We start from the raw sequence: 119,485 nt of genomic DNA, 5'->3' as shown, positions 1-119,485 counted from the left end.
CGCCGGCTGCCGGGGCAGCAAGAGGAAGGCCAGGGCTTCTGCTGAGATGCCGGCTGTGATGCCATACGCAAGGTGAGAGAGCAGGGTACTGCTGTGAGGCTGTTTGCCGCACAGGGGCCCTGCACGGGGCAGGCAGGAGGCCAGGCCATTGGGCACTGGTTCCATGCCAAGGGGGCGGACGTTCAGAGTCCCTGGGAGTCTGCTGAACCTGCGGTGGAGCCATGAGGGTCAAGCACAAGGTAAACATGTTTGTGCCCAGCTGCCTGGGGGGGGGTGGGAGGTGGAGCTGTCAGTTATGTGCCAGCCCCACGTGGGCTGGCCCTTCTACCCCCACCACCCTAGCACCCCAGTTCAGGCAGTGCCCACTGCAGCACCACTCAGCAGGGCTGTGATGAGGTTTGTGGGCTGCTGCAGGCAGTGTTTACCTGAACGCGCTCTCCGTCGGCCCAGCACAGGATAAACGTGGGCCTGCTACCAGCCGGCAGAGACTGGAACCAGAGGGTCAGTGCCGCTCCTTGCTGTACGTGGGCTGGGGCCACGCAGGTGCCTGGCCCTGCATTGCACACACGGCCGTGAGAGACCTGAGCACTTAGCAGACGGGTTAGAGAGGGGGTTTGGTGCATAAAACAGCAAATGCAGGTCTAGCCTCGCAGCAAGGGGTGCTGTTGGGAGCAGGGCAGATGTTCGGCTGTGGCGGGAGCTCCCGGCTAGTCCAGCCCCAGCCTCTCCCAGCAGAGTAGCCAGGATGTGCGAGATGCCGGAGGCAGGAAAGTGAAATCAGAGCCAGCAGTCAGCATGGACAGTAACCCAGGCCAAAGCCGGCAAAGGAACGTGGGCCAGTGCAGGCCCCAGGCTCCTGCACCCGTGGGCAGCACAACATGCCAATGCCAACCCTGTCCTGCCTCAGCACCGGCCAAGCAGGGAGCCGACCTCCCTCTCCGCAGACAAGGGGAGTGTGCAGTAGGGCTCGTCTGGGATAGACGAATCGCACGCGCTGTGTATCAGCAGCTATGCTGTGCATACACACGTGTATTCCCAAGGGCCGGCCAGGTCCCCCTGTACCTTTCCCAGAAGGCCCCAGCACGCTCTCCCTCTAATGCCAATTTTACACCAACTCCCTCACTCCTAGAGCAGCTGCTCTCTGGCCACAGGTGCCCTGGCTGGCTGGTTCTCTGGCGCCTGGACCTTGGTGCAGCGCTAGGAGAAGGCAGCCTGGGCAGTGAGGGAGACAGTCTAGGTCATGCTCTGATGAGACAATACCCTGTACCCTGCCTTCCTCAGCCCCACAGCCAGTGCCCCCCCCCCCAGCACTGGGCAGGGGAGAGGAGAGGCATGCTCTGTGCCCCATGGGTGGGTGTTTGTGCCCCCAAGTCTTGTGCCCTTTGTCACGGAGTATTGGGGAACTCAGGGCCCTGCACCCCTGACTTCCTGCGATTCACCATGACTCTCAGCCAGCCAGTAAAGCAGAAGGTTTATTTGGATGACAGGAATACAGTCCAAGACAGGTCTTGCAGGCACAGACAGCAGGGCCCCCCCTCAGTTAGGTCCAGCTTGGGGTCCCAGGGCATGCCAGCCCACCCCCCTTGGGGGGGTCAGAGCCATCTCTGCCTCCCAGCCATCTCTCCAGCCTCCTTCCAGCCTGCTTCCAGCACTCTGCCTTCAGCGACCCCTCCCACAGCCTTTGTTCAGTTTCCCGGGCTAAGGAGTCACCTCGCCTTCAACCCCTTCCTGGGTTCTCATGTTACACACTCAGGTATGCGCCCTCGGGCAGATCCCATCCTACAATGCAGACTATCCCAGCACACTCCCCTGTCAGCATTCACACACCCCAGCAAGAACAGTCCCAGTTCGTCACATCTCTCCCCCCTTCGAGACCGAACTGAGCAGGGTCACTTTAGCCAGTGACCTGGGGAAGTTCGAACCTACCCCCGTTCCCATGGATGCCCCCGCATCCCTCCAGTTCCTTGGTGGGAATTACACCAGGCCCCTTCCGTTCCACGCCCCCCCTTAGGTCGGGGGTGCTTGATGGCACTCGCAGTTCGCATGTGGGAAGGTTTATGCGGCCTGCGCCCTTTTCCCACCCCCATACCTCTGGGGTTCCAACTGGGCTGTGGTCTTCTCCCAGCGCTCCAGTCTGGAGGTCTGTGCTTTGGGCTCTCTTGGTTCAGAGCCGCCCTTTTTACCTTGGCCACCCTCCGAAAAGGCTCCTCTATGCTGGGCAAGGGTCCTAAAGCTGTTTTCCCCTTGTCCCAGGCCTTCCTCCCCCTCTGACAGGGGTCACAGGATCCGCAGTACTGTCGGACAGTAACAAAGACCCCAGGCCAGTAAAAGCTCCGTAGCAGCCTCTGCTGGGTACGCCAGGTTCCCTGGTGCCCTGAGAGGGGAATGTCATGGGCCCGGCACAGCAGCTGGCGGCGATACTTCTGGGGTACCACCAGCTGCCTCCTGATCCCCCCTGATTCCATTTTCCCTGGGGGAGCCCATTCTCGGTACAGGAACCCCTTCTCCCACAGGAATCTTTTCCGGCCACCTCGTCCCATGGTCTGTACCGCATTGAGGTCGGCCAGGTCCCTTATCTTCCGCAAGGAGGGATCTCTCTGTAACTCGGCCTGGAACTCAGCAGCTGGGACAGGGATGGCCACCTGCTCTTTCTCGCCCGCTGGGTCCGAAGCTGCAGCCTCCCTGAGCCGCGTCCCTGGGCGTTCCCTCCCCACCAGGTTAGGGTCCCGCGCCTCAGGCAAGGCACCCCCCCCAAGGCCAGGGCGCAGTGCCCCTCGCCGGCTCTGACCGCGGGTCACAACTAAGGCGGTCTGGGGGCTGCTGGGCCAGTCCTCTAGGTCCCCCCCCATCAACACCTCAGTGGGCAAATGGTGGTGCACTCCCACGTCCTTGGGGCCCTCCTTGGCCCCCCATTTCAGGTGTACCCTCGCTACGGGAACCTTGAATGGGGTCCCGCCCACCCCGGTCAGGGTCAGGAAGGTGTTGGGCACCACCCGATCTGGGGCCACCACCTCGGGCCGGGCCAGTGTCACCTCTGCGCCCGTGTCCCAGTAACCATAAACTTCCTTCCCATCCACCTCCAGGGGAACAAGGCACTCGCTCCGCAGGGACAGCCCCGCGCCAACCCTGTAAACGGAGAACTTTGAATCCGGAGCATCTGGCCCCCCAGAGAAGCTAGCCTGGGGCTCTCCTCCCTCCTTAGCAGGTGGTACTCTGCCAGCCCCCCTTCCCTGGGAATGCTGCCTCTCGCCGGGCTGGGTCTCTACCCAGTCAACCCTCTGTGGGTTCGGCCTGCTCAGTCTGTCCCTGAGCCTGGGGCACTGGGCCCGTATGTGACCCTTTTGGCCACAGTGGTAGCAGCCCATGTCCCATGGGTCCCCTTGAGTGGGTCGGATGGTCCTGATGCCGGATGTTCCCCTCTGATGGGGTTTTTCTGTATTTTCCCACAGGGAGGTCCCATGGTGACTCTCTCTCTGCGTTGTGGTGGGATTGCTCCTTTGGGACTCCTCCCTTTTATCTCCTGACCGGCTCTTTACGAACTCATCGGCCAGCCGGCCTGCCTGTCGCGGGTTCTCTGGCTTTCTGTCCACCAACCACAGCCTCAGGTCCGATGGGCACCGCTCATACAGTTGCTCCAGTACCAGCAGTTTGACCAGGTCCTCCTTTGTCTGGGCCCCATCAGCCCACTTGCTGGCGTATCCTTCCATGCGGGCGGCTAGTTGTAGATATGAGATCTCAGGGGTTTTATCCTGACTCCGGAACCTTTCCCGGTACATCTCAGGAGTCAGCCCAAACTCTCGTAGCAGGGCCTTTTTGAATAGTTCGTAGTGCCCTTTCTCTGCCTCTTCCAGTTGGCGGCACAATGCCACGGCTTTGGGGTCCAGTAAGGGGGTAAGGACCCGGAGTCTGTCCGCGGGATCAACCCGGTGCAGCTCGCAGGCCGTCTCAAAGGCCTCCAGGAAGTCATCCATGTCCTCCCCCTCCTTGTATGGGGCCATGATGCACTTATCAAAGCTCCGTGCAGTCCTGGGTCCCCCCTCACTCACCGCAGCCGGGGGTTCGCTGCCCTTCAATCTCGCCAGTTCCAGGTCATGCTGACGCTGTCTCTCATTCTCCTGTCTCTGTCTCTCATTCTCCTCCCGTTCCTGCTGACGCTGTCTCTCTTCACGCTGTCTCTGTTGTTCACGATCCTCCAGCTCTCTCAGTTTTAGCTCTTTCTCCCATTCCAGCCAATTCCGCTCCCCGGATGCCGAACGTCGCCGGGAGGATCCTCTGCTGGCCAGCGAGCTTCGCCGGGAGGGTCCCCTGCTGGCCGGGGGGGCCACGGCGCCTTCGGTATTTGCTGGGCTCCTCCCCACCCTTCCCTTAGGCATAGGAAGGAGGGGTCTCGGGAAGCCCTCAGCAGCCGGCTGACCACTCCCAGCTGGGACAGACACTGGGGCCTGCGCTGCATTTGCCAGGCTGCTTCCCTGAGACACAGGGATCAGTTCATTCGCGCGATCTTCCTCCTCCAGCCGGGCAATGAGCTGTGCTTTGGTGAGCCTCCCAATGCGCAGCCGCCTCTGCTTGCACAGCTCCACCAGGTCGCTCTTAAGCCGCTTGGCATACATCTTCCTGCTGGCCACTCACCGGCCTGTGTGCTCACAGCTCCCCACAGTTCCCAGGGAGACCCCTAGTGTGCCAGCCCTTCTCGAGGTCACCGCCTCTCTGCCAGGGTCGAGCTGCAGACTCCTCCGCCCCTGGGACCACTCGCTGCGATCCCCCCGGGGGACCCTGTTACTGCAAAAGTCCTTCTCGCTGGTCACACACTCCCAGGGGTAATAACCGTCTCTCTCCCACTCTTCAGCCGGCCTGGTCCCCGTCAATCCCCCTTCGTTTTACTGCTCCCCAGTCACTTACTGCAGGAAGCGCCGTCCACGGGGTGCAGTAGATCCCGCCGCTGCCACCAGTTGTCATGGAGTATTGGGGAACTCAGGGCCCTGCACCCCCGGCTTCCTGCGATTCACCATGACTCTCAGCCAGCCAGTAAAGCAGAAGGTTTATTTGGATGACAGGAATACAGTCCAAGACAGGTCTTGCAGGCACAGACAGCAGGGCCCCCCCCTCAGTTAGGTCCAGCTTGGGGTCCCAGGGCATGCCAGCCCACCCCCCTTGGGGGGGTCAGAGCCATCTCTGCCTCCCAGCCATCTCTCCAGCCTCCTTCCAGCCTGCTTCCAGCACTCTGCCTTCAGCGACCCCTCCCACAGCCTTTGTTCAGTTTCCCGGGCTAAGGAGTCGCCTCGCCTTCAACCCCTTCCTGGGTTCTCATGTTACACACTCAGGTATGCGCCCTCGGGCAGATCCCATCCTACAGTGCAGACTATCCCAGCACACTCCCCTGTCAGCATTCACACACCCCAGCAAGAACAGTCCCAGTTCGTCACACCCTTCTCCTGTCTCCTCTGGGCTGAGCCTGGGGAGGTGACAACCCTCCCAGCCAAGGCTGAGGCCTCTGCCCTCCCCCAGCAGGACACTAGTGCTGCATGCAGCTCTCCGCAGCCATGGGGCGCAGGCGGGAGGATGCCCTCACTCTCTTGCAGCTGCATGTGTGGCGAAGATGACTGGCAGGACCCTGCTGTCAGCCACGCCAGCAGCATGCGTGGGCTCCAGTGCAGGACTCTGCACTGACATGGGGGTTGCTGAGAGCTGTCTGGCCCCAGCTGTGTCGCTCCCAGCCCTAATTGTCCCACAATGGCTCAGGAATCCTGAGCTGAGGCTGGGGCTTGGGCAAAACATTCAGCTGCAAGCCAGCAACCAGAATGGCTCTGTGCTTTGCAATCACCCTGGAGGAAACCGAGTCGTTCCCAGTGCCCTCCCAGACCCAGACCCAGTCCCTCTCCCCTCTCTCCTTGCTGCCAGCAGGTCCCTTATCTAGGAAGTGATCAGCTGAGCTGACACCACAACAAACGCATGTTCTGTCCTGTGCGGCAGGGAAAGGGCAGCAGCTTCCCGCAGCTCAGCCAGAGATGCTTTGTAAAGAGGAATTAGCATCTGCCGCTTGGCCAGGGGCACAGGCCTGGGCCCCGCGTTTCCTCGCTGCCTGAGCCGAGGGATTCAGGGTTGGATTTCTGCTGCCAGGGCGAGCAGCGCGCCGTATTGACAGAATCCGTGGCAATCAGCAGTTTAAAGGGTGACAGATTCCGAGTGCGCCAGCCATTAGCAGGGGGCCAGGCGCGAGGAGAGCTTGTGGCAAGGGAATTGTTATTCTCTTTTTTAAAGCAAACTCTGTTGAAAAGTGACATCCCGTCCCCCTCAGGAGCCTGGGCGCCTGCGTTCCCTGCCCAGCGGTTCCTGGCAAGGAGCTCATGGATCTGCCAGCTAGGCCATTTGCTTTCATTAGCTAGGCTTGTTCTGGAGACCCCCCTGGGCCGGGAACGGGCCGGAGGGTTTATTTAGCTACACTTAAAAGTTAGGTCAACACAGCTACATCGCTCAAGGGTGTGAAACGAGCCCAGCCCTGAGTAACAGGCCAGGCTAACCCCAGTGCAGACACGGGGTGTGAAACGAGCCCAGCCCTGAGTAACAGGCCAGGCCAGGCTAACCCCAGTGCAGACACAGGGTGTGAAACGAGCCCAGCCCTGAGTAACAGGCCAGGCTAACCCCAGTGCAGACACGGGGTGTGAAACGAGCCCAGCCCTGAGTAACAGGCCAGGCTAACCCCAGTGCAGACACAGGGTGTGAAACGAGCCCAGCCCTGAGTAACAGGCCAGGCTAACCCCAGTGCAGACACGGGGTGTGAAACGAGCCCAGCCCTGAGTAACAGGCCAGGCCAGACTAACCCCAGGGCAGACACAGCTGTCTGGACAAGGTAACTACCTTGATGCAGGGACCTGGGGTTCCTAGCCCAACCCTGCCATTGGTGCAGCTGCACAGCTCTGCAGTGAGCCTCTGTGGGGTCGGCATGTTCAGTGAATGGAGGGTCCATCAGGGCCACTGGACACCAGTGGAGATCCCAGGTCCTGGGACTAATCCCAGCCCTTCGCCTCCACAGACCTGCTCTTCGTTCCCTTCCGCCTCCTCCCACCCCAGCCTTGGCTCCTGCTGGGCTTAGACTCGACCTCTCGGCCCAGGCGTTCGCTGTCTGGATGGGCTGGGCTTTGAGGCCAGGCCTCTTGCTTGTACAAGCAGGTTCCCTGGCTGAAATCCCCCAACTCATTCCCCTGCCACAGCCCCACTTCTAGGAGATCCCTGTTTTCTGCAGAGCTAGGGTTACCATACGTCCTCTTTTTCCCGGACATGTCCGGCTTTTCGGCAGTCAAACCCCCGTCCGGGGGGAATTGCCAAAAAGCAGAACATGTCCGGGAAAATGGCGGCTCTGTTTAAGAGCCCGGCTGCCTGAACGCTACCAGCTTCGGGCAGCCCCGTGCCTGGAGACCCTGCGCCGCCGGAGCCCGGGAGGGGAAGTGCCCGGCTGGGGGCGCAGGGTCTCCAGGCACCGGGCTGCCCGAAGCCGGTAGCGCTCGGGCAGCCCGGCTCTTAAACAGAGCCTCCAGCGGCTGGGGCTCTATTTAAGAGCCGGGCTGCCCGAGCGCTACCGGCTTCGGGCAGCCCCGTGCCTCCAGACCCTGCGCCCCCAGCCGGGCACTTCCCCTCCCGGGCTCCGGCGGCGCAGGGTCTCCAGGCACGGGGCTGCCCGAAGCCGGTAGCGCTGGGGCAGTCCGGCTCTTAAACAGAGCCTAAGAGGAGCAGAGCCTCCAGCTGTGGAGGCTCTGCTCCTCTTCGGCTCTGTGTAACTTATACAGTGTATAAGAGTAACTTATACAGTGTTACGCAGAGCCGCCGGAGCCCTGGAGGGGAAGTGCCCGGCTGGGGGCACAGGGTCCGGAGGCAAGGGGGCTGCCCAAAGCCTGAGCGCTACCGGCTTCACGGTTTGCTGGGCAGCCTCCAGACCCTGCGCCCCCGGCTGGGCGCTTCCCCTCCCGGGCACCAGCTGCGCTGGGGAAGCGCCGGCTGGGGGCGCAGGGTCTGGGGGCTGCCCGGGAAACCGTGATGCTGGTAGCACTGGGGCAGCCCTTTCCCCCTGGCTGGGAGTGGGAGGGAGGAGGGGGCGGAGTTAGGGTGGGGGAAGGGGCGGAGTTGGGGTGGGGCTAGGGGTGGGGAAATGGGCGGGGCCATGGCCCGTGGAGGGTCCTCTTTTTTTATTTATGAGATATGGTAACCCTAGCAGAGCTCTTCGGATCCCCCAGTCCCTCTCCACCCTCAGCCCCCCCGCAGGAGGCTCCTCCTGCCCAGGGGGATGGTTTGGTCGGCCAAGGAAGATGGCCTGGGAACAGACAGGGTTAGGACATGGCCACCCAGTGCGGTGTAGCTGCTCAGGTGTATGTTCTCCTGTCCCAGAGGGAAGGCCAAGATGCTGCAGAGCTCTGGGAGGGGCAGGAGAGGAAGCCAGGCTCCCAAGTACTTGGCTGAGCACTGGGGGCTGGAGACAGACAGGGTCAGAGGCCAGGCCAGGCTGGCCGCTGGCAGACTGGAAAGGTCACAGTGGAGACCCTTATGCTGAGTCTCCGAGTGGCTGTTGCTGGTGGCTGTCTGCGGGTTTGTATCTGACAGTTCTGCCGGCTCCCTCGAGTGTCTCCAGGAACTGTTGCATGCTCGGCAGGAGGCCAGTTGCAGCCCCCTGCCAGTTCTGTGTGGCCAGGGGGCCGGCAAATGGGGGCGAGCACTGGTCAGTTATTGGCAGCGTTTTCTCTCTCGCTTGCTGGCCAAGGCTGCTCTGGAGCTGTCTCCTGCAGAGTTCACAGGAAAGTTTTCAGACTTGCTGCGCCAGGCTGTCCCGCCTTGTCCCCTGCTGACCCTGGAGCTAGTGCTGCTTGGATTTCCTCCACGTGAGCCTTCACGGCTCAGCACCTCCGTCCTCGAGAGGGCCAGCACCTGGCGCTCATTCCAGGCAAGCCCCAGCCATGTCCCGCTCTCTCACACTGGTGCATCCTGGAGGGACTTCTCTTTGCAGGTGTCATTGGTAGGGCCCTACCAAATTCACGGCCATGAAAAACGCATCACGGACCGTGAAATCTGGTCTTTTATGTGCTTTTACCTTATGCTATACCGATTTCACAGGGGAGACCAGTGTTTCTTAAATTGGGAGTCCTGACCCAAAAGAGAGTTGCGGGGGGGGGCACAAGGTTACTTTAGGGGGCTCACTGTATTTCCACCCTCACTTCTGCGCTGCTTTCAGAGCTGGGCAGCTGGAGAGCGGCGGCTGCTGGCCGGGATCCCAGCTCTGAGGCAGTACCATGACCTCCCTACAATAATCTTGCGACCGCCCCCCCCCAACTCCTTTCTGGGTCAGGACAGCTACAACTACCACACTGGGACATTTCAGATCGAAATAGCCAAAATCATGAAATTGACGATTTTTAAAATCCTATGACCCTGGAATGGACCCAAATGGCCCATGAATTTGGCAGGGCCCCAATCATTGGTCACTGTCTGTGCTGCCCCAGGCCTCCGGCAGCCCTGGCACATCCGGCCCTGGCCTGTTTGCCCGACCCGTTACTGGCACTCACGTCACGGCTGATTCCCGCCCTCGGGCACTGTGGCTGGGCTGACGCTAGGGCAGGGCCCCTGGCTATTAATGGGGGTAGCACTGAATTCTCCCATTCCCCAGAGATGGCCCCACCCCCAGCTCTAGGGCTGGCACCGGCTCCTCCACATCTGGGGCTGGGAGTGAAGGGGACAAAGAGCGGGGCCAGAGGTAGAGTTAAAACCCCACAGCCTTGGGGCCTTTGGGTGGGGATTGGGGTTGGCACTACCCCCCCCTGCCCTGCACGTGGGTGGGAGGACACATGGGCTCCCCTGATGCTCTGCCTGGCCTGGGGGCTTTGCTGCTCTGCCGGGATCTCTCCCTGCACCTGCGGGCCGGGGGCCGCTCCTGCCTGGGAGGGGAGCAGAGGCTGCAGAGAGCGAGAGCGGCTCCCTGGCCCGCCGGTCCCTCCCCCGCCCGTCGGTCCCTCCCCCAGAGCCGCAGCTCCTGCGAAAGTTTTCCGCGGAGCTGCAGAGCCAGCGAGGCGGATCGCGGCTGGGCTCCAGCCCGGGCACCCGGAGCCGCTCCTGGAAGATGCGCCCTGGAGCCGCGCCCCACGAGGTACCGCCCCGGTCCTGCGGGCTGGATCTGCTCCGGGGAGAGAGGACTGGACACGAGGGGACGGGTTGGGGGCAGAGCAGGCGGGAGACCCTGGGCTGCGTTTTTCCCAGGGGCGCACGGGGGGGTCGCTGCGTTTTTCCCAGGGGCGCACGGGGGAGATCGCTGCGTTTTTCCCAGGGGCGCACGGGGGGGATTGCTGCGTTTTTCCCAGGGGCGCACGGGCGGGGCGGTCACTGGGTTTTTCCCAGGGGTGTTTTGCTCCGTGCCTGTTCCCCGTATTAGTCCCGGGCTGGGTTCCGGGCGCGTCGCTCTGGGTGATTTGTTTCTCTCACCCGGTCCCAGGGTTAGGGGCAGGGGAAGAGGATGGGGCAGCCCAGGGTTCCGCCGCTAGGACCGGGGCATCTTTTGGCTGTGGCCGGGGAGATGCCGGGACTCTCCACCCTGGCTCTAGCGCCCGTCACCGCGGTATCCAGGCCGCGCTGCCCCAGATTTCCTTTCAAAACGTGTCGCCGTCCCGGCGGGGAGGGGGGTGAGGGCGAGCCAGACAAGAGGCGTCATCCCGAATTGTTCAGGGGCGACCCAGATCAGTAGCAGTCCAGGGGAGCACAGGGAGAGGTTAATGGCCAAGGAGTGGCAGGAAAGCCCCCAGCTCTGGCTGTATGGGTCAGAGAGGCAGGATTCCTTCCCCCCCTTGTTCCATGGGCCATGTATGTCCTAGGCTGGCAACAGCACTAGCCCCTGAGACAGGTGCCATTCAGCTCAGAGACGTTAACTCTGAACCCTAATGATGGGGATTAAAAGATAACTTTGTTAACTGTTTCCCTGCTGATCATTGTGACAAACGCCCACATGCCCTGGGCTAGCACACCAATGGGTATGTAGTACCCCATCCTGCCAGTCCTGGCTCATGGCTGCACCATCCCCTTGGCCGTAGGACCTTGCTGTGCTCCAGCGGCTGTATCTCGCTGCCTTCCCATCCCTTAATGCTGAGTGGCTGCATTGCCATCACCTGCAGACAGCCCCAACCCGTGACCCCACATACTTGTACCACGTCCCCACCCGACACCCCCTGCCTCACTCTGGAATCACTTCCAAGCAGCAAGTCACCCGAGAGAAGCAACGCTTGAGTCTAATTAATGCTAATGGCAGGCCACTCAGGAAACAGCTCAGCAGGGCCAGGGAGCCACTGGGAGAGGAGAGGCAGCGTCCGAAATGTTTGTGCGCAGAGCTTTGGCTCCCCTCCCCAGGCTCCTCCAGGGCACCAAGGGCAGCTACTCCCCCAACCTCTCGCTCTCCCTGTAATGCTTGGGCTAAGTGGATCAGAGCAGTGGCCAGAACGTCCCTCCTTGGCGAGACGCAGGGAGTCAGTGGTGCTGCGCCACTTAGCTGGTGTTAATAATCAGGACAAAGGTGCCGGAGATCTAGCGCCTCCAGAAGAGGTGGGGCAAGGCCTGGAGCAGAAAATGGCTCTTGTCTCTGCTGCCCGCCCTCCCCCCTCCCCGCAAGATCTGGCGGGTCCCAGATCCAGGGGGGCGGCCAGAATGGAACAAAAGATGGTTTCTCTGGCCCGTGGCCTGTCCCCGTTAGTGGGGAGGGAGGGAGGAAGTGGCCCTTGTGAAACAGACTGTGCAGCATGCCAGAGAAATGCTGCAGGTCACATGCAGCGTTGACCCCTGTGATGGCTGGGAGGGACTCCAGCACCTTCCTGATGTCTGTGAGTTGAGAGGGAAAGTGTTTAACAATGCACCTCATGGGGCAAACTGGACGGGGGGTGGGGGAGAGGTTTCCTCCTGATCCCAACTGGTTGGCAGCTTAGACTCTGGGCCATGTCGATCCAGAGCTGTTTATCCTGGCTGGTGTTACTGCAAATATTTAGTCATCCTACTGTCTAATCTGATTTGAAACTCACTGAGCTCTTTCACTTACCGGTACCCTGCAGCAGTGAGTGACACGGGTTAATGATACGTTGTGTAACAAAACAAAACCCATCCTGGGGTTTGATGCTGGGTCTTTAAAGGTTAAGAAGCACAATCCAGTGCCTCTGCTGGTGCGGGCGGCTTTGTGGTGGGCAGGAGCTGGCCGCATCCTTGCCCTGTGTCACAGGTCATGCAGGAGACAGCTGAAACGGCAGGGACTGACAAGCTCTCCCTGGCCTTTGGCTCGGTGCTGCTTGTTTTCTTTCTGCATTTCTCCCAGATGGAGAAAAGGAACTGGTGCCCTGCTTGGCGACCACTCCCAGAGACAGTTCTCTGCTCTCGGGCCTTACTGAATGGTGCAACGGGTCAGGGCAAAGAAGGAGTTTTTCCTTGTTGAATGGAGCTATTTTGATTGGTCTGGGGCGCCATAAAAGGTTGGTTGTGACGGGACGGCTCTCTGTGAAGCGCCACCTTGCTTTAGTATTACGGGATGGTGCAAATAGCAGCATCTCCCAGAGAACCCTCTTCTCTTCCTCTCCTTTCCATGTGAACTAGCCCCTGTCTCCAGTACTCCCCTCCCCCCATGTTGTGTGGCCTTTCTCTGCACTCCCTAGTTCTCTGTCCTTTTGGAGATGCACCCACCAGAGCGGATCATGGTGTCGCTGGTATCACAAGCTCCCCCTGGGCCGGGAGAAAGGCCACGGCACTGACCATCCATCTTATTCTCTAGCCCCTTCTCTTGGTCCCCATTTCAACTGCACGTTGATCAGCCGGCTTCCTGCAGTGACATCAGACCTTTGGTTTTACACCTATGACCTGAGCAGCCAAACTGTCCCTCACCATGGGTGTGACCATGGCTTTCCCCTGCTGGGCGCCCTCTGCCATCTTATTGCCCAGGCACCTCCTTTTCTTGACTGGCTACAATGATTGTGTGTCATTGGCGTGTCTCCGGGCAGAGGCTGGTGCCCACACGTCTCTCTGCAATCCTGTGACTGCTGCCCGGGCCCCAGGCGCCTCCGGGAAGGGGCTTTTCCAATGACTTTGCTTTTGATGCGCGATGTAATGGGAACAGGGTCCCACCCACATGAGGGGAATGGCCAGTCAGGGCCTGCCCTGAGCTTGCATAGAACTCTGGGGAAACGCTAGTAGAGATGGGCCAAACCCGGGAGAACTTGGTGTCAATCCGACGTTCTCAAACAGGGCTGGAAATAGCCAGTGGTTACCCCGCTTTTCACACCAGCATGGGGGGAACCGGGCTGACTTTAGAACCTGGGTGAAAGCTCTTGGATTATTCCTTCAGGTGAATCTGACCTGGTGGGGTCACCCCTGACCCTGGAGTGGAGGCCCAAGCCCCGTTCTTGTGGGCCGCATAGCAGCACCCCTGCGAGTGCCCTTTGTGACTCTGTTCTGAACTAGGCTGTGTCAACAGAGTGTTTTTAAAGCTTTTGTTTAACCAGGTCCTTTGAGTCCATGACCTTGTTGGCCAGGCAGCTGCATGTGCATCTGTGAAGCCCGTGCAGAGAGTTCACCTTTGCTCTCTCTGGTCCTGACACGTCACTTCCTGAGCGAGGGGCTTCTTCAGAGCTGAGCCCAAGCTCTGGGGGAGGAGGGGGACACAGGCAGGGCTTCGGCTTACAGATCATTGCCCTCACATAGTTTCCTTTCTGCCCTGCTGTTCTGTAGCCAGTGCTGGGGGTTGGGTGTTTGCTTGTGCCCAGCCTGGGGCCTATCCTGCCCTGTGCATGTGCCCTACTGCTCTCACCCAGGTTCAGCACAGCCCCTGCAACTCCTTCTGCTTCATCTGTGTGTATGCAGGAAAATGTGAGCGCCTGCAGTCTCCCCGTGGCCGTGTTGATGCTGCCCCAGCTGTGAGCTCTCCCCACAATCTCCTCCCTGAAACTGGCACTGCCCTGCTAAATTCAGTATTCTGGGTTCCGTTGCCTCGAGAGAGAAAAATAGACTGAGCAGGGAAGAGACAAAACGTGGATTAAAAATACATAACAAGAAACCTGTAACCTGCAAACTTCAGCCAGCAGCACGAGGGTGAGAGCACACAGCCCTCGAGTCCTGTCCCCCAGACGGGTTGTGACCTGAGCCTTGGGGGAGATCAGGCCCAGTCCAGCATGGGTGTTGCTACATATCGGGTCCCACAAGCCACGTACCAGCTTCTCCCCTCCTCCCCTCCCGGCTGATCCTGGCCCCATTCTGCCCTCATGCTCTGTGCACTGAGCCTCTCAGCTCCCCTGTCATGGCTGCGAAGGCCTGCACGCTCTGGGCTCCATCTCACTACAAGGCCCAGCTTTCGGAGAGCCAGGCTGTAACTGACGGCTGTGTGCAATAGCCAGCATGCACCCAGCTGTGTCTGCTTCTGAGATCCACATGGGTGAGGCAGGAAGGAACCATCGTATCTGGGGAAGCGTCTCCCCTCGTGATTCCTGCGCCACCAGGGCTGCCGTGGGCCCTGTGAGCAGCATCTGGCTCTGGTGGTCTCATTCCCTCGCTCCCTGGGACATGGGCATTTGTGCTTCAGGGAAGGGGGATGATCCCCTACACTGTGACTGACCAGCCGAGTCCTCAGCACAATGGGGTTCTCAGCTCGTTCTCCTGGTGACACCCCAGGAAGTGTTGTCCAGCTCTGTGAGACCCAAAGCGTTCGTTAGTGAAATGGGCAAGGTGGGATTGAGGGTCTGCTAGCGCATCCTCACAGCAGGGAGCTGTTCCTAGGTCCTCCCAGGTACTGAGCTCGGGGACAGGCGGGACATGCCAACCACAACTGTGCCACTTGCCTGCTCTGAGCTCTGGCATATCTCCCCTAGTTCCCTGCGCTGCATGGTTCTTCATTTCCTGACTCAGAAACTTGGTGAGCAAGAGAGTCTGTCTCCAATGCATCCAGTGAATCGTTACCAGGCCCTAGGGCTGCCAATCCCTCCCGGATTGGCCTGGAGTCTCCAGGAATTAAAGATTAATCTTTAATTAAATATTATGTCATGTGATTAAATCTCCAGGAATACGTCCAAGCAAAATTGGCAACTTACAGAGCTTGGAGTGTGATGGGGAGCCCAGGGCTGTGGGTCAGGGCAGTGCAGAGCTGGGGGGGGGAAAGCTCCGGGCTGTGGGTCAGGGCAGTGCAGAGCTGGGGGAGGAAGCCCAGGGCTGTGGGTCAGGGCAGCGCAGAGCTGAGGGGGGAGAGGAAGCCCCCAGGCTGATCCCGTTGCATCGGAGGGGACAGCACAGTCGGTGCTCGGTGCTGCGCTTGGAGGAGACGCTGCCTGGATGCTCATTTACTCAGAGATGGGCCCAGGGGGACGGGGTGTCCCCGGTGGCTCAGGGTGACACCTGGGGCAATGGGGTGGTGCCTCTTTGGAGCAGCGAGGGGCCATGCTGGGGCTGAGTTTTCTTGCCCTAGTGTGGCAGGGGTGTTGCCACACTGGGATGCCGGAAGGAGGTTTCCCCATGGAGATCCACGCAGTGCTGCGCTGCCATGATCCCTTACACGCTGCTCGTGCCATTTGTGTGTGAGATCTGGGCTGAGTCACAGCCCTGAGACAGCGCGGGAGGGGGGCCCTCGGCATTGACTGGGTAGGAAAATCCCAAGGGGCGGCCTGGGGAAGTGGATGGGCAAAGCCCGTCTCCCTCTGCAGCCAGGGCGCTGAGTGGAGCTGGTGCGATTGGCTGCCAGCTCTTAGCTTTGAGAAGTGGAATGAATGTCCCACCCCGTGTCTCCATTGCTCCCCCAGGCTGTAGGACTGGCCCAGAGCCCCCCAAAGCCACGGCAGGCTCCCCAGCCAGTGTCCTCAGCCAGGGCAGACACACCTCCCAGCGAGCGGGAGATGGGCGACAGATCTGAGCACTCCAATTCCCTCCCAAATGCCACCAGCCTGATGGTATTGGCGAGACAGAGTGCTAATCCCCACCTCCACCCCAGTCCCTCCCAGGCCACTCATGGGACGCTGCTCAGGTCCCCCCACCCCACGCTCGCTGCTGCCTGGATTGCTGATGTCTGTGCGTACAGCGCATTGTAACTGGTCGCCTGCCCTTTGATGGTTGTTTGTCCTTTCTGATTGTGGACTCCTGGGGCCTCTGAGCGCTACCAGAGCGAGAGGAAGTCCAGCAAAGTGCTTCTTTTCCCCCCGGCTCTCCACAGAGCTCTCCCCAAGCTGGCTCTTTCTCTTCCCACACCGCCGCTGCCTCTTGGCCGGCTGTCGCTGTCCGTCAAGGCATGGAGCCTGCTCTGGGTCCCTGGGCCTGTATCCCCCACGACGGCGGGTGTGTGGAACTGTTGTTGCCGGCTCTGGTGCCCCTTCAGTGCTTCATGTTGGAGGCTCTGGAGTTTGGGGGAGCCGTAGACAGAGGGAGGAATTGTAGCTGGAGCGTGGGGACAAGCAGAGGGGTCAGATTGCGTCATCCCTCCTCCCTGGGGCTTTTCTTTGAGCAGCCTCAGCCCTGATGATCTCGGACTGGCCATTAGGGCCCGAGCCCCTCCCCAGCCCTGCTGCTGCTTATGCCTCTGACTGGCTCGCCCATGCTAGGAGCCCGCCTTGCTGCCGGCCCAGTGTCACCCCTGCCTGCTGCACTTCCAGGAGTCGTGGCACCAGCTTCTCTTACTCTGGTTCAAAGCCCTTCAACCCAACTCAGCAGTGGAGGCCAAGGCGGCAGGAGATCTCTGGCCCCTGGGCAGCCCTCCCTGGCAGAGCACACTGCCTGGGCAGTGCCGGAGGTGCCCCTGGGCCGAGGTGTCTCAGCAGGATGGACACCCAGCCGCTGTCCCGGCCCCTCCTTGGCCCTTGCAGAGGCAAGGGGGTGTGAGGGATTGCACCACACCAGAGCAGGGCGCTGCATGGCACAGGGCAGACGCCATGCCCAGACCAGCCCCTGAGCTAGTAGGGAGCCTGTGGGAGGCTCCTGACCCATCCAGCAGGGGCAGTGGAGGCCCCGTACCCGGCCAGGCTGGAGCGGAAAAGGCTTTACATGAGTCTGTTCCCCAAGGACTGACAGAGGGATCCCCCACAGCCTTGGAGCAGGAGGCTGGGGACACCTGGGCCTGCCCATCCTGTGACTGCCCGGTGCTGGGTTTGCTGGGCTGGTGGCCCCAGTATCCCTCGTGTTGGAATAGTGGGGCGAGGAGAGCTGGCTGGGGGGCTCCTCCTTGCTGGAGTCCCATGTGCTGCTGGGGCGGGCAGAGTGAGGTGTCCGCTGGCAGGGTGGGGAGGCAGAGGCAGCCAGGGTCTCGGCGGAGGTCAGTGCATCTGTGTACACAGCTTTCTACTTCTCCTCCCCGAGAGAGCGGCAGCCGCTCCGTGTCCTGCCACGCAGTCAGCACATGGCCAGGCTCACTGGGGAGCAGCAGGGAGAGGCCGGAGGCTGCCATGTGCAGGGCACAGGAGTGGGCAGCCCAGCCCCTCTCCATGCTGCAGTCCCAGCAACCTGGAGAGAGCGTGGCCCCTGGGCCATGGGAGCTGGGGGCCGTGCACGCCCCACCCCCACCGTGCTGCACCCAGGCTCTGAGCTTGAGCCCCCTCCCCAAAGCCTTCTCCCCACTGGCCAACCCACCGGGGGTCTCCCGAGCATCAGAGGCACCTCTCCCCCAGTCTGAGGACTGTGAGTGCCACATGCCTGGCGGCCTGACAGAGCCGGCACTGCTGGGGCAGGGAGCTCCTCTGGGCCTCACTGGCAAGTGAACCCACCGGTGGGACTCAGCAGGGACCCTGGCAGAGTCCCGGTGGAAATCTCCTTCTCATAGACTCAAAGGTCAGAAGGGACCATTATGATCGTCTAGTCTGACGTCCCGCACAACACAGGCTACAAAATCTCACCCATCCACTCCTGTAACAAACCCCTAACCCATGTCTGAGCTATTGAAGTCCTCAAATCATGGTTTAAAGACTTCAAGGTGCAGAGAATCCTCTAGCAAGTGACCCATGCCCCACGCTGCAGAGGAAGCGAAAACCCCCCAGGGCGTCTGCCAATCTGCCCTGGAGGAAAATTCCTTCCCGACCCCAAATATGGGGATCAGCTAAACCCTGAGCATGTGGGCAAGACTCACCAGCCAGCACCCAGGAAAGAATTCTCTGTAGTAACTCAGATCCCACCCCATCTAACATCCCATCACAGGCCATTGGGCATATTTACCGCTAATAGTCAAAGATCTATTAACTGCCAAAATTAAGCTATCCCATCATACCATCTCCTCCATAAATTTATCAAGCTTAGTCTTGAAGCCAGATATGTCCTTTGCCCCCACTGCTCCCCTTGGGAGGCTGTTCCAGAACTTCACTCCTCTGATGGTTAGAAACCTTCGTCTAATTTCAAGTCTAAACTTCCTGATGGTCAGTTTATATCCATTTGTTCTTGTGTCCACATTGGTAGTTAGCTTAAATAATTCCTAACCCTCCCTGGTATTTATCCCTCTGATATATTTATAGAGAGCGATCATATCGCCCCTCAGCCTTCTTTGGTTAAGCTAAACAAGCCAAGCTCTTTGAGTCTCCTTTCATAAGACAGGTTTTCCATTCCTCGGATCATCCTAGTAGCTCTTCTCTGTACCGGTGCCACCTTCTCACGGACTCACGCAGCGCCAGAGCCCTCCTCAGCAAGGAGATAGACAACGCGACTTGCCAAAGCAGGGGGTGTGCTCTGAGCCCTGGCGGGGGTGGGCGGCAGGGCCAGGACTGGCTGAGCACGGGGCTGGCTCCAGGAGATAGAGCAGTTTTCACTCTCCCTTCTGGGGGCTGGTTGGGAGTGAGCTGGATCCCTGGGCCCAGCCCTGCTCATGGCCAATGGAGAAACTTGTTATCTGCAGGCTCGTGCAGCCTTCTCCTGCCTGTAGAGCAGCAGTGCTCTCCTGTTGGGCTCCCTGCTCCAATGGAAAGGAGGCCACGTGCTAAACTCGGTGGACCATGGAGGCTCCCCCATGACCCTGGTCTCAGTTCCGCTGGGGCTCTGGGGGGTGGCGTTAGAAGTTGTGTTCACACTGGGCTGCCCCATAGCTGCCTGGATGGGACTGAGAAGCTGAGGGGCAGCCCCAAGGTTAGGGCACAGGCCGCAGGGCTGAGCCATGCCACGTACAGGGCTAGTTTCAAGAGGGTTTGCACTCGGCACAGCTCTGGCATTTCCCCTGGCACTGAGGGCGTGTGCGGACAGGGAATCGCAGCCCCAGCTCGTAGTGTGGCCGTCGCCAGAGAGATGGGCCCAACGGAGGGTGTGGGAGCCTTGGGGTACGGGGGCCTGGGTGCCTGCTCTGCCTTTCTGCAGCCAGGAGGCTGAAAACCCTTTGCGTGAGTCCAAGGAGCCAGAATGAGGAGGGTCCCTGGGGATGGGGCCGGGCAGCAACTGGTGGCTTGTGGAGGTGCCACAATGCAAGAGAACAGGGGACCAAACAAAGCGGCTGGGAGCCGGTGGAAGGGATGGGCAGCGCAGCGCAGCACAGGCAGGGGCGAGCATGGGGCCTGCGAGGCAGCTAGGCAGTGAAATCTGGCCAGCTTGGTTAGGAGAGGGCTCGGGGGCTGTGGCACAGCCTGCCAGTGTGTGAGGGGGGCTCATGTCGGGCAGAGGTGCCTGCGCTGCTCCTGTGCCGCCCTTGTGGGCGACGGCAGCTCCTCAGGCAGGTGCCTCAGGGCAGGACCAGCCTCACAGGCCAGGGACATGCCGGCCCAGCGGGAGACACCGCACAATGGCGGCTGGGCGACGGAGAATGGGGAACAGGGGGGAAGTGGGGCCAGGTGACCTTCTCCCTGTGGAGCTGCAATCCACACAAGGCGCTTGAGCCTCACTGGTGGAGGGCCCATGGGGCAACAGCCAGGATCCATGGGGAAAACGTCCTAAGGGTTGGCAGTGAGTGGGCCCATGTGAGGGGCAGCCTCCCCAGGGATGGGATGGGGGCCCACTACTTGGGACTTAAACCGGGGCCAGGCAAAGGCCTGGGGATCTCCCTGCAGGGCCTGGCTGGCCAGGGCAGGGAGGGCGGCAGACTGGACGCCCAGGGGTGGCTGCCATCTCGAGTCCCTTGCAGCAGGTGAACCAGGGGCCTGTGCTGTGGGAAACACGGACGGTTCCCCTGTCCTGGAGCTCTCTAAATATGGAGCGAGCCTGTGTGTCCAGCCCAGCCCCAGCCAGCGTCTGGTGCTCCCAGCCCTGATTCATGTACTTCTCAGGCTCCCAAACAGCCGCTGCTTCCACCCCAGCTCCCAGGGTCTGGGGAGAAGACAGGCGATTTTCCCAGGGATAAAAATAGGTAGTGGCAGAGGGGAGAGTCCTGGGAGAGTCCCTGTGCCTGGGTGGCACGGAGCTCCCTCCCCATGCGGGCGGGGAATGTCTGCATGAGAAGGGAGGCTGGCAGGCAGAAGGCTCTGAGAACGGGGCTCTGTCCCTGGCTGGAGTAGCCAGGCCAGCCGTCGTCACTGCAGGGAGGCGCCCCAGTTCGCAGACACCGGCAGGCAGCGTGGCCCCAGGCGCTGGGGGCAGGCAGGACTGCAGGGTGCCGGGTGTTTCTGTGATGGGCAGGAGGCAGGGCATGGCTCCTTCTGCCCCGGGGCTGCTCCAAAGCGTGTGGCCAGCGATCTGAAGCCAAAGGAGGCAGAACCCACCCCCAGCCCGGAAGGAGCAGCCCAGCACCACCTACTGGGCACACAGCAGCCTCTGACGGGCAGAGCCCTTGTCTGCTCCGGCCCAGGGCAGCCCCCAGGCCCTGACGCTTGGGGTTGTGTGAGGGGCTCTCCAGAGCATGAGCGGGCGGGCGAGCTGTGGAGAGCTCCTGCCCCATTGCTGGGGCCAGCCGGAATGCCCAGAGCCCTAGCGATGCCAGGCTGTGCCCTGCTGTGTAAGGGATGTGCGGGGCCTGGCCCATGCTACGGGGGTGCGGCGAGAATGGCCCATTTGTCAGCAGAGCAGAAATCCTGCTCAGGAGAACTTTAACCAGCTTAGGGCAGGATAGAGGGAATTAACGCCTCCTGAATTGGGCTTTGTGTCTGAGTCCCTCTGAGCCAGTCCCTTGGCTGGGCGGCAGCCTGTGCCCTGCAGCACGGGGGAGCATGGCAAAGCGCTGGGTGTAGGCGCTGGGCGCAGGAGGGTGCAGGGAGGAGTCACTGTCTGCCTGGTTCACCCTGAGCCGGGGATCGCGGCTGTTAATCATTAACGGCCCCGGGGAGGTAGCAGCTCCCTGTTCCGCTGGGATCTGTAAACAAGGGGGAGCAATGCTGCGGGTGCTCCTTGCTCACTTCTTGCCCTGGTAAACCTCTGCCCAGAAGGGGACAGGGTGAGAGGGGGGACTCCCCGCCAGAGAAAGTGGAGAGCTGCAGGCCGAGCTCCCGGAACCTGGACAGGCCCTGCCGGTGCAATGGAACCCGTGGCTCAGACCTGGTGCCTGGGCACCCGGATGAGGCTTCGAGCACGGAGTCGCTGGCTGTGCAGTCACCTGCTGGGCCCCGCGCCTGCACAGCATGACCCCGCTGCCCAGTGTCTGGGCCATGCTCATCCCCCCTGCCGGCCCGGGGCTGGCGCTGGTGGGGTTCTGCAGGGCTCAGCGCTAGACACAACGCTGTCCAGTGTTGGCACCAGTGAGCCGGAGGTAAATGCCAACTGGCTGCTGACATGCAGGTTGGTGGACTGGTAAATAGGCATGAGGCCAGGGCAGTTACACAGAGCTAACTGGATCACTTCGTAGGCTGGGCCTAGTCAGACAAAATACACCCACAGGCAAGGGCAGACATCGGGAACGAGGCTTCACGTCCCTACCTACGGACAGTGGGGCTGGACTCTGGAAAGCGTTCTGGGGTCGCCGTGAACTGCAATTGGGTCTGAGCTCCCTGTGCGACCCTGGGGTGCATAAGTGGGAGTAGGAGCAGGGAAGGAGTGCAGTCTCGGTAAAACCCATCTAAGATACTGCATCCACATCTGGGGTCTGCTTTTTAAAAAGGACATTGAAAGCTTGGAGGGGGTGCAGATAAGAACCCCAGAAATGCCCTGTCAGGGTTGGTCTAGGTTTGCTTGATCCTGCCTCAGCGCAGGGGTCTGGCCTTGATGGTCTCTCGAGGTCCCTTCTAGCCTGACATGTCTATGACTTAAGATGCTTTAGCCAAACACAAGTTATCGGGCTCAGTACAGGGGGAGCTGGGTGAGATGTAATGCAGGGCCGGCTCTAGGATTTTTGCCGCCCCAAGCAGAAACAATTTTGGCCGCCCCCCCCCTTTTTTTCTTACCCTACCCCTGCCCCGCCTCAGCTCCGCCCCTTCCCCAAATCCGCAGCCCTGCCTCCTCCCCCCGGGCTCTCAAGCCTAGGAGCGAGGGGGAGAAGCGGCGCGCGCGCCGCAGACACTGGAGTCTCCCCCTCCCTCTGAGGCTCTCAAACCTGGGAGGGAGGGTGAGCAGCGGCGCGCGAATCAGCTGTTTCACGCGCCGCGGCCGCTCGGGATCTCCCCCTCCCTCCCAGGTTTGAGAGCCTGGGAGGGAGGGGCAGCAGCGGCGCACGAATTAGAGCGGCAGCAGCAGAAGTGAGCTAGGGCGGCCGGGGCACATTTTTAGGGTGCCTAGAGCCGGCCCTGATGTAATGGCCTGTGAAATACGGGGGGTCAGACTAGATGATCCAGTTGTCCCTTCTGGCCTGAAACTCTGGATCTGAACAAGCCCCCGGCAGCAGTTGGGAGCTAAGCAGGCACAGATGGTGCTGTGGGGTCACCTAGCCCCATGCAGAGCATGGCGCAGGGCCCAGCCTGCAGGCGAGGGAGGCCCGGATCCTGGGTGAGGAGGGTTGTGATCTGGGGCGCCAGGAGTAGCCATGTTCCCTTGCCGAGAGGAGCAGTCACGTCGCCCATCAACATGGACATGCCAGGAGGGGGAAGCAGGCTCTGCATTAACAAGGAGATGTAGTGCAGAGCCTCACCGGGACGTCCCGCTCCCCCAGCCATCGTGAACAGGACAAGTGTTGGAGCTGATCCCTGAGGGAGGGAAGCCACCCAGGCCAGCCCTACATGCCCCGAGAAGTGACCAGGTGCACAGTGGGCCCGACCACTGGGTGGCTGGCTTTCCCAGCATCTCTAGCAGAGGGAGCAGCCAAGCCCAAGCCAGCCAGGGCTGTTGGGAGTGCGGGCTCTGGGGTGGGGCTGGGGATGAGGGTTTGGGGTGTAGGAGGGCACTCCCGGCTGGGACTGAGAGGTTCGGAGGGTGGGAGGGGGATCAGGGCTGGGGCAGAGGGAGGGGGTGCAGGCTCTGGGGTGGGGCTGGGGATGAGTGGTGTGGGCTTCAGGAGTAGGCTCTGGGCTGGGGCAGGGGGTTGGGGTGCGAGGGGTGAGGGCTCTGGCTGGGGGTGTGGGACGGAAGGGGGACCAGGTCTGGGGTAGGAAGTTGGGGCACGGGAGGAGGTCAGGGGTGCAGGCTATGGGCGGCGCTTACCTCAGGCAGCTCCCGGAAACAGCGGCATGTTCCCCCTCCGGTTCTTGTGCGGCCAGGCTGTCCTGTCCACAGGCACCGCCCCCACAGCTCCCATTGGCCATAGTTCCCAGCCAATGGGAGCTGTGGAGCCGGTGCTTGCAGCGAGGGCAGCATGCAGAGCTCCCTGGCTGTCCCTATGCCTAGGAGCCAGAGGAGGGACATACCGATGCTTCCGGGAGCCACGCGGAGCCACAGCAGGCCGGGAGCCTGCCTTAGCCCCAGTGCGCTGCCGATGGGACGTGCTGACCAGAGCCGCCTGGGACACCTGGCAACCCTACCAATGGCTACTAGCTCTCCCCACGGGCTCCCATTACAGGGCCTGGTGTCTGCACCTCTAGAGCGACTGGCTCGAGTCCCTCCCACAGGCCTGACCCTGCCAGGGCCAAGCACCTTTGCTCCCCCGGGCCCAGCGCCCCGGGTGGGATTTCAGAGAGCTCAGCGAGGGTCTCAGCAGCAGCTGTGCCTCCGGCGTCGGTCCTGCCAGCACGTGGCGGGGCTCAGTGTGCGCCCCCGGGGCCCTAGACTCAGCCAGTGGCCACCCACCAAGACAGCACTGCAGGTCGCCTTGCCTGCCCCATAGCGTGCAGCTGGGTCCCTGGCAGCGCAGCCCCCTCCCCATCTGCCGCGCGCCCCCAGCACTCGCTGCCTTTGTCTCGTGCAGGGTTTCCTGTGAGCCGGGCCAGGAGCAGAGGGAGCAGCCGGGCCTAGGCCGTTCTGTAGGCAGCAGGTTGCTTCAGGCCATTCCCGATGCGGTTTTGCAGCCCTACAGAGGGATGTCCCAGCCGCGCCTGCTCAGCCTGCTGTTGGCGCTGGTCTTCTACTGCCAGGTAAGGGCTAGGCCAGCCTGGCCTCTCCCACGGGGGCTGAGCCCCACCCGCTGCTGGCCCTGCCGTGCCCGGGGTGGCTCTGTCGTGCCCAGCTCCTTGCTGGGAGGGGGTGGAGCGGCAGGGGAATCCCAGGTCTCTGGGGCCCTGCCCACTCTTCCCTGGCCCTGTGGGGGTGCTGCTGGCTGGTCGCTGACGGGCCCTGCGCTGTAACCCCTCCAGGGACATTCAGCCCAGATCATGGATTTCCTCTTTGAGAGCTGGAAGGCCTACAGTGAGGAGTGTCACCAGAACATGAGCCTGCAGCCCCCACCCACAGGTGAGAGCCGCGTGCCCAGCCCCAGGTGAGCGTGAGCCCCACATGCCTCCCCTCCCCCACACAAGGGGCAGCTGATACAGCCAGGCCCCTGCCGGTGAGCCTGGGAGCGCAGGGACAGGGGACAGATCCTCCACCCCTGGGATGTGCTGGGGTCGGGAACAGCTGCCTGGGCAGGGGAGAGGGTGGCAGAAGAGAATGGGACCCTGGGCTTCCTGCCCCTTCAGAGGGGTTGCTGTGGTGTCAGGCCCTGGCGCTGCACAGACCTCAGGAGCTCACATGGCCTGGAGATAAGCTGCATGCGCAAGGAGGGGCCGTGGGGGCAATGCCAGGGGCACACGGGGAAGCCAGGGGGCAGGTCAGGGGGCAGTTCCAGGGGCACATGGGGGAGCGAGGGGGCAGTTCTGGGGGCACACGGAGAAGCGAGGGGGCAGGTCAGGGGGCGCACGGGGGAGGTGAGGGGGCAGTTCCGGGGGCACACGCAGGTCAAGGGGGCAATTCCAGGGGCGCACGGGGTGGCATTCAGGGTTAGTTTTGTAACTATAGAAAAATATTGATTCTACCTGCTCTTCCCCAATGGTCTCTCAGCTGCCCCCTCCATTGCCCCCCAGTGGTCTTTCAGCCAGGGGGGCACTCATTATGGGGGGGCTGGATGGCAGGGGGCTGGCAGAGACGCTGTGACCCCCCATCCCTGCTCGGGGCCTCTCTTCTCCCTGCAGAGCTGGTCTGTAACCGAACCTTCGACAAGTTCTCCTGCTGGCCTGACACGCTGCCCAACACCACAGTCAACGTCTCCTGCCCCTGGTTCCTGCCCTGGCACCGGAAAGGTAACTGCCTGGGCTGTCCTGTCCTGCTGGGCGCACATGGGCAGCGGCTGCCGTCTGCTCTGCCTGGGCTCCTGGGAGCTCTGACCACTATAGGTCAGCAGGGGTGGGGAATGGAGGCCTTCTAGTGCCCCTGCGGCTTGCAGGGCCAGGCGCTGTGGGGGGGTGTGTGCTGAGGAGACCCCTGTGCTGGTCGGGGAGGCAGGGGATGGAGTGAGGGGTGGGGAGCTGGGATACTCACTGCCTGACCCTCGGCTGCCCCGGCTGGCTAATGGGGCAAGGCAGGGTTCATTGGCTCTGGGCGCTGTCGGCCATTCCGGACCCCGTCACCAGCAGCAAGGATGGACCTGGCAAGTGTGGGGCGTGGGGGACTAGCCAGCAGGGCACAGTGAGGAGCGCAGGGGCTCCGGCAGGTCTGGGGAGGGAGGGACGTGCCTGGGGAGCCGGCATGGGCAGATTGGGGGGATTGGCAGGGAGAGCGCGGGGGCCCGGTGGGGGGAGCACGGAGGTCTCTACCCAGCCGGTTCTCCATGTCCCGTCTCCTCCCTGCAGTGAAGCACAGATATGTCTTCAAGAAGTGTGGGCCGGACGGGGAGTGGGTAAAGCGCCCCAGTGGGCAGCCCTGGCGGGACAGCACGGAGTGTGAGATGGACGCCGAAGACCTCGAAGCCCAGGTCAGTGGGGGCAGGACTGGGGCTGGGCTGAGCCTTGCAGTCCCCATGGAGCACCGTGAGTGAGTCTCAGCTGCGCCCCACAGCAGCTGAGGGTTTGGGATGGCCCAGCAGTTTTGCCTCCCACAGGCATACGGGCCGTTCCCGTGCCTGGGCTCTGTCGCTCCAGCCCACCGACAGACAGACCTGCCCAGCCCTGCTCAGCAGCTCTCTCCCTCTCGTTCTAGGATCAATTTGCCAAAACCTACGGCAGCTTTAAGATCATGTACACGGTGGGCTACTCCGTGTCCCTGGGCACCCTGCTCCTCGCCCTGGCCATCCTGCTGGGCTTCAGGTAGGGGCTGGGGGGAGAACTGCAGTCGAGAGACAGGGAGGGAGGGGATGAGAGGCAGCCAGAAGTGGGAGCGGGGAGGGTTGGGGGGACTTGGGAGATGGGGCCACGGCTGGGGTAGCTGGGGCTGTAGGAGCCAGGGTGCGCAGTGGCGGGCACAGGCTGGGCACGGTCCTTGCTGGGCACTGACTGGGGGCTCCTGCTTTTGGCAGCAAACTGCACTGCATGCGGAATTACATCCACATGAACCTCTTCGCCTCCTTCGTCCTGAAGGGGGTCTCGGTGCTGGTGATCGACGCCCTGCTCAAGACCCGCTACAATGAGAAGATTGACGACTACAACGTGGGCATCTGGCTCAGCGATGAGGTGAGCCCCCCAGCCCCTTTGCCATGCTAGGAGCTCTGTGGGGCCAGTGCCCTACTGAGCACCCCCACTGACTCCCACCCCTCCCCCCAGGCCGCTGCCGGCTGTCGAGCAGCCACCGTCTTTATGCAGTATGGCATCGTGGCCAACTACTGCTGGCTGCTGGTGGAAGGAATCTACCTCCACAACCTGCTGGTGCTCGCTGTCTTCTCCGAGCGGAGCTACTTCACCCTCTACCTGTGCATCGGCTGGGGTGAGCGCCTGGGCACGGGGGATGGGCACCAGCCACGGCACCCAGGATGGGCACGGGGGGACAGGCACCAGCCACGGCACAGCGCCTGGGCACGGGGGGACGGACACCAGCCACGGCAAAGCGCCTGGGCACGGGGGGACGGACACAAGCCACGGCACAGCGCCTGGGCACGGGGGGACGGACACCAGCCACGGCACAGCGCCTGGGCACGGGGGGACGGACACTAGCCACGGCACAGCACCTGCCCAGAGGTGCAAAGACCATGCTAGGGTGAGGGTGGCATATTGGGCGCAGTGGCTGCTTTCCACCCTAGGACATGCACCTGGTGCCCCTGTCTCAGCCTATGGCCCCTGGAGGAGCTGCCCCTCTATGTGTCTCACCTGCTTCTGTCTCTTCTTTGTCCCCAGGGGCCCCCATCTTGTTCCTCATCCCCTGGGTGGTTGTGAAATTTTTATATGAAAACATTCAGTAAGTAGAGGCACGCAAACTGCGTGTGCAAAGTATGGGAGTGTGAGCTATGTGAGTGAGGTGTGGGCATGCAAAGTGTATGGGTGTGCTAGGTGTGTGTATGTGAGGTCTGTGTGTGAGGTGTGGGTGTGCTAGGTACATGTGCAAGGTGTGGGCACACAATGTGAGAGTACAAAACGTGGGCATGAACAGGCTGCATGTGTGAGGTGTGGACATGCAAAGTGTATATGCAAGATGTGGGCACATGAAATGTGAGTGCAAGGTGTGGATGTGTAAGGTGTGTGTCTGAGGTGTGGGCATGAGCCAGCTGCATGTGCGAGGTGTGGGCATGTGCCAGCTGTGTGTGGGAGACATGGGCGGGCTGCGCATGCAAGGTGTGGGCCTGGGCGGGCCATGCGTGCAAGGTGTAGGTTTGCACCAGCTGTGCGTGTGAGGTATGGGTGGGCCATGCTTACGAGGTGTGAGGGTGCGCAGGCTGCAAGTGCGAGGTGTGGGTGTGTGCAGGCTGCGCGTACAAGGTGTGGGTGTGCACAGGCTGTGCGTGCGAAGTGTTGGTGTGCACAGGCTGCGCGTGCGAGGTGTGAGGGTGCGGAGGCTGCACGTGTGAGGTGTCGGTGTGCTCAGGCTGCGCGTGCGAGGTGTGAGGGTGCACAGGCTGCAAGTGCGAGGTGTGGGTGTGTGCAGGCTGCGCGTACAAGGTGTGGGTGTGCACAGGCTGTGCGTGCGAAGTGTTGGTGTGCACAGGCTGCGCGTGCAAGATGTGGGTGTGCACAGGCTGCCTGTGCAAGGTGTGGGTGTGCGCCGGCTGCGTGTGCGAGGCATGGGAGTGTGTTTGTGAGGTGGGGGGAGCAGTAGCAGGTGGCTGAGGCGCTGCTGAGACCAGGAGCTGCGTAAGCGTCACTCCGTGGGTCACACGACTATCCCGAGAGGCCGAGCGGATGACAGCGTGGGCTGTGGCAGGGCTCTCGCCGGTCTCTGGCTAGAGACTGCGCTGAGCCTGAATGTGGGGGCAGATTAGCCCCCAGCCTCTCCTGCGGGGTTCGAACACCTCCCTCTGAATCAGCTGCTGCCAGCCTCTGCTGGAGACGGGCCCAGGGTGGATGGGCCTAGGTCTGACCCGTCTGTCTAGTGCTGTGCACGGGGGTTCACTGGGGCACGTGCATCTGTCTGTGTGCCCGGCAGAGGCTGCGTAAAGTCTGTGCGCTCACGGGGGTGGTGTCTGTGCCCATGTGGGCAAGGGGCACACGTCCGGGCAGGAGCAGGTCTATGCCTGTGGGGGAGCCCTGGCCTGGTTCACATGTCCTTGGCCCTTGTGTTACCCGGAAATCCCTCCCAGGAGCCTTGTACCACCTTGTGCTAGGGCTGGGCTGATCTTCCTGCCGGGGCATGTGGCACATAGATACAAAAGTGCCACTTCCTTCGTCACCCCCCTCGCTCTCACCTCCCAGGTGCTGGAGCACCAACAACAACATGGGCTTCTGGTGGATCCCCCGCTTCCCTGTGTTCCTGGCCATCCTGGTAAGTCCCAGCCCGCCCTGCCCCGCCCTCCTCACCCTGGGCCCCCTCCCCTCTCTGCACCACAGGCCCCCTTTGCCCCTTCTCTGCACCATGGTCCCCTTCCCCTCTCTGCACCACGGGCGCCCCTTGCCCCTTCTCTGCACCATGGGCCCCTTCCCCTCTCTGCACCACGGGCCCCCCTTGCCCCTTCTCTGCACCACGGGCCCCTTCCCCTCTCTGCACCACGGGCCCCTTCCCCTCTCTGCACCACGGGCCCCCCTTGCCCCTTCTCTGCACCATGGGCCCCTTCCCCTCTGCACCACGGGCCCCTTCCCCTCTCTGCACCACGGGCCCTTTCCTCTCTCCGCACTGCCGGCCCCTTCCCCTCTCCGCACCACAGGCCCCCTCCTGCAAGGTACTCCCCCCCTCCCCCTCCAGCCCAGGCACCCCATCCTCCTGCCCGGCACACACCCATGCCCTCTCTCACACGCCCCAGCTGCTCACAGATCACAACTTCATATTCAGCTTCTTTTGCCTCCTGCTCATGGAGCTGTTGGGCTGCAGTCAGGATGCGTTTTCCCACTTGGCACCAAAGCCACGGTGTCTGGATGCGTCCTGTCTTTTCAATGAGAGCAAGTCTCCCAGAATCACATGACCCCAGGAGCTGGGGCTTTCAGAAAAACACCAAATATTGTGAGAGTTGGTGCCACTGGGTTCCCCTGCATGGGTGCCCTACCCTTCCCAGGCAGAGCCCCGACCGCGGACAGGGTCCCTTTCGTCCTGCACTGGCTGCCTGGGACTGACTAGACTCCCCAGGGTGCATCTGGGACAGGGCTGGGCACAGTCATCTCCTCCCAGTGATACTTCATGGGGCTAGGGCCACCGGCCCCAGAGGGACTCCCTTGCTGGGGTGGGGACCCTCCAGTCCCTGGCCCCCAAACCCATCTGCCTCTCACCCTATTTCTCCCTTTCAGATCAACTTCTTCATTTTCATCCGCATCATCCAGATCCTGGTCTCCAAGCTCCGTGCCCACCAGATGCGCTACACAGATTACAAATTCCGGTGCGTACCAGGGGCTGGCCAGCTCCCCTGGGCCTCATCCTGCCCTAGGCCCAGCTCTCCCGCTCACACCGTGGGGAGGACCCTGCACCGCAGGCCCGATGCTCTGTGTGTGTGTGCCCACTGCCCTGTTGTGCCAGCGGGGGCTCTGTGTGCCCATGGGACCCGGCTCTGTGCCTGTGGTGCCCGTCTAACCATGGGGCCCCATGTCTGTAGTGTCTGAAGGGGGAGGCGAAATGGGTGGGGAGTGGCTGGCTCTGATTGGTCAGTCTCCCTGGCAGGCTGGCGAAGTCCACGCTGACGCTGATCCCACTGCTGGGCATCCACGAGGTGGTGTTTGCCTTCGTCACAGACGAGCATGCCCAGGGTACCCTGCGCTACGTCAAGCTCTTCTTCGACCTCTTCCTGAGCTCCTTCCAGGTGAGCTGGGCCTGGCACCTGAGCGGGGCGCCCTCGAGCACCCTCTCGCCCAGCCTCTGTGCTCTGTGGCCTCCCCTCCCATGACCCTGGGGGGGAGGATCAAGGGGCCTGGGCCGTGCCCCTCTCATGCCCTCTCTTCTTGCTGCCTAGGGGATGCTGGTGGCCATTCTCTACTGCTTTGTCAACAAGGAGGTGAGTGCGAGCACCCTGGGCCCGGCACGGGGAGCCCATTCCATGACTGCGTCCGCCCAGGACCCCGGACCTGCATTCTGCAGCGCAGGCCCGGTGGGGAGCACACTGCTGCCCGGTGCCATCTGCGCCAGTAGGGGCTCTGGGCTTGGCCTGGCCAGTCTTGCTCTGTGGGAGGCGGAACGCTGGCTGGCGCAGGCCCTGGGCCATGCTCACCCCGTCTGGGGCTGTTTGCAGGTGCAGTCGGAGCTGCTGAAGAAGTGGCAGCGCTGGAAGCTGGGCAAGGACCTGGAGGAGGAGTACAAGCACACGTACAGCCAGACCCCCAATGCCCGCAACGGGGGCAGCAGTACTTGTGAGAAGCACAGGCTGGTGGGCAGCTGCATGACTGGGCTGGGGCGGAGTCAGCCCACGGCGCACACCAGCACCCACTACCTCGAGAAGACGGGCTGCAGCACCAACGAGAGGCACCAGTGCTACGAGTTCCCCGAAACGGCCGCCAGCAACTTCTGAGCCCCCCGCACCCTCCGGAACGCAGCCAGGGCGCCGGGCCCACGCACGTCCGCGGGCAGGCTCTGCTGGGCGGGGAGAGGGAGCCAAGGGCTCAGGCAGCGGGCTTGCAGGGACATAAAGCGAGAGCCTGTGTCTTTCAGCCCTTCCTGGGCTGTCCGGGGATCGGGGTGTATACCAGGCTGCCAGGGCCTGACGACAGGCATGCTGAGAATGGAGCATGCCCTGCTGCCCCGTCCATCCTTTGGAGGCACGTGCCAGGTGGGCACATGATGGTGTCTGTGCACAAGGCCTGCACCCCAGCACAAGTCCACATGGAGGGCAGAGCACCCTGTGCCAGCCTGGCGGGGTGTAGGGAGCCTGGGGACAGTGCCCGCTGGAGCGTGGGGGCAGGGTGTCTGTCTGCTGGGCCATGTGTATAGCTGCTTCCGGCGCTTGCTCCTGCCGCCCGCCAGCTCCTGGGCCCGAGGTTAATTTATCTCTGCAGTTGCTATGTAAATAGGCATGGGGTCCACGGGGCAGGCTCTGTCTGCGTCTGTCTGTGTGTGGCACGGCGCATCACTCCGGAGGATGTGGGCACCAATAAACCCTGGGGTGTGTCTCATAGCAACGAGGGTCTGAAGCTTCCTGACTGGGAGCTGAAGGGGCCGGCACAGCCGGGCAGCATGAATGCTGGCCCAGGGAGGTGAATGTCCAGGAGGAGGGGGCACTTGCTCAAAGGCGGGGAGCCAGGCGGGGAGCTTGCACAAAGACAGGGAAGAGGAGGTGCATGCACAAAGGTGGGCCGAAGGGTCTCCACTGGGCAGGTGGGTTGCCCTGAGCAGCGACTCCTGCCACAGCCAGCGAGCTGGGCCAGGCTGCAGCGCCCGCCCCATCCTAGGCCTGGCATGTCAGGCTGCCAAGCTGGGGTCAGCGCCGCTCCCTTCTGTGGTGCCCAGGCCCAGCTGCAGGCTCAGTCTCACTCCCACACATCTGTCTCCTCCCTGCGCTTGCCTGGCAGCCCCATCCAGCCTCCCCTCCTTCCCCTGGCACAGGGCAGAGAAAGCAAATGCCACCCCTGCCCCGGGAGCCCTGGGAGGGCTGCGTCTCCCCAAACTGGCACATTTGGCACATGATGGCTGGCTTGCCTGGCCACGAGCAGTTACTCTGGGCGCTGTGTGGCTGTGCGCACCGCGTGGGGCTTTCCCTGGGCACTGGGCCAGGGAGCTGAGCACAGGGGTCAGCAGTGTGGCTGGGCAGCCATCAGGCTGTGAGCGCATGAAGCACAGGAGAGGGGCTAGTGCAGCAGCTGCAGGTCTACTGTCCTCAGAGGAAAGCATGAGCTAGAGAGCATCTGCCCAAGGCGGCAGCGGGCCCTGGCTGGCACTGGCCGGATGGCGGCCCAAGAGGTGACCCTCCTGCTGGCTCCCCCCCCCGTCAGCTTTGGCCAGGGGCAAAACCACCAGCCACTGGCACTTGGCTTGGAGTCATGCAGGGCCAGCAGCAGCGTAGCAGGCATGCTGCCCCACAGGCGTTCACACACATGCTGGGCGCCTCCCAGCACCCCACAGCCCCCCCCAGTCACACATAAGGTGCTTTCGCACCCCATGTGAGCACTAAGCCATCGAAAGTGGCGGCTTTGGGAAAGGAACAAGCTCCTTGTGTGGGGGATTAGCCCAGCACGCCTGCCTGGCTGCGTACAAGCTCTGCCCCACATGCACAGCCTGGCCGCACTCCCATGCACACACCTGCCTGGGCAGGTGACAGGGTCAGGACTCCTGGGTTCTGGTCCCAGCTCGCTCTGCTGCAAGGACCGTACTAGTGCATCTGGCAGCAAGGTGGTGTCCACAGGGCTACAGGCCAGGCTTGGAGGCAGTGGGGCTCGGGGGGCAGATTGGGGCCCACAGTGAGCGGGTCTGCACAGGGTTACTGCTTACAGATCAGACCTGGAGGGGCGCTGGGTGCTCAGGCTGTGCTCACCCTCACAGCTGTGGCTTGGGGAAATCTTGATGTGTTTAAGGAGCATTTCCTGCCGCAAAGTGGCCCTAATTTCCTCTGCAGGGAAGGAGCCAAAACTGCATCTGGGCTTATTGATTTAAAGTACCGTAATGATTATAGATCTCCAATCAGCACTGCCTGCCCCATTAGCCTGGCACCAGCAAGCTAGGGACGGTGCTCTTGGCACGCCAGCTGTCCCAGCCCAGCACCGCTGTGTGCCCTCCCTGGCCCTAGTGCCGCAGCAGCCTCGGGCCGCTGCAGAGCCAGCTGCCCCGTGCACAGCTAACCCTGCCCCTGCGGCTGGCAAGCCCGACAGCTCTGGCTGAGCACTTGGGAACCAGCCGCCCCGAGCGACCATAAACAGCCCCACACTATCAACATTGCTCAGCGCAGAGTGCACCAGGCCAGACTCGCTGTTTACATCTCCACCAAAACACGCTGCTCAGGGCTCGCACTCCATGTCCCAGCCCCGCTGTCCCCAGGAACTGCTGCCCCAACATCAGCAGCAGCTGCCTTGGCGCCAGCCTCAGCCACGCCTTTCAGTGAGACCCATCACGTCCCCAGCCTTGAGCCTCGCCCCAGGCCCCCCCACCCCAGCATTCCTCAGCCCCCCCTTACCTCCATGTCCGGCATGACACCATGCCCTGCCTCTCATGGGGCTGGGGGTTGACCCTGCTTCAGCCCAAAACCTGCACATTCCCCAGCACCCAGGGTCCCTGTTCTAGTCCCCCTGGTCCCCAGGGAGCACCGTGCTTGCCAGTCAGGCAGCCTGGGCTGGGACTGCACTGATGCTGTTTGCCAAGGCCAGGTCCAGCTCCAGGCCCATCCTGTGCTGATCATTTGTGACTCCAGCAGCAGCCCTAGGCCCAGGCGATGGGGAGGGAATTGGGGGGGGTGCACTGGAAGAAGCTGGGCTGTGGGGGGGTAATGTATTTGCGCCCAGGGGCAGTCGCTGTGCAAGTGGGGAACAAAAAGGGATGTATTCGCACTGTGGGGCAGGGTGAAGGGGTATTCACACACACACACACACACACACCCCCGTAGCACACGTGTCCCATTGCTCCTCCGTGAGCTCAAAGCATTTAATAAACGTGAATTAATCGTGTCTGTCACCCAGGGAGGTTAGGGCAGAAGCTCCAGGGTGCAGCCACCATCTCCCAGCACTGAAATGCAGGCAGAGCCCAGCCAGGGTGTGGCCAGCATTTAACAGGACACAGCCACACTACATGCCAAGGCAGTCAGCGATGCAGCCTGGGCACGCTACAGGGGCAGGGGAGGGGGGTAATCACCAGCATTGAGTTTGGGGTTAGCAGCCCACCTCACACGTAGGCGGCATGCCCAGCTCTCAGTCCTGCCTGGGGCAGCACTGAGTCACCTGCAGCCCCCTGCCTTTCACCTGGGCGGGGGGTCTCCCCCCAGCACTGAGCCAGCCCAGACCCAATTAGCGTGTCAGCTCTGCAAAGCCCCGGGCCCAAGCTTTCCCCAGCCCAGATGTGCTGCTCTCGGCTCATTTGGATAATGGCTGTGCTGAGCACACAGTAATTTTCCGCTGTTTACTTGCCCGCTCCCAGGCTGCCCCAGCCAAGCCCAGATACCGCAGCCACAGAGCAGCGCTGGGGCCGACCTGCAGCGGCCTGGTTCAAGGCTGGGCTGTTCCAGGGCTGAGCGGATACTGACCTGGGCTCAGCCTCCCTTGTAAGCCAGGAGCCCTCAGGAGGAGAAAGGAGCCCAGCCGACCGCCTACTGTCTGTGGGTCAGGGGTGGGGGGCATCATGGGGCAGTTAGATGCTGTGTGGCATGGGGTAGTCAATTCTTTTTTGTCACGGTCCCAGTTTCTCAGTCAAGGTCCAGACGCCAGAGAAAATATTTTTAAAACCCAACAATAATGCTAATAAATAAATAAAAAGATTTCGGGGTCCGTTCAAAAGTGTCTGGCGGTCCAGCTTTGGTCCGCGGTCCGCTATTGACTACCTGTACTCGGTGGCATTGCCCACACCAGCACCAGGGGCAAGCCACTGCCACCCTGCACAGCTTAACACGCCAGGCAGTGGGTGTCCTATCCCAAAGAACGGCTCTCAGCCCCGCCTGCAAGCCTGGGGGGGTCCTAATGGGAGCGGACGAGAGCACGAGCCGGCCCATGGCCAGCCGGCAGGAGCAGGCAGCCGGACAGCGACGCTGCCGCGCCATTTCCCTGCCTGTTGCCTGGGCGGCAGAGTGCCAGTTCCACTCAGAACCCGGGCAGGCAGCGAGGGATGGAGCCAGAGCCTCTCAGGGCACAGCCCTGGCTCTACACCGCTCTCTGGCCCTGCGCTAATGCTGTGTGTGGGGACAGGAGGGGGCTGGAGCTGCCCGTCATGGCCATCTGCTGACATCACTGAGGGCCTCTTGACCTGCTAACGAGGCTAATTGAAGCAAATTGCTGGCGCAGGAGGCGCTTTCTGAGAAGGTAAATACAGTCCCTGTGAGGCACCAGGCCCAGCAAGCGTGTGGCTCCCTGTGTTGCTAAGGAGAACACACACACCCCCGCCCTCACCCTGGCACGCGTTGTGCCTGGAGCCCCAGCCCCGCTCACTGGGCCAGGGCAAGTCTGGATGGCAAGGAGGGGACTGATGAGGTGGCCTCTGGTCTCACAGGCTCAGGTGCAGTGATCAAAAGGAGGAAGCGGGGGGGGGGGGGGGCACGGAGGAACTGTCCCACCCCCTTTCCCTGGGACTCCACCAGGGGAGGAAGGGGCAGAGACTGCAGCCATTGCCTGGGGTCCAGGCGAGAGGGACCAGAGGGCTGCCCTGCCCTGGCAGAGCATAGGAAGGCAAAGGTGGTGGCAGGGCCCTGGCCCAGCTGAGTGGCAGCAGGCAGGCAGTGCCGGACTGGGGACTGGGCGTCGCTGTAATGCCACAACATGTGCCACCTCCTGGCGTTACAGAGAGCGGCCCCGGCCCCTGCCTCCTCCTCCCCAGGCCTTGGCAAGCCAGGACCAAACAGTGGGCCCTGCACTCGCGGGAAGGGAGAGGGGATTCACACCCTATAGGGGGAAGTTGTCCCCAGCAAGGAGGTGGCCTGACTGGAACAGAGCCAGCCCTCCCCACAGACAACTTGTCTGCATAGCTGCTCAATCCGCCGGAGGCGCAGGGACGCAGTGAAGCTCACAGCCCCCACCGCAAGCCGGAGCCCTCGCAGGCGGGTGCCAGGGCCTCGGGGCCGGCTCCATGGACGTGAGCAGCCGCTGCGTTGGGAGCAGTGTCTCAGCTGCTCTGGAGCACTGAGCGGAGCTGGCAGCATCAGTCACAGCCCAGCAAGCACGGCACCCTGGGCGCCCCGGCTCATCGGGGGGCTCTGCTATTTACACAGCAGCTTAGGGACAGTTCAAAGAGCAGCCGTGAGCCTTACGTAACAGCCCCAGCGCAGCCTGTCTTGGTGCAGCTCGCCAGCGTAGGCCAAGCAGGCACATTCCTCAGGCCCCAGGGCTGGGCTGCAGCCACCCACCTTGCCAGCCGGGGCAGGGGCAGATTTAGACTGGAGCTCTGACAGCAAAGTGTCGGGCCCTTGCCACATTCCCAACTGCCCTGATGACACTGGTGCGAGGGTGGGGCACAGCATTCCCATGTGTGACGAACTGGGCCTGTTCTCACTGTGGTCTGTGAATGCTGACAGGGGAGTGTGGCTGGAATAGTCTGCATTGCGGGATGGTAGACTGCCCGAGGGCGCATACCTGAGTGTGTAACATGAGAACCCAGGAAGAGGTTGAAGGCCAGGTGATACCTTGGCCCGGGAAACTGAACAAAGGCTGTGGGAGGGGTCGCTGAAGCCAGAGTGGGGGAAGGAGGCTGGAGAGATGGCTGGGAGGCAGAGATGGCTCTGACCTCCCAAGGGGGGCTGGGCTGGGATGCCCTGGGACCCCAAGATGGACCTAACTGAGGGGGTCCTGTTGTCTGTGCCTGCAAGACCTGTCTTGGACTGCATTCCTGTCATCCAAATAAACCTTCTGCTTTACTGGCTGGCTGAGAGTCGCAGTGAATCGCAGGAAGCCGGGGGTGCAGGGCCCTGAGTCCCCCGATACTCCGTGACACCATGCTACCCTCAGCTAGAGCCTCTCTCAGGAAAGGGGGGTGCCCCAGCACCTAGGGTCCCATTCCTCTGTGTAAGCATGGGTGAGTCCCTTCCCCACGCTGTGCCTCAGGTTCTCCCCAGCCGTCCCCATGTGCAACTGGGGAGCTCCCCTGCTGGGAGGCGCTGCCTGCACTGGGGCCGGGGGGCTGTGCGGTCAGCCGGGCCGCAGATGAGTATTTGGGGGCTGTTTCCGAAGCACAGGGTGCCCAGCCTGGAGCCTGCGGGTCGGAGCCCTGAGCACGGAGGGGCAGCACCACGCTCAACAGCATCCACGTCCCCTGGTTTACGCGGCCCAGGGTGTCCCATGCTGTGGGGGAGGGGCGTCAGCGAGCTGTCATGTTGTGGGGGGCAGGCCGTGCTGGGGGCGATGCACAGCTGCTTCTGGTAGCTGCCGGCTCCGCCTGGCCCATGCCCGCAGATCTGCACAGGCCACGCAGAACAAAGGCGCAGTGATTAACCTCCTCTGCCCATGGGTTCCCATGGCAACAGCCATCACATGGGGTCACTTAGCACCAGGCTGCAAAGCCCCACAGACCAGCCTGAGGCTTTGCCAGCTCCACGACAGGGCCCTGTGCTGGCTGGAGCCAGGGTGGGGCTGAGGACCCTGTTGGCACCCCCAGGGGTGGGTGGGGGAGTGGGCCGCTCCAGCACCTGAACCCAGCACAATGGGTCCCAGCTCAGCCAGCTCTCAGCAACTGCCAGGGCCCCGTGGGGTCCCCAGCCTCCGACACAGACTGTGGGCAGGGGTGGGATGCCAGGCCCAACGTGCCAGGGCTGGGTCGGCCCTTGGCCACATCAGGATACCACGGCGAGTGCTGAGTCCATCCTTACAGACGTGATACGGATCAGAGGACCGGGTGGGGGCAGCTCAGGCTGCTCTCGCGATGGCGTGTGCACAGCAGGTCAAGCTGCCACCCCAGGGCCAGCCTGACACCTGAAAGGCCTGTTAGCAACTGGTTCACCACTGACTGAGAAATGGCAACAGTGCGATGGCGGAGCGAGCGTGGCCTGGCCCCCGGGGTTCTCGGCCTGGCTCAGCACTGGCTGCCTGAGTGTGAGCCCTGAACCTTTGGGCCGCTGCTGCCCCATCTAAAATGGAGCTTGTGCCCCTGCCCCACTTCGAGGCATGGGGTGCGGAGGGAGATGGGCTCTGCCTCACTGGGGCCACAGCTGGCACCTCAGTGCTCAGAAACAGAACGAACAATCCCTCTCCTTCGACAGGCTGATGGGCGACGGCCCACTAGGTCACCGGGGCTGTGGGGGTGAGGGGACTCCATGCTGGGGGGCCACGTCACAGAGCCAGGCTTCCCTCTGGTGCGTGTGCCAGGAGGCCGTGCTCCCATCTGTTCTGAAGAGCTTCGCCCCATAGGCCCTGCTTGAGACCACAGGGTTAGTCTAGGTCCTAGGCTGGGCTGCCGGCTGCAGTGTCCCCTGCTGAAACAGAGACGCTGAACCCTGTGGGGCAGATTCTCATACTGGGGGTCGGGAGGTGGGGTTGGGGGGAGGGAACTGCTTTCCTTGTCCCATGGACAGGCCTGGCTGCAGAGCGGATTAGCTGGTGTTCCCAGGGAGGCTGGTCCACTGGAGGGCAGTGCCAGCCAGGGGCTGGAGCAGTGAATGGCTGAGCATGGCGCTGCCTGGCCAGCCGTGGAGATGGTAAAGGGACGCCCCCAGGAGCCCATACCCAGCCAGAGCAGAGCACGAGGGGCCATGCTGCCAGCCCCCCACCGAGCACCAGCAGGCACGATGGACCAGGGCCAACTCTTGCTCAGCACCGGCAGGGCTCTGGCTCCCCGCACGTAGCTGAATGACGCTAACCAGGCCCAGCACCTCTGGGGGTGCGAGAAAGGGAAAGGACATCCCCTACCTGCCTGCCCTGGGCCCGCCCCCCAGCTGAGTGCTGTCTGTGGGAGCGCACACCTGTCAGCAGGGTATGCACACCCCCCCCCCCATGCCAACCCAGACTGGGCTGGGCAGAAGACAGGCTGTAGCAACCTCCTCTAACTCCCGTGTTCTTCCACTCCTGACACAGCCCCACTGTGCACATGGCCACCCGCGCTTACGAGCTCTGCCCAGGCGAGCTCCTGCGGGCAAGGGCCATGTCTCTGTGGGTGTCCGTGCTGCGCCCGGCATAGCAAGCCCTGGGCACCACCGCAGCCATGCGGACTAACAGCTCCTCAGGGCCAGCTCACGTGCAGCACACACAGGGGCACCCGCCAGGCAGGGCCTGACACTTATCTCTGTGTCAACAGTGCCACCTTCTGGCCAGGATTGGGAATGGCCCCTCCCAGCATTTGGGGTACAAGAAGGGCTCTGGCGGGTGGGCAAGAGGCATGCCAGACAGGTACCTGAGGACCTCTCTGGAGCCCAAGCCCTGACCACCAGGCCACGCTGCTGCTCAGAAATCCAAGGCGAGACAAGTGCCAACCCCCAACAGGTGGTGGCAATGCAGCCACAGGCTCACCCCAGACATCACAATGAGCCATGTACCCACCCCAGGGCAATGAGGGTGCCACCCAGGTTACCAGGGACCTCCCCATAGGACTCTCAGTGCCGGATGCCCTAAGGAGCCAGGTCACCCCCACCTGCTGGGTGAGAGAGGCAGCCCTTCCCTCTGGGATCCATCAACGGCTCCTGGGAGCTCAGAAGCTGCAACCCCCCCCCCTCGATTCCCTGTTGCCACATGGATCTAGTCCAACACAGCCCAACCACTCGCTGGGCCAGGAATGACCTGCCAGATGCTCTCACCCTCCCGGCGCACACTCACCGGTGCAGCCTTTCCTAAAGATGCTTGGGAGACGGCTGTGGAGAGCCCCAGGGTTTCTATGGCAGGGCCCCAGGAACGAGGTGTGGCCAGCCAGCACAGCGCCATTAGGGAATGTGCTTGTGACACTGCTAAGGGGACATTCAGCAAAGCCCCAGCTCTTGGGTGTGAAAGAGAAAATGTTGCCATAACTGTTGCCTCTTCTCTTCCTGTTGGACTAGGTGAGGTGACTCACTGGCCTCCATGGGGTTTGCAGAGGTGTGAGGGAGAAGGAGGCAGAGGAGGAAGTTGCAGCGTGTAGCCCTGTGGCACGGGCACAGGACAGTGTATGGCTGGATTTAGGCAAAGCCATGAAGCACAGTGGTCACAAACCAGTGGGAGTGGGGCAGGCTCCAAGGCCGCCACTGTTTGCAAGAGGCTGTTGGTGATGGCAGCTCAATGGGTTCAGGGTCTAAGTATGAAGAGACGCACTTGGGGAGCAATTCTGCCATGCTGAGTATAGTTAAATGGCATTAAAGCAGGGAGGAAAAGGGATCTGAGTGTATTAACAGAGTCACATTGAAATCTTTGCTCCAGCAGCAGCATCACAGATGCTGGTTCACAGAAGAGGGCTACAGAAGCCCAATGGCACTGTGCTCCTAGCCCCCTCGGCCTGGGGAGCACAGGGCTGGCGTGCAGGGTCCCTCTTAGTGCCCACAGTTAAAGTGGAGGGAGTGTTGGCCAGCTGGGGGCTCAGGCTGAGGCAGAGTGAGGGCAGGGGCAGGAGGAGAGTCTCTTTGGAAAGAGGCTGGAGAGGGGACTTGCTGATGCACCAAGGGGCGCTCATGTTGAGGGGGAGGCTCTGTTTGGGGATGAGATTTAACTGGGAGGCCAGTGGTGTGGAGTGAACAGCAAGGCCACGGCTTTACCTCCATTGCTCAGCCAGAGCCTTGCACCCCCAGCCCATGCTGTATGTTGGACCCCTCCATTGGGGCCAAAGCCACTGTGCTGAGCCTTATTGAATGCAAACAGCGCGGGCAGCGACAAGTGCCACATGCGGCTGAGCCCCACACAGCCCTGGAGCGGCCAACGCCCACGGAGACAGAGCTAGGATCTCCAGGGGCCAAATGGCAACGTTAGGAGAGCCAAGCATGTCCCCTGCCACTGACTGAGTGGTGTCGGATCCAGCCTGGTGCCACAGGCACATGCCCTCTCCACTCTGAGCTCCTCTGCACAACCCAGGAAGGACACCAGGAGTGTGTTCACACCGTGCATGCAGACAAGCAGCGATTCCAGTGCCCAAACCAGGCAGCTCGCGTCCATAGAGAAAGGGACCAGGACAGAGGAGGTTAACATGCAATGAGCAAACCGCTGTGATAATGCTGCTGGGCTCAGCAAGCCCCTGAAAAGGCTTCAGCCAAGCGAGAGCCCAGCAGCCAGGGAGCCCGAGAGGGCACCGACGGAGGGGACAGCTCCGAATTTTCACATCAAGGTGCTGAGAGTGGCAATGCACCTAACAGCACGTCCCAGCAGGTCCTGTGCCCGGTTAGCGTGGGGAACTGTAGGGAAGAGCCCATCCATCCTCACCAGGAAGGAGGGTGTCTGCAACTCAGCTGGTCAGCAGCCCTATGGGGGTTGGCTGCACCCCAAGAATGGAGCAGGCCAGCATTCCACAAAGCCAGCCCAGCTCCGAACACAGGAAAGTGGAATTGCTCCCAGGGCCGCTCTGAGATGTGCAGCAGCTTGGTTCCTTGGGATGCTCTGGGGTGGCAGCCACTGGCACTGGGGCAGAGGAGATCTTTGCCCTGAGAGCACTGCCGTGAAAGCAGTTCCAGCAGGACCCAGTCTCAGTGTGAAGCACCCACCCCCCTCCCCGCACTTAGCACACCTAGAGACACACCCCTTGTGCTGCCTACCAGCAGGGCAGGGAAAGAAGGAAATGGCCTTGCCTTTCCTGGAGTCAAGAGCTCCAACACTGACTGAACACCGAGACAGAGCAGTTAGTCTGGCAGCCTGGCCAGCCCTGGGTTGGTAGTGTCTCGCTGTGACCAGCACTAACCACAAGGGGCTATTTAGCACTATGACACCCGCTGACCCAAGTCATGGGGACCCCGGGAACATTCTCCCATCTGGGGCAGCTGTGTCAGGCCAGCACACGGGGAGACGCACTATTCCAGGGGCCTGTGTCCTGCCCAGTCCTTGGGGGGATTTCAGGCTGAAGAGCCCGTGAGAGCTCAGAGATGAAAATTCCCAGGGGAACCAGCCAGCCTGTGCACAGCCACCAGGATGACGTTAAAACACAACGACTGTTTGAGGGGAAGGGTCCCAGGGGCCTCTGATGTAATAATTGGGCCTATTGAGATCAACTCTAAAAAGTGTTTGAAAGTTCCTAAGACAGGGGTGGGCAAACTACGGCCCGGGGGCCACATCCAGCCCACCAGATGTTTTAATCGGGCCCCCAAGCTCCCGCCAGGAAGCAGGGTCTGCGGCTTGTCCCACTCCGGCGCTCCAGCTGGGGAGCAGGATTGGGGTCTTGCCCCACTCTGCACGGCTCCAAGAAGCAGCAGCATGTCCCCCCCTCCGGCTCCTACACATAGGGGCAGCCAAGGGGCTCTGCACGCTGCCCCTGCCCCAAGCACTGCCCTTGCAGCTCCCATTGGCTGGGAACTGCAGCCAATGGGAGCTGCAGGGGTGGTGCCTGTGGACAAGGCAGCACGCAGAACCTCCTGGCCGTACCTCCGCAAAGGAGCTGGAGGGGGGACATGCTGCTGTTTCTGGGAACTGCTTGAGGTAAGCGCTGCCCAGAGCCTGCCCCGCTGATCCTCTCCTGTGCCCCAGCCCTCATCCTCCTCCCACCCTCTGAACCCCTTGGTTCCAGCCCAGAGCACTCTCCTGCACTCCCAACCCCTCATTCCCAGCCCCACCCCGGAACCCACATCCCCAGCCAGAGCCCTCCCACACCCCAACCCCCAATTTCGTGAACATTCATGGCCTGTCATACAATTTCCATACCCAGATGTGGCTCTCGGGCCAAAATGTTTGCCCACCCCTGTCCTAAGACGTCACAATGACCTAGAACACCCAATGCTGACGGGAAAAGATGACAAAGCAAGACAGACAGACAGATCTAGTCCAAACCAAAGGCCTCCTCCTGCTATAACTCAAGGCCTGTGTTAAGATCAGACCTGGTGAACAAGAGAAGGGTGAGAGCGGAAATTGGTGTGTTGGCCTAATTGTGGACAAAATAATGAGGGGCTGAGCTGTTCCAGCCAGCCCTCCCCTCTGGGGCCCTCAGGAGGAGCCTATGGGAGGAGGAGGAGGCTGCCATAATGCCGGCTGACTGAAAGGAGGGCATGCGAGAGATGGGGAACAGGAGCGAGCTTCACCATCGTGGCTGCCACGCCACCCCCCCAGTCTCCTGGGACCTTCTTCACCCTAACCCTGAGAGATGCCTGATCAGCTTGGGCCAAGAATGGGACCTGCTGAGATCACTACCTGCATGAGCTCTGGCTAAATCCCAATCACCACCTGGGATTGGAGACTTTGTGCCCCCGCCCCCCGCTGCATCCTTTTCCTTCTCCCCCACTTATTTCTCCTCTCCTTTTGCCCTCTGTTTAATAAGAAGCTGGCTTAGCCGGCCAAGATGGCACATTTACAACACTGCTGTGAGCCTGTGATCAGAAAGGCAGCTAAATGCAAAGCCCTGAACAGCCCGATGCCAGTACAAGTTTGCCAGGCCTCAGAGTGGCTGATAAGAGCATGTGCCATGCCTGTGTTTTTCCAGCAGCGAGGTTACAAGTGAGAGTCATACCAGAGACAGATGCTGCATTTTCCATCTTTGCTGCTCTTTGCTTTCCTCTTGTGGGTGTTTGTCTGGCTTTGGGTTTCTAGGAAATGGGATCAAATGTTAACAGACGTTAACAGCTGCAACACCAGCTCCAGCCCATCTCAACTGCTCTTTTCCCTCAAACAGACAGTTCTGATCTTTAATACCATCTGAAAGACTGTCAGATGGTGGGGGAGTGCTCCCCTCCGTATGTAAATGCTCTCCATCTAAAGGCAAAGGGCACAAAAGATGTTGTTAAAGTGAAAGCCTGACTTAATACTTTACATTTCAAATACTTTAGCTGTTTGTCCTCCCCCACTCCCGTATCTTTCGTAAGAGGCTTTTGAAAGGTGTTTGCACCATGGTACTAGGCAGGCTGAGGTCTCTGTACACTAAACCCCAAACAGCATCATAGAAACATTGGTCTGGAAGTCACTTTGAGAGGTCGTCAAGTCCAGCCCCCTGTACTGAGGCAGGACCAAGCAAACCTAGACCATCCCTGACAGGGACTTGTCTAACCTGCTCTTAAAAACCTCCAATGACGGGGATTCCACAACCCACCTTGGGAGCCTGTTCCAGGCCTTAACTATCCTGAGAGTTAGAAAGTGTTTCCTGATAGCTAACCTGAATCTCTCTTGCGGCATCTTGTCTACCTTCAGTGCCTATGGAGAACAACTCTTTATATCAGTTCTTCATGTATTTGAAGGCTGTCATCAGGTTCCCCCTCGGTCGCCTTTTCTCAAGACTAAACAGGCCCAGTTTTGTAACCTTCCCTCAAAGTCAGGTTTTCTAAACCTTTGATAATTGTGGTTGCTCCCCTCTGGGTTCTCTCCAATTTGTCCACATCTTTCCCAAAGTATGGTGCTCAGAATTGGTCATAGCACTCCAGCTGAGGCCTCCCCAGTGCCCAGTTCAGTGGGACAGTGACCTCCCAGGGCTTACCTGGGACAATCCTGTTCAGAATACTAGTCTTTTATGCAACTGCATCACATTGTTAGCTCCTATGAAATTTGTGATCCACTACAAGCCCAGATCCTTTTCAGCAGTCTTACCACCTAGCCAGTTATTCCCCATTGTGTAGTTGCGCATTTGATTTTCCTTCCTGAATGTAACACTTTGTACTTGTCTCTATTTAATTTAATCTTGTTGAGTTCAGACCAATTCACTAATTTGTCAAGGTCATTTTGAATTCTAATCCTGTCCTTCAACATGCTTGCATCCATCTGCTACCAGCTTGGTGACATCTGCAGATTTTATAAGCACACTCTCCATTATTCAAGTCATAAATGAAAATATTGACTAATGCCAGACCGAGGACTGACCCCTGAGGACTCCACTAGATACACCCTCCCTGACTGCAAACCACTGATAAAGAGTACAGTCTTTCAACCAGTAGTGCACTCACGTTGTAATAATTTAATTTAGATCACATTTCCCTAGTTTGCTTATGAGAATGTCATGTGGGACTGTGTCTAAAGCCTTGCTAAAATCAAGATATATCACATCTGGTGCTTCCCCACTATGCCCTAGGCATGTAACCTGGTCAAAGAACACAATTAGGTTGATTTTTGCATGATTTGTTCTTGATAGAACCATGCTGGCTATTCCTTATGACTCTGTTATCCTGTAGGTCCTTACAAATTGATTTTTCAGCTTGGAAAAGAGACAACTGAAGGGGAAGGGGGATATGATAGAGGTCTATAAAATCATGATTGGTGTGGAGAAAGTAAATAAGGAAGTGTTATTTACTCCTTCTCATAAGACAAGAAGTAGGGGACACCAAAAGAAATTAATAGTCAGCAGGTTTAAAACAAACAAAAGGAAGTATTTCTTCACACAACACACAGGAAACCTGTGGAATTCCTTGCCAGAGGATGTTGTGAAGGCCAAGAATATAAAAGGGTTAAAAAAATAACTAGATAAGTTCACGGAAGATAGGTCTATACATGGCTATTAGGATGGGCAGGAATGGTGTCTCTAGCCTCTGTTTGCCAGAAGCTGGGAATGGGCGACAGGCGATGTATCACTTGATGATTCCCTGTTCTGTTCATTCCCTCTGGGGCACCTGGCACTGGCCACTGTTGGGAGACTGGATACTGGGCTAGATGGATCTTTGATCTGATTCAGTGTGGTCGTTCTTATGTAAGAGGGAGGAATTGGTGGTCAAGCTGAAGGTAGAAGGCAATTTGGGTGAAAGAGATAATAAAAAATCTTGTCACCTATCACCTTTGAACCTAGTTTAAATCCCTCCTCACTAGGCTAGCGAGCTGGTGGATGAAGATGCTCTTCCCCTTCTTGGTCAGGTGGCCCCCAACTCTTCCCATCAGGCCTTCTTCCTGGAACAGCATCCTAGAGTGGAGGAAGCCGAAGCCCTCCCACAGACACCATCTCTGTGACCATGCATTCATCTTCAGGACATGCGTCCCCCTGCCTGGGCCCTTGTCTTCAACCAGGAGGATGGAAGAGAACATAACCTTGTTTAACACTGTTTAATTCTGAACATCTTCAGGGTCATGTTAACAGTTTTGACTCTGGGCCCATTGATTCCATCTAAACTCATACACCACCTCCCAACTCAGAGATGCTCTACGCAGTTGGTGCATAGCCGCAGCCTGGAGTGTGGGAGTGCGGGAAAGAGGGGCTGCATTTGCTACGCACTGCATGATTGGGGGAGCTGCAGCTGCGGTTTCAGGCTGATAGCAACATTAAAGCTGTCCACGGCCTCCCTTTGCATCAGCTTTCACCCCGCCTCTGGGCTGGCTAAGCTGCCAAAAGACCCTGCAGTGGCTGGGGCTGCACCACTTTCACCCCAGAGACCTGGGCCCTGACTCTCCTTTCAAACGGCAGCCTCAAACAGGTCATGGAGAGACTTTATACATCAAAACTGGGAAAACGAGGAAGTAATTGGAAAAGCGTCTGAGTGCACAAGAGCTGTGGGTGTGCATGGCTACGCCTCTGCCTGAACTGTGCACAGCTACGACTGACTGGGGCCCGGACACAGCTTGAGGGTTGAGAACAAAGGGATGAGGAATCTGCAGAGGGACGAAGGATTGTGCATGAGTGGCTGCAGCACTGTTGTGTGGCATCTCCTTGCTCCTTAGCTGGGCCTCCACGGGGGAGTTCAGCATGTCTCCAGAGTGGCCACCAGTAATGCAAGGCCCATCCCGCCATTCCCCTGGGGCAGGGTGTCCTCTCCGCCATTCCCCAGCTCTGCATGCCCTGGACAGCAAACCAGTGGCTGAACGGAAGTGGGAGCATGGGTGGTAAATCAGCCCCGTATCCAGCAGAGACAGCCATGGAGCAATGGACAGATGTGCACAGAGACAAGCTCAAAAGGACTAACCAGTTTATTTACAACACTCCTCAAGTGACAGACAGAGCGAAAGAACAACATAGGTCATTGACTTAACAACAAAGGGAAGGTAACAGTGACCACAAATCCTGCCTGCACCGCTCTTAGCCCTGCAGTGCCAGGCTGCCAGTGCCTGCCACCATCTGAGCTGGGCAGAGCACTTGGCAGCTCCCCTCCCTGCGAGCACCACGCAGTGGGCTGCTCTCTGGGACCACAATGCTCCTGCAGTGCTGGTGGCAGCCGCTCGACTGGTGGGGTTGTGCTTCACAGGGCAACAGTGATGGCAGAACCACTCAGAGTGGGGTCATGCTGAGACCTCCCAGCCTTGTCAGGTACTAGGGTCCCAAGAGGGCCATCTTCCGAAGTGCTTTCCGAGCCCGGGGGTGGGGAGAGGGCATTCAGCCTGGCACTGCAGCAGCAGCCTGCTGTAAACTGCCCGAGCTTAGGAAGTGAGCTGGGCTCCACTAGGGGCTGTGTAACGACCTCCCCCCTCCAGGCCCACCCCACAGAACAGGCCTGGCCAGGAAGGGGGTTACTGCACGGAGGGCCCAGACAGCTGGAGGGAGGGGGGCAGGAAGGGGGCAGGAGGGCTGGGGAATCCCTCTAGTATTAACATTGGGAGATGTCGCCCAGGCAAGGACGCAGATAGAAACAACTTCCCACAGTCAAGCCTCCCTCAGCAAATGCTGCCCCACCCCACTCTTCCTGCCTGGAAGGGGCTGCCAGGGCACCTGGCAGGGAGCGGAGAATAGTCCACGACTCCAGCTGTAAATGCACCTTGGTCTCTGGGGCTCAGGGCCAAGGGGGCACCCCTCCTAGCTCCAGCAGGGCAAGGCCTCGCAGGAAGCAGCTCTGCCCCCCGAGCCATGGGACCTGCCCCAGCCCTGTTATGGGGAAGAGAGCCAGTCAGCGCTTTAATATGGACAATATCTTGGAGTCCCACAAGCCCAGAAGCTGTTAGCAACCAATTGCTAGGGGCTCAGCTGCAAACTAACCCCACCAACTTGACAAGCAAGGGGAGGGGGAAGGGTCACCTGCCCAGCAGCACGGCTGTGGGGAAGGCCTGCAAGCCTGCTGGCACTGAGTCGCCATGGTCATGGGGCACAAAGCAGGGACCAACAATGCATGCTCCTCCTCCAGCCTCTGAACGTGCCCCACTGTCTCCTCTCAGCCTGTCCGCAGCAAGAGCTGCTCCTCGATACCTGGGGGAAGGGGTGAACTAGGCATGGCCTCCACTGGCCCAAACGCAGCCACTCAGCTCTGTCCTCCCTAGCAACAGAGCCCCAGGGACCACACCAACCACTCGGCAGCCAATAGAGCAGCCCAAGGCCGACTGAGGACAGAGCTGGGAGGAAGAGTAAGCTGACTTTGTGGGTCCAACACACAGTAGAGAAAGGCAGCCCAAGGGCGAGGCTACAGGGAAGGGGCAGGAATCCAGTACAACACGCTCTAGGCATCCGCAATGGAGTTCAAACTTGGGCAGCTTCAGAGCCAGCCCCAAAGCCGCCCAGTTCTTCCACGGGCAGAACACACACCAGAGGAGGAAATCAACACAAAATCTTCAAATTAAATTTGCTTGAGGACCTCAGGACACCAGCCAATCAGCAGGCAGAACCTGCCTTAGGATTTCTTAGCATCCTGTGTGTTTCTCCTCTTCAGATCGCTCAAGTCAACAGGTTTAAATGCTGTGAGGATGAAGAGGGGATAACTCAGTACGGGGGCTGGGCTCGGCACTGCCAGCATCACCCTACCCGCCCCCAGGACTCAGTTCAGGGGCTCTGCTCAGCAGTGCATCACCCCTCCACGTTGCCAGCACCCACCACGCCCAACACACACTCTGCAGGAGTCCAGGCTCAAAAGCCACAGGTCTCCTCTGCCCCTCATCATGAAATGCCATTTGTCTCACAGGATTGAAGGCTCCCAACCTGGTCACCCCCATTCACCCTCCTGTAGCTGGATGGAATGGTCAGAGCTGTACATTCAGTTAGGACAGGTCACTGGTGTCCTGAGGGGGTTCCTCCCTCTCAGCAGCCAGTGCTCTGCTCCACTTACTTGAGCACTGTTGGCACTTGTTCCCCTGGATGGGCCAAAGACCCCACAGGCAAACTCACCCTTTAGGCTGGGGTTTGGTATCTTCTCCACATACTCTTCCACCAGGCCCCTCTCACTGCCCGACATCTGGTTGCGAAGGTCTCGCTCCACACACTGCCAGGCTGGGGAAGGAGCACAGCGAGAGAGGGAGGGGAGGGTGCTGTGCCTGCTATGGGACACGCCTAGGGCTCCCTCCAGCTGCTCCCACGCTCTTATCCCAGCCCTCAAGAACCCCGTTCCCCTACACACACCAGGGAACTTCACAGTTTCATAGAGTTTAAGGCCAGAAGAGACCATTAGATCATCTAGTCTGATCTCCTGTATGTCTGTGATGAGTGGGACTGTTCTTAATGTTTCCTCTGAATACTGTAGGGGTGCCTCAGTTTCCCCTAAGAAATGCATCTTAATATTAATTAGTGGTTCAGCAAGATCCTCAGCAGTTCCTTTAAGACCCTTTGTGTGTAAGTTATCTGGGTGTGCTGATATGAAAATGTTTAATTTTAGCAGATGCTGCCTCATACTCTCCTATCTTGTTACAGATAGGAAACTTTCTATTCCATCCACATCGTACAAGTTGGACACATAAGAACGGCCATATTGGGTCAGACCAATGGTCCAGCTAGCCCAGCATCCTGCCTTCCAGCAGTGGTTGGTGCCAGGTGCTTCAGAGGGAATGAACAGAACAGGGAAATTTATCGAGTGATCCATCCCTGTCATCCAGCCCCAGCTTCTGGCAGTCAGAGGTTTAGGGACACCCAGAGCCTGGGGTTGCATCCTTGACCATCCTGGCTGATAGCCATTGATGGACCTGTCCTCCATCAACTTATCTCATTCTTTTTTGAACCCAGTTATACTTTTGGCCTTCACAACATCCCCTGGCAATGAGTTCCCCAGGTTGACTGCGGTATAGAAATCATAGAACTAGAAGGGACCTCGAGAGGTCATCTAGTCCAGTCCCCTGCACTCAGGGCACTATGCACAATGTGAAGAAGTACTTCCTTATGTTTGTTTTAAACCTGCTGCCTAGTAATTTAATTGGGTGATCCCTGGTTCTTGTGTTATGTGGATGGGTAAATCACACTTCCTTAATCACTTTCTCCACACCATTCATGATTTTAGAGATCTCTATCATATCCCCCGTTTAGTCATCACTTTTCTAAGATGAACTGCCAGCCTTTTTAATCTTTCAGAGAATCATAGAATATCAGGGTTGGAAGGAACCTCAAGAGGTCATCTAGTCCAACCCCCTGCTCAAAGCAGGACCAATTCCCAACTAAATCATCCCAGCCAGGGCTTTGTCAAGCCGGGCCTTAAAAACCTCCAAGGAAGGAGACTCCACCACCTCCCTAGGTAACGCATTCCAGTGCTTCACCACCCTCCTAGTGAAATAGTGTTTCCTAATATCCAACCTGGACCTCCCCCACTGCAACTTGAGACCATTGCTCCTTGTTCTGTCATCTGCCACCACTGAGAACAGCCGAGCTCCATCCTCTTTGGAACCCCTCTTCAGGTAGTTGAAGGCTGCTATCAAATCCCCCCTCATTCTTCTCTTCTGGAGACTAAACAATCCCAGTTCCCTCAGCCTCTCCTCATAAGTCATGTGCTCCAGACCCCTAATCATTTTTGTTGCCCTCCGCTGGACTCTTTCCAATTTTTCCACATCCTTCTTGTAGTGTGGGGCCCAAAACTGGACACAGTATTCCAGATGAGGCCTCACCAATGTCGAATAAAGGGGAACGATCATGTTCCTCGATCTGCTGGCAATGCCCCTACTTATACAGCCCAAAATGCCGTTAGCCTTCTTGGTAACAAGAGCACACTGTTGACTCATATCCAGCTTCTCGTCCACTGTGACCCCTAGGTCCTTTTCTGCAGAACTGCTACCTAGCCATTCGGTCCCTAGTCTGTAGCAGTGCATGGGATTCTTCCGTCCTAAGTGCAGGACTCTGCACTTATCCTTGTTGAACCTCATCAGGTTTTTTTTGGCCCAATCCTCTAATTTGTCTAGGTCCCTCTGTATCTGATCCCTTTCCTCATATGGAAGCTCTTCCATACCCCTAATCATTTTGGTTGACCTTTTCTTTTTCCAATTCTAATATATTATTTTGATCTGTGAACAATCAGAACCCCACACAGTATTCAGGTGGGTGGGTGCCATGGATTGATATAGTGGCATTATGATATTTTTGTTGTATTCGCTATCCCTTTGCTAATGGTTCCTAACACTGTTAGTTTTTTTGACTGTTGCTGCACATTGAGCAGATGTTTTCAGAAGTATCCATGATGACAGCTAATTCAGACCCCTCATTTTGAATGTGTAGTTGGGATGACGTTTTCCAATGTGCATTACTTTGCATTTATCAGCACTGAAGTTCATCTGCCATTTTGTTGCCCAGTCACCCAGTTTTGTGAGATCTGTTTGTAACTCTTCGCAGTCAGTTTTGGATTTAACTAGTTTGAGTAATTTTGTATTGTCTGTAAACTTTGCCACCTCAATGTTCACCCCTTTTTCCAGATCATTTATGAATATGTTGACTAGGACTGGTCCCAGTAGAGACCCCTAGGGGCACTGCTATTTACCTCTCTCCATTCTGAAAACTGACCATTTATTCCTATCCTTTGTTTCCTATCTTTTAACCAGTTACTAATCCATGAGAGGACCTTCCCTCTTATTCTATAACTTCTTAGTTTGCTTAAGAGCCTTTGATGAGGGATTTTCTCACAGGCTTTCTGAAAGTCCAAGTATATCCACTGGATCACCCTTGTCCACATGTTTGTTGACACCCTCAAAGACTTCTAATAGATTGGTGAGGCATGATGTCCCTTTACAAAAGCTGCATCGATTCTTTCACAACAAACTGTGCTCATTTATGTGTCTGATAATTCTGTTCTTTATTATAGTTTCAACCAATTTGCCTGGTACTGAAATTAATTGCCAGGATTGCCTCTGGAGACTTTTTAAAAAAATGGCATTATATTAGCTATCCTCCAGTCATCTGGTACAGAAGCTATTTAAATGATAGGTTACATACCACAGTTAGTAGTTCTGCAATTTCACATTTGAGTTCCTTCAGAACTCTTGGGTGAATACCATCTGGTCTTGGTGATTTATTACTGTTTAGTTTATCAATTTGTTCCAAAACTTCCTCTAATGACACCTCAATCTGGGACAGTTCCTCAGATTTGTCACCTAAAAAGAACAGTTCGGGCATGGCAATCTCCCTCACATCCTCCGTAGTGAAGACTGATGCAAAGAATTAATTTAGCTTTCCCGTAATGGCCTTTTCTTCCACATGTATTCCTTTAGCACCTCAATCATCCAGTGGCCCCACTGATTGTTTGGCAGGCTTCCTGCTTCTGATGTATTTTAAAAAAATGTTGCTTTTGCTAATTGCTCTTCAAATTTTTTGTGCCCAATTATACTTTTACACTTGATCTGCCAGAGTTTATCTCCCTTTCTATATTCCTCACTAGGATAGGACTTCCAATTTTTAAAAGGATGCCTTTTTGTCTCTAACCACCTCTTATACTCTGTTGTTTAGCCATGGTGGATTTTTTTGGTCCTCTTATTGGTTTATTTTTTTAATTTGGGGGTATACATTTTGTTTAAGTCTCTACTATGGTGTTTTTAACTACTCTCCCTACAATTTGCAGGCATTTGTGACTGTTCCTTTTAACTTCCATTTAACTCCCTTACTCATTTTTGTGGAGTTCCCCTTTTTGAAGTTAAATGTGGTGGATTTTCCCCCTTACAAGTATGTTAAATTTAATTATATTATGGTCACCATTACCAAGCAGTTCAGCTATATTCACCTCTTGGATCAGATCCGGTGCGCCATTTAGGACTAAATCAATAATTGCTTCTCCCTTTGTGGGTTCCAGGACTAGTTGCTCCAAGAATCAGTCATTAATGGTGTCTAGAAATTTTATCTCTGCATCCCATCCTGAGGTGACATATATCCAGTCAATATGGGTATAGTTGAAATTCCCCATTCTTATTGGGTTTTGTGTTTTTGTAGCCTCTCTAATCTCCCATAACATTTCACAATCTTCGTCACCATTCTGGCCAGGTGGTTGGTAGTATATTCCTACTGCTATAATCTTATTATTCAAGCATGGAATTTCTACCCACAGAGATTCTATAGTACGGTTTGATTGATTTTAGGATTTTTACTGTATTTGACTATACATCCTCCTGTTTCATTCCAAATACTGTACAGAAATATCTATTGAACATTTCTGCATCTCTGTTTACAATTTTATCATCCGTCATGGGGTACTTCTTGTTCTGAATATGTTTTAAAAATGCCTTATCTTTAACTCTATTGTCCATTGATATTTCATTGATTCCTTTGGTAAGAGAAGCCAATCACCCACATTTTTTAACTTTTAACTTATATAAATTGCCATTTACTTCCATTCTTCATATAAAAATTTTGTTTTATTGCTTCTTCCCCAACTCCTTTTAACCCATCTGGCTTCTTGGCCAGCATAACTTTTTTCATGTCTGTGGAATCATGGCTTTTTGGGCATCCAATAGGATATCCTTGAACAAGTCCCAGTTTCCACTGACACTTCATACTTTAAATGTAATGTTCCCAGACAGTTATGGCAACAATTGCTTTCACCTTTGGAAAATGAACCCTTTTAAAGTTCTAAATATACATATTAGTGTTTGGTGCCATGTTCTGTTTGCACAACATAAACGTAATGAGATCATGATCACTGGTACTCTAGGCTACTGGTAATTTTTAGGTCACCAAGTAACAATTATTTGTCCAGCAGAATGAGGTCCAACCCCATCTTCCCAGTCCCCATTTCCTTATCACCCTGCTCCCAAGTCCAGTGTGTCTCCCTCCAACTTCACAATGGGATCACAAACATGAAAGCGCCTTCACTGAGGGCTTGGTAAAGAGGAAAAACTGCACTAGGAGGATGGGGAGGGCAGATACCTGCAAGAGCACAGGGGAACTGGCACGTCTGGCCTGGGTGCTGAGTACGCATGCACACTCACCCAGGCTCCTGCTTTAAATGGCACGTATGCACTTGCAGGCTGGCACTTCCCCCCAGCCGGACTGCACCCCACTCCGGAGGCCACTTGCCAGCAGCTCCCTATGGGTGTCAGCTCACAGACAGACACAGCACAGTTACATTTAAAGGGTTTCTTTGCAAACCTCAGGGATAGAAGCTTCATTTTACTTTTTAATTGAAGGACTAAATTCTCCAGAAATGGCCAGGGCCAAAGGCATGCCAGAGACAAACATCACGCACCTGAAATTCCTATTCTGCCAGGCCTTGCCTCCCCTCCATAGTGCCACGTGACCCCAGGGGACTCAGCAACACAAAGACTGTTTCCTGTGCACAGACAGCACTCTGAGGAGCAATGGCTTCATTCAGTCGGAGGGCATTGCTCTTGGGCAATGGGATGTTGTTGGAAAGACCTTCCCAGACACTGGCAGGGGCTGAGAAGCCCTTAGAAGAGTCTCCTAAGGGTTGTTCAGCCAGGCTATGGAAGGGGCTTCCACACACACTGGGTCCTCTTAACTCGGTCAGTTCAAAATCAGTTTGATTCCTCTCTCCTTGTCTCAGCACAGCAGGCTCAGGAGACATGAGACAGCAAAACAGCTGCTGAGACAGGGACTGTCCCACAAGGGAGTTTTACCTGGGCCTGGTTTGATTTGCTTCATGTGCACAGTAAGGCCTCACTCTTCTGGCTGAGACAGAGATGTCTGTTTAGAGCCTGTGAATGAGCAAAGCCATGTCTCCCACATAGCAGAGGCCACCACCCAGTGCCTGCTCTGGGCTCATTCCAGTGTCGTATTTCTGCCATAGCAATTGGTGGGTAACAGAGTCTCACAGCAACATAGACTCTCATTGCAAGGCATATTAAGTATCGCATCCCTCTTCTCATCACCACCCCGTAGGGAATGGAAACTAATGGGCCCTAGGCTATCAACGCGGAGAGAACAGCTCAGGAGCATACGATGGGATGAGCAAAGCTCCACACGTCCTCAGCTCGGAGAGGGAGTCACTCGGAGAGTCACTGTTCTCTGACTGCTCCTTGCCCACTGCTCTGATGAGGCACCATGGCAGGAAGCCCCTTGTGGAATTCCAAGGCTGAAAAGCAAGTGGCACCAGAGAGGAAAGGAGCCAGGGGAGAAAAGGTGGCCTGGGGGAGTTGCAGATCCCGGATCACTCCAGCCCTGCCCTGGAGATGCCCACTCACCCACCTTCATAAATGAAGCGCACATTCTCCTCGTGAGCAGGGGTGAAAATCTCACTGCTGTTGCTTGGGGAGCGAGGGCTGCTGTTCCTCTTGCCATTGTAAACGACCCTGGAGACAGGGGAGCTGAAACCGAAGCCCAAATCCTGATGAGAGCCCATGGGCAGATGGGGAGAAGTGCAAAGCTCTGGAATGACCCTCAGAGAGGGAGTGCAGGAAATCCTGCAGCAAAGGCCCTGGCGCAAGCAGCCATGCAAGTTGGCACCTCCCCAACCCTTCAACCAGCAGCATGGCCCCAAGCTCAGGAAAAGTAAAGCCATTACTGTTCATGCCCTGCCTAGCCCCATGGCGTTCCCCCCAAAGGGACTCCATGCCCCCGCCCCCTGCCCTGCCCTGCCCTCCCCTCATCCACAGGCTCTCTGTTATGTGTGAAAGTGTCTCACCTGGTCATGGCTGCCTCCTTACTCAGACCTCTCTAATCCTGCCTTTGCCAGCGCAGACCTTGGCAGATAGGAGATGGATGCTGAAACAAAGTGAAACGGAGCTAAGTGTGTGTGGGAGCCACAGTGTCTCCAGACTGCCAGCACCTTCTCTATGCAGTCACTCCCAGCTGGGGCTTCATGTGCTCACATACTGCAGCTAAGAGCATAGCATCAAAGCCTAGAAAGGTCACAGAGAGACCCAGGGAGTCAGCTCCGTAGCTTAGGTCTGGGTGGCTGCATTCTGACCCCAGCTGCTGCAGCGCTCCTCAAGAAGTAAATGAGAAGGATTTCAGATGCGGGTCTTACTACTTTAACCCCATTGATGCCACCAGTGATCAGGACAATGCCAGTACAGATGCAGTTGTACAACTTCCCTAATGAGGGCATAGTTACACTGGTATAAAAGTGCTTATAACCAGGATAGCTATTCCCACACAGCAAAGGGAACAAGCTATAGCCGGACAAGACATCTCTGCTCCAATGTAACTGCATCTACACTACGGCTTATACTGGTATAACTACAGTAACTCCTCACTTAACTCATAGACTCATAGACTTTAAGGTCAGAAGGGACCATTATGATCATCTAGTCTGACCTCCCGCATGATGCAGGCCACAAAAGCTGACCCACCCCCTTTCCCTTAACTCAGCTGTTGAAGTCCCCAAGTCCTGTGATTTAAAGACTTCAAGTCGCAGAGACTCCTCCAGCTAGCAACCCCCGCCCCATGCTACGGAGGAAGGCGAAAAACCTCCAGGGCCTCTGGCAATCTACCCTGGAGGAAAATTCCTTCCCGACCCCAAATATGGCGATCAATAGAACCCCGAGCATGCAGGCAAGATTCTCCAGCCAGACCCTCATTGACCATTGATACTATTTACCAGCGATTTCATCTTGTTCACTAATTAACTAAAATCACGTTATCCCATCAAACCATTCCCTCCATAAACTTATCTAGCTTAATCTTAAAGCCAGAGAGGTCTTTCGCCCCCACTGTTTCCCTCGGAAGGCTGTTCCAAAATTTTACCCCTCTGATGGTTAGAAACCTTCGTCTAATTTCAAGCCTAAACTTCCCCACGGCCAGTTTATATCCATTCGTTCTCGTGTAGTTATGTTCCTGAAAAATGCAACTTTAAGTGAAACAATGTTAAATGAATCCAATTTTCCCATAAGATTTAATGTAAATGCCGGGGATTAGGTTCCAAGGAAAAATTTTGGGGGCAGACAAAAGGCATTATATACTGTACAGTACTGTACTGTGCTGGGGAGGCAAGGCTGCCCGGGGAGGGGGGGGGGGGCAAGTGGGGCAATTTGCCCCAGGCCCACAGGAGCCCTCACAAGAATATAGTATTCTATAGTATTGCAACTTTTTTTTTATGGAAGGGGCCCCCGAAATTGTTTTGCCCCAGACCCCCTGAATCCTCTGGAGAGGTGCCCTGGCTTACCCCTGTGGCTCAGGGCTGGGGGTGCAGGGTCTGGGAGGGAGTTAGGGTGTGGGAGGGCGCTCAGGGTAGGGTGCGGGGTCTGGGAGGGAGTTAGGGTGTGGGAGGGCGCTCAGGGTAGGGTGCGGGGTCTGGGGGGGAGTTAGGGTGTGGGAGGGCGCTCCGGGTAGGGTGCAGGGTCTGGGAGGGAGTTAGGGCGCGGGAGGGCGCTCAGGGTGGGGTGCGGGGTCTGGGAGGGAGTTAGGGTGCGGGAGGGCACTCAGGGTAGGGTGCGGGGTCTGGGAGGGAGTTAGGGTGCGGGGGGGCGCTCAGGGTGGGGGTGTGGGAGGCGGCTCAGGGCTGGGGCAGGCAGGAGGTGCAGAGCACTTACCCGGGGCAGCTCCTGTTTGGTGCAGGAGATGTGCAGGTGGCTCTGCGCAGTGCGGCACCGCCCCCATGGCCGCGATTCTGGGAGCTCCCCCCCACAGGCAGGGCCACCCAGAACGCAGGGGCTTTAGAGGCTGCAGGGCCCTGGGCTAAGGGGGCCCCGGGGGCCTGGCCTGCAGCTCTAAAGCCCCTTTCGGAATGCGGCCCTGTGAGCACGAGCCGGAGGACTCAGGAGGAGCAGGGGCAGCTTTTCCCTTTCAAAGCGCCGCTTCTCTCTGGCTTCCCCGCTCGCTCCCTCCCTCCCAGAAAGTCCTAAGCGCCGTCAAATAGCTGTTTGGCAGCGGGGGAAGCGCTGGGAGGGAGGGAGGAAGGGAGGAGGAGGCGGAGAAGAAGAACTTGTGCAGTGCTCCCTTGTAAAGCCAGCCAAATAAGGGAGCACTGCACAACTTTAAACGAGTATGTTCCCTAATGGAGCATAAGAAAGGCCGTACCGGGTCAGACCAAAGGTCCATCTAGCCCAGTATCCTGTCTGCCGACAGTGGCCAATGCCAGGTGTCCCAGAGGGAGTGGACCAACAGGCAATGATCAAGTGATCTCTCTTCTGCCAACCATCTCCACCCTCTGACAAACAGAGGCTAGGGACACCATTCCTTACCCATCCTGGCTAATAGCCATTCATGGACTTAACCTCCATGAATTTATCCAGTTTTCTTTTAAACGCTGTTATAATCCTAGCCTTCACAACCTCCTCAGCTAAGGAGTTCCACAGGTTGACTGTGCGCTGCGTGAAGAAGAACTTCCTTGTATTTGTTTTAAACCTGCTGCCCATTAATTTCATTTGGTGACCCCTAGTTCTTGTATTATGGGAATAAGTAAATAACTTTTCCTTATCCACTTTCTCCATATCACTCGTGATTTTATATACCTCTATCATATCCCCCCTTCGTCTCCTCTTTTCCAAGCTGAAAAGTCCTAGCCTCTTTAATCTCTCCTCATATGGGACCCGTTCCAAACCCCTAATCATTTTAGTTGCCCTAAGTGACGTAACTTCAAAACAACGTTAAGCGGGAGGACGGTAAGTGAGGAGTTACTGTATATCGGTAAAAAACTCAGCCCTTACTGACAGATCTCCTGGCACAGATGCTGTGCATGCAGCAGGCCTTCAGGTGCAAAACAGCAGCAAACTTGGTGTCACCCTGAAAGGGAGGGGAGACACATCCAGGGCGATGCTGAAGTCTGCCAAGGAGAATGAACAAAGGGCAGGTTAGGCTGAAGTGCTGGATCAGCTTCCTGGCTCCAAGACCCGCCCGGCTGCTGTGGGGATGGCCATTGCTTGGGACATTTCAAACCATACTGGCCAATGCACTAGGAAATGGGGGGAAGGGGCAGAACAAAACCTCTGGCTGCAGCGGGACTCTGGGAAGGGGTGGGGACTCCTGCAGAGCTGCGCATTACTCCCAGCATGCACATCCCCAACCCGGGCTCTCCCAAGAGTATTTCTGAAGACAGGCTCTATGATTAAAAGGCAGAGGGGCTGAGAGCAGTAACACCTCGGGGGGTGGGAGTACCAGTGCTGCTGTTGTCGCTAGTCCTGCGCCCTCCTCAGCTGTAGCCAAGGAGCTGTAGGCGGGTGGGGGGGCAAGGGAGGTGCCTGCTATTTTAGGATTAAAGGGGATTCCTTCCTGCTGGATGCAGGCAAATATGCACGGATGTGTCAGACCCATCGCCACGGCAACACCCAGGGCATGGGCCTTGCAGGGACACAGCAGCCTGTGGCAGGGAGAGTGGGGACATATGGCTCTAGGAAGGGGCACACCTAACCCCGTGAGGGCCCTGCATTTGTGGGCCCCCCTTCCCCAGGATCCAGGCAAGAGTGCTCAGCACAGGCCAAGTGCCAGGAGGCTGTCACTGCCAGGGGCTCAGGGTGGCTGGCATGGGGGGAGGGCTATCATAGGGGGGCTCTCAGTGCTAGGAGCCCAGGGGGGTGGCACAGAGGGGCTATTGGGGAGGGGGGCTGTCACTGCTAAGGCATGGGAGGATGTCACTGGGGCCCAAGGGGGCTGATACAGGGGGGTGTATCTTGGGGGACTGTCACTGCTAAGGCATGGGAGGCTGACCGGGGGGGGGGGGGGGGCAGTTATCATGGGCGAGCATCACTGCTGAGGGGGGCTAGCGTGGGAGGCGCTGTCAGTACCATGGCCCAAGGGGGTATCTGCAGGGGTGTCAGTGCATGGCCCTGAGGGTGTTGGGGGTCAGTGCCAGGGGTGTCGGGGGGGAAGCAGAGCCGGGGGGGGCAGTGATTGCCCCGGGGGGGGACAATGCCTGGGAACGGGGGGGTGTCAGTGCCGGGGGGGGGGGGGCAGTGCATGGCCCGGGGATGTCGGGGGGGGGGGTGTCAGTGCCAGGGGGGCAGTGCATGGCCCGGGGGCGTCGGGGGACAGTGCCGTCAGGGGGCAGTGCATGGCCCAGGGGGAGCAGTGCCAGGGAGCGGGGGTGTCGGGGGTCAGTGCTGGGGGCATCGGGGGTCAGTGCCGGGGGGGGCAGTGCATGGCCCGGGGGTGTCGGGGGTCAGTGCCGGGGGCATCAGGGGGGGGGGTCAGTGCCGGCGGGGGTCAGTGCATGTCCCGGGGGGGCAGTGTCAGGGAGCGGGGGTGTCGGGGGTCAGTGTCGGGGGTGGGTCAGTGCCGGGGGGGGGGGTCAGTACATGGCCCGGGGGTGTCGGGGGTCAGTGCCGGGGGGGTCAGTACATGGCCCGGGGGGGTCGGGGATCAGTGCCGGGGGGGTCAGTGTATGGCCCGGGGGTGTCGGGGATCAGTGCCGGGGGGGCAGTGCATGGCCCGGGGGTGTCGGGGGGCAGTGCCGGGGGGGGTCAGTGCATGGCCCAGGGGTGTCGGGGGGCAGTGCCGGGGGGGGCAGTGCATGGCCCAGGGGTGTCGGGGGGCAGTGCCGGGGGGGGCAGTGCATGGCCCAGGGGTGTCGGGGGGCAGTGCCGGGGGGGGGCAGTGCATGGCCCGGGAGTGTCGGGGGGCAGTGCCGGGGGGGGGGCAGTGCCGGGGGGGGCAGTGCATGGCCCGGGGGGCAGTGCCGGGGGGGGGCAGTGCATGGTCGGGGGGCAGTGCCGGGGGGGGGGTCAGTGCATGGCCGGGGGTGTCGGGGGGCAGTGCCGGGGGGGGGCAGTGCATGGCCCAGGGGTGTCGGGGGGCAGTGCCGGGGGGGGGCAGTGCATGGCCCGGGGGTGTCGGGGGGCAGTTATCATGGGCGAGCATCACTGCTGAGGGGGGCTAGCGTGGGAGGCGCTGTCAGTACCATGGCCCAAGGGGGTATCTGCAGGGGTGTCAGTGCATGGCCCTGAGGGTGTTGGGGGTCAGTGCCAGGGGTGTCGGGGGGGAAGCAGTGCCGGGGGGGGCAGTGATTGCCCCGGGGGGGGACAATGCCTGGGAACGGGGGGGTGTCAGTGCCGGGGGGGGGGGGGCAGTGCATGGCCCGGGGATGTCGGGGGGGGGGGTGTCAGTGCCAGGGGGGCAGTGCATGGCCCGGGGGCGTCGGGGGACAGTGCCGTCAGGGGGCAGTGCATGGCCCAGGGGGAGCAGTGCCAGGGAGCGGGGGTGTCGGGGGTCAGTGCTGGGGGCATCGGGGGTCAGTGCCGGGGGGGGCAGTGCATGGCCCGGGGGTGTCGGGGGTCAGTGCCGGGGGCATCAGGGGGGGGGGTCAGTGCCGGCGGGGGTCAGTGCATGTCCCGGGGGGGCAGTGTCAGGGAGCGGGGGTGTCGGGGGTCAGTGTCGGGGGTGGGTCAGTGCCGGGGGGGGGGTCAGTACATGGCCCGGGGGTGTCGGGGGTCAGTGCCGGGGGGGTCAGTACATGGCCCGGGGGGGTCGGGGATCAGTGCCGGGGGGGTCAGTGTATGGCCCGGGGGTGTCGGGGATCAGTGCCGGGGGGGCAGTGCATGGCCCGGGGGTGTCGGGGGGCAGTGCCGGGGGGGGGTCAGTGCATGGCCCAGGGGTGTCGGGGGGCAGTGCCGGGGGGGGCAGTGCATGGCCCAGGGGTGTCGGGGGGCAGTGCCGGGGGGGGCAGTGCATGGCCCAGGGGTGTCGGGGGGCAGTGCCGGGGGGGGGCAGTGCATGGCCCGGGAGTGTCGGGGGGCAGTGCCGGGGGGGGGGCAGTGCCGGGGGGGGCAGTGCATGGCCCGGGGGGCAGTGCCGGGGGGGGGTCAGTGCATGGCCGGGGGTGTCGGGGGGCAGTGCCGGGGGGGGGGCAGTGCATGGCCCAGGGGTGTCGGGGGGCAGTGCCGGGGGGGGGCAGTGCATGGCCCGGGGGGCAGTGCAGGGGGGGGGCAGTGCATGGCCCGGGGGTGTCGGGGGGCAGTGCCGGGGGGGGGCAGTGCCGGGGGGGCAGTGCATGGCCCGGGGGGCAGTGCAGGGGGGGGCAGTGCATGGCCCGGGGGTGTCGGGGGGCAGTGCCGGGGGGGGGGCAGTGCCGGGGGGGGCAGTGCATGGCCCGGGGGGCAGTGCAGGGGGGGGGCAGTGCATGGCCCGGGGGTGTCGGGGGGCAGTGCCGGGGGGGGGCAGTGCCGGGGGGGGGCAGTGCATGGTCGGGGGGCAGTGCCGGGGGGGGTCAGTGCATGGCCCGGGGGTGTCGGGGGGCAGTGCCGGGGGGGGGCAGTGCATGGCCCGGGGGTGTCGGGGGGCAGTGCCGGGGGGGGGCAGTGCATGGCCCGGGGGGCAGTGCCGGGGGGGGGCAGTGCATGGCCCGGGGGTGTCGGGGGGCAGTGCCGGGGGGGGCAGTGCATGGCCCGGGGGTGTCGGGGGGCAGTGCCGGGGGGGGGCAGTGCCGGGGGGGGGCAGTGCATGGCCCGGGGGGCAGTGCCGGGGGGGGCAGTGCATGGCCCGGGGGTGTCGGGGGGCAGTGCCGGGGGGGGGGGCAGTGCATGGCCCGGGGGTGTCGGGGGGCAGTGCCGGGGGGGGGCAGTGCATGGCCCGGGGGTGTCGGGGGGCAGTGCCGGGGGGGGGCAGTGCATGGCCCGGGGGGCAGTGCCGGGGGGGGCAGTGCATGGCCCGGGGGTGTCGGGGGGCAGTGCCGGGGGGGGGCAGTGCCGGGGGGGGGCAGTGCATGGCCCGGGGGGCAGTGCCGGGGGGGGCAGTGCATGGCCCGGGGGTGTCGGGGGGCAGTGCCGGGGGGGGGGGGCAGTGCATGGCCCGGGGGTGTCGGGGGGCAGTGCCGGGGGGGGGGGCTGTCGCTGCTGCTCCCCTGTCCCCGGCCGGGGTTTGGGGGCGGGGGTCACTCGATGGCGCCAGGCCTCGGCGGGCCGTTCCCATGGAGACGCGGCGCTTGGGCCGCCCCAGGCCCCTGGTGGGGGGGTCCCGGCCCCGGCCCCGGCCCCGGCCCCGCGCGGCTCCGCTCACCTGGGCCCGGGCCGCTCCCGGCTCCTCTCGCCGCTGCCAGGCCGGGACGGAAGTGAGCGCATAGGCCGGGCCCGCGCAGGCGCCGCGGCGTGGGGGATGCAGTGCAGCCCGCCGGGCCCAGAGCCCCCCCGACAGCCCCCCAGCGCCGGGCCCAGAGCCTAGAGCCCCCCCGATAGCCGGGCCCAGAGCCCCCCCGATAGCCGGGCCCAGAGCCCCCCTGACAGACCCCCAGAGCCCCCCTAACAGCCCCCGAGCGCCGGGCCCAGAGCCCCCCCGACAGCCCCCCAGCGCCGAACCCCCGGGCCCAGAGCCCCCCCGACCGCCCCCCAGCGCCGGGTCCAGAGCCCCCCCGATAGCCCCCCAGCGCCGAACCCCCGGGCCCAGAGCCCCCCCGACAGCCCCCCAGCGCCGGGCCCAGAGCCCCCCCAACAGTCCCCCAGCGCCGACCCCCCCCCCCGCCGGGCCAAGAGGCCCCTGAGCCCCCCCTCCCAGTGCCAACACCCCCTGTCAGGCAAAGTGACGCCAAGACCAGGCCAAGAGCCCCCCTGCCACCGCCTGAGTGCTGGCCCCCCGCTGCTGAGCACCGAGCCCCCCACCACCGCCAGCACCGAGCCCCTCTGCTGGGGACAGAGACATGACATAAGAACAGGCCACACTGGGTCAGACCACGGTCCATGGTCTCCAACAGTGGCCAACGCCAGGTGCCCCAGAGGGAATGAACAGAACAGAGCATCTATCTCGTGATCCCTCCCGTCACCCATTCCCAGCATCTGGGACTTGGAGGTTTAGGGACACCCAGAGCATTGGGTTGCATCCCTGACCATCTTGGCTAATAGCCATTGATGGACTGTCCTCCATGAACTTATCTAGTTCCTTTTTGAACCCACTTATACTTTGGCCTTCACAACATTCCCTGGGAACGAGGTCCATGGGTTGACTGTGTGTTGTGTGAAGGAATACTTCCTTTTATTCATTTTAAAGCTGCCTGTTAATTTCATTGGGTAATCCCTGGTTCTTGTCTTATGTGAAAGGGTTAAATAACACTTTCCTATTCACTTTCTCCCCACCATTCATGATTTTATAGACCTCTATCATATACCCTCCTAGTTTTTTCTTTTCTAAAATGAACAATCCCAGTCTTTTTAATCTCTCCTCATATGGAAGCTCTTCCATACCCTAATCATTTTTGTTGCCCTTTTCTGTACCTTTTCCAATTCTAATAGATCTATTTTCAGATAGGGACACCAGAACTGCACACAGTATTCAAGATGGGGCATATCATGGATTTATAAAGTGGCATGATGATATTTTCTGTTTTATTATCTAACCCTTTCCTAATGTTTGCTTTTTTGGTTGCTGCTGCACATTGAGTGGATGTTTTCAGAGGACCATCATTTTGTATGTATAATTGGGATTATGTTTTCCGATGTACATTATTTTGCATTTTTCAGCATTGAATTTCATCTGCCATATTTATTGTCCAAGTCACACAATTTAGTAAGATCCCTTTGTAACTCTTTGCAGTCAGCTTTGGATTTGACTGTCTTAAGTGATTTTGTATCATCTGCAAACTTTGCTACCTCAATGTTTACTCCTTTTTCCAGATCATTGATGAATATGTTGAACAGCACTGGTCCCAGTACAGATCCTTAGGGGACCCTGCTATTTACAGTTCTCCCTTGTGAAATCTGGTCATTTATTCTTACCCTTTGTTTCCTTTTTTTTAAGCAATGCTGATTCACATGAGGACTTTACCTCTTAGCCCATGACTGCTTATTTTGCTGAAGAGCCTTTGGTGAGGGACCTTGTCAAAGGAGGGATAGCTTAGTGGTTTGAGCATTGGCTTTGCTAAATCTAGGGTTATGAGTTCAATCCTTAAGGGGGCCACTTGGGGAGCTGGGGCAAAATCAGTACTTGGTTCTGCTAGTGAAGGCAGGGGGCTGGACTCGATGACCTTTCAGGGTCTGTTCTAGGAGATGGGATATCTCCATTATTTTTTTTTTCCTTCTGAAAGCCCAAATACAGTATACTGCCTGGATAACCCTTGTCCACATGTTTATTGATCCCTCAGAGAATTCTAATAGATTGGTGAGGCGTGATTTCCCTGTATATAAACCATGTTGATTTTCCCCAGCATATCGTGTTCATCTGTGAATCTGATCGTTCCGTTCTAACCAGTTAGCCTGATACTGAAGTTAGGCTTACCAGCCTGTAATTGCCAGGATTGCCTTTGGAGGGTTTTTTTTTTTTTAAATCGGCATTACATTAGCTACCCTCTAGTCATCTAGTACTGAGGCTGATTTAAGCAGTAGGTTACATACCACAGTTAGTTCTGCAATTTCGTATCTGCGTTTCTTCTGAACTCTTGGGTGAAAAACGCCATCTGGTTCTGGTGACTCTTATTTATCAGTTTGTTCCAAAACCTCCGCTATTGACTCCTCAATCTGGGACAGTTCCTCAGATTTGTCACCTATAAAGAATGGCTACGGTGTGGGAATCGCCCTCACATCCTCTGCCGTGGAGACTGATGCAAAAAATTAATTTAGCTTCTCCACAATGGCCTTGTCTGCCTGGAGTGCTCCTTTAGTGCCTCGTTCACCAGGTGCCCCACTGACTGGCAGCTTCCTGCTTCCGATGTGCTTAAACAGTTGTTGCTGTTAGTTTTTGTGTCTTTTGCTAGTTGTTCTTCAGCTTCTTTCTGGGCCTGTCCATTTATACTTTTACACTTGATTTGCCAGAGTTCATGCTCCTTTCTATTTTCCTCACTAGGATTTGACGTCCACTTTTTAAAGGATGCTTTTTTTTTTTTGCCTCTAACTGCCTCTTTTACGCTGCTGTTTAGCCATGGTGGCATTTTGTTGGTCCTCTTACTTTTTTTCTTTTATTTGGGATATACATTTTGTTTGAGCCTCTATTATGGTGTTTTTAAAAGGGTCTCCCTCCAATATGCAGTCATTTCACCCTTGTGACTGGTCACTAATACCGAGCAGTTCGGCTATATTCACCTCTTGGACCAGAGCCTGCCCTCCACTTAGGACTAAATCAAGAATGACCTCTCCCCTTGTGGGTTCTAGCACATGCTGCTCCAAAAGCTGTCATTTATGGTGTCTAGAAATGTTCTTTCTGCATCCTTTCCTGAGGTGGCACATACCAAGTCAATACGAGGCTAGTTGTAATCCCCCATTATTATTGTTTTCTTCCTTTGTAGTTTCCTTAATCAACCTGAGCATTTCACAATCACTGTCACCATCCTGGTCAGGTGGTCAGTAGTATATTGCTACTGCTATCCTCTCACTGTTCAAGCCTGGATTTCATTTCACACTAGCTGGTTTGGGGTGTTATTTATTGAGGGTAATTGGGCTAAGTCTAGAGGATGTTTGTGAGATGTGTCCTCCCCCATGTTTCTTTTATAGGCGGCTTTTTGTGGCAGGTTATAGACCCTCGGTCTCCTGCCCTGCTGAAATCTTTCTCCAGCCAAACGCTCCTTACCTGGGCAGCTCACTCTGTCTGGTGCAGGACCTGGCAGGAATGCTACTCTAAACTCCCTCCCTCTGCTGCTCACCTGGGAGACAGCTTTTTTTAACCCCCGTTCAACCTGATTTAGCCCTGCCCTCTTGTCAAAGGCCCCTCCCTCACATGCCCCCACCTGCTAACAAGGCTATGTTCACCAGCTGCTGAGGTCCATGCCAAGCCACTCTCTCCTCATTCAGCCCCCAGCTCTCAGCCCCATCCCTCCCTGATGCCCACAGGGGAGGATAATACTGGAGCCACCCAGCAGTGCCCATGCCAGAGCTGAGTGAGTGGGGCTGCCCTGCGATCCCTTTGCTGAGGGGAGGGGCTTCCCAGGATTTGCTGTTTGATCTGCAAGTGCATCGCCCACTTTGGACAGCTCTGCTTGATTTGTACTGGTGCACAGGGCCCAATGCAAGGGTTCAGGGCGTGGGGACATGCCCAAGTGCTGCTGTGTTATACCCACTCCCTCTCACCAGAGCAGCCGCTAGAGTAACCGCTCTTCAGCAAGCCCTGGCTAGGTGGACAGCGAGTGCCCGTGATGGGGAACAGCCTAGGGAGGACTGGGGCTTGTTTCCATGCTCTGCCGTCACGTCGGACATTCTATTTTTCCTTGACAGCTGCAATGAGTTTGTTGATTCTCGGATCTTTCTTTTCATTGTGCATGTGGCTCCCGTGTCATGGTTGCTTCTGTCTAATAGGATCCTGAAGCAGGTTGGGAGAGGTGATTTTGGGACAATTGTGCTGCAGGGCAGGAAGCGTTACCCTCTCCACCTGAAAAACAAAACAATGATGGCAGCACCAGGCTCTCCGGAAATCAGTTTATTGAAAAAGTAAAAAGTATTTTCAAAGTAACAAAAAGAACCTGGCCACCAGGTCAACCCATTGGACAGTATGGTAGAAAAGCAAATCTATAGTTGGCTCAGTCCAAAATAGGACTTTTAACACGGTGACATTACGACGAGCTATCTAATCTGTACAGCATTACCTGCTACCATGAGAGCTGGGCTAACGTTCTCTCTCTGCCCCGGACGGACAAGGGTTATTCCGAGGAGCTGCAGCTCAAAGAAACAGCTTTAATGCCTCCAGTGAGACAGTGCCACTGTCAGCACTAGCTGGGCCCGATCAGCATGTGCTTCCACACAGCAGAGCCCACCCAGTGCCAGCTCAGACCCCCGCTGCTTCAGTGTCCACACCTCCGTGCCAGCCAGAACCAGCGCGTTCCAACCACTGCTCTTTTGGCCAATCCAGTTTTAGCTGAAGATGGACACTGGCTCTGCGGTGGGGCTGAGAGCAGTGGAGAAGGGTCAGTTTCTCCCCATGGTGCCCCTGGCGATCCGGGGGCTCTGGGGAGCTTGAGGTAGCTCGCAGCCCTGCAGTGTAATTATTGGGTGAACTCTCTCTGTCCCTAGACTCTCCTATGCACACGTTACAGCAAAACTCTCTGCTTTCCCTAAACTGCCCTGATCAGCAGCCCCCAGGACTGAAGACTGCACTGCCCCACCTCTGCTGCTGGAGAGTCCCGAGTGACAGGAGCCCCACGCCAGGGAGAGATGCCTCAGTCCATCCTAGCAGCTTTAAAGAGCTCCACAAGGTCCTTGGAGTCAGCGTCAATGAGGTCAGATGGTTTCTCCCCTTCGTCATTGGTGGCATCAAGCCTGGCCCCTAAAGAGATGAGGTACCTGCAGGAGACAGAGGGAAGGGGTTGCACTGGCGGGCAGGTGTGCTGGAACAATGTGCACCGGGGGGGGGCGGGAGAGAGGGGAGCCTGAGAGCCAGTGACCCAAACTGCAAACCCTGTGACCCTGTGTATAATGGAATCCACTTCAAGCCAGGGGACGTGGCAGCACCCCCAGCACCCATGCTGGCGGGTGGGCAAGGCAGCCTAGCAGGGGAGAGCAGACATGTGCTTCCAACACTTCCTGTAGACAGCCCCACTTCCTGCAGGATTAAGGGGGTCCGGGCCTCAGCAGGAAACACTAGGCCTTGGCAACTACCAGGTACACATAGGGTTGCCAACCCTTCAGGATTGGCCTGGAGTCTCCTGGAATCGGCATCTATCTCCCGGTGACTGTTGAAAGCAATCCAGGAGATTTTGATAGGATATTTTAAGAAAATGACATTACGTCATGTTGGGGAAAAAAATCTCCCAGAATAGCTTCAGTCAGAGTTGGCAACCCTAGATACACAGGGTGTGGGGCAGGCTGCTTCTCCACAGCCCCATGCCAGCACCCTGCCCCCCTCCTCCCAGAGCCCCAAGCCAGCACACCCTGCCCCCCAGGTCAGCACACCCTGCCCCCACTCTCCTGGAGCCCAGGCTGGCCGGGTAACTGTCAGCAGGGCTAAGCCAAGCACATAGTGACTTCTGACCTGGCTATGTGAATGTAGCCATCGCTACAGGCCATGTGCAGAGGGGTCCAGCCATTCTCGTCCTTCTGGTGAATGTCCGCACCGTATCGCACCAGCAGTTTGACACAGTCGAGGTTCCCAGCGAGCACGGCTTCATGGAGGGCTGCCATGCCTAGAGAGGGGACCCGTCAGTTGCGGGGCCTGACCTGCCTGGCCAGGGGGAGGCAGAGGGACTTGCCCTCACCGGGCCAGGGCGCTGCCCCTTGGGTTCTGGGACGTGACATGAGGCAGGGGCTTTGGGAGGAGATAATGGGGGGCAGGGAGGGGAAAGGGCCCCAGCTTGGAAACACCCAGCTCCCCTCCCCCCACACCCCAGAAAGGAGCTGGCGCCAGGTCATATTTTCCCCGTAAATGGCTCCTTGAGTGGCTCAGGCTCTCTAGCCCCCCTCCCTCCCCCGCTGCGCCAGGCAGGAGAGCTGGGGGAGGGGAGGCTGGTCAGTGAGATGTCAACCCACCCCCGAGCTCTGCCACCAATAGCCTTCATGTCTCCTCCAGGCCTCAGCCCTGAGTCCCTCACCTCTGGGTGTGGACGCTCGGTTCAGAACCAGGGCTGAAGTCATATCTGTGTGGCTGGGTGGGAGCCTGGCACCCAAGCCAGGGCTATTTTAGAGGGGGTCTCCAGGGCCTTTTCTGACAGAGGCAGAGCCACAAGGGGCAACCATGTAATAACGACACAGGCCGTCACACCGCCCCCGCCCGCAGCAACTCATTCATCGGACTAGCCCCAGCCCTACACGCAGGCAGCAGAGTCCTACGTATGGGGAAAGTCACTCAGTGAGTCATCAGCAGAGCTGGTAACTGAACCCAGGAGTCCTGGCTCCCCCCTCCCCTAACCACTAGGCCCCATTCCCTTCCCAGAGCTGGGAACCCAGGAGTCCAGGCTCCTAGTCCAGTGCTCTAGCCACCAGCTCATGCTACTTTGGCCCTCTCCCTTGCCGTTCCCCTCCCTGACTGGCCATTCGCGCGTTGTAGTTCCTGTACATGGTGCTGTGCACCTCAAGGGGCAAGATCCCGGGCTTTAACCCCTCTGCACTGAAGGGTTGGCTCTGTCCGTGTCTGCTAGGGTTGAGGCATTCCCACACTACTGGGTGCCCATCAGCATCTGGTGCTGGGCTGGCTCCCCCAGAGGGATTGAAACACTTGGCTCCCATTGATGCTAGTCAGGGGATGGGAGCAAGACCCCCTCCACCACCACCAGCAGGGCGTGAAGTGGCTTAATTACAATGGGGTGAAAGTCGAGCGCTCTGCTCTGCATGGGGTAAGGCTGTGCCTGGCACATCCCCTGCAGGGGCAGGCTCACCCACCCGGGAACCCCCCGCTGCTGCCCGCCCATTAACTCTGCCAGCGCCACAGGAGGTGTTACTCACCAGAGGGGTAGAGGGTGCTCAAGGTGACCTTCCTGGCTCGGATAAACCTACCCACCTGCTCCAGGTCCCCCTGCCTGATGTTGTCCTGGAAGACAACGTCATTGGGGAAGCGCACTGTCCGTGCTGGCTTGAGGCGCTGGGAGCCCCTGCGGTACCGGGGCAGCGAGGCCGGGTCATAGTATTTCATACTGGTGGGCACCTTGTGAAGCCAGCGAGAAGGCACAAGGGCCGACACAGTGAGGCTGCGACAGCCTGGGTGAGCAGGTGCAGGAGGCAGCACTGACCCCCCGACTCAGTGTCGGGGCACTGCGCACTCTTCTCCCCTGTTCTGGTCACTTCCTCTTTAGGCCAAAGAGTGCCGGAGCCGCTAGTTCTGCAGGGGCCTCTCCTGGCAGCCGCAAACAGCCACCTCTAGAGCAGCGAGACAGCGCCGCGTGTTCCCAGCCCCCAGCGAGCTCAGTGCCAGACTCCCAGCTCGGGGCTGACGGGCTCCCCTGGCAGCTCCCGTTATATAGCCTCCTGCGGGCTATTTTGGGGACATTCAGCTCATGCTATTTGCCATGAGGTGCTGTAATAGAGCTGCCCTGCCCGCCAGCCTCCCACTTTTGGCACAAGTTAGAGTCTCATCTTACAGCCGACTTGTTGATGTGCCCATCTAAAGGGTCAAGCCGGCTGCTGCCTATGCGGATGCAGCCCCTGCTCCCTGGCCCCGCTGCAGGCTCCCTGGGGCATGGAAACCAGATCTACCAAGCAGGGCGGCTTTCGGGCGATTCAGCCGATTCCCCAGGATCGTGGCCCACAACATCCCGCAGGAGCTGCCATCGAAGTCTCGCCACTGTCTTCGGTGGCCGCTCAATCCTTGCCGCTGTCTTCGGCGGAGGGTCCTTCCCCCGCGGCAGCCATTGAGCTGCCGGCCCAGACAGTAACAGGACTTCGGCGGCAGGCTAGGGCTGAGGTCATTCACGCTCCGGTGGCTGTGGCAGATCCCCACTCAGCAAGGCTGGCCCTGCAGTTCATTGCTAGGCTTGGGCGCGAGCCTCAGAGCTGTAGATCCCATACGGTGTCCTGCAGAGGGCAGGAGTGCTGGTCCTGGAAGCAGAAACTCGAGCAGCACCTCTTGGAGGGCAGCTCACACCCAGGCCCCTGGAACTGCTGGCCGCAGTGCTGGTCCTGTGTCTGTTGGCAGGGCCAGGCAAGAGAATGGCACCCAGAGCAGAGCTTCCGAGACTCCGAGAACACCTACTGCAGGCTCCTGCTGCATTCTCTGCTCCCCCGGCACCTGTCTGAACTGGGCCATCTGCTGGCGGAGGATCCTCACAGATCAGTTATGGTTAAGGCTACGATTTACTCACAGGTATTTTTAGTAAGAGTCATGGACAGGTCACAGGCAATAAACAAAAATTTACTGCCCATGACCTGTCCATGACTAATACCTGCGACTAAATTGGGGGGGGGGGGGGGGCGCGCATGTGCTCAGGGGCCCAGCAGCACCAGCAACTGCTCTGGCCGGCCACCTGGGGACCACTGCCTGGGGCCACGGACTGGCTGCTTCCGCCACCCCGGGACTGCTGCCAGGGGCCACCCGAGCAGTGGCTGGTGTGGCTGTCCCTGAGGCCAGCTGCTTGGGTGGCCCTGGGATCAGCCACACTGGCTGCTGCAGAAGTCACTGTGGCAGGGGTGGGCAAACTTTTTGGCCCAAGGAACACATCTGTGTATGGAAATTGTGTGGCAGGCCATAAATATTCACAAAATTGGGGGTTGGGGTGCAGGAGGGCTCTGGTTGGTGGTGTGGGTGCTGGGAATGAGGGGTTGGGAGTGCAGGAAGGTGCTCCGGGCTGGGACCAAGGGGTTCAGAGGGTGGGAGGAGGATCAGGCCTGGGGCACAGGAGAGGGTCAGGAGGCAGGCTCTGGGCAGCGCTTACCTCAAGCAGTTCCCAGAAACAGCGGCATGTCCCCCCTCCGGCTCCTTTGCGGAGGTGTGGCCAGGCGGCTCTGCATGCTGCCTTGTCCGCAGGCGCCACCCCTGCAGCTCCCATTGGTTGCAGTTCCCAGCCAATGGGAGCTGCGGGGGCAGGGGCACTGTGCAGAGCCCCTTGGCTGCCCATATGTGTAGGAGCCGGGGGGGCAAGGGGGGAGAGAAGACATGCCGCTGCTTCTGGGAGTTGTGCAGAGTGGGGCAAGACCCTGACCCTGCACCCCAGCTGGAGCAGGACAAGCCCTGGACCCTGCTTCCTTGTGGGAGATTGAGGGCCAGATGTGGCCTCCGGGCTGTAGTTTGCCCACCCCTGTATGGAAGTCTGGGGAAAAAAGAAAACAAAAAAACAAAAAAAAACCCACAGAATCCACAACTGACCTGGAGCCCTAGTTATGGTGACTAGAGCAGCAGAGGAATTCCAGCAACATCTCTTCTCCCAGTCCCCTCCCATTGCTTCTGATAGAACTACACTGAAACTTTCAGCATGTTACTCTCAATGGCCAGGGGTCATCCATGCTCCAGACTGGCTGGGGAGCCCTGCCAGAGGGCAAAAGCCAACAAAAACTTAATGTTCCTTTGGGAGCTGCCAGCAGAGGTTCAGCACAAAGTCAGCTATGCAGCAATTCCTGTGAACCCAAGACAACAACAGCTGGGCAGACAGCAAATTGTCATCACTGCTGGTGCTCAGCTGAGATTCTCCCCCAGACCCACACCCATTTGTTAGTTAGACTCTAGGCTCTTTAGGGCAGAGACTCAGGCTTAGGAGTGATCCCCTCAGATCAGATTTGGGGAGGGGGTGGGGGAGGAGACAGCTCACACCACTGGATCAGTTGTCCAGGCTCATGCCTCTCCTCAGACAGCAACCACTAAAGAGCTCAGTTTTGTTTGTGTCAGACAAACCCAGGTGTAAAGGGCTCAGGCCATGTACCCAGCTGCAAAATGGATTTTCCGGAGGTGGTAACCAGCCAAAAAGCCTTTGCAAAGTAACTATCTTAAAAGCCTCTTCCCCCTCTCCCCCTGCCAGAGCATGCAAAGCAGCTGCTTCCACAAAGGGAAAAGGTATCTGTGACCAGCTTTCCTCTGGGGTAGCAGAGCTGTGATCAGACTCCCTCTGGTTCCCTTTGCAGGATGGAGCCCAAGCAGCAGGGCCAGCAGATGGGGAACACCCCAGCATGCACCTCCTTGGGAAGTTGTAGCACTGTCACGTTACATGCTTAAAGAAAATAACCTTGGAGACCAAAGTCCTCCACCTAACCCCACAACCAGCAAAGCAAGGTGCAAACTGCCCCAAGCAGGCCTTGTGACTCAGGTAGAAAGACCCACCTTACAGAGGAACCCTCCTCCCTCCTGTGACCCAGAATATTTGTTTACAAGAATATTTCTGGTGGTCAGTAGCTAGCTTGGTAATAGCAGGGAGGCTCAGTGGGCTCATGTGACCCTGAGCAGCATAGCAACAAACACCAAGCTCTCTGAATGCAGGTTCCTGGGATTAACTTTGAGGGTAATGTCTCTAGAACAGTTGCTTTCAGCCAGTGGCATCTGGGATTGATTGGTACCTCAAGCATCCAAATTCAGCCCACCAGCTGGCAATACAGTTTTTTGTCTTAGTAGGCAGCTACCCCACAAGTGCAGGCAGGCTTAGGCAGGATATTAGAGGTCCTGGCACAAGATGGCTGAAATACTATTTCTATTCCAACTGCACCCAGAGGCTGCTCTCAGGAGCAAGGGACATTTTCCCTAGTTGCTTCCACTCAGACCTAGGGCAGTCCAGACGTTTCACTTCCAACAGCCAGGTACCCTTGTAGAGGACAGGTGCCATCAACTACTGTGGGGCAGGTGAACAAAGTGGACTCTGGCTTCCAAGTATATGGTATTGCCCCAGCACTGGTCTGCAAGGAGACAAGGCCATGAGCCTTTGGGCCAAGCATATGTTTGGGTCTAAAACCATCACAATGTCTGGCTGGACAGTTGAAGGCAAGCTGGCATGACCATTGCAGAAATGTATTTTAGTGATCTTTTTTAATGATCTGACTCAATGCTCCTCTCACTAACCTCTGGCATTGCTCACCATGGCAATGATTCAACAAGGCACAAGTCCTTGGCTCCTCTACAGCACTGCATGTTTCAAGTGGAGGGTCAAGATCACTCTTTTAGAGACAGGGAAAAGAAGGTTAAGGGATTTTATCCCAATCACCAAGTCAGCTGCAGGACTCAGGAGTTCCTGGCTCCTTCCCCCACATTCAGACCCCCCCAGTCTCTCTTGCAGAATTGCAGCTGGAGATCAGGAAACAGGCTGATTAAATGTCAAACCTAGAGCTCATTTTAGAGTCAAAGACACAGGATAGTATTAAAATCTCAACTTTATTTGGCCAACAAGTTCAGTTCCAACATTGTGATGAATGCTTAGAACAAGCCTGATTTCGCTCAGACTTTCACAGCACTCCTGTTCCCAAGTCCCCCTCCCTACAACCCAGTAATCAGAAGTGTCCTGTTTGCTGCATTCTATCAGGCCCCCATACCACCTTGTCTGCCCAGGAAACCCATTCACAAAAAAAAAATGCACAGAAAAGGATTGAGGAACAGAGCCTTGTTTGATCAGAGAGATGGTGGCAATGCCACTAGGTCCTGTCTACACAGGTGAGCCAGCAGTTGGTGCTTCCCTCCCCAGAGCCTACCACAGCCAATGCTGGCAAAATGCTCTACCCTTCCCCATCTTTGGAACAGTCATCTCCATTCATCTTTCAAAGCAAAAGGCAAATGAGACCTTCAGCCACACAATGTGTTAAAGGGGAAACATTGGCCCACTCCCCCGCCCCTGGGACCCCTGAAGTCAGGGTAGTGGTTTTCCCCACACTGAAGGATGGCAATTCCAGGGAAGAACAGCTGAGACAACAATGGTTAGGGCACTGCCAGGTGGAGAGTAGTTATGGCCTTTAGATTTAGAAGAGAGAAAACTAAGCTTTCCTAGGAGGCATTACTGGTGAGGCTCTGAAATGTCAGGCAATGAGACTCTTCCTGCCACTTCACAGCCCACTTCTACCCAAAAGAACAGAACACTTGGAACAAATCCATGTACAAAAAAGTACATCACAATAAAAAAAATAAGAGGCCCAGGTGCCTGGGCAGCTACCTAGCGACAGATCCCTTTTCAGAACTGAAAAGTAAGAGGAGACAGTCAAGTGTACAGACAAGTTAGGATGAAGTGTTACTTTAAACCAATCCCTGCATTTCCAGCCAACACTCCTAGTTTAAATCCGAATGGGTTTCTGGACTCGCTAGGCCCTGTGACAGGGCAGCCAGTGTAGTGTCTGCTCTTTGGGATATGCAGATTCGAGTCTCCTCTTTACAGTTCATCTTTGTGGATCTTCTGGTCCTCTTCACCTTCCTCAAGATCAATCTCATCAGCCTCCAAGTCCTCCAGATCCTGCGTTTAAATACAACATTTGTCAACAGCTACTGGCTCTGATCCGGCACAACGCAGACAGGACCCTGGAGCCCCGGCAGATTTAGGCACAGCAATCTCCTACCCCACTCACTCCAGTCCATGCTCTGCTCCACCTGGCATGTCAATGGCAACACATTACTCTGGCCATTCAGGGAACTCAAACTCATTTGAGATCAGTGTTAAAAAAAATCCCAGAGTCACATAGAAGCCAGTAGTTGGAGAACAATGGACAGGGGGCCCTGAAGGCAGAAGGAAGTGCTGAATCATGACACTGCATATACAGTACAGACTGCTCACGTTACTAGGGATTGGATAGGAGAATCGGAATGCAGTGACCACAGCTAATTACAAGAGACCAGCACCTCTCCCTTCAGAACATGAGCCCGTTAAAGTGAACAAAGAGAAACTGGATTTAGGAATAATAGCGCACAGGCTGGCAGGAAGGGGAGCAGCCTCACTCCAGAAGCAGAAAGGGCACTACCACCTGGTGATAGGCTGTCCTGCCACCATGGTGGGCCTAAGAGCAAAGGCAGCAATCTCACATGGGTCTAGAACCACGGACACAGCTGGCCAAGGCAGAGAGGGATTTCTATGGAGAGGAAAAGATCTTGAACCAAGCATGGGCCTTGAGCATTCAAGCAGCCTCACTGTGGTGACCAGAGATGGGAAAGTCAGGGCCTATATGGATTTAGCAGATTGTGAATTGAGGGAATCACTATTCATGTGTTCATGCCTCACAGCCTGACAGTCCCGGCCAGCAGCAGCCCATCAGACTGCAGTGGCCAGCCAGACTTCCAGCTTTTCAGGGATTTGTTTAGTGTCTCCATGCCCACAGAGCATCTATCCTGCTGGGAAGAACCAGAAGTGGCTCTAGAAGCAAGGACCTATTGTAGGGGTTAAAATCCTAATGCTGCTACTGACTCTACACACTTTGCAAGCACTGCAGACTAAGGCTCCCCAATGAATGGGCAACTCACCTCTTCATCCCCAGCACCATCCTGGCCTCCACTTTCCAGGAACTTCTGGAAGCCTTCTAGCGTCCTCTCCCCATTGTAGTCTATGACCTGCAGGGGAAAAGCCAGGAGAGATGCTGGTTAACCCAGAGTCAAGCCCTTGGTGGAAACAGTTCTCTTTCTGAACAGCAGTTTTCAAAAATGCCAAGCAAGAGGAAATGTAAAATCCTCCTTCACCCACGAGATGAAGGAGCAGCTCAGCCACTAGACCGCCGAGATCGCTGTGAGAAGACGACAGCCTGCAGATGAGCACTGTCCTCGGCTGCACTTTGCCCAGCCCCATCTAGCCCAGCCCCGTGTCTTCCCAGCCTGTCTCCCTCACCCTCCTGCAACTCAGCCCATCCCCCAAAGGCCCACCAAAGCCATTTGGAAGGTGCCAAACCAACCTTCTCAAACCTAAAAGCACATCTCCCAAATGGGTGCTAAAGCCCCAGGCACACAAGAGCAGAAAGAGGCTCTAAAGTTCTCTCCCTTGCTAGAGATGAGCCACACACAAGTCCCTGGAATTCAGCAGCCTGCGTACATTTTTGCCAGGGCCTGCGGGGAAGAACTTGAGTGTGGGAAAACTGTGGACTTTCACTGCCTCCACTTCGTTAGCTGTTGAGTCCATCTTGGCAATGACAATGTTCTCATGGTCCTTGTAAGTCTCTCCCAGTTTGTCCCAGATAGGAGCCAATTGTTTGCAGTGACCACACCAGGGAGCATCTGTAAATTAAAAGGCAACATGAAGCTTGGAAGCCACCCAACAGACAAGGGGAAGGGCTAGGCCCTCCACTCTGAGGCTTGCTAGACTAGTCCAAGTGCTGCAGTAAAGGAGAATCTCCCCTTCACGTGTTCCTCTTTCAGGTCAGCCAGCTCCTGGGGGAAGGGGTCATTAAAAAGGAATCATTCAAAAAGGGACAGAATATCTTATTGCTCTTCTATAAATCCATGGTATGCCCACATCTTGAAAACTGCGTACAGATGTGGTCTCATCTCAAAAAATATATACTGGCATTAGAAAAGGTTCAGAGAAGGGCAACTAAAATGATTAGGGGTTTGGAACAGGTCCCATATGAGGAGAGATTAAAGAGGCTAAGACTTTCCAGCTTGGAAAAGAGGAGACGAAGGGGGGATATGATAGAGGTATATAAAATCCTGAATGGTGTGGAGAAAGTGAATAAGGTAAAGATATTTACTCGTTCCCATAATATAAGAACTAGGGGCCACCAAATGAAATTAATGGGCAGCAGGTTTAAAACAAATAAAAGGAAATTCTTCACACATTGCAGTCAACCTGTGGAACTCCTTGCCTGAGGAGGTTGTGAAGGCTAGGACTAGAACAGGGTTTAAAACAAGAACTAGATAAATTCATGGAGGTTAAGTCCATTAATGGCTATTAGCCAGAATGGGTAAGGAATGGTGTCCCTAGCCTCTGTCTGTCTGAGGGTGGAGATGGATGGCAGGAGAGCGATCACTTGATCATTGCCTGTTAGGTTCATTCCCTCTGGGGCAACCTGGTATTGGCCACTGTTGGTAGACAGGATACTGGGCTGGATGGACCTTTGGTCTGAACCAGTCTGGCCGTTCTTACGTTCTTAAGGTGGTTCCTCCCCATATACCATTCCCAACTGGGCTGCTTTCCTGCCATTTGTTATTCAGCACGCTCAAAATACTCACAGAACTCCACAAACACATTCTTGGTCTCATCAAAAGCAATGTCTTCGAAGTTCTTTCCAACCAGAACTCTGACAGGCTGTTTGTCCCAGTCATCAGGCAAATCTTGGCTCATTAGGTGGGGCTGGAATTGGAGAACAGGGACTGAACCAGCATGCATATAGCAATGTGGAATGTGCAGGAAAAATCATGCTCCCAGGAAAACCTCACTTCTCGCAGACTGTGGAACAGATCAGCCATGGGCTATAAGCAGTCAGCTGAGTCAGTCATTTCCTCCTCCTCTCATGGAGAATCCCCCACCCTCTAACCTGGGCCTTTCTGAACTACTGGTGCCCCTGCATGGGAAAGGCTGCAGCGGAGTTCTTCAGAGAAGAAGTTTGTTCACTCCAAGTGTGAATTACTGAGGAAGTCATTCCCAAAGTCACATTGGAACAGAGCTCCATTTGAAATTGCCACTGTGCTAGGCTATGCATAGCTACCTCGATCTTCAGATTAAGACTGAGGATTCCCACCATGAGCAAGAGCCTACAAAGTTCTCAGCTGGCTGAGAAAACAGGAGTAGCAGCTGGATATGCACCACCAGGGCATTTGAAGTGCAGAGACAGGAACCCCCTGTTTTATTGTGGGTGCCTTCAGATGCTGATAAAGTAGTTATTTCTGTGCTGGCACCATGCACACTGGCTCTGCCCTTTGGATGTCTCAGCATGCAGCTCACTAGGTACTATGCCATTAATATACTACAAAGCTAATTTGAAAGGACTCGCCCCATGTGACCTGTATAAGATCTCACATGAACTCTTAGAGCAGGGATCACTCCCACATCTCTGCTTAGATCAGGGTCCAAACCCGTTACCTTGACTTTGCCCTCCAGGAACTGGTCGCAGAACTCCTTGATCTTCTCTGCTGTCAGTTCATCTGAGTCAGGTTTGTATTTAGTCATTTCTTCCTCCAGAGTGATGAGGCGCACAGCTGGGCACTCCTCCTTCTTTAGGCCAAAGAACTCCAGGATCCTCTGGTTGTCGCTATGGTCACTGTCTATGAAGATGAACAGGATCTTTGGAGAAAGTCAATGTAGATATTAAAGCCATGAATGATTCCTAAGGTAGCGACTCTGCTATAAAGTCACTAAGCCAGCTAGACTGCTGGCTTCCATACCCCCTTGAGCCCATGGCAGAACATGGCCCATTTTATTCTAGTACAAATACTGGAGCTGCAGTAGCTGAAGCAATGTGCATGAAGACAAACACCTTAGCGTGCCACAAGTTACATTAGAAGGCTGCCTTACACCAGTCTGAAGGAAAAATCAAGAGTCAAGCTGCCACTCTACACCCTCCTCAATGAGGTCTATACATAGCAGCAAGTGACTATGGCACCTGGCTATTGGGAGAGCCATATACAGAAAGAAGGAGATTGAGGGAGCTGTAAGAAATCAATGCTACTCAATGCCCTGCATGGGCTAGGAGTGACTGCCCTTCTCCAGCTCCTCACCTTTCCTTTGAAGTTCCCAGCTGCTGTCTTGAAGTTGTCTAGTTTCCCTTGATAGTCAGCAACACTCTTTGGCAGGAACAGCAGGATGTGAGTCTTGATCTCTCCTCCAAAGATCTTAGGAGCAGTCTAGGAGAAATACAACAAACTCCACATTAGGAGGACAAATAAACCCAGTGTCAGAGCCCCATGGGCTTTTCTGCACTGATGATGCCAAGGGAGTCACCAAGAATGCAAGTGCCACTTGGAGGTGCAAACTTATCCCTGGCTCCCTCTTGTATCTCCTGCTTCATCTAGGCACGGTAGGTTCCAGGCCAAGAGTAAAGAGCAGCATAGCTTCCCATCCCATAGTCTTAGGGGCTCAGAACGTGTGTGACTGGAGAGCAGATGGTGGACTGGAAGGCCGTACCTGTTCAGTGAACTCAATGACCAGAGGCAGCTGGTTAGACTTGATGAAGTTCAGCAAGTTCTCTTTTGTAAGATCACCTTCAAAGTTGTTGCGACCTTCATCAAACTGGGGAGACAAAGGGGTTATTTTCTTAAGGGTTAAAGTTAATGCCTACGTGCACAGAGACACTTACTGCCTTGGCATGCAGAGAGATGAGCAAGTGCAGCACATTCCAAATAACAAACTTCATACAGAAACATCCCAATAAAGAACCAAGGCCTGGCAGGGGCCAGCCCAACTGCATGGTTCTGCCACCTACTGGCTAGCTGGAAATCTGCTTCCTCACACTGCAAGCAAGAAACAAAATACTCCGATTTAATCCATGATGTAATCTAAACCAAAGCTCTCATTCTACTGAGAAGGGAGACCTGAAGTTCCCCAGACAGTAAGCTGAGCAGCAATGGAGAGGACACTGAACCTGCTCTTGGCGCAATTCTGCAAGAATACAAAAGGATTCGGAAGACATGCCTTGGAGGGGGACTTCTAATTTAACAGCTGCTTCGCAGCATTCTAGGCAGTGTTAAACTACAGCAAATCCCAGAGTCATAGTGACGGGGCAAGGGCAGCACTCTGCACACGCAGGTCTGAGTTGAAGCACATACATTAGCCAATAAACAGCTATTAGAAAGGAGCTGGTGTCAGGCAGCAAAGCCCACTACGCAGCTGTTTACTCAACCCACTGAGGATGTGTCACCCTCTACTGTTAGTGACACAAGAACAGAGATTGGAGGAGAAGATGCAGCCAAGTCCCATTTTCTATTACACCATCACCTATTATTGTCCTTGATTCTCAGAACCTTCCCAGGCAGCCTGAAGAGGGGAACAGCAGAGGAGCATCAAGGTTAAAAAACAGGATGTGCAAGCAAGAACACAAGAACTGCCATACTGGGTCAGACCAAAGGTCCATCTAGCCCAGTATTTGGTCTTCTGACAGTGGCCAATGCCAGGTGCCCCAGAGGGAATGAACAGAACAGGGAATCAAGTGATTCATCCCGTTGCCCGTTCCCAGCTTTTGGCAAACAGAGGCTAGGGACACCATCCCTGCCCATCCTGGCTAATAGCCATTGATGGACTTATCCTCCATGAATTTATCTAGTTTTTTGAACCCCGTTATGGTCTTGGCCTTCACAACATCCTCTGGCAAGGAGTTCCACAGGTTGACTGGGCACTGTGTGAAGAAATACTGTTTTTGTTTTTTTTAAACCTGCTGCCTATTAATTTCATTTGGTAACCCCTAGTTTTGTGCTCTGAGAAGGAGTAAACATTTCCTTATTTACTTTCTCCACATCGGTCACAATTTTATAGACCTCAATCATGTTCCCTCCTTAGTTGTCTCTTCCACAAGCTGAAAAGTCCCAGTCTTATTAATCTCTCCTCATATGAAAGCTGTTCCGTACCCAAAGTCATTTTTGTTGCCCTTTTCTGAACCTTTTTCAATTCTTTTTTTTTTTTTTGGTGAGATGGGGCGACCACATCTGCATGCAATATCATGGGGGTGCAGCAGCAAGATGGTGGAATAAAGGAATACAAAATGGTAGTACTGAACTGAGACTCTACAGCTGAGAAGCTGAACAAGAGAATGCTGGTGTTTAAGATTACATGCAAGCTGGATGACTTCTCTAAGGGTAACTAGTCCTGCTCCTTAACATCCTCAAAAGGCTTGTTTAAAATGCAACATTCAAATCCAGACAAGCCACACAAGGAGAGTGAAGGGTGACCAGCTGGTAAGCCCTTTTCCCAAACTAGACTAGAACTGCCTTTGGAAGGCATTTCCCCACTGACACTAATGGCAGGAGCCACCAAAAATGGATCCTTCAGGGGCTTCAGTCAAAATAAGATCCTAGGCCCTCGGACTTCACTGAATAATTAAACTGATAAGGGAAGTCTCATGACCTGGTCTCTGTAGCATCCATATGAGCCCGCAAAGCCTTTGAGATCTGCCAGAGGAATAGCAGTGTGAGGAGACAAAGCTCTTGGGAACCAATGTAAGACTGTCACTGAAAACTCTGCTCCTTTAAGTAATGTTGCATTTAGTTGTCCTGTCTCCAGCAGCAACTATTGTGCTCACAAAGACAGCAAAGGAAAGTCAGGGAGGAACAGGTCACTCAAGACATGCTCATTAAGAGTTAGCACAAGGAACAAATCAAACAAATGCCTTTCTGTTCCACCAGCTTCTAAAGCAAAAGCACTTCCTACACAGATAACTCTGGAGTTTATAAACCAGGGTCAATAGCGACAGTGGTGAAAAAAAACAAGTCCTTCACTCAGAGGGACCTGCTCACTTGAGTGCAGGTCTTCGCTCCTGACACCCTTGTCAGATAAACTGTAAAATCCTCTACAAAGATATTTCAACCAATATGAGCAGCAGCAGAAATAAACGGTGTGAAGATTCCATATAAAAACAACCAGCCATCACAGACACCCTCTGGCATACAGCGAAAGCAGCATTCCCTAAGGGCAGGGTACAACTGGAATAGCCTCAGAGAACCAGAGAGGGATCCTACAAGCTTTAAAAGAAACCGCTGCTGGAATAACTATTTGCTTTCCACAGACAAGTGCTGCATCTTCAACAATTCTAATGTGAGCCTCTAGACTCTGAGTCTGGTATAAGTATAACAGCTTTAGGAGCTGCAGTTCAACTATTGAGACAACTTTGGAGCCTTTTAATTTACAGGAAGAAAAGTGGATGAGAGTACAGCCTGGTTAAATGGAATTAACCCAAAGCAGCTTTCTGCCCTGCCTCTCAGTGCATGTCACGATGCACTAGCGTCACCAGCTCTTCTCCCAGGGAGCTTGAGCGTCCCATCTCCCCAACCCTCCTCCTCAGCTCTGTTCCCCATGTAGGCTGAAGGGTAACAAACTATTTTAATTGGCTGGAGGCATCAGCCACATCACATCTTCCAATTCTGCAGATCTTGCCAAAACCATGACTCCTTAGTGCACCCTGCCTCTGCCACAAGAACTTGCAAACCCCCCTCCTAATCAACCGTGCTATAACCCCCAGGTGGCTAAACCTGCACCCAGCTAGTGGGCATGTCAGACAGCTGAGCCCACTAGGAGGACAAGGATGCGCATATTAAAGGATGCTTCAGCTAAAACAAGAGCAAGCTGAGAATGGCATGGCAGTAGGATCCTGGATGCTGTTGTACAACAACTCTTAGAGGCAGAAGGCGGCAACAGTAATGAACTCCATAAATACTGGAGTTCACAGCGAACATTAACTTAACAGCAGCCAGAAACCAGAAACAACGAAAAGGCAGAAGCTAAAGGTAACTCAGGGCTCATATCCAGTGAGTTCCAGGAATATGTGCAAGACACCACTAAAAGATTCCCTGTCCAGCAGGGAGGAAGCATTGTCAATCATCTGAACAGGGGAGCTACAATTTCAAATCTGAAATATAGGCAATTTATGGGCGTAGAACCTGAAACTAATTATACTGAATCTTCCAGAGAGTTTGGAGTTTTACAACATTTTCTGATTTAAAAAAATAAAAAAGTTTTCCTCCCAACTGCTGTGGAAGATCCACGAACAGGGATATTAACTATACCGGGGAAAGTGTGAAAGTTACTCTACATAGAGTACTGTTAAATGATCCAAGTTCAGACATCTTAAATGGTCACCTGGAACATTAATAGGTAGAGAAATTCAGATTAAGCATGGCATATGTTCTTTGAACCACTCCTTACCTTCTTAAAAAGGACAACACCGTCTTTGCTGAGCTGGTATTTGGAGAAGACATCACTGCTGGAAGAGATCCCAAAAGGAATGTCATCAATGGACTCTGCTGCCAGCAAGAATTGCTTGGCAGCCTCTGACTCCACATCCTGGGAAAGAAGAAAAAAGGTGTTTTATATTGCATGTCAGTTTGAGGGGTCCAGTGAATACTGAATACTCAGCAAAACAGGACAGGGAATGTTGGGCAACAGCTGTGCTTGATTTTGCAAGCTCCCAGAGTTGCAGCAGGCAGAAAATCTGCAGCAGACATGCCGTGTGCCCTTCTGAGATCTAAACCCAAACAGCAACAGAGGGGCCTGTGGTACCTTTAAGACTAACAGAAGTATTGGGAGCATAAGCTTTCGTGGTAAGAACCTCACTTCAGATGCAAGTGAAGAAGTGAGGTTCTTACCCACGAAAGCTTATGCTCCCAGTACTTCTGTTAGTCTTAAAGGCGCCACAGGACCCTCTGTTGCTTTTTACAGATTCAGGCTACCCCTCTGATACAAGACACCATGCAAAACCCAAACACTACCTTGAAGAGCCCAATCACACTGACTTCACTGGAATCCACCAGTGCCTCAGCTGCAGCAGCATCGGCCAGGGTAGTGGCAGCTGGACCAGTGCGTTTCTTCAGCCAGTTTACAATATCATCAGCTTCTCTGCCAGCTACATCGGAAAGACAAGAAAGTTCAGTGTTCATCCTTACTTTTACAGACCAAGGCACGAGCATGTGTCCTGACTCTAGGGACATTACAGAGCACCTGATCTGGTGTGTGAGGAACAAGTGGTCCATTCACCCTCCAGCCCCAATCTTCTCTACTTTTCTTTTCACCTTCCATCAGAGCGGATTCCTGGAGTAAGCAAAGCCCTGCACCCACCTGGAGGTACTAAGTAGTCCAAGGCATTCTGTGTAGCACTAAAACCCACCCATAGCACCCTGAACCAAGGTACAAGGATTCTCTGGAATCCACTCCTTTCACATACTGTTTCAGTCACCAGGCTAGCCCAAGCACATTTAGACTTTGACCAATGTTATCAGCACTGCAGACCTCCTGAAGGATTCTGGGATTTTCATACTGAAAAACCATCAGTATTTCTCATTCTTTGTTTTAGCACCCTGAGATGTTTTTGCCCTCAAAAGAATCTAAATGTTTTGGAACTTACTACAGCCGTTGAGAGCCTTTATTTTAATCAGGTTGACCAAAAACATTCCCTCACCAAGATGGACTTTTACATTTAGCATTCATAGCAACTGCCCCAAGTAGTTTGATTCCAGCTTTGTGCATCACTATATAATCATTACAAACTGAGCTTTAAGCATACTGCTTTCCTAACACTAAACTCTAGGAGCCCATAGAGGAAGGAACCACATTGGACATGATCATATATACCCTGGCTTGGATGCACTGCTCAAGTATCTGAAGACGTGAGGTTCTTACCCACAAAAGCGTATGCTCCCAATACGTCTGTTAGTCTTAAAGGTGCCACAGGACCCTCTGTTGCTCTTTGCTTAAGTATAGACTCAGCATTTTTAGGGATGAGAAATGCACAGCCTCAAGTGACACAACCTACACTGGGACTTCTACTCTCTAGCACTGTAGAATTTATGGCTTCTTTTATCTTTTATTTAATGTCTTAGGGAACTTGCTCTAGGGTGTCTCCAAACTTATTCCTCTAACATTTCCCCACAGAATGGCACCAAAGGACTCACCTTAACATATGGAAGAAATACTGAATGACTAGACAATGAAGACTACAATTCTGTTTTCAGAGAACCCCTCACCTCAGCCCTGCTCTGTTACCAGACGCTACTTTTTCCACCAGCAGTAATACACCCCCATACACAAGTTTTGTAAACTTCTCTTTTGGAAGAGATCTACTCCTCCTCCTCCTCCTCCGGAGTTTGTTCTGGACACACTTAATACAGTCCAGTCGCAGTCTCACTCCTCCTGACCATGGCGATGCATAGCACAACACCCAGGACAAAGAAACATCAGCTCATTCCGTTCTGACATAACCCACGTCTCTTTACTGCGGAATCGGTGCATGAAACAGACGAAGAACAAGAACCCGGCGTGCTCAGCCCAACCTGCCCACTGGGGGTCAGAGGCGGATCCACTTGGGGGTTAGTCTCGATTCGGAGTATTTACAACCACAAGAAGTCCGACCGAACCCATCTCAGGGCTGCCCCGCGACCCCGCAAACCCTGCAGAGGCCCGGCCCGGCCGCCGGGCCAGGGCAGCGCCCGCGGCTCACCTGTGTACTCCCGGGGGGAAGATTGGTCTCCATTTTTGAAGAATTTGATCGTGGGGTAGCCGCGCACCCCGAACTGCTGGGCCAGCTCGGACTCCTCCGTAGCATCCACCTTGGCCAGCCGGATCTCGGAGCCGGCCGCCTTCAGCGCGGCTGCGGCCTTGGCGTACTCCGGGGCCAGCGCTTTGCAGTGGCCGCACCACGGGGCGTCTGCAAGGCAAGGGCCGGGACAGGCTCAGGGACAGGCTCAGGCCGGCGCTGCGCTGCGCTCCCCCACGAGCGCCCGGCCCGGATCGGCCCCGCCCGCCCCGCCCGGACCCCCCGCAGCCGCCCCGCACTCACAGAACTCCACCAGCAGGTGCTTGTGGGCCGCCAGCGCGCGCTCGAAGGAGGCCGCGCGCAGCACCAGCACCCCGTCCTCCTCCTCGGCGTCCGCCTGGGCGCGCGCCAGGCCCAGGCCCAGCAGCGCCAGGCCCAGCAGCGGCGGCACCAGGGCGCTCAGCAGCTTCATGGCGGCGGCGGAGACGGGCCGGGAACAGGCTGCGGCAGAGACGGCGGCAGGAGGAAAGTCCCCCACACCCGCCTCCCTCTTATAAACCCGCCCCTCCCCGCCACGGCCGCTCCTTATTGGCTGAGCCCGTCGCCCTCGCCTTCCTCTCCCATTGGCTTGGCCCAGCGCCCGGGACTCTCTTCGTTTTCTATTTGCTAATCGGGTCGCCACGCCCCTTTCCGACTCCCTCTGAATGGCTACTGCCTCACTTCTTTTTTAGCATCCTGTAATTGGTCGCTTCGCCCGCTCTGTCACCTGCGATTGGTCAACGCCACCGCCTCAGGCTCTCAGCGACCGGATCTGATTGGTGGTCAGACCAGACCCGCCCCTCGCCGTTCTCCTCTTGAACGTGGCACTCGGGCAGCCCCTCCCGCATAGGGCGGTTGCTGGGCACGCGCTCTGAGGGACGGGGGAACTCGTTCGTGTTGGATTCTGACTGGGCCGCGTTTGCGAGGGCCACCTTCTGACCCGGAAGGGCGGGGAATCTCTTCCGGGGCAGGGAGGGGCGCGGGGCTTGCCGGTAGTTGTTGCTGCGCGGGGTGCCGGCAGGGCGCGGCGCTGCGCCCGGAGCCCGCGGGTTCGCGAAGGAGGCGGCCGAGGTCTCCCCGCTGTCCGGCCTTAGGGCGGGAGGCTGGGCCCGGCCCGCGCCACGACTCCCAGCCAGAGGTGCCGGGGGGTCCCTTGTTCGGCGCCTCCCGCGGAGCTTCCCCCCGCGCCCAGGGCCGAGCAGCGCCAGGGCCCCGGGACCAGCGCCCAGGGCCGAGCAGCGCCAGGGCCCCGGGACCAGCGCCCAGGGCCGAGCAGCGCCAGGGCCCCGGGACCAGCGCCTCGCCCGGGCGGCTGAGAACTGGCCCCTTGTTCCCGGTTCCGCTGCAGCCCGCTCCGGGCCTCGCAATCCCAGCAGAGCGGCCCCCGCCCTCGCCAGGGCCTGTAGCCGCCTGGCCTGGCCTTCGATCAACAGCTCCCGCCCCAGCGCCTGCAGCCGTCAGGGGGGTGCTGGAAATGCCCCATAGTGTCGTGCCCAGAGTCAGGACAGGAATAAAAAGCAACACCGATATCCTTGGTGAAAGAAGGTCCCTGAGTGTTCACCCAGCCCCACAGATAGATGCAGTGGGGCCTGCTCCCGTGTTCCGTAATGGGCTTAGTTGTGTTTGCAATAGCTAATGAGCTTTCCAACCTAGTGCTCTGCTAATATCCGCTACATTCCTAGTCCTATGAGCTCCAAGCAGCACTGCTAGCTCAAATTCTAGCCTGTGGGAGCTTCTTCAGAGCACTGTCCTGTCAGGGATATAGGAACTGCCCTAATGGATCAGACCTGTGGTCCATCTAGTCCAGTTCCCTGTGGCCAGTGCCAGAGCCTTCAGAGGAAGGTGCAAGAAATCCTAGAATAGGAAGATGTGGGATAATCTGCCTTCCTCCCCATGAAACTCTCATTCAGATCTTTAATAATGAGATTGTTTAAACCCTGAAAGATGAAGTTTTATAGTCCTCCAAATATTCTTTAGCATTAGTTATTACTTTGGAGAGTTGTTTTATCCACATAAGCATCCCATCCCTCTTGGACTCTTGCTAAATTCTAAGCCCCAACAACATCCAGTGGTAGAGAGTTCTAATTATCCAATGCATGAAGAAGTATTTCCTTTCACCCGTTTGCCATTTTTCAGTTTCATGGGCTGTCCTTTGTTATTGTTAGGAGACAGGGAGAACAGAAGCTCCCAATCGCTCTTCTCCAGAGCATTCATTATTTTATAGATGTTATCATGTCTTTTCTTATTCATCTCCTTTCCTAAGGTAAATGAGCCCAGTCTTTTCGGTCTCTCTTCATATGATTTTTTTCCATGCTCTAGTCATTCTCTATTCTATAGAGGTTCTTATATCATGTTCATCACTGCAGTATCTGAGTGCCTTTCAGTAGTGTATTAAACAATGCGACTACGCATCTGTCATATGGTGTTGGTTCTCTCACCTTCTCTCCCCCAGGGAGGGGATATATGCAGTAGAATGTCTTGTTTTGGCAGGGTTTTAGGGTTTTTTTTATTATTTATTTAAATATACCTGTTGCTATGTGTTTGTGTTAGAGAAGACAAGGTAAAAGAAATGAGCCTTGCACTTGGAGCAGAAGGTGGCAAGGTTTGTGATGGTCTAAGTTCCTGGAGGAGTTAATTCTACAGACTGGGACTGGCCCCCAAGAAAGTGCTGTCTCCTCCACAGACAAACTTTACTCTTATTGTAGAGAGTTCCATTGTGCCTAAGGACCAGTTGACCATGGTCTTTGTTCCAGAGCTCAGGAAATCTTTGAGATACCCTGGGCCCAGGCCACTGAATACCTTGGAGATCAGGACCAAGACCTTGAATTTGATTTGAAATGCTATGGGAAGCCAATGTAGAAAGCAGAGGCCAGGTCTGGTGTGTTTGCAGTAGTCTGTGGTGGCTGAGGAGATACGCAGTAGTTTCTGTACAGGTTGGAGTTTCCTAAATGCTGAAGGCTTCATTCCCTGGTATAGTTCAGCCAACAGGTCACAAAGTCGTGAATAACTGAAGCCAGGTCATTGTCCGCTAGGATGGGATAGAGCCTCCTTGCCAACCCAAGATGGCAGAAAGCATTACTCATGGCTGTTACTGTGAGATCTCTGCATCAGCAAGGAATCCAAGAATATTTCTAAGCTATGGATCTAATGGAATAATTGTGGACGTAAACCTTGAACCAAAGGGGATTGTGCCACTTTTCATGAACTTTTCCCCAGCCCCCCTAATTCTACAGTAGCCTTTTTGAGATGAGATGGCCAGTGCTGCACAGTCCAAATGAGAACATAGCACTGATTTACATAATGGCACTATAATATTTTCCATATTCATCTCTATTCCATTCCTTCTGCAGCCTAACACCTTTGCTATTTTGACTGCAACTGCACACTGAACAGAGGCCTTAACTTAGCAGCCTACAGTGCTGCCCAAGTCCCTTTTATAAACTGATGCTCTGAGTTTAGACCCCTGCAATGTGTTGGAGTAGTGCATGTTTTTCCCTCCAGTGTGCAGTACTTCGCATTTACCATAATTGAACAGAATGTTGCCCATTTACCTAGCTTAAAATTTTTCCTACCTCACGCTCACCCCCCTTTCCAGATAATTTAAATACAATCAACAACACTGGGCCTAGCAAAGATTCTTGAGATCCTGCTGTTAACTTTTTGCTAAGATTAAAATTGATCATTTAATGCTCTTTGCTTCCTCTTAGTTTTTGATCTATGATGCTACTTTGCCTCTCTCACCACGATGACTTAGTTTCTTTAGTAGCCACTTGTGATGGACCTTGTCAAAGGCTTTTGAAAGTCTAAATAAATGTTGTCAACCTTTATTTGCTACTCTTGACACATTCAAATAATTCTAATTAGCCAGACCTGTTTTTCTGCTGCAGAAACCATGCTGGCTATACCCCATCATATGATTCATAGATATTAAGATTGGAAGGGACCATTAGGTCATCTTCCCTGGCTTTCTGTATAATGACACCCATATTCCAAGTGTTTTGTTCTATTTTTAATAATTTCAACCCATTTACTAGATATGGATGTAAGGCTTTCCTGGTCTTTCATTCCCTAAAAAAAGAACAGGAGTACTTGTGGCACCTTAGAGACTAACAAATTTATTAGAGCATAAGCTTTCGTGGACTACAGCCCACTTCTTAGAAGTGGGCTGTAGTCCACGAAAGCTTATGCTCTAATAAATTTGTTAGTCTCTAAGGTGCCACAAGTACTCCTGTTCTTCTTTTTGCGGATACAGACTAACACGGCTGTTACTCTGAAACTTTTCATTCCCTAGATCACCTCTAGAGACTTTGTTTAAATAGAGGTATAACATTTGCTACTCTCCAATCCTCTGGTACTGTAGATGTTTTTAATGAGATATTGCATATTTTTGCTGGCAGTTCATCTTCTGCATACTGCAGCTCTCTGAGAACTTTGGGATGTACATCTGGGCCTGGGGATTTATTTTTTTAAATTATCACTTTGTTCCAGCACCTCTTTTAGCACGTCAGGCTGAAACGCCTTCATTTTCAGTAACAGAAAACAGCATGGTATTTCCCTACCAGCTGCTGCAAGGAAGACTGTTGCAAAGAAATAATGTAGCTTCTCAGCCAAAATTCTTACTCCTTTAATCCCTGTGGATCCAGCAGACCCGCCAATTCTTTTACAGCCTTCTTACTTCTGAGATACATCAAGAATTTTTTGTGGTTAGTTTTGATACTTTCAGCTGTTTGCTCTTGGAATTCCATTGTCACCCTCCAAATTTCCCTCTCATACATCCCCTGCTGTAGTTTTCCTCCTGTTTTTGGCTTCACTGGGGTCAGATTTCCAAATGTGTAAGGATCTCTGTTTGGCTCAAGTAATCTTTTGAACCTTGCCCTTCACCAGGCTGCCTGCCTTCCTGCTTCCCTTTTTGTTCAGCAGCATGTAAGTAGCATCTAGACCACTTCTAAGAAGTGAATTTCTCCATTTGACACTGTTGAGTGCAATAACAGAAATTCAGTTGAACTCGGGGGCAGAACAGGAAGGGTTTTCTGTAGCAATACAGGCTGCCTTGATGGGACGGTGTTCATGCAACGTTGGTGAGGTGTGAATACGAGTCCCATAAGAATGAGGAGGGAAGGAGTTTGCGTGCACAGCAATGCTGCTCCTCGCCCCCACGCTGCCTTGCACTCTGTCATGCTTACTGCTAACTAAGATGCCTAGATGTATGTCGTGCAGTGAAAGGGTGAGTGATCCCCTGTAGTGCTGCAAAGTGGGGTTGGACTGCACCCTGGGCTGATGGATCGAATGCAAACTCCCAATGGCTTGGCAATGCTGAGGGAATGGCATGAGCAGGAGCTTAAGCTCAGAAGAACTGCAATGGACCTCTGCAGGCCACAACAAGTTCCTCTGTGACAGCCCCAGGCCTCTTAAAGGCACCCTGTCAATTTTAAATTGACTACTTTTCAAAAATTCCAGTTTCTGAGAGCCACAGAGCCCCTCCCCCCTTACTCGTGTAGCTGGGACTCATTTGTTTCTGCTCCCTGCTGGTGGGGCTGATGTCTCTAGGATTGAGTCCAGTGGTTCAAGGGACATGGCTAAGCTGACTCTCCCTGAGGTGCTGAGAGACGCACAAAGGAAACAAACAAACAGAGCAAAGGGATTCTTTTTAGCCCAGCATCTCTCAGGTCAAGTGCCCCAAGGAGTGGCTAGTAACCAGCCTAGGCTCAAATATCGGGGGTAGCCGTGTCAGTCCGTATCCACAAAAACAACGAGGAGTCCGGTGGCACCTTAAAGACTAACAGATTTATTTGGGCCTAAGCTTTTGTGGGTAAAAAATCCCACTTCAGATTAAATTCTTCAGCCTAGGCGCAGCACTTTCATACGATGGAGGTTGCTATGTAGACTAGACGCTGGTTTAAGTGGTGCACTTAATGGAATGAACATTCAAGGAGGAAGGACAGGAACAAACACGTCTGTTCTATCCCCAAGAGGAAGGCAGGATGGGGCAAGGGAAGACTGGAAGAGGAGAGGGGGCAGCATAGCCTGGTTTGGGCACAAAGCTCAGTATTTCTCCAGGGCTCAGCTACGCTTTCCGGCTGAATACTTATTTAGGGTGTTAGTTCTCCCTGTGGCAGTCACAAAGCTGGCCCATCTAGCTATGCAAACAGGTTTCTCTTTATATGCAGGGTGTGTTTGTGAGAGAGGAGGCGTGGGTTAGACTTGGTACCTCTGGGACACGTCCCAGACACTCACCAAATGCCACCTCATTCTAAACCAGCTGAAGAAAAGTTTAGGTCAAAGTCCTGCCCAACTGTTGAGGGGGCAGTGAGCCAGCACTGCCAGACCTGCTGCCACCATTCCAAGAGGAGCCAGGTCCTTCCTATGGGAGCAAGGGGACCCAGGCCCACCTACTAGCTTTGGCATTTTAAAATATAGCTTTTTCATTGTTTTCTTTTAAACTAGCAGTGGCCCCCAGGATTCTCACATAGTCCAAGGGGTGCATGTTAGCCAACCTTAAGTGCACAGGGCTTCTCAGGTTTAAAGATGGGAGGAGGGTTGTAGAGGGCAGACTTGTTTGGAAGCCGAGGGGGAAGAGTTTTGACAGTCATTAAGGTCCCAGTCCCCAACTCCACAGAAACAACAGACACTCCTCAAGAGCCCATTGAAAGGGCCCCTCTCCCAGTTGGCAGGAAGTAAATCAGCAGGGAGAGGAAAGCTCCAAGAAGATGTGGATGGGAACAAAACATTTTGATAGTGACGAAAGTGTCCTGTCAGAACACACAGTGTAGCATCTGTTGGCTGAGCTCTTTGCAGCTCTCCATTTTCTCCACAAGCTCCTGTGTGGCTTCCCAGCCCCCTCTATTTCAGGGACTTCCTGCAACTTCACCCTGCTGCCAGGGGCGCCATGTGCTCCCAATTCCTCTGACACTGGGTACTCCATTCTTCATCCTTGCCAGGGGGGTGTACACATGCCCCAGGCCAGGGTTCTCCATTCTCCCTTCATGCCTCCTCCACCTTAACCTCTCAGGATAGGACAGGAAGCAATGGGCTTAAATTGCAGCAAGGGAGATTTAGGTTGGACATTAGGAAACACTTCCTAACTGTTGGGGTGGTTAAGCACTGGCATAAATTGCCTAGGGAGGTTGTGTAATCATCATTGAGGGTAGTTAAGAGCAGGTTGGACAAACACCTGTCAGGAATGGTCTAGATAATACTTAGTCCTGCCTGGAGTGCAGGGGACTGAACTAAATGACGCCTCGAGGTCCCTTCCGCTTCTATGATCATTATTTCTTTTCTTTCTGTCTGGGAGAAGTTGGTCCAATAAATCTATTATCTCCCAGACAAGGGGAGCAAGGTAAGTCATTCAACATTTTAAATTGAGTCTTGGGGATTGTGATGCTGGAAGATGTCAGGGGTGGTCATCAACCTGTTTTTTAATCTACTGCCCTCAGAGAGGTGGTTGAAGGTGCTGAGTTTGCTAACCAGATGCCAGAGAGTCTAGGGGGTCTCCCATTTCCCCTTCCAGCTGTCACCAGAGGCTGGAGTTTTACATAGTGATGCCTAGAACATTTTGTGGAGTTTTTGAGGGGATCTGCTGCAGCGTCCAAAAGCCATGATGTTACAGACAAATGCCAACAAGTTGAAGATAGGACCTCTTGTTCCTCCACCAACAAAATACAACAACGGGGAAGGGAGAGAGGCAGGGGCCTGAACTAATCACCATAGCAGGACTGCAACCCCTTTATAGTTTCACTCCATTCAGAAGCCAAGCCCCTTGCACTTGGCAGGAGTAGTAGCTGCTTCCTGGAGGGGTCAATGCTGGCAGCACTGATAAGTGAGCCAGGACAGGCAGTCACTGAGGAGCAGCCCTGCTGCAGCAACCCAAACAAACCAGGCAGAGCCCGACACCTCCCTCACACCCCATTTAGGAAGCCCCATGGCACAGCTACCATCCTCTAGCAATGGCGACTAGGAGGGACACAGGTCCCTCAGAGCCTAGCAAGCCCCACACCTGGCACTCAGCACTTGCAATTACCACCTTCACTGTGGGAAATCCCAGTTTCTGGGAGGGTGGAAGCATCAGCAGTTTGTTTCCTGATTGTGCAAACCTGAGCCATTTCAACACGGGGCTGCTTCCTTTGTTCTGGGTGGACGTGGCCCTAGCTGTTAGGCAGCCTCAACCCTCAGAGCCTGAGACATCAGCCAGTGCTTAGGAAGGAGCTGGCTGGCTGCAATTGGGGGAACTGCCCAGGCCTCTGCTTTGCCACGGCCGTAGACACAATGGAACAGAAGGAGAGGGGATTTATTGCCACCTTGCTCATAGGAGCAGCAAAGCCAATTCTCAGGAGAACACGAGCACAGATAAGGGCCACTTATCTCTACAACCAATGCAGAAGATGCTGCCAACAAACACTGGCACTATTGTTCAGCGGGAGCAGCAGTTGATCTTCTTTGGTTTGCTTTGTGTTCTCTTGTATTTAATTAAGGAACAGGTGATTTACAAACAGCCCCAGCAGCTAGCCTTCTTTCGAGCTTCCAATTGTTTTCATGCACGTAGTTGCAGACTTGCTACTATCCCTGTTCTTCAGCTGGAGACAGGCGCGACCTGGGTCAATGGCAGTCTTAGTCCTGAGGGCGAGACGACTCCCTGCCGCCCCCAGGCCCAGCAGACTTAAAGGGGAAGGGAAGTCAAGTCACAAAAATTAACACTTACGGTGCCAACCATCAACCTCTTCAGCAACTGCGTGTTCTGGTCCCCAGGAGCGCAGCACTCCTGTGGGCCTTACCCAGGCCTTCACTCCAGCCACAGACACTTCTCATGTCTCAAATCACAGTACATCTGGCAAGGCCATTGCCTTATTTGTTTAAAGCCCCTAGTACATTACAGCACTTTGGAAGTCATCACTGGAACATAGACAGAGCCAGGAATTAAATTGTACAAAATTCCTTAATCCCAGCAAACATTACAGAACCCAAATGAAGTTAATGCAGCAATTAAGCTCCCTGGCACTCCCTTGAAGCAAATCTCACAGGAGTCAAAGAAGGTGTTTTTAATTATAGACCAGAATCAATCATGCAAAGCAACATGCACACAAGCCCCACTGCACTTCATGCCTGCCCATTGCTATGTCTGGTGCTCAGCAGGAAGTCTGCACACATGGCTTATAGCTCAGAGCAGTGTGGTTATACACCAAGCCAATCTGAGCAAGAACCTACATCCCACCTGGAAACCCCTTTATGACAACTAGCTACACAGCAGAGCTGCCATCTCTGCACACATGGACCCCAGGAGAGGCAATGGAGGGGCAGTTCCTAGTTTGCATCCCCATCCCTTCCTGGTTCTGTTTCCACAGGTGTCCTCTCTCAGCGTCAGGCTCAGGTCATGCATTCAGGGGCCCCACTGGTGGAGAGTTTGAGGGCTTGAGATTATATTAACACCCTAGTCCGATGAGAGGCACCTCTGCTTGAGTGAGCATGAGCTCTCTCTTCCATTGCACTGGCTGGATCCAGAGGATATCGCCAGTTCACACAGGTTCACTGGAGCACCTATTGCAACAGCTCCAGGGCCATGCCCTGCTGAGTGGCTGCTAAGTGACTAAACCACTTTCTTACTATACAACTTTCCTCCCACTTCTTCCTTGCTGAGACCCCATCCTACCAGCCCTGATTCTAAAGACTTTCACAGATTATTAAGCTGTTACGCTATGGATAATTAAACTACTTCCACAGGTAGCTAGGGGAGCTGCTGTGCATTAGGAAGGTTGGAATCAGGTGTGAGCCCAGCATTCTTCATTCTGACCTGCCTGGTATCAGAGGAAGGGCCCCAGAGATTCTTTAAATGCAGAGAGTCAGGCAAATGGAGCAGTGTGATAAGCTTCTTGGGGTCGGGAGCTTTGGTGGAATCCAGCCTCCACTGACTTTAAGGGGAGTTTTGCCCTTGTCTTTCTCCTTATCAGCAAAGCACACAGCACACTGTCACCACTCCGTGGCTAACACAGTGTGCGTGTCTGCTCAGGCCCAGGGTAGTGATTAGAGCAGTTATGAGGAGATGATGGATTAATACCATTGTACATCCAAACCTGTCTGGGCTCCAAGATGCAGGACGGTGGTTGGGAGTTATGGGCCAGGCCCGCAAAACCACTCCTTTCCCAGAGGGGGTAGGGGCTCTGCCTTGGATCCTGCTAGACCTCAGGAAGCTGCACTTAGCGCAGCTAGGGACAGACACTGACTGAACCAGGATGATGCCCAATGGAAAAATCCTCACTGGACACAAGACCTGGCTGAAGCCTCTTGTGAGAGGCAGGAGGGCTCTGCTAGAAGCAAAAGGTACGTGTATTTTCCTGCTGCCAAAGAACTGCTGAGTTGTGGGACAATGTGTCAGCCTCGCTCTTGAAAACCGAGTGCAGCTGCTACTGCTTTAGCTTAGTCAGCCGAATTTGCTCCTTTTGAGCAGCCTAAGAGGAAATCTGCAAGCAAGCATTACTGGTTCTGCAGGCTAGAAATGGAGCGCAGAGCACGTGGGGAAGGCCTTACTATAAGGGCACACTCGCTGCCTACGGCAGGAGCTCAGTTTACCACAGCTAACAGGTTTAGGACACTAATAAAAGTCATGTGAACAGGATAGACCAGAGCTGAGGGTGGGTGCTGTGCCTAGCACAGGAAGGGGGGTGGCAGAAACCAGTGAGAATGGTACAGCTGGAGAGCTAGTAGAGGTCGAGAGGCCCCATGACCTAGCTAGGAGCAACCACCTCTCACTGCACTGGGGGCACATCATAAAGAAACAGCTGAGGATAAATTAGGCCCTTGAAGGGCATCCTCACCTCCAGCCAGGGTGCACATGGGGCTAAGCACAGCCAAGGAAGCTCCACAGGACAAAGGCCTCCTTTCCCGCATGGACAGCGGAGTCCCTTCCGATTGTGTGTCTACGAGTTGCCCTCTCCATCTGACTGAGCACTGGCTCTGACCCAGTCCAGGGGACATCACAACAGCAGCCCTAGGAGCAGAGAAACCCCTCTTGCTTTGTACACCAAAACTGGAGTGCATTTATTGGGACTGGTTCAACAGCGGCCAGTCCCCAAGCTAGAGAGAGAGGAGCAAGACACCAGCCTTTCATAACTAGGTCAGCCACAGAAAGACCAATTATGAAGGGAGCGTAACGCTTCCCGGCTGATTTGTTTGGTCCTTTGCTGAATCATCCATACTTTGCACCTTTCCCTGGTCCTGTTGGGATCCTCTTCTCACTCACCTCCTCAGGCTTCTGAAAAAGGGCAAGTTTCCCACCTCTGTGCTATTCAGTATCATACACGTTTTAGTCAGTCCCAATCTTTCCAGTTGCTCCAGACTGCTAATCAGTAGGGTCAGCCATCTCTGGCCTCCCCCACTAAAGCTGCAACCACTATCTAATGCAGGGGTAGGCAACCTACGGCACGCAAGCTGATTTTCAGTAGCACTCACACTGCCCAGGTCCTGGCCACTGGTCTGCATTTTAAATTTAATTTTAAATGAAGCTTCTTAAACACCTTATTTACTTTATATACAATAGTTTAGTTATATATTATAGACTCATAGAAAGAGACCTTTGTAAAATGTATTACTAGCACCCAAAACCTTAAATCAGAGTGAATAAATGAAGACTTGGCACCCCACTTCTGAAAGGTTGCCGACCCCTGCTCTAATGCAATATCCTTAGGGAGGGGGTGCCATCAATTTATTGGGCAGCATTTGCAGTATTTTTCCATCCCGTGTCTTATCCATCCTCATGCTTCGTTTGCTATCTTTGACCATGCTGCACAGTGAGCTGAGGTTTCTAGAGTTCATTTAGAATCCAGCAATGAGTTGGAGTAATTGACACTATTCCTCCGAAGAGCATCACCGTATATTTGTCAACATAGAATTTCTTCTCCCTTCATGTTGCCCATACACCTAGCTTAGGTGTGTCCCTCTAGGGTTCATCACAGCCTTTAAGGAGACTCAAGATTTCTCTCAGCCCAGCCTTAACCAGAATAGAAGACTGAGGACAGGTCAGTGTCAATAGCTAAGCAAAGGCCACACACGTGCTGCCCTCTGTATAAGAGTCATGGACGCTCGCCAAAGGACCTGGTGCTTCTCCCACTAAGCAGGAAGGACAATGATCTCAAGCCCTGGTTGCAAACCAGGGTTCTTCCACCACCAGCCTAAATACGAGCAGGAGACTTAGCTTCTGTCCATGTTCTGCCACACTGAACACAGACTGGTCAGTTGGAAAATACTCGGATTCAACTTGGGGAGGGGAAGAGAAACAAACCAAACAAGCCACAAGAACTTTCCAGTCTGGAAGGGAACCATCCCATCCTAAGCAGACTGTCCGCTACAGCGGCGGCTTTCAATCTTTGCAGATGACTGTACCCCTTTCAGAAGTCTGATTTGTCTTGTGTACCCCCAAGTTTCACCTCACTTCAGAACTACTTGCTTACAAAAATCGGACATAAAAGTACGAAGTGTCACAGCGCACTATTACTGACAAATTGCTGACTTTCTCCTGTTTACAATTATAAATCAATTGGACTATACATATTGTACTTACATTTCAGTGTATAGTATATAGAGCAGCACAAACAAGTCATTGTCTGTATGAAATTTTAGTTTGTGCTGACTTCACTAGTGTTTTTTATGTAACCTGTTGTAAAATAAGGCAAATATCTAGATGAGTTGTACCCCTGGCTGAGAACCACTGTGCTAGAGGGAACAGATCTGCTGCTCAAGATATTGCATGTGCTGTGGGGAACTGTGGTGCTCCCACTCAAGACCTCTGGCATCAGCTCTCCATCCATCTTCAACCAGCTCTGAAACCAAGTGACTGACCAGAACAAGCCACAAGAGAAAACTAAGTCTTGATTTAGTCCTAAGTGGCGCACAATATCTGGTCCAAGAGGTAAATATAGCTGAACCGCTCTAATAGTGAGCACAATACAATTAAATTTAACATCCCTGTGGTGGGGAAAACACCACAGTAGCCCACCACAGTAACATTTAACTTCAGAAAGGGGAACTACACAAAAATGAGGAAGTTAGTTGAACAGAAATTAAAAGGTACAGCACCAAAAGTGAAATCCCTGCAAGCTGCATGGAAACTTTTTAAAGACACCATAATAGAGGCTCAACTTAAATATATACCCCAAATTACAAAACATAGTAAGAACCAAAAAAGTGCCACCTGGCTAAACAACAAAGTAAAAGAAGCAGGGAGAGGCAAAAATCCTAGTGAGGAAAATAGGAGCATAAACTCTGGCAACAGAAGTGTAAAAATATAACTAGGAAGGCCAAAAAAGAATTTGAAGAACAGATAGCCAAAGACTCAAAAATAGCAAAACAAATTTTAAGTACATCAGAAGCAGGAAGCCTGCTAAAGGTAAACAACCAGTGGAGCCACTGGACGAACAAGATGCTAAAGGAGCACTCAAGGACAATAAGGTCATTGCAGAGAAACTAGATGAATTCTTTGCATTGGTCTTCACGGACTAAGGATGTGAGGGAGATTCCCAAACCTGAGCCATTCTTTTTAGGTGACAAATCTGAGGAACTGTCCCAGATTGAGGCCTCATTAAGAGGTTTTGGAACAAATTGATAAATTAAACAGTAATAAATCACCAGGACCAGATGGTATCACCCAAGAGTTCTGAAATTCATGGGGGAAGGTCCATCAATGGCTATTGGCCACAATGGGCAGGGATGGCGTCCCTAGCCTCGGTTTGCCAGAAGCTGGGAATGGGCGACAGAGAATAGATCATTTGATGATTAACTGTTCTGTTCATTCCCTCTGAAGTACCTGGTATTGGCCACTGTTGGAAGACAGGATACTGGGCTAGATGGACCTTTAGTCTGACCTAGCATGGCCATTCAGAGAAGGTTCAGAGAAGAGGGCACCTACCAGCTCACTTCCATCAATGGAGGAAGTCAGTGGCAAAGCTGGCATGAGAATGCAGGGATCCTGACTGCCAGCTCAGTGTCACTGCACTATGCCAACCGGCTTCTACAACCCTGCACCTCAAGAGACCTATCCTGCTCCCAGGAGCTGGTTCTCTCCCCCTTGAGTGTTTTAACCCCCAGCCCCCACCTGCAGCCTACTGACCCTCCGAGGCTGCCACTCCAGCAGATATGCACTCACCCCTAGCTTGTGGCAGGGGGTGCAGTTTTGCTTTCCTGAGGCTGAGCAGACGGGGGGGTGAGGTCATATCTTTTACTGGACCAACTTCTGTTGGAGAGAGACAAGCATTTGAGCTACACACAGCCCTTCTTCAGGCCTGCAACTGTTCCTTCAGCTGCACCATGGCTCCTGATGCAGAGCCAAGCCAGCAGATACCCCTATTACACTGGTATGCACACTCAGCCACGGAGTTTGAAAAGCCAGGCTCTCCTCTGCATAGAATTCACGCCACCAGGGGACTGGGCTCAGACCAGCACCCAGCCGCTGACCGAGGGACCCACGTACTCAATCAGGGAAGACTCTGGCCACTCGCTCCTTGGGCCAGCAGCAGTCCGGAGCCAGGCAGGGGAACAGCACCACCTGGTGGCTCTCTAGTGAGCAGCAGGACAGTTCTGCCTCAGGCCCACCGCCTCATGAAAGGGACAGGGAATAGTTAAGCAGATGCATTAGCCAGCCATGAATAGTCTCTACTTGCCAAGATGGAGGCTTCCTGGGTGAGGAAGGGAGGGGAGTATCCTAGATGGTTGGTCCCCCTCCTCCCCCCCCATAGCTGATGCCTCCTGGGGGGTAACAGCATCCCCATTCCGACTAGGGACCTCACCTGCTCTGTGCTCTCAGGAAGGGCCCCGGGCATCACTGTGGAAAGTTCAGCAGAACCATTTGCACACTGCCCCAGAGCGATCACAGGGAAAGGACCGCAGGATGCAACACTCACAGAACTCCACCAAACCCCGCCACGGTGTCCTCAGACACATCAGTCACATAACAATGCACAACTCGCAGGCACTCAGCTATCGTGGGGCTGGTGATACAAGGACCGACATGGAATAGAAATATAAATTCTCTTGTATAAACTGATGGGTACCTTCACCTTAGTGTCACAGCCAACACGCCCTCCCCCAAAAAAAGAATCTAGCAGAACTCCGTGCCGAGTTTGGACAGACTGTCACAGGAGACACTACTTGCATCAGACAGGATTTCACCCTGCCACCAACTGCCTACAGGCTGCAGTTTGTTCTGGGTGGGTTTATTGCACTGGTGCTGCCCACTGTAACGGACATCAGGCGATTTCAGTTCTGCAGTAACCCTCTGCACCAACGATGGATTAGTCAGGGCTCACCACCCACTAGGGAAGGCACCTCATCCAGCAAGACTGAGGCAGTCTGGGTAAGCAGGGGAAACTAGGACAGCCAGAGCAATAGAGCTGGACCTGCACCCCAGCTTACCACACAGTCAGAGCTCGTCTAGACATGTCCTAGGTGCTCAGGGTTGCACCATGAACACCAGGCAGCACTTGAGACGATGAAGGGCAGAAAAGGGGGTGGCTCGGTCACAGGTAAGTTAATTCCCTCTGTGTCTTCTCCCCATCACAATCTGCTTCTCTGCGAAAAATCTTTTGACAAGAATAGCTGTGCTGCTCCACAAATCCCAACCCACTTCCATTGCATCGTTCCAAGCTACTGGTCCTCACCTTCAAGGTGCTGTGCACTTAGTTCTGCCTAGTCAGTACGTTTCCTCCTGCATCCCAGGCACTCCCACCAGATTTCTTAACGCCTCCCACTAGCTCCCTTCTTCACTATTCTTTGCTGCAATGCACTTTGCTCCGACACTTGCAGCCGGTTCTTAGCTATCTAATTCCTTGGGGCACAGGTGGCCTGGAAAGCACGATGTACTGAGCATAGACCCATATAAACACACCGTTCCTCCCCAGCACTGCTGCCTCTTAGCCGAGGCCACAGGAAAGGCAGGAGCTGGTTGCAAGGGACAGGTCTTTACATACAAACCTTTGCAATAGCAGTGAAGGGGACAGTGTTCTTAAGGGAGAAGCTGCACAGTCCTAGGGAAGCACCTTCCCCGTCTTTGTTCCCACCACCTCCAAAGATCACTGAAGGGAAAGCCTTTCCCAGTACCTGCTGGTGTACAAGGAATTAGTGAACTTGGGGTCCTAGTCCTGTCCCCCTCTCACAGGCCACTTACCTTCTAGAGACCTAGAAGAAGAGTAAGAGGATTCAAAGGGACAGCGCATGGTCAGTTTGAAGGTTTTATTTAACTGTCATAAAAGGGGAAGCAGATGATTCCAAATCCGTTAATCTGGGTCTAAGATTTACAGACAAAATGCACCAAATCAAATTAACAAAACTCTCTCTAAGGGGTAGGGGGAGAGGAAGAGTTGGGGCAGAAGATGTAGCTACAGGAAAACCACACACACTTGGTCCCAGTTTGGTACAACATCAGTGTTATCAAAGCAACCAGAGAAGATGGCTGCAGAGCTTGGAACATGCTTGTCCAGTAGCCGGAGGGCCCTCGAGAGTTCCTGCCCCCGCCTACCGTGCCAGTGTGGGTGTTAGGGATGCCAGGCTGCAGTGCTGTGAGGATGCAAGGGGAAGAGGGACTGCTAAGGAGACATGGAGTCTACTTGTCAAGGCAATAAATACTGACAGGCCAGGCACGAGATTTCAAAGGCAGAACTGATACATAAGGCATTAACTGCTCTTGAATATTTGTCCATTGCAAGCTCTTTGTTCTCACCAGGTTGTGAAAGCAGCTGCAGAACTGGACTGATTTATCACCCAGCCGAAAACCAAACCAAGAGACGGGGCAGGAGCTGCCCTGGCATTTCAGTGCTTTACAGCCAAAAATGGCTCCAATGAAATAATTCGGAGGTGACAGCAGCACTCATGACTCCCATACCCACCGCAGGAAAGATGCTGGGGCAGACACAGGAAGGCACTGGGCTGTTGAGAGATCTACACTAACAGGGCCAACACCTCCATAGCAGAAAGTGGGAGAGTTCTGCCAGTGCAGCTTTCTCTGGACATCCCCAAGGATGGCTCGGTGTGGGCTGGGAGCAGCACAGGATGCCACAAGTCCTCCTCCTCTCAGGGCAGTAGGCTCAGGAGAATGGGCCAGCAGCGAAGTTAGTTGTGACTCATTTCTAAGAAACCAATTCAACAAGACTGACTGAGATGAGAGGACAGTATGCTAACAAACCTATGGGGTGGGAGCTAACAAGGTCAGGGCCCCTTCCTAGAGAATGCATGTTACACACATTAAGGCATCATGGTTACAGGAAACAGCCACAAATGAAGCTGCCAGCCAGTGTTCGAGACACTGGCTGGAGGGGAGGGGCAGGCCACAGACATGATTTTAGCCTACAGAAGGGTTCAGCGGCTGCCTGGCATCACAATTCCTCAGCCACCCAAAATGAGGCACCACCCCATGAGCAGGAGCACTAGGAAAAGCCCCCTATGTGTGGGGAGCAGCTTGGAGATTCCCTCTCCTTCAGCACCTGCCTGTGGTTTATTCCAATGAAGAAAGGTCAGATGCAGCAACGGGAGAAGACCCTGATCAGGGCCCTGGGAGGGCAGGAAGCAATCCTACTTCTGTGTGTGGTGGAGAGGCCTAGGGGGCAGATGCCCGAGGCAGGCGGCTGGAGGTCAGATGCAGACAGCATGGTTTGGTCAGCTCCATTCAGTGATTCTCTGGGGGGAGGGAGGGAGGGAAGGGGAGGGTAACTGAGCTGAGAGCTCTTCTTGTGGATTTAAGAAATGGGAGGGGAAGGTGAAATTCCAATGTCAGCACTTTGATACAGGGTGGGATTTCTACTGTAGCCACTGCCTGGCTAACTCTCTCTCTGGGGACTGGCCTGTGGAGGGGCTACTCCTTCCACTCCTTCTTGATGGTCAGGTTCCACTCCCAGGACAGATGGTCAGTCTTATCATCATCTGTGAATTTGGATTTGATGTTGTAGCTGCCCCGGGCCAGCATACCCTTGGGGGCTTCCTCCATGGGGGTCAGGAACTCGTACTCCTCTGCTCGGGGCCCATAGCTCCCAACCATGTAGTCAGTCTTGTCAACTGGAAGGAGACGGGTGGGGTGGAAAAGAATGAGCCTCCACAGAGCTGGTGCTGAGGCTGAAGTTCATGAACAGATTCTAGCCCCTCCCGACTACCGTGCCATCTCCCCACAGAAGGCACATGGCTGGGTTCAGAGCTAGAGAATTCAGCCACTCCATGCAGGCTCTGAGCCTCTTCCACATGGGGACGGACACCCGCCCACCCAGTGCAGCAGGTCAAGCAACAGGAGGCGAAGAAGCCACTATTCGTAAAGCACTAAGTTTTGCTTCATTCGAGGCCGATGGGCTCAAATGCAGCCGGAGCCATTGACATCATCCAGGCCCTTGCACTGCAGCAGAGCCTGAAGGAGGTTTCCCACCGCCAGTGCGGAGCCAAAGGTGCACATGAGCAGCGGTTCTCAACTGAGGGTCCCCAAACCCTTTCAGGAGGGCCGCGGAGCCCCACAGCTGAAACCCGGTGCCCTGAGCCCCAGCGCTGAAGCCAGGAATGGCACGGAGCTGAAGCTGGGAGCCACATTGGGAGCCCCCCAGCCCGCACCCTGAGCTACTCCCCTCACTTTGCACAGCCCCTAGCTACCCCCCCTTCTGCACCCTGAGCGGTTTTCAAATTGAGTCCCCCCCTTTGAGTTATATGTTTTGGTTGTGTCCCCAGACAGGCTGGGTGTCCTCTTGAGTGAGTCAAGGGGTGAAGGTGGTGCTGCCTCCCTGGACCCTGCTGTGCGGAGCTGGCTCAAGCCCCGCCAGCCCTTGCCCTCACCCCCCAAATAGAAGTAAAACTATGCCTTGCCCAAGGGTCCCCCATTGGCCGAGACCCCCACGCTCCGTCCCAGGCCCTGGCGTTTTTATAGCATGTTGAGGGGGGCCTCAGCAAGAAAGGTTGCGACCCCCCTGTTCTAAAGTAAGGAGTCTCCTCCCACCATGCCAGAGCCAGATGGAAAGTGGGGGTGGCACATACATCTCACTGCAGGCTGGCTGGGAGACCCACTCTTGCAAAGCAATGTCTGGAACAATGGAAGCACTTACTTTTCACTCCTTTCCTGAACGTGTGCTGAATGTACTTCAGCCCCGACACGATCTCCTTGTTCACCTGCAGAGATAAACAAGACTTCACAGCAGAGCGGCCACCGCCCTCCCCATATCTGGGGAAGGGCAGGGGCCTGTGTCTCAGTGCATCCCTTGGGATTGGTGACCTCCCTCTTTCAGGATGTCTGATTGCTGTATGCCTGGAGTACACAGACAAGCTTGGGCCAGTGACTCTCACAAGTTCTTACCCGGAAGGAGATTTTTATCCGATACTCCACACCCTCCTTCAGCACAAACGACTGCTTCTTGTAGCTTTCCAGGTTACCTACAGAGAAGGGAGAAGTTTGCTCAGATTCCCTAGGGACTGTGCTGTGGGATGCATTTGGGGTGGGCCCTGTACCAGAGACTGGAGCTATTGGAATATAAACAAGTGCTAGGTTGCAGGCAGGGCAAGTGTCCCTTCCTTCATGTCAGGGTCCTCCCTGGCCCCAGCTCCTGCATTAACACCTTTGGTTTCCACAGAAGAGTGCAACCACACTGCGGTGGTACAGACTCCCCAACAGGGGACAGCATCCCAGACGCTCTCCTCCCAGGAAGAGAAATGTGATTTACTCATGGGTGTCCCCGTTTAGAGATCTCCCCACCTCACACCCACCCACGCTGGAAGCTACCACCATTTCTAAGTTAGTCCATGCAAGCCCTACGGAATCCACCTATCCACACCAGAGGATATGGCTCAGTTTCATAACAATTCACTCTCTTAACAAGACTCAACACCAAGGTCCTCTTCCCAGAATCAGCAGGAAGAAATGTGATCCTCAAACGGAGAACCTGGAGACCTGGCTCGGGACCCCCAGTCCCATTATCAGGAAGCTACTGGTTATGCTGTAATTCCAGCCTCATGCCACCAGAGGAGGCTGGTGCAACATTCCCCATGTATTAGAACCCAGGGAAGGCTTTCATTCAACACAGCTTATTTTGGGGCAGTATTTTTAAGAGAGTTCTGGCAACAATAACTTGTTTGTGAAGCCCCTTCATTTAGCGTGGGGTTCAGTCCTGCACCCCCCAGGCCTGAGCGGAGTTTGGTGGGAGGAATGAGGAGTTATGGCAGGATTAGGGCCGTGGGTTTGCTAACTTTAGGAAAGCAGATTTCAGAGCGGAGCTGTGTTCGTCTATATCAGCAAAAACAACCAGGAGTCCTTGTGGCAACTCAGAGACTAACAAATGTATTTTGTAACAAATAAGCTTTCGTGGGCTAGAACCCACTTCATCAGATGCATGAAGTGAAAAATACAGGAGCAGGTATAAATACGTGAAAGGATGGGGGTTGCTTTACCAAGTGTGAGGTCAGTCTAACGAGACAAATCAATTAACAGCAGGATACCAAGGGAGGAAAAATAACTTTTGAAGTGGTAAGAGAGTGGCCCATTACAAACAGTTGACAAGAAGGTGTGAGTAACAGTAGAGAGAAATTAGTATTGTGGAAATTAAGTTTCGGTTTTGTAATGACCCAACCACTCCCAGTCTTTATTCAGGCCTAATCTGATGGTGTCCAGTTTGCAAATTAATTCCAGTTCTGCAGCTTCACGTTGGAGTCTGTTTTTGAAGTTTTTTTGTTGAAGAATTGCCACTTTTAGCCCTTGCTTGCCAAGTGGCTCCTGGGCTCCTCCAGCTGGTAGCATCTAAGTAGTGCCTGCAGTACTGAATGTGCACAACCAACAGGAGTCTGAAAGGCACTGCGCTAGGAGCCTTCACGCTGCAGTTCATGTACAGGATGCAGAGAGGCTGCAGTACTGACCACCAGGCTGGAAGCCCCAAACTCATCGGAGGCGCCTGACCCACTGCATGTTTGGAAATACACATTTCAGCAGGTCACTTCCACCTCTGGGATCCAGGTCAGAATGGACAGTGAACCTGGCCTGGCCCCCCACCAGAGCTCCGACTGTCTGCACTGAGCTAGCCTAGGTTTGTCTCCCTTGGAAGATACACCGCAGTACCCATCTCCTGCTTACCTGTCAGGTCCAGCTCCAGAGGACCAGGGGCGGTGGCACAGACCAGTGTCAGTTTGGTCACCACCACATTAGGAGTACTGGGATCTAAAACGAAGAAGAGGCTGTTAGACAAGTCCTAAAAGTGCTAATGACATCCCCGCCCCAGGCCCCAGCCCATCTACATCCTTTTCTCTCCTTTCACTCAGTTCCTGGAAACGTAAAGGAGCAGGTAAGAACTAGAAAGAATGGGCCTGCCTGGAGCAGAGATCCAGGGTTCCCCTTGTTTTATACCCAGGGAGGAAAGAGGTCTCAGAACCTTTCATTCAGAAGCAACATCCCAGAAGATATTGACTCACAAGCTTTAGTCAAAGGACCAGTGGCTGACTTAAGCTAGCCAGGTAAAGACTGGCAGACCAGACAGCTAGCAGTGCCCTCATTGGAGGCTTACTCCCAATTGGTCATTTGCATCCTCGAGTTAAAGCTGGGCTTTCAGCAGCATGAAGAGAAATCTAGGAGGAGGGTGGGCGAGTTCTTCGTGTCTGCCTGAAGCAGTCAGAGGTGTAGAGAAGCGGTCTGGCTGTTACAGCTGTCTGCACAGATAGACCCACGCGCTCTGAGAGGACACCAGGACTCACCAGTAGCGACGCTGACAGGTCCCAGCAGCGCCTCCTTGTACTTCCGCAGGCTCTCATCATCCTTGTCCAGCTCCTGGATCTCTTGGATGCTTTTCTGGGCAGGCGGTTTGTAGTTGACCGAGTGTTCGTCCTCCTCATTCTCGGCCGCAATCTGGGCCAGCTGCTCTGCGGTCGGCTCCTGCTCTGCCATCTTTACACCTGTGAGTGACACCTAGGAGGGGAGAGTGGGAAATGGGATCAGTGGCCTGAGGCAGCTGCTTCCTGCACAAGAGGCCATGCTGCTGAGAAGTCCTGCAGAGCTCCTCAATAGACACCTCATTCCTTCCTCAGCCAACGTAGGGCTCCCCAGAGAGTTGGCCAGGAACTCCAGCTTTCGGAGGGCTCAGTTCAATGCACGCTTGTTCCCAAACGCCTGTGGGCGGTTTGGCTAGCTGTCTCAGGGGGATGAATTGGGCAGGACATTCCCAGAACATCTAGTTCTCTGCAGCGTGTGGCCTCTTATGAGCGCCTGAGTCAGATTGGCAAGCAGGTGCAGAATCTCTGGTTAACCCATGGAGTCCCAACTGCACCAGGGGGTAGGGAGACTTCAATCTCTGCATTTTGAATGTTAAATTGCCAGGACAACAGATAACCTTTGGAGAAGTGGGATTAGATAAACCTTCTGCCCACAAGAACAGCTGAGTGGAGAAACCCAAAGAGTAGATCTGGGCCTTTGTTACATTCTGCTTCTCTACAGCACTCAAGTCTATCTAAGAAAAGATGTCTGCTACATTGTTGGCCCAAGTCCCAGAGGCCTCAGCGATGATCAACAGGCCTGTAGCTCAAAATGCAACTGGATCAGTCTGTTCTAAAAGGGGCACCGGCTGTCCCCAAATTGCGGGAAAAGGCACCTGCCTTGGCATATCTCACACTCAGTCCTTTCCAAAGGTCTGAGCCAAGGCACGGCCAGTGAAAAGCAACAGCTATTGGATTAATAGCATTTGTACTAACTTGGCTCAATGGTGCAAGTCTCCAGCCACTTTCTGAACTGGCAGTAGGAAGTAGTGTGTGGAGTAGCCATCGTTAAGGGTGAAGCCCCATTCCCATTATAAAAGCCATTCTTAACTCCCACCCCACAATCCCCCTCTCAAGCTTCACAGGCCACATCATCCAAGGCGAGATTTTCCTCAGAAAAATGTCAGAAGAGTTTAAAGTTAATGGTGAAGACTTTGAAAACCCATGACTGTTTGTACTGCTGTGGTGCAGACATACCCTAAATCAGTGGTTCTCAAACTTTTGTACTGGTGACCCCGTTCCCACAGCAAGCCTCTGAGTGTGACCCCCCCCCTTATAAATTAAAAACACTTTTTAATATATTTAAACACCATTATAAACGCTGGATGCAAAGCGGGGCTTGGGGTGGAGGCGGACACCTCGTGACCCCCTGAGGGGTCCCGACCCCCAGTTTGAGTGCCCTAAATCCTTCATTACTCCCTATCATCCTACATGACTTGCCACTCATTCTTCATTTTGCCTCCTAAAACTTTGCATACATAGCTGCAGAAGTCAAAACGGATAAGACAATTATAAAATCCTGTTCACTATTCAAGGGAGCCATTTCCAACATACTGCATCACATATACTACAAAAATACTCCATGCTCAATAAAGTTAAATACAAACTTATAAGGACTACATAGACTTACATAAACCTACAATATCTCTACACAGATATCCAGTGGTTGGAGGTTGAAGCTAGACAAATGCAGGTGAGAAACAGAACACAATTTAACAGTGAAGGAATTAGCCACTGGGAAAACTCAGCTAGAGATGAAGAGGATTCTTACTCATTCAAGGTCTTAAAATCAATAATTTTATTTTTTGAAAGATATGCTATAGCTCAAACAAGTTCTGGGTTTGATGCAGAAGTTACTGGGTGAGATTCTCTGGCCTGTGTCAGGCTATATCATCATAATGGTCCCTTCAGAACTTAAAAATCTATGCACCTCCTAATCAATACATTTCATAAGCAAAGATTAATTATTCCATTTCTACTCCCCCAATGGATCACCCCAAGGAAAAAGCTCCCAGAACTCAGACATGGCACACCCTGCGATTATATATCAGTTAATTTCTTCTACTACACATCTGATACATGAGAGTGACAACAGTATCTATTGCATTCTAGAAAGAGACATGTCAAGGTCAAGGGTGAGTCAGGTGGAGAGTGGGGGACCCAATCAGACCCATTCATTTCCAGACTCCTTTGGGAGGAGGTTTTGGTAAGGGAAGCGTGTGGGGGTGCTAGATGGACTCCAGTGAAACATTCAACCAGGATGTTAACTGCACTTATTTTATGCAAGTCTTGTTTGGGAATAAAACCGAGGGACCAGTTCTGCTCCATTTTGTGATGTTCTCCGCCACCTCCTGAATATCTCTGCTACATGAGAAACAGCCCTAGCCGGACCATCAAAATAGACAAAGAATGTTCCAGCTGCCAGGGCTCTCGGGTCCACGTACGGCTGCTCACATGGCTGCAAATCAACCAAAGAGCCTAGAAACCCAAGCATGGCACAAGCACTGAATCTCCACCTGGGAACAGAGCTGTGCATTTCTGATGAGCTGCCCAAAGCTCCCAGGAACTAGCTTTTTGGGGTGGCAGTTTCAGTGTGTTCTCAAACAGCACACTGGGGTGCTCACTCAACACTTCCAGACTTGAGGTAGAGATTTTCTGCCTGCTCTGGTTAGCCACAGGATTGGAAACAAGTGGCTCTTGGGCGTGAACAAGAAAACTTTCCATGGCCAGTCTGCACTTAATATTCCACAATCGGCAACATTGACCCAGCCTCTGAGCAGATGCTTCTGCTTCCACAGCACCATTGTAGCGGGCCTCTTCAGACTAGATGATCTACTGGTCCCTTCTGGCCTTAATCTATGAATTCAGTGGGAAGATGTCTGATCTCTGGTATATCACATTTCATCTGTTTCCCCTGTACTGAACCCAATAATAGGTTGGGCTAATGCATCTTTTAAAAAGGCATCCATCTAAGTCTGGATTTGAAGACCAGAGATGAAATCCACCACTTCCATTGGTTAACCTTCCAATAGTTAATCAACCTCATTATTTAAAAACTGCCTTCTTTCTAATTTTAGTCTGTCTGGCTTCAGTTTCCAGCAATTGGTTCTTGTTCTGCCTTTCTCTGCTAGATTAAAGATTAAAGCTGGTATTTTCTTTCCATCAAGATATTTACACACCACATTTTTCTGGATTAGCTAAACAGATTGGTCTCACTAAGGCATTTTCTCCATCGCTCACATTGTTTGTGGCTCCTTTCTGCACCCTCTCCAGTTTTTCAACATCCTTTTAAAAAATGTTGACCCCAGAACCGTACACACTAGAATTAGTCTCAGAGGTAAAAACCACCTCCTCATTCTGACTCACTACTCCTGATTTAGCAACCAAGGGTTACATTAGCTCTTTGCCGCAGCATCACACTGGGAGCTTGTCCACTCTGACTCCTAAATCCTTTTCAGAGTCAGTGCTTTCCAAGATACAGTAACCAATTTTATAGGTATGACCTACATTTTTGAATTCTAGATGTCTCACCTTTTTACTTGGTGTATTGATGAATTTTCTTTGAATGAGTGCAGCTTATCAAGTGATCCAGATCAGTGGCTCTCAACCTTTCAGACGACTGTACTCCTTTCAGGAGTCTGATTTGTCTTACATACTCCCAAGTTTCCCCTCGCTTAAAAACTACTTGCTTACAAAAATCAGTCAAAAATACAGAAGTGTCATAGCCCACTACTGAAAAATTGCTTTTTTTGATTTTTACCACAGAATTATAAATCAATTGGAACATAAATATTGTACTTGCACTTCAGTGTGTAGTACATAGAGCAGTATAAACAAGTCATTGTATGAAATTGTAGTTTGTGCTGACTTCGCTAGGGCTTTTTACGTAGCCTGTTGTAAAACTAGGCAACTATCTAGATGAGTTTAGTACCCCCTGGAAGACCTGTGCGTACCCCCCGGTTGAGAACCACTGATCTAGATCACTCTGTAGGACTGCCCTTTCCCCAATTACCATTCCACCACAAGTTTTTATCAGCAATGATTTTATACTTACTTCCGGATCCTTTGTAAAAATATTGAAGAGCATCAGACCTAGAACTGATCCCTGCTGAGCTCCACTAGAAATACTCTCACTTAATGATTCCCCACTGACAACTACTTCATGATCTCTCCGTTAGCCAGTTAATTTGACATGTGCTTCACTCATGCTGTCTAGTTCTAACACTTTACAAGAGTCTATTACACCTACAAAGTTACCTTTATCAACCAACCTTTAGTGTCATCAACAACTAAATCAGGTTTGACAAGAGCTATTCACAAGAGACTAGGGAGAGGCAGAAAGTCTCCCAATAGCTGCCATTGAGACGCACTGTGGAACTGCAGGAGAGTCTCCTGTTTCTCCTGGGTGGATGATGCAGCCATTTGCTCCCAAACTCCAAATATTCCCCTCACACCAGAGGAAGGGAAGCCTCCACTTTGAGTTGTCATAATTAATCACTAATTAAACCCCAAGTCAGAGCAAAGGGAGCCTGGAGGAGGCCAAGCTATCCAAAGGCAGAACTTGAATCCAGACGTGACCTCCCCTGCAGACACTAGTTAAGGAGACCCACTTAGAGTGCCTCTCCAAGGCCACTACCTGCACTCTGGCCAGTGCTGGACACTGGAAAGTTGTGAGAATTTCAACGCAACACACAGCAGGCCAGCACAGTGCTAATGCAGTTCCTCCCAGTCCTGCACTCCACTCCGGAAGCTGGCTTGGCTCTGCATGGGAGTGTCCGCATGCTTTGGACATTACCGAAGAGCTGCTGCTGGTGGCAATCTTGCATTGGTCAGAGCAGGAAACCAGTTCGACAGGCCTCTGTCTGCACCCCACGCATGGAGCTGTGCCCCATTTGCTCACCCCCCAACAAAGCAGCTGGGGTATCTTGTGTTCTCCCCTCCCCTATCAGCACCTAGTCTCCATCAGCAGGGCTGGCTCCAGCTTTTTTGCTGCCCCAAGCAGCGAAAAAACAAACGATTGAGCTGCTGCCGAAGAGGAAGAGACGGAGTGAAGGACTCGCCGAAGACTAAAGCAGAGCGCTTGAGCTGCCGCCGAAGACCCGGACATACTGCCCCTTTCTATTGGCCGCCCCAGGCACCTGCTTCCTTTGCTGGTGCCTGGAGCTGGCCCTGTCCATCAGCCCCATCTTCCCAAGCATCCAGACTTCCCTCAAAACAGACACATTTTGAATGAGCATCCTGCCTCATGGGGGACAGAGGTGCTGTTCTGCTAATCATCACCGGCAATTGCCCTCATTATAGAATTAGACCCATTGACATGGATGGATGGGAACACCAGAGAGCCTGGATGAATACTTTAAGGACCATTGCAGTCCCCCATTAGCCACACAGGAACCAGCCCTTTCCCTGTCTCTCACACTGACAAACTAGAGAATTTCTAAGGCCATGAAAAGCTGCTGCAGACCACAACTGGGAAAAGCAAACGCCAGCCCGCCAGTCACCTGGGAGGTCAGGGCTGTTACGCCCAGCAGCTCAGGACAGGCCTCATCTCTCCTCAGAAGAAATGGACAAGTGTAATGCTGCTGCATTTCCTTCAGCAAGGCCCCCAGGCAGAGCTAAGAACGGTAACATCATAAATCAGAGGGTCCAGTGGCACCTTTAAGCAAAGGACCCTCTGTTGCTTTTTACAGATTCAGACTAACACGGATACCCCTCTGATACTTGACATCATAAATCAGAAGCCACACAGCTCTTGGGAGGGGAGGCCTGTGTGACCCTTGTGTGGGTGGAGGGTTACAGAAGCACATTGCAAAGTACGGGGGGGGAGGGGAGGAGGAGGAGGGCACTCCTCCCTACACTGAAAAGCACATGCCTGAGGTCACAGTTCCTCAGTTGCTTCTTCAGGAAAGGCACCAAGCCAGAAAGGAAGGAGGCTTCCAGGCACACAAAGCTTTTTCCAAGGCCCTTGACCTCTTCCTTTGGGCTGCAGAGAGAAGCCATTTACCACAGTCCAGGGTTAGTAGGATAGTGGGGGCCTTAGGGTAACAGGCACTTTGCTGTTCATTTCCAGGTGCCCCCTGCTGGGTGAGATCGTTAGAAAAAAAACAAAATCAAGGAATCAATTGTAATTGAACTTTCCAGAGACACCCTATGGCCTGTGCTCACGAGTCCCGTACCATCAGGAGCACAGGCCTAACATGTTTAGCAGGCACAGAATCTCATGCAGAAGAGGCAGCGCCCTCCCCCCCAATCATCATCTTAATTCCTTCTTCTAAGGACTTTAGCTCCACTTGGCCAATAAGATGACTAATGTCCTGATGTGATAATTGATAGTGTGTGACAGATCACAGGTCAAACCTCAGGCATTGTAGGGAAACTCCCTTCTCAGGCACCTCCAGATCCTAGCTGCCTAGGAAATGCTCACTGTTAGAAGGTTCTGTCCTACAGCTGCTGTAATGGACCTAAAACATGAGCATTGCCTAACATGGACTGTCATTTTCTTCCTGGTCTTAGAATCCTTTCCATACTCCTGGTTGTTTTCATTGTCCTGAACACTGGATTCCCTCCCAGCAGCCTAGCATCTCATCTCTGATCACCTTCCTTTGGACTCCCCCAAGTTGCAGTTTTCAACTGTAAGTTCAAACCAGACAGATATTTAACTACAGACAGATCACCATTTACCATGACGACAGGTTTCTGAGTGGTAGCCGTGTTAGTCTGTATCAGCAAAAAGAATGAGTACTGTGGCAGCTTATGTCACCCTACAAGAGTCTACAGTACAGAAGAACCTAAAGCCAGTTTTGGCAGGATCTTCCAGGGTCTGTCACCAAACTTGATCTGTAATACAGCTAAAGAGCCTCCAGGCTCCTGAGAGATTCCGACTATCTAGAACAGGATAATACACCTCTACCTCGATATAATGTGACCCAATATAACACGAATTCGGATATAATGCGGTAAAGCAGTGCTCCGGGACGGGGGGGGGGAGGGCGCTGCGCACTCTGGTGGATCAAAGCAAGTTCAGTATAACAGTTTCACCTATAACGTGGTAAGATTTTGGCTCCCGAGGATAGCGTTATATCGAGGTAGAGATGTACGTGCCTGTTGCTGGCTAAAGCCACTTCTGAGTGGGAAGAGAACTCCCAGACTCTACTGCTTCTAGAAAAGTGAGATTCGAGACTGTCTTGCTCTAAGCAATGATGCAGCTGCATAAGGCTCCAGTTGCACCTCATGCTATCCAGAACCTTGGAGATCACAAAAGATAAACCAATGCTTGTGGGAAATTGGAGCAGGCTGAATCACTTCCTAGCAGAGGGAACTCTTACTGTCTTTATCCCTGTATCCAAGAGCCCTGCTGTTTCAAAACTTACAAACTGTTAGCTCCTCCTGGGTTAAGAAGACAGGACATGAGCACTAGAAAGAGACCCAGGCTCCTAAGAAACTGCAACCTGGCTACAGTTACAGCCTGATTAATGATGTGGCAACCAAGGAGCTAGCAGTATTGCAAGGGAGGACATCAGCCCCTGCTACCCAAGAAATCTACTGGTGAGAAGATGTGCCCCAATTTCTGCCTTTTACATGAACAATCCCCAGAACAGAAACCTCTACAGAGCAACTAATGCTATACGCTCTACATTAGAAGTTCTGTGGCCCCATCCCTGGTCAAAGCCCTTAGACACTACTAGAATACAAAAAAGTAATAACTGAGTTTGACAGAAGGTCCCTTCAAGCAAGCTATAATTTTGGCTGGCCTGGGGGTAAGTGTGTTATGCTCAGTGAGGGAGACTGGGGGTCAGAGGGGAGTTTGGGCTCATCACCATGCTACCCCATGGTGGCAGCAGCATGGATGGGTGTGTCACCTGGCAAAGAGTAAATTAAAACTCACTAATCACACCAGCAGGCAGGTTGACAGGACATTTCACATAAATTGCTCCCATACCCACAAGAATTCAGAAGAAAGAGAAAGTTAGAGCCTGATCATCCCACAGGGAAAGCCCCTCTTATGCCCTGGCACAAAGTTACTGCAGAATTCCAACGGTCAGGATTCCCAGTTTATCTGGGGGCTTTAGGTCCACCCACTGCCCAGTCATCAGGAATAACGAAAGGACTCCACAAATACCCTGCATCCCCTCAGGCACGCTGCAGTTTGGATCCAAGTGTCCACGAAGCTTCTGACTGCCAGAACTTGGACTGCACTACAGGGTTTGGATCACTCAATAAATTGCCTTAGAGGTCTGTCTCATCTTACGCTGGGGTTACGTTCCGCAGTCAGCGCGTAAAGTGAAAATCGTGTATAGTCAAAATTACATTGAGTGTAACAAAACAAAACCAAACAAACAAAACCAGGGTGCAGAGCAGCCGGAGCGGCGAACCAAAAAAACCCCAAAAAAACAGGGTGCAAACTTTCGGTGCCACTTACTTGGCAGCTTGCGGCTGCCTCCCCCAGCCACGCTGGCGAGCCTCTAGGTGGGCGGGTGGCTGCACTCTGGCTAGCGGGACTCCCTGCGCTGCAGACGTGCCCCGGGCAGCGGAGTGCGCACCCCGGCTAGCCGGGGGGAGAGAGAGAAGGGGGGGCAGCCAGGGCTTCCTTCAGACAAGGCGCTTGCCACTCAGCCCCTCTCACTGCGCTGCCTGCCGGGAGGGCTCCATGCCGCTCCTGGCTGCAGCGGAACTGAAAGTTGTTGGTTGGCGGGGAGGGAAGGACGCGGGCTGCTGGGCTTGCTGCAGACCTGGCACTGGCTGGGGCAGACAGAGCGCGCAGCCCGCTCCCAGCAGGGCGCAGCTGCTCCCCTCCTCCGCGCCGCCACCCCCTACAGTGGGGCACTGAAAGTCGTTGGCAAAACAAACAAAAAATCCAGGCAGGTACAGTATTTAAATTGTTATTTTTCTCTCTTTTTTTTTTGTTTCTGCTTATTTTGATGGCCCTATTGTTCCATAGGTGCTACAACTAGTACAGGGCTACAATAACTGGGGTGCACTGCAAGAGCTTTGGGAAACAGGAGTGAAACAGCAGAGCATTCTGGACTATAACTGAAGCTTAGGCCAGAATATAGGTGCTTTAGGTTGATAGGTTGTGTGGGAGCCACAAGGCTGTATTAGTAGGGTGTACTACAGGTGAAGCTTGAGAAACATCAGCAGAACTGTGAAAGGAATGCTTACACAGCACTTCCTATACTATGCTGAGCTGTTGCCAGCACTACTGCAATTTCATATATTTAGTTTAAAAAAAAGGAAGCTGCCATTTTCAGAGCTGTTAGGAAAGAGGCTGGAAAACCCTGGAAGTGATCATCCTCTCCCTCCCCCTCAACCTTCTGACGGGGCTTTCACACACTGGAAGCAGGTACATCAGGTACCTTAATAACCAAACTGCATACGTACTCTTCATGCATATCAGCTTTGAAATGCACTGTGTCTGGCATTACAGAAGAAATAGCAGGACTTTAACCATTCTAACAAGGCAGGAAGGTAACATAGGGAAACCACTTCCGGATTCCCCATCACCAAAACAATCCAAAAGCAAGCAGTGAAAATACCCCATTTGAGGGAGGCTAGGAGAGCACTTAGCTCGATGGGAAGTACAAGGATATGAACATTCACTGCACTTAGCAAATGGTGCTCAGAAAAGCAGGTTGCCACTCAGATTCAATTCTGAACCGAAGAGCAGCAGCACACAGCAGTAATGAGCCATCATAAAGCTGTTTCCCATGCACAAATGCTCTGAGTCTAACACTCCAGTGGTCCAGAGACCTCCTCCCATAGAAATCTAGCAACAAGTTTTAATTTGCTCCTCCCACACATTGCACCAGTTTTTAAAAAACTCCACCATCAGGATTGTAAAGGGGGGAAATTCATACTCCTGGGTACAGCCTCTCTCCAGTCCAGGTACTAAAGATAAGTTACAAAGGGAAAACACCAAGTTAGTGTCCTTTATGGTACATAAAAAGCTGAAAAAAGTTCTGCAGTTCTTATATTAAGAATTCTGTTTGATGTCCTGTCTCTGAACACTCTGGATGACTGCAGAACTACATGTGCCCTAAAAACAAACCTGATTAACTGAGAAGGGAAATGGTTAAAGGGTATTTAATTCATAGCTAAGAAACAGCTGGAAAACAAGATTAATCAGCAACCCGACTCCTTCAAGGAAGGCTTTTGGATGCACCCACTTCATGTCTCAGCAAAACAGCCAAGACGACTTTATATTCCTGATATTTCAAGGCAGCCAAAAAGCTTTTTTTGCGACAGCCAAAGTCCAGGCGCCCCTCCCTTGCCGCTCCTGTGAACGAGCTCTAGCTAGGACTCCAACTAGGGCAGCTACCAGAAACAAGGAAGCACCCGCTGTTCCCACACAGCAGCCCACAAATGCCATTACCGGGGCCGTTCGCTGCCCCGCGCTCCGAGCTGTCACCGGGATCCCGAACTAGCCGCTCCAGGGCCTGAGACGCTGCCCGGGCCGCCCACGGGCCCCCACCCCGCGGGCCGCAGGCCGAGCCCGTGCCACCGCAGGCTCGTGACCAGGGCGCTAGGCGCGGCACCCGCGGTGCGCCCAGCCGGGAACGCGGAAGTGGCGGGGACCCAGGGGACTCCCGGCCCGTGCGTGACCAGGGCCGCCCCGACCCGGAGACCGAGAAGCGCCGCAGCTCGGGCCCCGCCCGCGCACCCCAGCCCCGCCCTCACCCTACCCGGCCCGTTCGCCTCCTCGCGCTGCTGTGACAACGCCACCCGGATCCGCCCAGCCGTCTCCGCGCGCCCCCGCACTTCCGGGACACCGCCGTCACTTCCCGTTTTAAGAGGACAGAGCCCAGTGCTTCTCTTCCGAGCAGGCCTCGCCGCGCTGATTGGCCAGCGGAGAGCGTGAGGGGCGCGCGACCGACGGTACAAATGATAGAGTTCGGAGCTTGGCTAGAGCGTCTCCTGAGGCGCCGTTCCCCTTCCGCCTCTTAATTGTTAGCGGAAGCCCTCGGGCGGGCTGGCGGGGGCCGGAAGCACAGAACCCCCGGCGGGAAGCGAGCGGCTGGGTGACGCAGGCCGCTGGGCGGGAGTTTAGCTGGGGCCGGTCTCTGCTGCTGACCGCGCCCAGGGGCAGCCGCGGCACTAAGGGGCCTGGAGCCTGTTCCCTCGCCACAAGGGCGGAGTTAAGGCCAAGCGGCGTGGGGTGCCCTTAACTCTGCCCTCCCTGGTGTGCTGCGGACCCTGCTTCGCTTGCTCCGTTCTCT

The 119,485-nt window shown here is 55.3% G+C and overlaps 5 protein-coding genes across 9 annotated transcripts; 1 reads left to right on the top strand and 4 right to left on the bottom strand.

Annotated features, from left to right (window-relative positions):
• The first annotated feature begins 9,714 nt into the window (after nucleotides 1-9,714).
• Nucleotides 9,715-31,792, top strand: GCGR (glucagon receptor). Of its 2 annotated transcripts, none has more exons than XM_054048057.1 (14): nucleotides 9,715-9,733; nucleotides 24,122-24,287; nucleotides 24,507-24,603; nucleotides 25,320-25,427; nucleotides 25,977-26,098; nucleotides 26,323-26,429; nucleotides 26,639-26,792; nucleotides 26,883-27,042; nucleotides 27,450-27,510; nucleotides 28,959-29,028; nucleotides 29,982-30,070; nucleotides 30,349-30,487; nucleotides 30,638-30,679; nucleotides 30,914-31,792. In XM_054048057.1, exons 2-14 carry the CDS (start codon nucleotides 24,234-24,236, stop codon nucleotides 31,187-31,189), a joined length of 1,479 nt encoding a protein of 492 aa, XP_053904032.1. In that variant the 5' UTR covers nucleotides 9,715-9,733; nucleotides 24,122-24,233; the 3' UTR covers nucleotides 31,190-31,792. The 2 variants fall into 2 exon arrangements, with proteins under 2 accessions (XP_053904032.1, XP_053904031.1); XM_054048056.1 differs by lacking the exon at nucleotides 9,715-9,733 and adding an exon at nucleotides 10,015-10,123.
• Nucleotides 31,793-47,168: 15,376 nt separating this feature from the next.
• On the bottom strand, nucleotides 47,169-63,281 carry MCRIP1 (MAPK regulated corepressor interacting protein 1). 3 transcript variants are annotated; one of them, XM_054047448.1, is made up of 6 exons: nucleotides 63,193-63,281; nucleotides 58,914-59,029; nucleotides 55,949-56,028; nucleotides 55,513-55,631; nucleotides 49,303-49,404; nucleotides 47,169-48,876 (listed from the first exon to the last, which is right to left on the bottom strand). In XM_054047448.1, the coding sequence occupies exons 3-6, from the start codon at nucleotides 55,954-55,956 to the stop codon at nucleotides 48,812-48,814; spliced, it is 294 nt and encodes a 97-aa protein (XP_053903423.1). In that variant the 5' UTR covers nucleotides 55,957-56,028; nucleotides 58,914-59,029; nucleotides 63,193-63,281; the 3' UTR covers nucleotides 47,169-48,811. The 3 variants fall into 3 exon arrangements, with proteins under 3 accessions (XP_053903423.1, XP_053903425.1, XP_053903424.1); XM_054047450.1 differs by having other exon boundaries at nucleotides 58,918-59,029; XM_054047449.1 differs by lacking the exon at nucleotides 58,914-59,029 and having other exon boundaries at nucleotides 63,193-63,267.
• A 4,228-nt stretch (nucleotides 63,282-67,509) lies between these two features.
• Nucleotides 67,510-70,986, bottom strand: PPP1R27 (protein phosphatase 1 regulatory subunit 27). Its single transcript, XM_054046574.1, has 3 exons — nucleotides 70,479-70,986; nucleotides 69,073-69,223; nucleotides 67,510-68,384 (listed from the first exon to the last, which is right to left on the bottom strand). Exons 1-3 carry the CDS (start codon nucleotides 70,663-70,665, stop codon nucleotides 68,261-68,263), a joined length of 462 nt encoding a protein of 153 aa, XP_053902549.1. The 5' UTR covers nucleotides 70,666-70,986; the 3' UTR covers nucleotides 67,510-68,260.
• A 3,809-nt stretch (nucleotides 70,987-74,795) lies between these two features.
• Nucleotides 74,796-87,043, bottom strand: P4HB (prolyl 4-hydroxylase subunit beta). The gene is made up of 11 exons (XM_054047149.1): nucleotides 86,814-87,043; nucleotides 86,475-86,681; nucleotides 84,751-84,884; nucleotides 84,188-84,325; nucleotides 80,462-80,566; nucleotides 80,056-80,181; nucleotides 79,421-79,621; nucleotides 78,571-78,691; nucleotides 77,435-77,616; nucleotides 76,876-76,962; nucleotides 74,796-75,877 (listed from the first exon to the last, which is right to left on the bottom strand). The coding sequence occupies exons 1-11, from the start codon at nucleotides 86,980-86,982 to the stop codon at nucleotides 75,797-75,799; spliced, it is 1,551 nt and encodes a 516-aa protein (XP_053903124.1). The 5' UTR covers nucleotides 86,983-87,043; the 3' UTR covers nucleotides 74,796-75,796.
• Nucleotides 87,044-102,740: 15,697 nt separating this feature from the next.
• Nucleotides 102,741-119,031, bottom strand: ARHGDIA (Rho GDP dissociation inhibitor alpha). 2 transcript variants are annotated; one of them, XM_054047122.1, is made up of 6 exons: nucleotides 118,952-119,031; nucleotides 108,219-108,429; nucleotides 107,605-107,688; nucleotides 105,841-105,917; nucleotides 105,593-105,656; nucleotides 102,741-104,570 (listed from the first exon to the last, which is right to left on the bottom strand). In XM_054047122.1, exons 2-6 carry the CDS (start codon nucleotides 108,406-108,408, stop codon nucleotides 104,371-104,373), a joined length of 615 nt encoding a protein of 204 aa, XP_053903097.1. In that variant the 5' UTR covers nucleotides 108,409-108,429; nucleotides 118,952-119,031; the 3' UTR covers nucleotides 102,741-104,370. The 2 variants fall into 2 exon arrangements, with proteins under 2 accessions (XP_053903097.1, XP_053903098.1); XM_054047123.1 differs by lacking the exon at nucleotides 118,952-119,031 and adding an exon at nucleotides 118,642-118,871.
• Nucleotides 119,032-119,485: the final 454 nt, after the last annotated feature.

The sequence above is a fragment of the Malaclemys terrapin genome, chromosome 13 (assembly GCF_027887155.1).
Source record: "Malaclemys terrapin pileata isolate rMalTer1 chromosome 13, rMalTer1.hap1, whole genome shotgun sequence".
Classification (NCBI taxonomy): domain Eukaryota; kingdom Metazoa; phylum Chordata; order Testudines; family Emydidae; genus Malaclemys; species Malaclemys terrapin.
This window is presented reverse-complemented; position numbering and strand designations above follow the sequence as displayed.

Excerpts from the sequence above, each read along its gene's own strand:
- GCGR (XM_054048057.1), top strand. The coding sequence starts at position 24,234 with ATGTCCCAGCCGCGCCTGCTCAGCCTGCTGTTGGCGCTGGTCTTCTAC. Across the intron at positions 27,511-28,958 it reads TTTTTATATGAAAACATTCA|GTGCTGGAGCACCAACAACA; the intron begins GTAAGTAGAGGC and ends CTCACCTCCCAG. Across the intron at positions 29,029-29,981 it reads CTGTGTTCCTGGCCATCCTG|ATCAACTTCTTCATTTTCAT; the intron begins GTAAGTCCCAGC and ends TCTCCCTTTCAG.
- MCRIP1 (XM_054047448.1), bottom strand. Across the intron at positions 49,405-55,512 it reads TGTGCGCTTCATTTATGAAG|CCTGGCAGTGTGTGGAGCGA; the intron begins GTGGGTGAGTGG and ends CTCCTTCCCCAG. Across the intron at positions 48,877-49,302 it reads ACCAAACCCCAGCCTAAAGG|CATTTAAACCTGTTGACTTG; the intron begins GTGAGTTTGCCT and ends TCATCCTCACAG.
- PPP1R27 (XM_054046574.1), bottom strand. The coding sequence starts at position 70,665 with ATGAAATACTATGACCCGGCCTCGCTGCCCCGGTACCGCAGGGGCTCC. Across the intron at positions 69,224-70,478 it reads GAGCACCCTCTACCCCTCTG|GCATGGCAGCCCTCCATGAA; the intron begins GTGAGTAACACC and ends TCCCCTCTCTAG. Across the intron at positions 68,385-69,072 it reads GGCTACATTCACATAGCCAG|GTACCTCATCTCTTTAGGGG; the intron begins GTCAGAAGTCAC and ends TGTCTCCTGCAG.
- P4HB (XM_054047149.1), bottom strand. The coding sequence starts at position 86,982 with ATGAAGCTGCTGAGCGCCCTGGTGCCGCCGCTGCTGGGCCTGGCGCTG. Across the intron at positions 84,326-84,750 it reads GTGTGATTGGGCTCTTCAAG|GATGTGGAGTCAGAGGCTGC; the intron begins GTAGTGTTTGGG and ends CTTCTTTCCCAG. Across the intron at positions 78,692-79,420 it reads TCCTGGAGGGCAAAGTCAAG|CCCCACCTAATGAGCCAAGA; the intron begins GTAACGGGTTTG and ends CTCCAATTCCAG.
- ARHGDIA (XM_054047122.1), bottom strand. The coding sequence starts at position 108,408 with ATGGCAGAGCAGGAGCCGACCGCAGAGCAGCTGGCCCAGATTGCGGCC. Across the intron at positions 107,689-108,218 it reads ACCTGTCAGCGTCGCTACTG|ATCCCAGTACTCCTAATGTG; the intron begins GTGAGTCCTGGT and ends TCTTCGTTTTAG. Across the intron at positions 105,657-105,840 it reads GGATAAAAATCTCCTTCCGG|GTGAACAAGGAGATCGTGTC; the intron begins GTAAGAACTTGT and ends TTATCTCTGCAG.